Source organism: Hippopotamus amphibius, chromosome 9, assembly GCF_030028045.1.
Source record: "Hippopotamus amphibius kiboko isolate mHipAmp2 chromosome 9, mHipAmp2.hap2, whole genome shotgun sequence".
NCBI lineage: Eukaryota > Metazoa > Chordata > Mammalia > Artiodactyla > Hippopotamidae > Hippopotamus > Hippopotamus amphibius.
The window spans coordinates 3,476,180-3,618,703 of NC_080194.1; the positions used below are offsets into that span (position 1 = coordinate 3,476,180).

At 52.9% G+C, this 142,524-nt stretch overlaps 1 protein-coding gene, 1 non-coding gene and 1 pseudogene across 3 annotated transcripts; 1 reads left to right on the plus strand and 2 right to left on the minus strand.

The window, feature by feature from the left end:
• Positions 1–20,563: 20,563 nt before the first annotated feature.
• On the minus strand, positions 20,564–72,135 carry CD82 (CD82 molecule). 2 transcript variants are annotated; one of them, XM_057750053.1, is made up of 9 exons: positions 71,672–71,964; positions 45,525–45,607; positions 39,743–39,815; positions 34,816–34,940; positions 34,608–34,682; positions 25,760–25,861; positions 22,758–22,967; positions 22,376–22,459; positions 20,564–22,064 (listed from the first exon to the last, which is right to left on the minus strand). In XM_057750053.1, the coding sequence occupies exons 2-9, from the start codon at positions 45,585–45,587 to the stop codon at positions 21,987–21,989; spliced, it is 810 nt and encodes a 269-aa protein (XP_057606036.1). In that variant the 5' UTR covers positions 45,588–45,607; positions 71,672–71,964; the 3' UTR covers positions 20,564–21,986. The 2 variants fall into 2 exon arrangements, with proteins under 2 accessions (XP_057606036.1, XP_057606035.1); XM_057750052.1 differs by lacking the exon at positions 71,672–71,964 and adding an exon at positions 71,994–72,135 and having other exon boundaries at positions 20,566–22,064.
• On the plus strand, positions 69,630–69,754 carry LOC130829567 (small nucleolar RNA SNORA61). Its single transcript, XR_009047591.1, has one exon. It is a non-coding gene; the product is annotated as a small nucleolar RNA SNORA61 (small nucleolar RNA).
• Positions 72,136–92,158: 20,023 nt separating the features above from the next.
• Positions 92,159–127,539, minus strand: LOC130860246 (coiled-coil domain-containing protein 66-like; annotated as a pseudogene).
• Positions 127,540–142,524: the final 14,985 nt, after the last annotated feature.

Sequence of the window (142,524 nt, forward strand, 5' to 3'; positions counted from 1 at the left end):
ACTGACCTAATGTATGTTGGTATATATTTGTTTTCATTTCCTTGGTTTTTATAAAATGAAATCATACAACACGTACTCTATTTTGTCTGGCTTCCTTCACTCAGTAGAATTACTTTGAGGTCCCCCTAAATTGCCATATCAATAGTTCACTCATTTTTATTACCCAGGAATATTCCATTGTATGGATATACAATTTGTTTATCCTTCCCCCTTTCAGTGGACATTTGGGCTGTTTCTAATTTTGGTGACTATACATAAAGCTTCCAGGAGCACTGGTGTACAATCTCCGAATGAAATATATGCTTTTACTTCTGGGCAAACAGAGCTGGAATGGCTGGGTCCTATGGGTAGTATACATTTAACTTTTCGGCAAGCCAAACTGTTTCCAAAGTGGTTGTACCATTTTACGTTCCTATCAGCAGTGTATGAGAGTTCTTAAGTGACACTTGGTATGGTCAGTCTTTTCATTTTAGACATTATAATAGTGTATAGTGAAATCTCATTGTGGTTCTAATTTGCATTTCCCTATTTGGCTAAAGACATGGAGTACATTCTCATGTGCTTATTTGACATCTGTATTGTATATCTTCCTCGCCAAAATATCTGTTCAAATTTTTTGCCCATTTCTGGGTTTTATTTATTGACTTTTAAGAGTTCATTACATATCCTGGGCTTGTCTTTTCATTCTATTAACAATGTCATTTGAAGAGAGAAAGTTCTTATTTTTTTAGTTCATTTTATTTATTTATTTATTTATTTATTTTGGAGGTACACCAAGTTCAATCATCTGTTTTTATACACATATCCCCATATGAAAGTTCTTATTTTTAAGGAAGTCTAGTTTATCCATTTTTTTCTTTAATGGCCCAAGGTCACAAAGATCTTCCCTGACGTCTTCTTTCAAAGTTTTGTAACTTTATGTTTTACATTTAGGCCCATTATTTACTTTGAGTTAATTTTTATATATGGTGTGAGGTATAGATCAAAGTTAATTTTTAAAATACAGATGTCCAATTGTTTAGCACCATGTCTTGACAAGACTACTGTTATGACTTTGTTAAATTAATACTTGTTAAATGGAGCACAGGATGTGAGATGGTGTGTTTCAGTTCAACATGAGACCACGAAAGACATCAAAATAGAGAAGACTATTACTCACAGGTCCAGAGGAAGCACATGGCATACATCAAGGGACCACAAGGGGAGATCAGGCAGAGTGCAGACAGAGAGAATGATAGGACCTGGGGCAACAAGCCTGTATTAGGATCTGTGCATGGAGTGCTTTGTGTGCCAATTCCAGTCCTAAAGCCAGATTGGTTAATTCAGACCACAAGAGCAAGCTTTTGGTAAACTCCATGGGGTCTCATCTAAGGGGTGCAGAAGGGGAAGGCTCTGGGAGATGGGGGAGACTTGATCACAAGGGGTTTTGGTCATATCAGAACTTATACTTGCTTCTGACTCTTTAAGCTTCTATCTAGGGCATGCACTTGCATGAGGAGGCTGGTGTCATTTAAGGCCACTGCAGGCCACTTGGCCAAACAAAACAGATGCCGTGGCTGCAATACCATGGAATAGCTGAACTAAACTCTCAACAACTGTCCTTTCTCCACTGAATTGCCTTTGTACCTTTGTCCAAAATCATTTAATCATATACACAGGAGTCTAGTTACAGACTGTTAGTTCCATCAAACTATTTGTCTATTTCTGAAGCTAGTACCACACTCTTTTGATTACCGTAGCTTTATACTAAGTCTTGAAGTGAGGTAGTATAAGTCTTCCAACTCTGTTCTTTTTTTTGCAAAATTGTTTTAGCGTATTCTAGGTCCTTCATATGGCCAAATGAGTTTTAGAATGAGCTTGTCAATGTCTGAATCTGTAGATTGATCTGGGGAGAATTGACATCTTAACAATATTGAGCCTTCCAATCCATGAACACAGTATGTCTCTCGATTTTTGTTTTTAGCCTTCTTTAGCCTCTCTCAGCAATGTTTTGTAGTTTTCAGTGTACAGGTTTTTTCACATCTTTTCTCAGATATATCCCTAAGTTTTTCGTATTTTTGATATGATTATAAATGATATTTTTTGCTTCAATTTTCTATAGTGACCAGTATATCAAAATACAATTAATATTTGTATATTGATCTTATATCCCATCACCTTTATCAACTCATTTACTGGTTATTACAGTATTTTTGTGATACCATGGATTTTGTTGCATAGATCATCATGTCAGTTGAAAATAACAACAATTTTACTTCTTCCTTTCTAGTCAAAAATGCCTTTTATTTCTTTTTCTTGCCCACATACACTGTGTAGAACCTCTAGTACAATGTTGAATTGAAGTGGTGACAGGGGGCATCCTTGCCTTCTTCCTGATCTTGGGGGTAAAACACTCAGTCTTTCATTATTAAGTGTAATATTAGTTGTAGAGTTTTTATAGTTACCCTTTTGTATGTTGAGGAAATTCCCTTCTATTTTATTCTGTTCCTGAGAGTTTTTATAAGGAATGGATATTGGATTTGACAAATGCTTTTCTTTTTCCATTCAGGTGATCAAATGGCTTTTCTTTTTTTAGTCTCTTAATATGGTGATTTATATTGATTGATTTTTTAATGTTAAGCCAACCTTACATTTTTGTAATAAAACCACACTGGGTTGTGATGCATTAATTTAATGGCTATCATTAAAAAGTCAGATAATTACAAGTGTTGGAGAGGATGTGGAGAAATTGGAGCCCTGACACTTTGCTAATGGGAATGTAAAAGTAGTGCAGACATTTTGGAAAAATCTGTCAGTTCCTCAAAAGGTTAAACACAGAGTTATCATATGACCTAGCAACTCCAGTCATAGAAAACAGATGTCCACACAAAAACTTGTACATGAATGTTCATTGAATCTTCATTCATAAAAGCCAAAAAGTAGAAACACCCAAATACCCTTTGCCCTAGGTAAAATGTCTATCAGACAATGGAATATTATTTGGCAATTAAAAGGAAGGGAGTATTGAGACATGCTACAACCTGGGTGAACCTTAGAAAGATTATGCTAAGTGAAAGAAGCCAGTCACAAGGCAGCACTCAGTGTGTGATTCCATTTATGTGAAATGTCCAGAACAGGAAAATCTATAGAGACAGAAAGTAGAACATAGTGGCTACTTAGGGCTGGGGATTTTGAGAGAAATGGGGAGTAACTGCTAATGGGCATGGGGTATCTTTTGAGGGTGATGAAAATGTTCTAAAATTGATGGCTGTACAGCCCTGTGAACACACTAAAAACCACTGAATTGAACACTTTAAATTGGAGAATTGTGTGGTATATCAATTACACCTTAATGAAACTACTATTTAAAAGAAGAAAGGCAGAAGCATACAAGCAAACATAGGCTCAAAGATTTTAAAATAGCTTAGAGGTGGAATTTAACTTTTAATCGAGTCTGAAAATGGTGTCTTCTAAAGAGAATATTCAGTCCATTTGTATTGATTGTGATTACTGTTTATTGGGTTTATTCCCACCATCTTATTTTGTGCTTTTATTTGTACAGCTTTTTCTGTTTCTTTTCTTTTATGCCTCACTTTGAATTAAACAGATTTGGTCCTCACTGAAGAACACATTAATGGGAGAAAAACAAACAAGAGGGACAAAAAATAACGTTATCCATCAATGCCCCCAGATCCAGCACCCAGAAAGGTCAGCCTGTTTTGAGGTGAGCTTTATTCTCTCCATGGCACTCTGCCCATAGGGCCAGCTGCTCTGTGATCTGCTTATATACCCAGTAATAAGACGAGGTCCAGATTTCCATGCATATTGAATTCCACTCCCCCACTACTAGTTCAGCAGTTTTATTTTCTTTATTCTTTTAGTGGTTACCTTTAATATTTTCACATTCTTACATAGCATAACAAAGCTAAGTAAGTTCTACCTTGTTATAGTAAACTCCTTCCAATTAGGCATTATTTGCTTTGTATGATATGGTCAGGGGTTTAGAATTCAACCACACACTTACCATCATCTTTGCTCACCTTTTTCTTGCATCTCAGTTCTTCCAACTCTGAGATATTTTCTTTCCTGCCTAGAGTACATTTTTTAAAAACTGCTTTATTGAGCTATAATTCATATACCATATAATTCACCCATTTAAATCATACAATTCAATGATTTTTAAATTTTATGTATTTATTTTTATTTTTTTGGCTTGCAGTGTCTTCATTGTGGCACACAGGATCTTTCATTGTGGCACGTGGGCTTCTCTCTAGTTGTGGTGTGCAGGTTTTCTCTCCTCTAGTTGTGGCATTCTCAGGCTCCAGAGCATGTGGGCTCTGTAGTTGCAGCACCCAGGCTCTCTAGCTGAGGCACACAAGCTCAGGAGTTGTGGTGCATGGGCTTAGTTGCCCCACAGCATGTGGGATCTTAGTTCCCCAACCGGGGATTGAACCTGTGTCCCCTGCGTTGCAGGACGGATTCTTTATCACTGGACCACCAGGGAAGTCCCTCAGTGATTTTTGATATATTCAGAGTTATGCAGCCACCACCACAGTCAACATCTGAACACTTTCAGCACCCCAGGAAGAAGCTCCATAGCCGTAACCATTAGCAGTCATTTCACATTTCCCCCCAAATGCCCCTAGGAGGCTTTGGCCCTAGGCAACCACTAAACTATTTTCTGTCCCTGTAGATTTGCCTATTCTGGACACTTCACAGAAATGGAATCATACAGTATGTGGGTTTTTTTGTGAGTGGCTTCTTTCACTTAGCATAATGTTTTCAAAGTTTATCACATTGTAGCATGTATTAGTACTTCATTCCTCTTTATTGCCAAATAATGTTCCATTGTATGAATATACCACACTTTATTTACCTATTCATCAGCCAAAGGATGTTTGGGTTGTTTCCACTTTTTTACTGAGTCATTTCCAATAATGCTGCTATGAACATACTGGCCATTCGTATATATTCTTTGGAAAAATGTCTCAGTCTTGTGCCTATTTTTCAACTGGGTTATTTGTCTTCTTACTATTGAGTTGTAAAAGTTCTTTATATATTCTGGTTAGTTCTTTATCAGATATCTGATTGGCAACTATGTTCCTCCATTCTGTTTGACTTTTCATTTTCTTGATGGTGTCCATTGAAGCATGAAAATTTTAAATTTTGATTGAGTCTAATTTATCTTCTTTTTCTTTTGTCGCTTGTTCTTTTGGTATTGTATCTAAGAAGGATCTAAGATTTATACCAAGGTCACTAATATTTACACCTACATTTTTTTTCTAAGAGTTTTATAGTTTTAGCTCTCATATTTTGGTTTATGATCTATTCTAAGTTAGTTTTCACGTGTGATGTAAAGAAGGGTCCAACTTCATTCTTTTGCATGTGGATATCCAGTTGTCCTGGTGCCATTTATTGAAGAGACTATTCTTTCCCCATTGAATTGTCTTGGCACCCTTTTCCTTAAATGTGCCAGTTTATTCCTGGATTCTCAATTCCGTACCATTGATCTATATGTCTGTCCTTATGCCAATACCACACTGTCTTGATTACTGCAACTTTGTAATAAGTTTTAAATTCAGGAAATGTGAGTCCTCCACATTTGCTCTTTTTCAAGTTTTAGCTATTCTTGGTCTCAAATTTCCATATGAATTTTAGGATCTGCTCATCATTTAAAAAAAAAAAAAAAAAACAGCCAGCTGGGATTTTGAAAGAGGTTGCACTGAATGTGTAAATTAATTTTCAGTGTATTGCCATCTCAACAATATTAAATCTCCCAATCCATGAACAGGGCATCTCTTCCCATTTACTTTGGTCTTCTTGATTTATTTCACTAGGGTCCAGCAGGTGAAAGCTGGCACTGATATTGATTTACATCCAAGATTTCCCAAATCAAAAATCATTTTTGGCCTCTGCTAGTTTTTGTTTTATAGTATTTTATCTGGGACTTCCCTAGTGGCGCAGTGGTTAAGAATCCACCTGCCAATGCTGGGCACATGGGTTCAAGCCCTGGTCCGGGAAGATCCCACATGCCACAGAGCAACGAAGCCTGCATGCCACAACTACTGAGGCTGCACTCTAGAGCCCCCAAGCCACAACTACTGAGCCCACGTGCTGCAACTACTGAAGCCCAAGCACCTAAAGCTTGTGCTCCACAATGAGAGAAGCCACCGCACTGAGAAGCCCATGCACCACAATGAAGAGTAGCCCCCACTAGCTGCAACTAGAGAAAGCCTGCACACAGCAACAAATAGCCAATAAATAAGTAAATAAATCTATAAGAAAATATTTTATCTGGCTTGTTTTAGTTGATGTATTTAGGAGGGGATATCAGAGTAGCTCACTCATCATATGACTTGAAGAGCCCAAGCATTTTACATGTACAAACTCACTTAACATTCTTAACAACCCTGTATATAGGTACTATTATTATCCCCATTTACAGAAAAGAAAACAGATGTAGGGAAGTTAATTAATGTGTCGATGACTACACAGCTATTCGTGCTGAAAGGGAGACTTTAGCCCAGGGGCTCTGGCTCCAGGTCCACCCTCTCAGCCACTATGCTCTGCCTCTAAGTGCTAGAGCGGGTGACAGCAGTGGCAACATGCAGATGCAAAAGCTCAAACGGAAATTACTTGCATTATTGGGAAGGTCACCCAAGCTGGCTGCCATCAGGTGACACTTCTTTGGTAATGTCCACAGTTAAACTCTTGACCCAAACTTCTCAGTGATCCAGAGTTGATCAGGGTCACGGATGCTGATTCACACCTACAACCTCCCAAAGGATGGTGCATAAACCAGAATGCTGCCTGGTATGGGACATAATCGCAACTGCCTGTGTGTCACCTTCCCACTAGGAGAGCCAGGGCTCCAGATGTTTGCATGGGGAGAGGGGGCTAGATGTATGATTTCAGTGTGCACTAGTTCCCAAAGTGTACTCTGAAAGTCACCTCTTCTTCGAGATTTGTGTTATGGATGTTGGAGAAGTTTGGCAAATACCAAAGAAGAATGATAAAAGGTAAACCCACTATTTTAAAAAGTTAATTTATTTATTTTTAAACTTATTTCTTTTTGGCTGCATTGGGTCTTCTTTGCTACACGAGGGCTTTCTCTAGTTGTGGCGAGTGGGGACTACTCTTCGTTGTAGTGTTCAGGCTTCTCATTGCAGTGGCTTCTCTTTTTGCGGAGCTTGGGTTCTAGGCGCTTCAGTAGTTGCAACAGGCGGGCTCAGTGGTTGTGGCACGTGGACCTTAGAGAGCGTGGGCTTCAGTAGTTGTGGCGCACGGGCTTAGTTGCTCCGAGGCATGTGGAATCTTCCGGGACCAGGGCTCGAACCCATGACCCCTGCTTTGGCAGGCGGACTCTCAACCACTGCACCACCAGGGAAGTCCCCCATTTTTTTTATTGACGTATAGTTGATTTACAATGTTGTGCCATTTTTTTAATACCAGAGCTCATTCATTCATTCATTTATTCACTCAAAAATATCAACTGAGTGTCCACTGTGTGCCTGGCTCTGTGCTAGACACCGGGGACGGTGAAGAAGAGCAAGCAAACAGAAATGCTTGCCCTCGTGGAGCTGCCAGTCTAGTGAAGTACAGACGGCAAACCTATACACTAAACGATCCCTAGCACGGTGCCAGGTGGTGCTTTGTGCTACGAAGGAAAACAGCTGGGCGAGGAGAACAGAGCATCACACGGGGTAGGGGACTATCTAATTAGGGCAACCAGGGAAGGCGTCCGAGGAGGGGACAAGAGCTGACCCCTGAGTGAATGAAGGAACTTTATCTTCAGTTTATGTTTGTCTCCATTGTGTGAGCTTTTTAGCGTAACCATGTGTTATTTCTATAACAGAAATGCCGTGTTCATCATGAAAAGCTAAGATGGGGTTGGATACATAGCTGGGGGGTGGGGAAGGTTTCTTGCATTGCTTCCCAAATTTACTCAACCACATCAGCTCACTACTATTATTTTACTGATGGTGGTGGCGGCAGCGTGTGTAGGTGTGTCTCTGATGAAGCCCCTTGCAGGCCTAGCGTCCTGGGGGACAAAGCTGGCTGGGTGGTACCTGCTGCAGCAGCTTGGGAGACCTCCTCGCTGCAGAACCCCAGGGGCAGACAGAGGGTGCAGGAGAGCAATCTCCCAGCGGGAGGGACAGGGATGCTCTCCCCTCTCCCAACGCCAAGCCTGCTGCCCTCTGCATTGGAATTCTGGGTTCCAGGTGGCAGGGGGTGGGGATTAACCACTTCACTGTGTTTCAAGGTTGTTCCTGAATAAAACCTCCATCCGGGTACTTGCTTGGGAGGCACAAGCCCCTTGACAGGAAGGACGAAGATCTAATGCTGGGAGCCGGTATTGTGGCCTTGGCGCCCACTGAGGAGCAGGCGTTCCTGCAACCAGAGCGGGATCCGTGGTGGGATTTTGCACACGTGGCCGTGCCTCACACTGGGGACGGCTGCATGATCCCGGGAGGTGGGTGTTGAGAGCGTGGGTGGGAGGTCCCTGTCCCCCAGATGGCCATGATGGCAAAGGACCAGACATTTAACTCTGAAATGGACCTTAAGGACTTAGGAATGAACATCCCACTGGCAACCTAGATGGCCTGACGTTCCCCTTCCAGGGGCAGGAACCTGATGGACATGATCTCATTGAAGCCTCACACTTGCCCTGTGAGGCAAGTCTGATTACTATCCTTGTTTCAGAGATGAGACTTAGGGAGATAAAGTTACTGGTCCAGGGCCACCCAGCGGGTGAGCAGAGGAGCCTGAGTGTGTACTTGAATCTGATGACTCTGCCTCCAGGACCATGAGGGCTCCAGGAAGACAGAGCAGCCTCCTGCTGTGTGTGGGGTGGGGTGCGGGGGAGGGGGACGGGGCAGCCTGAGCCTGGGGCTGAGGACCCAGGGGCTGGGGGACGGCTCCCTCCCCCACCCAGGATGTGTCATAGTCTCAGGGGCAGCCAAGGGTGAAGGGTAAGCTGGCGGGGGGCCCCGTGGGACTCAGGAGGGTGACGTCACCACTCTCTTAGTAATGCTTTGGCAGAGCCTGACGCTCCCACCTTGGGAGGGAGAGGAGGGAGGAGGGGCCGCGCTGGAGCCAGCGGCTAGGAGGCTGCCAGGTCGGTGATGAGGAACGGGCACCCTGCCAGGAGCACCCGGGACCAGGCCTCTTGGGCAGGGGGTCTCTGGGAAAGGAGAAGGATGCCCAGAGTCCTGGGAGGGGACTCTGGAAGGGAGTGTCCTTATCAGATTGAGTGTGGAGTGATCGTCTGTCTGTCTGGCCAGGCTGGTAGCCAGACGTCCCCTGATCGATGCTCTACTATCTGATGTCCTGATTCATCCTTCATACTGTGTGATGGACTGTCTGATTTATGTGACGGACACTTGGAGATGGCAGCGGGGATGGGCTGAATCTCCGTCCACTTCTACGAAGCCTTGGGCTAGCCTCTCACAGGTGCCAGACGCCACCCTTTCTGAGCACCGAGGGTCAGCTGAAAGGAAGGGAGGAAATTCACATCCAAGGGTGGCCTGGTGCCAGAGGGACCGAGCCGACTCTGACAAGGGCCTGCCCACAAGCAGCTCGCGTTCTGGGATGGGAGACAAATTCACACCCATGAGGACAGAAACCAGCGAGCGCTTTGGACAAGCTGGACCCACGCGGTGGAAGTGGAAAGCAGGTTTATCTTGTCTCCTGACGTCTCTTTACCATCTGTTCACGGCAGAAAGTTCTTCCCCGTCCCTGCATGAAAACTCGGACAGTTCCATTAGTTTTTTGTCGTCTGTTAGGGGACAAAAATTCTCAGGTCCCTTTAAGTTGCAAACATGAAGTCAAGCGAAGAATTCAAAGCACCTGGTCCCAGGAAGAGTCACACTTTTGAACTTGGTTTAGAGTTAATCCCCCTGCCCTTGCTGTCCCCACAGGCTGCGAGCTGGACCAGGGGGTTAGACCGTCCTTCACCCCTGCACCTGCCCTTGCTCCTCCACCCTCTCCCCGGGTCTTGCACTTGAGTTTCAGAGGCTGCCAGAGCCTAGAGAGGGAGAGGCAGAAGTCAAGGGAAGGAAGGGTTTTATTTCACTGGTCCTTTTCTGAGCTGGCTTCTGCTCACAGGGCCCTGCACGGGGTAGAACTGACACCAGGGCCCTCAGGCCCCCTTCCCGCCGCCCTTGGTGTGGGCGTGGGCCTTCTCCGTGTGGCTGCTCCCCCATCAGCCTCAGGCTCTCCAGGGCCACACGGACTCTCTGCTGACTGTTTCTCGCATTTACTAGACCCCATAAAGGTGATGAGGATGACGAGGCTGGTGATGATGTCCTGTGTCTTGCAAAACACCTCGGCCAACAGGCCCACGTGTGGACCAAGGAAAACACAGGTGTCCTGTACAAGCTCTGGCGTCCTGGCCCAGCCCACCTCAGACACCTCTCCTTCTGTTCATCTCTAGCAGGGAGCAGCCCTTTTCTGGCCCTTTTAGATTTCCCCGGTGAGAGCCAACTACGTCCCGGCTGCTGTGTGCCCGACCCACCGGAGACACACGTGACCATCTTCTTATGGTCCCTGGGAAGCCTCTCACCAAGCTGGAAGGAGGGCTGGGTAGTCCTGCCCCTCCCCTTCACAGGGGCTGGAAAACCAAGTGCCCCCAGATCTCCCTCCAAAGAAGTCCTCTTGACAAGCTCTCTCTCCTCCTCTCTAGCTGCCTGAACCCTTAACACCCTCAACATGGCATGTCAAGAACCTGTTTTCTGCCAAAGCTTCCACTATGGCTCCCATCTCCTCACGACCCCTTATCTGTTCCCAGTCATGACCCTCCTCCAGGTTCCCTACCCTTTCATCATATTCAGTGGCCCAAGCTGGAAACTGGGAACCTTCTCTGACTCTTCCTGTCTAACCCCAATCGGCCTCCTTGCTCTGGGGACTTGCACATCCTGGAGTGACCAATGCATCCCATTTGCCTGGTACTTTCCAGGTTTTAGCATTGACAACCCCACATCCTGGAGAATCCCTCAGTCCCAGGGAGACGACCAGCCTGCTCCACGTCAGGCTGGTCACCCTCATACAACTCCACTGCTCCAGGTGGTCCAGGCTGCCGACACCTGTTGTTCAGATAACTGGTCTCCCTGCTCCCACTGAAGCCCTTCCAACTCGCTCTCCACACAGCAAACAGAGTTATTCTTCAAGGTGCAAATATGACCCTGTTCCCCTCCTCTGACACCCCTCCCAAATCCTCAGTCACTTGGTCCTCACCCCGCTTCCTCCCTCCTCTCTCCTCTCTCCCCAGCTCTGTACCTTCTGCCCCAGGCTGTGGGGGGCCTGGGAATTTCCATTGCTGAGAAGAGACTCAGGTGATTGCTAAATCAGGCAAGTACGGGACACTGCTGAAAGCACTGTTGCCTGAGTTCTTTTCTGCATCACCTTATTTCATTCTGGAGTGGAAGTTACGTTCATCCATTCAACAAAAATGTGTCAAATGCCTGTCTGTGCTTGGTATTGTGTTCCAAGCTGGGGACACGGCAAAGAAAAAGCCAGACACCCTCCCTGCCCTCAAGGAACTTAGAGTTCAACAGAAGATACAAACCTTAATTTACATTTACAATTTACTGTCACCAGAGCCCCAGTGGGGAAACCGTGGCTGGTACCCGGCATTGAGAGCCTGCTCCACGTCAGGCAGCTGTTCTAAACCTGCATGTGCGCTGACTTGCTCAGTCTTTGCAGCAGTCCTATGAGGTGGAAGCTTTATTATGCCCATTTTTCAGAAGTGGAACCAGAAGGTTAACCCACTTGCTGAGGGTCACACAGCGAGGGCAGAGGCTGCATTTGAACCTGTGGCCTATTTGAACCCTTGTCCAAGTGACAAGGAGTCAGTGTTATCTTGCCTCGGGAGGAGAGGGTCGTGGAGGGCAGAGCAAGGCCACCAACGTCATTAGGGGGTGTGGTCAGGGAAGCTCCCTGAAAGCTGACGTGAAGGAGGAGCGGGGTTAGACAGGAGACCAGAGGGAGATTGTTCCAGACCAAAGGAGAGGACTCCTTTCTGAGCGGGCTAGCACAACAGAGGAGTTCAGGGCCCTCAGGGAGTGCAGGGCCGGCAGCTTAGTCCAGAGCATCCGGCAAGCAAGCGCGGGAGGGCCGCCTGCCCAGCAGCTGCTGAATCTGGCAGGATGTCTGCGCAGGTGCAAATGGTACCTCCTCCAGAAGGGAGGCCAGCGGCCGTGACGCCAAGCCCCTGGGCTGGGAGTTGGGGTTGCTCAGTTCAAATGCCCTGTGGCCACCCACTTGCCAGCTGTGTGACTCTGGGCAAGCTACGTAACCTCACCAAGCCGCCTCAGTGTTCTCCCCTGTAAATGGGGATGATGCTAAGAACTCTTAGGTCTTAGGATTGATTGGGAGAATAACTAAGATAATGTATGTAAAGTACCAAGCCCTTACTAAATGTTAGCTTTTAACGTCTGTGCATACGTGGCTCTGAGCACTCTCTGTGCAGTTTCAAGATGAATAGATGGAAGACCAGAGAGAGAGTGACTTGTCAAAGGTTTCTCAGCCAGTGAGGGCCCCTCTTGCAGGGATCTTCCCAGCACCCAAGTTGTCCCAGGGTAAGAGAGGCATGTGTAGTTGTGGGGTATGAAATCCCCCCATCGCCAAGAAGACCCTCAGGCCCCCTACCCTAGTATCTCTGTACCTTTCCTGCTCCCGCAGACACACCTGCTGGCACTCCTGGGCCACACGAAGGCTCCTTGCCATTAGCCTTTGATCAGCCAGGACACCTGAGTGGGGCCTGCTGCCAGCCTGGAGGAGGCAGCCTCGGTGAGAGCAGGCCCCTAGGAACTTTCTAAGGCCTGTGGCTAAGCCTCCAGCCCGGGAGTGTAACCACCCTGGGAGGAGAGAGCCTGGACTGTCCCTGATTTCCCCGTTTGTAAACAGTTGAGCCAGGAGGGGCAGGGCACTGAGCCCGGTGCCTGGTGCTGGAAGATGGCTGCGGTCCAGCAGCTAAGCAGAGGGGCGGGGAAGGCGGGCAGGGGATGAAGGATGGCTGGGACTTGTCAGCTCTGGACACAGGGGAGCAGGATAGAGCCTGTGGTTCTCTCTCTGCCTCTCCAGCACACACTCCCTCCTCCCTGGCCTGCTGCCACTCCCAGCATTACCTGGGCCTGAGCATCGTGGCAAAGAGCCTGACAGATCTTGGAGTTGGGGAACATTTTCCAATACCCCACTCCACTTTCCTTCTCATCTCAGCCTCCCAGTCCCTTATCTGCCATACTCAGAGCCCAGGGGAAATTTCAAAACAGTCTTAAAAAAAAAAAAAAAGCCACAGCTATGGTGATAGAGTAAGAAGGGCTCATCCTGAATTCAGCCAAAGCTGGAATAAAATTGTGTCCCGGTGACTTATTAATTGGGTGGCCTCAGGGTGGCCATGCACTCCTCTGGAACCTCAGTTTCACCATCTGTAAAGTGGGGTGACTTCAGCTACCCCAGTGTTGCTGTTAAGGATTACACATGCTGAGTGAGGGCCTGCCACACGACGGGGGTCCAGGAAGCCAGGAAAGAAAGAATGCTATGGAAATGGGCACATGACAGGCCCTTGATAAATATTTTCTGATTAAATAGGAGGTGGGATAGAAATGAAATAAATGATCCCAACATCTGCGCCTTTGTCTTTCTAGAAGCACATGGGAGTTAGAGGCATTGGCTGGGGTGAGAGAGAACCAGGGTGAGATACGGCATAACTCCTGGGGAATGGATGGCTGAGAACATTCTTAATGACGTCAGCTCCTGTGTGCAGAATACATTATGATCTCAAGTGCTGCTGGCTTGCTCTGACATTGAGGCTCGTCTAGGAAGGAGACTCAGAATTGAGTCCACGAAGACAGACTTTAGGTTCCAATCATGCTTCTGCCTCCAGCCATTCAGGCAGGCTTGGATGAGGCCTACATCTTCCCCAAGCCTCAGTTTTCTTGTCTGTAAAGTGAAGATTTGAATACCAACACCCAGGGACTTCCCTGGTGGAGCAGTGGTTAAGAATCCGCCTGCCAATGCAGGGGACACATGTTCGAGCCCTGGTCCGGGAAGATCCCATGTGTTGCAGAGCAACAAAGCCTGTGCGCCACAACTACTGAGCCTAAGTGCCACAACTACTGAAGCCTGTGTGCCTACAGCCTGTGCTCCTCAACAAGAGAAGCCACTGCAATGAGAAGCCTGTGCACCACAACAAAGGATAGCCCCCGCTCGCCACAACTCGAGAGAAGCCCGTGCACAGCAAAGAAAACCCAATGCAGCCAAAAATAAATTAAATAAATAAATTTAAAAAAAAATGAATACCAACACTCAGAGCTGCTGAGAGGATTAAATGAGGTGGTCTATGTCGAGAACTTGGGACTGGGCCTGGCGTACGGTAGGCTCTCAGCAAATGGTAGCCATCATTATTATCAACGAAGCTCTTCATTGTATCAGTTAGCTATTGCTGTGTAATAACTACCCCCAAATTTAGGGGCCTAAAGCAGCCACCATTTAGTTAGCTCACGGTTCTGTTTAACATGTTGACAGTTTAGGTTGGGCTCAGCTGAGTGATTCTTTGGCTCTCTTGCGTCTATGGCTGGCCACAGGTGAGCTGGACAGCTCTGCTTCCACGGGGAGGCTGGGGTGATGAGGTGGCTGGGAGGATGCCTCTCATCCTCCAGCAGGCCAGCCTGGGCTTCTTCACCAGGCAGTGGCAGGGTTTTGAGAGAATGAGAGCTGCCGTGTACACAACGTCTTGAGGCTTAGGCTCAGAGCTGGCCCACTGTCCCCTTCCCCACATCCCATTCACCACAACAATTCTCAGGTCCAGTCAAGATCCGGGGTCACGGTGCAGAGGGCATCGACACAGGGAGGGGGAGAGTGTGACCATTTCTGGAAACAACTGGCCACAGTGCAGCCGGTGAGGGGAAGTCAGGGATAGCAACCATGTCTCTTGATTTGCAGTGCAGTGACCTCACCCCAGCTGCCCGCTCTGCCGTGTGACACCAGCAGCAAAGCCTGTTGCTTTCCCAGATGGCGTCACTGCTCCATGATCCAACCCCGGTCAGAGCCGGGTTGCCCATTTCAAATCCCTGCACCCTTAGGAGATGAAGACCAGACTGCACAGGGCCAGCACATGTGTCCCATTCCTGGAGTCATGGGAACCTGATGACCTACATCCCCCGTGGAAACCCCATGGAGTCCCTGTCCCCTCAGTCCTCAGGGGAAGGAAAAATACACAGCACACCTGGACATGCATGTGTCCTCTGCCCTTCCCCACAGGGCACCCCCAGCTGTCTGCTAAATAAACTCATTAAACTATCTCTGACAAGGTGTTTAGACCATCACAATCTAGCTTCTTCTGCCCACGTGGCGTGGACAGGAGGCCAGGTCAGTTCCCATTGGGGCTAGGGGTACCTGGTTCTCATGTGTATTCATATTTTGATTGGTCTTGTGCATCCTCTCAGGTCAGCCAGCCTCCTGGTGGAGTGGCAGCCCCTGCAGTGCTCCAGCCAATGAGGACGTCAGGTCAGACGGCCAGTCTGGGGACAGGCTTCTTCCATCCTCCGTGCATTTATGGGCAGGTAGAGACAGTGTCTTGGTCATACGTCCCCGAAACGGGGCACATTTTCCAGTTATGTTTGTGTTTATGGCCAGTGCCCCACCCTAGACTGTGAGCTCATGATGTCAGGGACCATGGAGAACCCTGATTCCTTCCACAGAGCCTAGCACACGATGGGTGCCCAATAGTTATTGCACAGATGGACGGATGAAAAGCTGGATTTAATTGCATTGAGCGTCCTCACAAAAGGCTAACCTCCTCTGCTCCTTTTCTGAACCAGGGGTCTTTATTCCCATTGGCCTTGAGGCCCAGTGGAAAGGGCCCTGAACACTGAGCCACAGGCCTGGGGGCCAGTCCCAGCTTCTTCGCTTACTGTGTGACCATGGACACAAGATGGTCACGTGCAGTGGTACTGGTTGTCCACTGCCACCTCCAGGGAAAGCCATTTATTTAGACTACGATGTGAATGACTCCTCCTGGGTTCATGCAGCGGGGCAGGCCCGTAGCAAGTGACTTAGCTTTTCAACGTTTCCGTTCCCACCAGCACAGAGGGCGTCTACTGTGCTGGGGCGGGAAGGGTGAGTACGTGGTGGCTGCTGTGATGGTGACGATGGTGGTGATGACCAGGAAGGAGGCAGGTGCCGGGGAGACGTGCCTGGCCTCCCGCTGGGCTGCCCGCCCTCTCTCCTCTTGCCGCCCTGCGTGCCCCTCTGTCACGTCGCGCCTCACCCTGCAGAGCTGGTCTAGCTCCCGTTCCCAGCTCCTCCTCCAGCTGGGGTCCTGTTCACGGCCCCCTTCTCACTCTCGCCCTCCCTGGCCTCTGCTCTGCAGCTCCTTGGGTGAACCTGCCCCTCTCCTCCCATCCTACCAGACCTCAGAGTAGGGACACGTCCCAGGCCCCCAAGACCCTGAGTCCTCCCTGAACCAGCACCAAGAGGGTCGCTGTCCTCCCGGAAGCCCCAGAATGGGCTCGCCCAGGTGCGTGATGCAGGGCAGAGGCCAGACGCCTCCACTCCTGTCGGCTGCCACCAGCACCTTCCGGCCCCCACTGCCCCGCCCCCCCCCAGGAGGCTGCTGGGGCCTCTCCAGCCCCCACCTTCCGTCCTCCCCTCCTCCCAGCCCCTCTCAAGGTCCAGCTGTTCCTGTTGGCGCCCCCACAGCCCAGCATCCTGCAGGAAGCCCACTCCTGGTCCCAGAGGGTGCTGTTCGAGGCGTCCGAGGTAACGCAGGGGGCGATGGGGAGCTTGGCTCTGGGCCTGACATTCCCCAGCCCAGAAGGCAGGTGCTGGGGAAGTGACTTCAGAGGGGCAACGGGGGGTGGGGGTGCTCACGGCTCTGCCCTAGAGGGGCCCCTCCTACCCCGCTGCGCCTTCCCCAGAAGCCAGGAGGCTCTGCCCCACGGGGCAGGGGCCCGGGCACCGATTCCTTCCTCCCTGGCAGCAGTCTCTTGGAGCGACCCGCAGTTCCAGGCCCAGAGGCACCAAAGTCCTCCAGCCTGCCCGTCCGGCCCAGGGAGGCCCACCCCAGGGGGCTGGGGAATCCCGCCGAGGCCAAAGCGCAGTCATGGGAACAGGCTGCGGGGAAGCAGCTCACGATGTGCGTGACGTCACTGGATTCCCCCAATAACCCTGGGAGTTAGGCATTAGCGTCCCCGTGTCAGAGGTGAGACTGAGAGAGGTGAAGTCACCGGGCCCACGGCCGCCCAGGACGGGGAGGCGTTTTGGTTTTCTTTGGTTTGGGCTGGGAGGGGGCTGCCAGGGGAATGGCTGACTCCTGCGGAGTGTGGCTGGGGGGGAGGGGCTGAGTGATGAGCCTTCCCCCGTTTTCCTGTTTGTTTCACCCGCTGTCCATTATTCTCCTTCCTTCCACAGGATGCCAGAGGCCTCGGATGGGCCCCAGGGCTCCCAAGCAGCCCTCGGCAGGGGTCGTGCCGCCAGCGGCCGGCGGCGGTGTGCACGCACGTGTAGGTGTGCGCAGGTGAGAGAGCGAGACTCCCTGCGCTCCCCGGAACACAAGGGCCATGTAGGTGTCTTCACGGCCATGTCCTCAGGAGCCTAGGACAGGGCCTGGCACACAGCCGGTGCCCGTGAGGTAGTCGTGGTGTGAATGAGTGAGGAGGGAGGGAGGGAGGGAGAGAACGAGCCTCAGCCCACAGGTTCCAAAGGCCCCAGGGAGCAGCGGGACACTTTCCCTGAGGCAGCATGGTCTCTGTCCCTCTGCAGGGGAAGGACGTGGTGGCGCTTCTGGCTCACGAGAAGCGCTGCTGGCGGGCCACTCCAGTGTCACGGGGACCCCCTTCACTGCTCCTCGGCCTGGGGGACGTGCTCACCCGGAAGACCGCAGGGCATAGGCTGGAGCAGGCGCGGCCCCGAAACAGGCAGGACTGGGGTTGGCGGTGGGATGTACTGCCGGGACAGGCCAGGAACATTCCAAGCTGGCAGACGTGTGGCCTTTCCTGCCTGCCACTGGCCACCCACAGCTTAGTCTGAAAAGTGAAAGAGCCAGGAGTCCTCCCAGCAGGGAAGGGACTGGACTCAGGGGTTTCCAGGCGCGTGCGTGGGCGCGCATGCGTGCAGGGCTGACATTCGGCCGTACTTGGCCCATACAGCCGTGCCCGTTATTCAAACACTGAAATATTCTCTGTGGTGAATGACAATCCCCCCAGGCCAGTCCCTAGGTGGCCCTGCCCGCCCGCCCATCCACACAGAGGACCCTACTCCAGCTCAAGTCTGGCTTCCATTCCCACTGGGCACTGACCAATGGGAATGGGCACAGCTCCCCCGGATTCCAGCCTCCTGGACACATTCTGGGCACCACCACTGGCTCCCCCCAAACCCAGAGAGCAAGCTGGCACCCACCTGGGCCTCCTGCCCGGCCCCAGGGAGCTGTAGGTGGTCACTGCCCAGGGGCACAGCAGCCAGCCACTGTGGGGCCCTTGGTCAATCCTCTGAAGGGGGTGTCCCCTGGCCTGGACCTTGGTGGGAGCGATGGAGCCCAGGGGCGGCCCTGCCCCCACAGAAGGCCCGGCAGCAGCTCCGCTGGCCCAGCCGCCAGGGAGGGAGGCGAGAGGCTGGACGCCCCAGGCCCCTGCGGATGCATGACGGGCTCTCGGGGCCAGCGGAGAATTAGAGAAGCCAGTCCATGGTCCCTCCCCAAGGAACTTCACAAGCCTGGAGTCGAAAGAGGTGGAGAAACTGGGTCCTCCCAGGAGGTAGGAGCGGGTGGCCAGCGGTCTCAGTGCCATGGTGACCAGGTTTCACGTCACAGCCCTGGGAAATCTGGGGTGGAGGGAGGCGGTGGGGGCAGGAGGATGCCCTTAGAGGCCGCTCCGTGCTGGTCCAGCGCTGCCTCTGGCACTTTCCCGCTGCCAGGTCTGGCACGGGCCTGGTGAGGTGGGCATGCCAGAGGAAGCAGGCTGCGGGATTTCGCCCACCCCCTAATCACTTCTGACATCTTCTCCGTCTTCTCTAAAGTATTTTCAGACGCAGTTTTGGGCCCACTCCTACTCTCTGTGGCACAGGGCCCGTGAGGACAGCCAGGTGGGACCTTCCATACTCTCCTGCCCCTTCCCTTCACCTGCCCGAGAGGGAGGGGCCAAGGTCCCATTTAGGTCAGAGGTCAGCAGGTGGCTTCAGACCTGAGGGAGTTACCTCAGGTCTCCTTTGCCCCCCACCTTCTTGAGACTCCCAGCCCCAGAGCCCCGGGCACCGGGGCCTGACCCACCCTGATTTCCCACTGTGCTCTCAGCCAGCTAACATCTGCTGTTGCTCTTTGGGGAGGGGGCTCTGGGCTTCCTAGACCACGCTGGCCCCCCCATTCTTCCACCAAGACAAGGGGGGTCGAGGAGGAGAGCTGTGCGTGGGGAAGACGGGGCTCCTGTGCTCACCCGATTGCTGGCTGCATGCCGGCATCGTCCACAACTCCAGGGGCCTGATGGGTCCTGAGAGAACGCCCAGGCAGAGACCCCCATCTGCAACCCCCGACAGGCTCACACCTACGTTCCCAGGTGTCCCGCCGGGGGCCCCACCCGCAGGCATCACTGAAGGGCAGGGACGCTTCGCCAGCTGGCCGCCTGGACTCCGGCCACTGCCCCACAGAGCCCCGGGCTCCTGCACGCCCACCGCCTGCAGCCCCTTGCCATGCATTTGCCGTCAGCAGGCCAGCTAAGTCAAATAACCTTGTGCTTAATTCACCCAAGTCTATATTTCCTCATGCGTGATATTTTCTGTAAGTTTTTACATTTTATTGTATGTGCTTCTTTTGTGAAAGAGACAGACTATAAATAAAACAAGCTGGAAGAGCTTCACTCAGAGCCCTCAGCCCTCTGAGCTTGGTAAGCGCTCCGGGGAGAGTCCCTGACTGTGGCAAACGGCCTCTTGGAGTTGGTTTCTTCAGCCCAGGGCTACGGCCGGCACCTCCCAAAGGCCTGGGAGGAGGTGTGCCCTGGATTTTAGCCGCAGGGAACCTCTTGCAAGAAGTTTGGTTCAGACCCAGAGTTAGATGGTCCCTAAGGTGCGCCCCTCCCCCCTTCCTGGAGGACGCGGCATGTGCCCTGGGCCTGCCCTCCAGCCCATCTCATCAGGGCCTGAGACACGAAAGCAACTTTGTTCAGGAATCACCTTGGAGGGCCGCTAAAGATGCAGTTTCTTTCTCCCCAGCCCAGATCCGCTGCCCCAGATCTGCCAGGCCCTGGAAGCTGCACTTTCACCAACCCACCCGAGTGAGAGGCCCACAGGCGCTGGCGAGGTGCCCAGGTCCCCCCGGGAACAGCCCTGGGCGCCACCGGGCGCCTAGGCTGGAGCAGCAGCGCCACCTGCCGGGTCCCGCTGAAACACCTCCACAGCACTTCCCGCCCCACTTCGGGGAGGCAAGTCCGCCATCCATCCACCCCTTCCTGTGCCTCCAGGGCGCCAGAGAAGTCAAAGAGGAGGAGATGGTGGGGCAAGTGCCCCCTTAGACTGGCCTTTCCCCCAGCCTTCCACACCGGCCACCCCCCACCCCCACCCCAGGGAGCTTCCCCCACCACATGTCCTAAAGCAGCCGTGATGGCACATCTGCCATCTGAGCATCTCCCCTGGGCTTCAGGATGCTGGGCGGGGGGTGTGCTAGGGCTCACCCCTGTGTACAAGGAAGAGCGTCCTTTAAAGTCTCATCTTGCATCTTTAGAAACCTCCTGAATTTTGCACATCTTACTCCATCACATTTCTTTAATATGAAAATATTTCCTTCCTTTGTGAAAAACAAATGCTCTAGAAAGAGGCGGGGTTTATTCTGTGGCTTCACGGACCCACCCCCACGGCCAGCTCAGGGGCACCTGTACCCTGGTCTCAGAGGCCAGTCCTAGGGACACCATCTACACCTGCTTGAACACACAAATCAAACCCCAGCCGTGCCGGCAGCCAGGCAAACGGACCAGAGCCAGGAGTCACACATCTCATGTACCAGCGTGCACAGGGGTCCAGAGCTGCCCTAAAAGGGCCCCCTGTCCTGGGGACAGCAGTGAGGTGCCCGTCACTCTTCCCTGCAGACCCGGCCGTGCCGTGCACATTACCTCTCCTTTTTGGTCCTCCCCCTACCCTGGGAAGCAGCATCGCCACCACGGCAGGCGGGATTGTTACAAATCCTCTTTAATAATCCATCAACCACGTTTTACAGAATTGTGCGCAGGGCCCCTCCCCACCCTGCTAGAAGGCACAGCCTTACCCACCCATTCCCTGGGGCACAGAGGACAGGAGAGAGCATCCTCTCGCTTCCCTGGACAGCTCAGGGTCCTGGCAGATGTAGTGCCAGTTTCGTCCACACCCGGAGGGCTCACCCCTCTGATTCCCGAGGCAGCCCGGGGCCAGTCCGGACCCTCTTGCCCAGGCAGACCCCCTTCAGCCCAGCTCCCCTAGGCCCAGCCCCCATGGCGCGGCCCAGGCGGATCTGAGCTGCCTGGGGGGCTGGGTCAGGCTGAGGAAGGGGTGCTATGTCTTTTGTCAGGGAAAGCCCACCCTCTCCCACTATCTCCATGGAAATGTGGAAACCAAGGCTAGGAGCATCACAGGGGAAACAGAGCTGACCCACGACACAGTGGGCAGTCACCTGACAGCCCAGGGTGCCTTATCTACCCCACTCCCGAGTTTCTAATACACTTTCTCCCATACAATACATACAGCCCCCAAGGCAGGTAGAAACCCAGCCCACCTTTGCAGGGAGCATTTTCGCTGAGTTGCGAAGACAACCCTGGCAGACAGCGCGTGGAGGAGCCACAGAATAGCTGGGGCTTAAGGCTGGTGGCGGAAAAGCAAAGGAGAGGGGTCCAGGCCCCAGGAAGCCCCCCACTTGCAGCCAACACAGGACGGACAAGGGATCTGGGCAGTGAAGTGGGATGCAGGCCTGGAGTCAGGGGGGGGGGGGGAGCCGAGGAGACCCCCTAGGAGCCCTGAGGTTGGAGGACAGGCAGGGAGTGGGGGCAGCAGCCACCTCAGTACTTGGGGACCTTGCTGTAGTCTTCGGAATGGACGTGCCGGCACAAGGATATGGACAGGAACATCCCCAGGAGCTGCGGAGGGAGAGGCTGAGAGTCAGGGCCGGCAGGGCGGCCCCGGTCCCCAGAGGCCCCGGAGCAGCGCCCCGCTGTGCAGGTCAACACACAGGACTGGACCTGAGTAAGCAGATCCTCAACGAGAGCCTGAGGACCAGCCTGTGACGCGGGCAGCCCAGGCGCCCGCGAGCGGCAGCGGGCAGGCCGGGCTTGCCGCGGGGCCTCTAGAAGCGGGTGGCCTCAGCCCGCCCCTCCCCCCACCGGACGTCCGCAGAGCCGGACGATCCGGGAGGGCAGCACGGGGAGGGTGGAGGGGACGGGACCCAGACCTCGACGACAGCGACGCCCGCACACACGCCGAGGATGACACCCAGGTTCTCCCGCAGCCAGGCCTGCACCTTCTCCTTGCAGCCCTGCAGGCAGAGAACACAGCCACATCACGCCACAGCGGCCGCTGCACCCGGTCACGCAGGATCACCAGGAGAGGCCGCCCCCAGCCCCGAGGGTGGGCGGAGAGGGGTCTGGGTGTGCCTTGAATGGATACATTGATGAGTCCGCAGACGAAGGGGCAAATGACAAGCACGTGGATCAAAGGCAGGAACAGCTCAGTGAAGAACGGTCGATGCGGCAGCAGCCCAGGCGAGCGGGGGGCCTGAGGGTCTGGACCCACTGCCCCCCGGGCCCTGCCCCGCCCAACAGCTGTCCACGCACCTCCTTGTACACCGGCCACTCTTCAGGGAAGTTGCCCCTCTGGGTCTCGTTGCCAGCGGGGGCCTGGCAGAAGCCCGTCTGCGGCGGCTGCCGGCTGCCGTCCTCCTTGCTGTGGTTCGCGCAGGAACAGGGGTAGGTGATGCTGGTGTGATTCATGAGCTCGGCATTTTCTGTCCAGTTGGAGAAGCTGACCCAGCCGCAGCACTTCACCTGGGTGGAGAAGGGGCCAGGCTGCTCGAGCCCACCGCCCACTCAACAGGGGTCTCCCTGGGCAGGGGCTCAGAGCTGCCTCTTCCAGCTCCCCCCCACCCCCCACAACCCCAGTTCTCAGCCAAACCATCAGGATCAGAGTTTAGGTTTCACTGTGGCGTTTGTGAGCCACAAGGAATTTAAAGGGGCTCTCAGGATACACTGTAAGCTATCAGAACAGTAGGAAACAAAATCAGGAGCAAGAAATATATAAAGCAGAGCAGGACGGATGGTCAAGTTGAAAGAACACAGGTGTACAGGACACAAGGAGGACAGACGGCATAGGGCTTAGAGTTTGGGGGCTGGAGTCAGGCTACCAGGTTCAAATCCCAGTTCTGCCACCTACCAGCTACTCAGCTCTGGTCAAATTGCAGACCTCAACTTCCCCTTCTGCAAAATGGGGGGAACAAAGGTTCCTAGCTCGGTCTGTTACGAGGACTAAATGGGACGAGGCAGGCAAGGCATCCAGCCCAGGTCTGGAGGGCATAGTAATCGCCCAGGAAAGGCCAGTTTCACTTTTAGGCTCTGAGAACGTGCTGGAGCTGAGGTTTGGCTCTGAGCTTCCTGGTTGCCAAAGTGAAAAGGGAGACACGGTACAACTGCCTTATTAGAGCAGAAAATGTTGTCGTTCCCGAAGCAAAGAAAGCCTTTCTGTGTTCCATGGGGCTTATGAAGGGGGCCCCAAGAGGCTTCAGATCACATGTGGGCTTGACTTCCCGACAGGACTGGGATCTCAGCAGAGCTAAGCCTGTGCCGGGAAATGCCCGGGAAGGCAGAGTGGAGTCGGGGGAGGGCCCTTTCAAATTCTGGCCCTGCCCTGTGCACGGACAAGCTGCTGCACTTCTCTGAGCCCTGGTTTCCTCATCTGGAGAATGGGGTCAGGACTGCCACTCTGCTAGGGCCCCCGGGAGGACTGAAGGGCCAGCATGGGCGAGCTGCGCGCCACCGTGCCCAGCACGCGGTCACTTCCCCACCGGCTTCTTTCCCAGCTCAGGCGGCACGTCCCTGAGCAGCAGCCCGGCGGCCAGCAGGGGGCGTGCCCGGCACACTCAGGCGGCTCCGGCTCCAGGCAGTCTCCAGTCCAGGATTTACTTTTTTATGTTGCAGGTGCCTGGCTGCCTCCTCCTCAGCAAGAGAGGCTGGCACCTCTGAGGGGGCACCCACAGGCCCTCCCACACCCAAGCAAAATGAGGCAGCTCTCCTTGGTCCTCTGACTGCAGCAGGCAGGGCCCCTCCAGGGTCTCAGTGCTTGTGATGATGATCACGCATCACACCCGCCTGCCACGTGATAAGTGCCTTGGGTTTATAAACGCATCTCACGTGAGCGTGGATCAATAGTCCCATGTGATAGATGAGGAAACGGAGGCCCAGAGAAGGCCTGGCCAGGAAGTCACTGAGTTTTGTATGTCAGCCCTTGGGAGCCTGACTCACCCTCTGTTTTCTTACCACCATCCCCAGCAGCACCTGACAGACGTCAAATCACCTAGAGGCCCTGCGCGCTGCTGAAGTCCCCTGCTCAGCCCACCACCTCCCGTGACGGGGCGCTCCTCACCTCCCCAGGGACCCGCCTCTGCCCCGGGCTTCTTGAAGGGTGACCTTTGTTCCTCCTGGGACATCCCGCCCCCTCTCATCTTAGCAAAGGGTCTCAGCAATTGCGACCAAACCAACGGTGGGATGGAAAATGTCTTCCTGTGCGCCTGGAGCCCTCCAGAGGACACAAGCCCCCTGTGTCACCAGAACTCTGTGACGCATGTAGGCCAGAAAGTGTCTCCTCCCCTCTGCGCAGCTCAGAGAACAGACGTGCCCGTGTTGCTGGGACAGAGACCCATCTCTAGTCTCCGTGCTCTCCTGCGTCAGGCTTTCTCGTGCCGTCCCGTCTGCCTCTCATATCCCACGGGCCTCTCTGAAGGCAGCCGGCAGGCAGTGCCGGCCAGTCCTGTTGTGTCCAGGGCCCTCTAGCCACAGAGGGGGAGGCCGCAGGCTGGAGAGGGAGGGTCCTGGCCAAGGGCACACACATCCGGGACCACCAAAGGGGGGCAGCTGGGACCCCATCGCTGAGGGCTATTTGTGTGCGTGGTGATTGGCTCAGCATCCAGGCAGGCTGGGAACCCAGTCAGTCAGTCAGTCCGTCAGTCCATCCGTCTGTCATTCATTCATTTAGACAGTCAGTCAGTCCTTCTGTCAGCCAGCCAGCAGTCATTCTGTCAATCCGTCCATCCGTCAGTCTGCCTGTTAGCCAGTCTCTCTCTCACTTTAACGGCGGTGGAACACGCACCCCACAGGGTACAGATTCAGCCTGATGAACGATCCCGCCCACGTGGGCATAAGCACCGCCTGGGTCAGGGTTTGAATAGAACACTCCTCTCACCCCTGAAGGTTCCCGCGTCTCCTCCACGAGGCAGCCTCCACCAGGGCCTGCGTCAGCACCTCAGCTCTGGCACCCAGTTTCCTAACCTCCGGGGAGAGCCCAGCACCCCCAGCCCGGCTTGAGAGGAGAGGGTCGAGGGCTGCCCCCCACTTCTGGCCACGTGGGGAGCCCTGTGAGCCCTGAAGCAGCCTCCTGGGCCCGAGGCCCCTGGGTGGGAACTGCTGGGGAGTCAGGACGGGGTGCCGTGCAGGAGCCCCTGCCTCCAGCAGGTGCACACTCACACGCGAACCGCTAACATCTTCTGTCTGTCAGGCACAGCCAGGCCCACAGAAGGCCAGCCCCGGCCGTGCGGCCATGCAGAGGCCAGTGCCCCACGCGCCCTCACCTGAGCTTGCACGTAGTCCCAGGCCTCCTGAAGGCTGTCCTCTTGACCGTGCGTGTAGTTCTGAATGAGCTTGGTCACGACACTGTCCATCTCTTGCTTCAGCTGCAGAGGGGAGAGTGAGGACCGAGGTCAGTGTCCCTGAAACCGTGCCCCGTCTCTGGTCACATCTGCTTAAGCTGTCTCTCTCCCACTCCCCCAAACACCGGGGACACGCTCACGTCACCCATTTCAACCAATTTCCACTTTCCTGGTACTTCCTGGGTACCCCCTCCCCCGGCCACCACGCTAAGTCCAGTGCAGTCAGAGTCAACCGCTCCTGCCTGACCATCTCCTCGGCACTCACAGCCCACGTTCCTTTAGACGGGCCCCTGTCCTTGTCACTGCTGAAAACCGTCCGGTGGCCTCTCACCACGCTTGGGAGAAACACCACCGTCTTCTCAACAGCCCACACCATTTGGCCCTGCTCTTTGCAGACCTCGTTCCCGCTGCTCTTCCTCCCTCTATTTCGGTTACACAGGCCTTGCTGTCTTTGTGCGAGGCATACTCCTGCCTCAGGGCCTTTGCACTTGCTGTCCCCGCTGCCTGGAATCCTCTTCCTCCAGATGCGAACGTGGCTCACTCTTCCACGTTCTTTAGAGCGCTACTCAAATGGCACCTCCTCAGAAAGGCCCTCCTGGAGCACCCGGAAAATGTCAGCCCTTCTCTCTCCCCTCCCAGACACTCCTTCTCCTACAAGGGGAAGCATGCGGTATCTTTCTTCCTAGTCTTGTCATTACACGCTCATCTGTTTCCAGGATCTACAGTCTCTCTCCTGCACTGGAACCTCAGCTCCACAGGGGCAGGGACTGGGTCTTGCCCAGCCTAGCTCGAGTAGGTGTGCGGCGAGCGCAGATGCGGAACTTGCGCACAACCCCGCCGCCTGCCGCACACCAGGGCCCCACGGCGCTCACATCCTGTCCGCGCTAGCTCCCTGCAGGCTGGGAGTCCAGGCTCCACCGTGGAGGAAGAGAGAAGTACCTGCTTTTCACTAAGCCCACAGCGAAAACAGTCATTTACAAAGCAGGCAGGCGAGGGGTGCAGGGAGCAAAAGCCTGTGGCCCCCAAGGCCTCCAACTGGGCTCTGAATAGAGGGTCCCGCTACAGCAGCTTTTCAGGAACAAGTCAGCTCTGCAGAGCGAGGCAAACCCGAAACCAGCCTAAGAGCTGAGGACAGGCTTCCCTCAGCCCAGAGGCCGGGCCCCACCTGCGGACCTTGCTCAGGGGCCTCCCCGGGCGTCCCAGCAGGGATAGGCCGGTCGTGGTCACCTGCTGTCCCTGCGGAACCCCGGGGTGAGGGGCCTGATGGGACAGGGGCACCAAGGGGAGAGCCCCACACCTGCCCCTGGGTTCCTGAGAAAGAGGAATTGGGGAGATGGGACAGGTACCTCCAGACAGGGACTTTCAGAGCCCAGCTCAGAAACCCGTGAACGGGGCTTCCGCCAGCTCCCCACAAATGCAGCGCTCACAGAACCCACATCCTCTAGACCGACCTGCGGGCCTGGCTCCCCACCCCCCCTCCCTCACCAAACCTGGGAAACCAGCCCCCTCACAGGCAGCCCCACCCTCTGGGGCCGCTCTCAGCCCCTCTCCCTTTCAATAACACTCAGCGAAATATCAATAATTCTTTGGTTTTGCTCACACAGAGCTCTACAATTTGCCAAGTTTGCCCGGCAGTAACTAATCACAACAACAATAGCGGCTAATCAAATGCTTTGATTTGAACCAATGCTTGTTATTACCGACTTCATGCTAAGGACTTTTAATGCCGTGTTTCCCTGTCACCCTCCGAGCAGACCTATGGCCTACGTATTGACCTTGTTCCCTCCTTATGGAGATGCAGAAAACGAGGCCCAGAGAGGTTAGTTAACTTGCCTAAGGTCTCACAGCTAACATATGAAGAGCTAGGATTTGGACCAGGCTTGTCTGATTCCAGGACCCAAGTTCTTATCCATTAAGCTCTATCAGCGTTTAAACCACATGGCCGTACCCCGCGGCAGGTCAGAGCAGGTTTCAGGAGGGTCCGGGTAAGCTCAGTGGTTTGCCCCTGTCACGCCGCGGGGGCTGCTGCCTGCAGAATCTCAGTCTTTTTGCCCCGACGGTCTCTGCTTCCCCTCTCCTCCCCGGTGAGCAGATGATCCGCGAGGCATGGAAAGAAGGGGGTCCCCAGAGGCATCTGCACAGAGAGCCGTCTCCCCCACATCCTCCCGCCCTCCCTCCCCCGTGGCCCTGGGCTCTATTTCTACCCAGCATGGTTGCCACAGCAGCCCAGACTTTCCTGTTTCAGGCCCCAGAAATGAAAAGGTGATGGAAGCTGGGTGGTTTCCACTGAGGCTGGGTGGTTTCCATGGAAACCCCACATCCACCCTCCAGCCCAGAATGGGGCTGAGGGACTCAACTGGGCCACAGGGACCATGGCTGCAGGGGCTGATTCAGCTTGGAGCTGGTGCCTGGGGACCCCAATGCCCGGGAGGCGGTGTTGGGAGTCCAGGGAAGCTCCCCTGGCAACCAGGCCGCTCCTGAGACCAGAAGGAGCGAGGAGGGAGAGTGAGAAGATGCTCACCGTCTCACGTCATCCCTGCAGGGGGCTCTCTGTGGTTTCCGCCTGCCCCACATCCACTCTTCCTTCTTGACGCAGCAGTTCCCTTCCTCATCAGTGAGCACCCCTCAACCCCTCCACGTGGCTGGGGAGCCCTGCCCCCTTGCTGCCACGGGCAAAGACCCAGGCTGCCACGTCGTGCCTTGCACACCCTGGGCACAGTGAGCCGTTCGGGGATGGGCGCGTGACCCGAGGTCATACACACGGGCCTCTCTTCCTGCTAACCTGGTGGGAGGAGGGCCTGAGCGGCTGGTGGCCACCCCAGGCTCCATCGGGGACAGCCGGTCTGAGGAGGGAGCCAACGGAGGAGAGCAGGGCTGAGGATGAAGAGATAGTCCAGGTGGCAGGTGGCATTAGAAACCTGGATCCAGCTGAGCCTGCAGCCACCTCTGCCCAGAGCTGGGTTACTCTCACACGTAATAAAGAGTCTTGCCCAGGAGTGGCCACGTAATTTACAGGCCAGTGCGAAGTGAAAGTGCAGGGCTCCTTATTTCAAAATGATTAAGAATTTCAAGACATTGAGCCAAGCACGGGACCTTTCGAAGTGTGGGACACTGTGTGGATTCTCAGGGTACACACCTAGGAAGCCAGCCCTGGTCCTGTCTAATACCATCCTCCACACTTCGCAGCAGAGAAAACCCAGGCTCAGACAGTGAGGACCACTTCCCAAGATCAGACAGCTGGCAAGCAGCAGAGATATGACCACAACCTGCTATATGCACCTCTGGAACCCTGAGGCTCTACTCATAGCAAGTCACCCACCGTCTCCACCTGGCCCGAGATCCCGCCATCCTCTGGGTAACTCTCCTCCCTCGCAACCCCATGCTGTGCTTCTATGTCATCTTGCCCCTTTCTCAGAGAGGTAGAATTAGAAGGCACCTTTGAGTTCCAGCATATCATCCAAATGTTAAGAATCTTCTCCATAGTTTTCTAGGCTCTGCTTAAATGCTCCCTGTGATGGGGAACTCAGTACCATACCAGTACATTGCAGGGGCGGGGACGTCCTTGATACCAACAATTCATTTTAAGTTGAGCCCAAATGACTTCAACCCATTAGTTTTCATCCTCACTCTCCCTCCTAAGTCCCAGCTGGGACCACGCAGAACAAATCAAATTGTTCTCTTCCAGGACAAATGTCATTCAAACACTGTATTTGAGACCCAACCTTGTCTTCCTCTGTCCCCTTCTTCCCTGGGTAAACCTCCAGGCAACTCTGATGGCTCTTTGGGATGGTATTCAGCCCCCTCTCCATGCTCTAATGTGTGAAATTGCCTCTTATAGTGAGATGCTCCCATTCAATGTAAGGGACCCACACCTTCCTGTCCCCTCCCCGGTTCCCACAGAAGATGTTGCCAAATGCTTTGAGACTTCATCCTGGGATCCTGGCGAGAAATGAGGATCCTTTGCCCTGGCGAGTGTGGAGGGGGTGGCATGTTTACTCTTAGTGACCACCCAAGTCTTTCCTGAAAGTCCAGCTGCAATCTACATAACCAGCTACCCCAGAATTTAGCAGGGGGACCACCGTCACGTACCTCTTCCCCGCCCCCCTCCATAAGCTCCCTGAGGGCGGGGCCTGAGTCAGGTAAGGGAGCCAGACACCGCCCATTGCTCTCCACCACCCCTTTCCAGAAGGACAGCCTGGATGCCTTCCTCCCCCTTCCCAAAAGGGAAGAGAAAGATCACCGTCACCTCCGCCCGTCCTGGCTCCAGCTGCCTCCCTCTGGCAGTAGAAACCCAAGCCAGTGGATCAGGAAGTTTCTGTCGCGGGGAGCAGACGTCTCACAGAACAGCACTGTCCTCAAGGAACCCGTTTTACTACCTGTGCACTCCGTCCTATGCACACTGGTTATCTGGCTACTTTGGGCTCCTCAGGTGGGAGAGGGAAGGAGGCGGGAGGGAATCACGGTTCTCCTGGCTGCCCACCCTCTCTGGGGAGCACACAGCAGTCTCGCGCAGCCACTGTCACTACCCCCCGCCCCCGGCTCCCACCCAGACCACGTGAGCGCCTGTCCTCCAAGCTCTCAGCCCTCAGGCCTTCTGCTCAAGCCCCTGATGTAACCTCTCAGAGCCTCAGCGGCCTGACACGTGCAGGTCAGCAGTACAGCCTCCATGAGCGTACCAAACCCAGCGCGCAGCACATCCCGGGAAACCGTTACAAGTTCACTTCCTTCCTCACTGACCCCTGCCCACCCTCTACTGCCCAGAGAGAACAAGTCAGGATCCCAGAGTGTCAGAGCTGGGAATGGCCCAAGAGGTCCCCAGAGGCTCAGAGAGGCTGAGTAACCTGTCCAAGGTCACGCAGCAAATAGTGGCAGAGCCCACCCTAGAACACAGGGCCCCTGAATCCCAGACCTGAGCTTTTCCTACTAAACGGGGGCTGGATAATGATCAGACAAAGGAGCCGCCAGAGGAATCTTAACTCCACAGCTAAATCCCAGTTCTCACAGCCCTTGCTGATACGAACATCAACACCGGTGACAGCGGGGACAGCTGCCATTCACTGAGCCCTTGCTAGGCATTGGTGGTGTTAGTAGTGGCGATAGTGCTAATAAACTCTTGCGGCGATGCCAGCAAACAACTGCTCTGGGCCAGGTGGATGCCACGCCCTTCCCATCTGTCGACGCGCTCCATCCTCGCCGCCGTGCTAGAAGGTGGCCTTTGGGGCCAGTGGGCTCCGGCCCCCTGTAGAAAGGGCTGGGGGCCATGTGTCACAACCCCCCAATCTCTCCCATTCGATATTCCCCGAGGGACATGTAACAGGGGAACGGAGGCCATCAACAAGCTCATTTCCATTCAGGTTCGATTTTGCCACCAAATGAGGTGCGAATGGTAGTTGTGGTTTTTGAATTTTTTTTGGATTTGGGAATTACAGATAAGGGAGAGCGGACCTACAGGGTTACTGCCACTTGACAAAGGAGGAGACTGAGGCTCAGAGAGGCTGGGTAATTGGCCGAGGGTCTTGGAACAGGGCTCCAGTATAGGCAGTTTGGTTCTGGGGTCCAGGCCCTGGGCCACTACTCTGTATTTTCTACAAGCCTTGAAATCTGGGCTCTCTGCCACCCTGGTGGGGGTGGGGGCCAGCCAGGTCTACTCTCCTCCATTGGCAGACGCAGAGCCCACGGCTCCAGAGGCCGGTGCTTTTCCCGAGGCGCCCAGCCTCCCCCGTTGCTGCCCTGGGGACAGTGGCTGCTGGGAGAAAGGACAGATGGTGGCCCTGGAGACCACTGCAGGGAGAGCCCAGTCCCTCCCACCTGCCCAGGAGGCCTAGAGAGGGGGAAGATCGGACCCATCGCCTTCTAGAAAGCCTTTTTCCTTCAGGCTCACACAAGTCCCACCTCCCCAGCTGGGCCTCATCTGCAGGAATAAACACCACCAAGGGCATGTTTAGTCTTCCACCGGGATTTACAATGTGCTTGGAAAGAAAAAATAAATCATTCATTCCGACTGGGGCAATGGAGTGGCGCCAGAACTTCCCCAGCACAGCCAGGAAATTTCCCCCCACTTTCCAGAAAAGGAGGTGGGCCAAGGTGAGACTGGAGCTGGGGGCAGGGCTGGGGTGTGAGATGTGGAGGCGGGCTGTTGGGGGGAGGCAGAGGAGGGGACAGTGGGGTACCACAACGCACACAGCCTGGACTGGAGTCAGGAGAGCTGATTCTCCAGACAAGCCCTGCTCTGGGGCTGGGGGCGCCTCTAAGGCATGGCTCCCTGCCACAGCCGAGCAGATTATACCCACTGGAGGCGAGGAGCATGGAGTAGAGGGGGCCATGGGCCTTGGGTTGGAGAGATCTGGGTGGAAATCTCCACGCTGACGCACCTGAGCTGCGTGTGACCATGGCCCAATGTCACTGCTTTCCTGGGCTTCAGTTTCTTAAACTTGAAAAATCTCGTAAAACTAAAACGTGTGTCAAGTGATTAGCTCAGCTCCTGCGACAAGGCTGGTGCTCACAGATGGGCACCGTCTTTATTACTGTGAGATGTGGAAACACAGGGGTGAAAGGTGGACTGCCCGACACCCCTGCCATGTTGACCAGCTTCTGAGTCACAGGAACCAGCTCACTGGGGCCCAATTCTTATCCACTGTCTTTGTAATGTTCCACTGACTGGGTCCCAGAGAAGCCCCAGGTGCCGCAGGGTGGAAATGAAGACCTAATCCTGCAACTCTTGCCCTGGGAAAGCAGTTTCTCTTCCCTATAACACTGGTTTTCTGTCAGGTAGCCAAGTGAACTTCCTTCAGCTACTACAACCGCTATTTCCCCTTTTGCCTTGGCCGCCAGGAAGCTCAGTATTCAAGTTAGCTCTCAGCTGCTCTGAGTATCCTGTCCCCTAGCTTCAGGAACAATGGTCTTCCTCTCTCACAGTGTGCACTCTGATCTTCCTCATATTGATTTTAGCTTCTAGCTCCAATTCTCCTAGGAAACAGGCTGGGTGTGGATTATAAATAAAAAGAGCAGATTCAGGTAGGAACCACTGTAATGAAAATTTCACCAGCATGAACACAGAATCCAGGCTGCCTGGGTTCAAATCCTGGCTCTGCCACTTACTAGCTGTGTAACCTTTGGCCCAGTGACTTAACTTCTCTGTGCCTCAGCTTCCACATCTGAAAATGAGGGTATCCATACCCATGATCTCAAGGCTTGCTGTGAGGAATGGTTAATTAAAGGCAGTATGTGCAAAACATTTAGTGCCAGGCTTGTTCTAAATTCTATTGTGTTCGTTGTTGATGTTGCTGTCATGTTTTCTCAGCTTCCTTCCAAGAGGGATCTGCGGCAACTTGACCTCCGAGTGGTAAAATGTAGGAGTCTACCTGGCCACCGGCTCTGCCAGCCCAATCGGTGGACAAGAACTGTAGCCCCAGAGGAAGGGCCACGGGTGAACTCCGACAGGCCTCAGGGAGCCCGCGCTCTCACCCCGCCTGGCCACTGACGGCTGTGTGCCCTCACCGCTCACCTGCAGGAAGAGGAGGTGAGGCCCAGGGAAAGAGGGAATGTAAAGTGGCTAGCACTGCGCCCAGCATCTGGGGTGTGCCGAACAGGGATTAGGGATGCGGGGTTACCGTTAGTATCACTGATGCTGTGGTTATTCATCTCTCTGAGCATCTGCTTCCCTGCCCATCAACATAACACTTACACGGCAGAGCTGCTGGGAGGACGAGATAACGTGCATAAAGCTTCTAGAAAATACCACGTGCATGGAGTCGGTGCTCCACAATGATAATGTGACAGTCACAATCGACTGGCACACCCAAAGCCATTGCTAACTCCCTTCTCTACTGTGTCTCTGTCTTTAGAGCCTGAAAGCTGGGTACTTAACTTTCTCAGCCTCCCTTGAAGCTAGGGGGACCTTTATGACCCAGTCTAGGGGAGACCGCTGGGGCCCTTGCTTTTCTAATAAAAGGGATGGCGTGGCTGGCACTGCCCCATCCCTTTCTTCTGGCTACAGCAGCACAGATGTTGTGCCTGGTGCTGTGGCAGCCACGAGGTGCGTGGCGTGATGAAGGAAAGCCGCCACGATGAGGACGCTGAACAGACGGCCAGAACCAGGGCCTCCGAGCTTCCAGACCCAACTTCTGGATACGTCAACCACAAATGTCCTTAGAGTGTAAGCCCCGGTGCATCTGATTTTCTGTTCCTCAATGCTGAGCGTCTTCCCTCTGACATAGGAATAATGCTTTCATTGACAGTATCCTCCCTAAGCCTCATCTGTGGATGAGGTGCTGAGAACTGCTAAGTATGTTGTTACGATAATCTCCCTGAATCATCACAGCAACCCCGAGAGTTAAATTTGTTAACGTCCCCAGAAGGTGAAACAGGCACGGAGGAAGGCAGCTCGCCCACGGCCACGCCGCTAGAAAGTGGAGGGCTCGAGCCAGGACCTGGGCCCAGCAGCAACTCCACCCCCCGTACTGTACTGTCCGCTCCTCTGACGTTCTGTGGTGTGACCACGGGGAACTGGAGGCCTGGGGGGCTGACCGGGCAACCTATAAGTTTCCTTTTTCTTTTTTTGGCTGAGACGCACAGTTCGCGGGATCCTACTTCCCCCACCAGGGACTGAACCCGTGCCCTCGGCTGTGAAAGCGCGGAGGCCTAACCACTGGACCACCAGGGAATTCCCCAGCTATGGGTTTCCTTATGACAACGAAGAGGGCTCTTGTCTATCCCCCACCCCCCACAGCCGGTCCAGCCCAGGTCAGGGTGGGGATGACGGCGTGCTTACCTTGCCCATGTTGAAGTAGACGAGGACCCCAGCCGTCACCTGGGCGATCAGGATCAGGAGGAGGAAGGCAAAGTACTGGGGACAAGAGCAGACGCAGAGTCAGCCGGGGGCCCTCAGACGCCCCGCCCAGGCTGGGCCAGGGCGGTGCCCAGGCCCCTCTGAGCGGGATGAGGGCGGCTGGGGGGCAGCGGCGAAGGCCCGTACTCACCAGCCCCAGCAGGCAGCGGACCTCTTTGACGGCACCAATGCAGCCCAGGAAGCCCATGAGCATGGTGAAGGCCCCCACGCCGATGAAGACGTAGGCCCCCACCTTGAGCGAGGTGGAGGAGGTCTCTGCGGGGGGAGAAGGGCATTCAGGTCAGCCTGTCTGGCTCGCCTTTATGAAGTACGGAACTGGGGCAGGGCAGTTGCCAAGTCCATGCCTTGGGGTCGGGGCACTGGGGTGGGCCACCCAGCCAGGAACCTGCTCCCTCAGCCCCTCTGGAAGCTGCCTCTGCGAGATGTACGCCCCACCCCCCCATCCAGCCTGCCCACCCCTCCATCCCTGTACCAGGAGTGAAAAGACTCTAGCTTCCCTGACCTATCTCACTCATCGTCTGCCACCCCCACGCGCCTGCGAGCTGCACGAAGGCCGGGACTCTGGTCTGTGCTGAACCCCTGGCCCCAGAACAGTGCCTGGCACAGCAACGTGCTGTATGAATAGCTGCTGAATTAACGAACCACGGGCTGGCATGTTCTGCTGGGGCCACAGACGCTGAGGGCCTGCCTTCCTCCTTGTCGGTAAACAACAGACGCTGGCCTCCCTTGCCCACTCACTCTGCCTTAGGCGCTTCACACAGGCCGTCTCCCCTCTGCCAGAACTCTGCCCAGTAGGCACCAGCATGCCCATCTCACAGAGGAGGAAACGGAGGCTCAGAGAGGCACACCAGCAAGGACCAGGCAGCCCCCCAACACCACCCTCTTTGCATGGATGCACGGGGCACGTGTCTTCATGCATTTGTTCAGGCCACAGAGATTCAGCAGGGGCCCACCGTGTGCCAGGCACTGTGCCGCCTGCTGGGGACACAGCAGCCAGCCTGCCGGGCTCCCCACCCCGCGAAGCTCATATTCGGTGGGGTGAGGCATGGAGATCTGGTTGTGTGAAGGGCCGCGAGGATACTGAAGCCGCCTCAGGTCAAGAACAGCAGGCAGGGAGGGGTCGGGGTGGTTGGGGAAGGCTGATCTGAGCAGGTGACATGATCGCTTAGGTGAGAATGAGAAAGTCCGCCAAGGGAAGATCTGAGGAGAAGCATCCCAGGCAGTGGGAACAGCAGGTGCGAAGGCCCGGGGAAGCAGTAAGCTCGGTGTATTTGGAGAACGAAAAGAAGATGAGGAAGAACGGACCAGTGTCAGGGAGAGAGGCGTGTGACAGGCGGCACGTCTGAGGCAGAGAGACAGGGGCCTCATGGCAGTGACAGAGCCCGCCCCAGCCCCCGGGTGGGTGGAGGTCAGACATTTCATCGGGGCGTTTCCCAAGGATCCCAGCAGATCACACAGGGAAAAGCTCGGGTCCGCCTCCAGCTCCCCCGTGTGGGGTGTGGGCACCACTCTACCCCGAGGCTGTGACCACCCGCAGGGCCAAGGTGGGCGCCGCTCCCCGAGGCAGGGGGCTGCGGGCGTGCACGCCTGGCGGCTCCAGGCGCCCCGGCTGGGGATGGGGTGCTGGTGCGGCACTCCCGGGGCGTGGGCTGTTTCCAGAAGGCTGCGGAACAACCTGGAGAGCCTCAGCGGATCAGAAGGGCCTCGCGGGGACGCAGATGCCTGGGTCTGTCAGAGCCCGGCAGACTGGCCAGGCGGTCTGGAATCTGCATGTTGCGTGTGCTCCCCCGATGCCTCGGGCGCAGCCAGGGCTGCCACAGGTGCCCATCAACAGGCCGGCTGACGACCCCTCCCCGGGGCACCTCAGAGGGGCTGAGATCCCCACCTCGACCCCGGAGGGGGCGTTAGGGCCCTTAAGGAACAACTAGGAAGCTGGCGTGTGGGTGGGTAAGGGAGTGAGAGCCAGCTCCCCTTCTTGGACACAGACAGAATGTTCTGGAGCTCAGAAAAAGCCCTGGCCAGCCCATTCCACTCTCAGGTGCCAGGGCAGGGCCGCCCCCGCCCAGTGGCTCAGAGGAGCGCCCAGGAAGCCGGGCAGAGGCCCCAAGGGGGCGAGTGAGGGGCTTCCTTTTTACTCCCGGCCCTCACCGCCCTGGCTCTCAGCCGTGAGCAAGAGCAGGGGAAGGCTGTTGAATTTTGTTTTCCTTAAACGTCCTGGGTTTGGGTTCCAACAAGCCCTCCTACCAAGTACTCCCCCCTCAAAAAGCAACTGGCACTGCCTGGAAATCCACTGTGTGCCAGCCCTGAGAAAGGCCCTTTATCCAAACCATCCTGCTGAATTTCCACCACGGCCCAGTGAGGGTGGATCTACACCCAGATCTGTTTGCCTGGAGGCCCAGAGCAGCGAAGAGGCCGCAGATGGGGCCCAAGGGGCAAGGCCAGGGGCTGAGGTCCTTCTCGTGGGAGGCCAGCCAAGCTGCGGGGTCTCTGTCTCTCAGAACAGTTCATCAATACCAGTCCCCGTCCTCCTCCTGGGTCTCAGGCTGGCCCTGATCTCAACAAAGTGACTTAGGCAGGGGGTGGGGTAGCCCACCCACTGTGCACCAAGACCAGCATCTTCTTGGCCTTGTTGGGCCTCGGAGGTAGCAGCGAGGTGGGGAGGAAGTAGTCCACACTGAAAGTGGCCGAGGACCACGAGAAGTGGGTGCTACTTCATCCCAGCTTTGCTGCTAACAGGCTCTGACCCCGGGCAAGCCATTTTCTGGGCCTCTGTTTTCTTCTCTGTGAAATATAACTAGTGATTCCTACTTCCTAAAGATGTTCTAAGGATCAGATGAAATTATAAACTAATTTAACAATCATGTATGTAGGGTTTACTATTTACTAGAAACCGTTCTAAACTCTCTTCAGATACTAACGCTCCTCATTTCTCACGATAGCCTTAGGGCGTGCAGTCTATTATTATCTGCATTTCACAGATGAGGAGGCACAGAGGGTGGAGTCACTTGCCCCGGATCGCACAGCGAGCAGATAGCAGAGCCAGGATTGGAACCGTGGCTGTCTGGCTCCACGGCTTGTGCTCTTAACCACTGTGCTTGCCTCTGTGAGTTATGGTGTGAATGCGGTGTGAACGCACCCAGTGCCCAGAGCCCTGTGGTACAGGGGCTCGCGGGCAGGGGCTCAGGAGCCACGCCCCCTGGTCCGCATCCCCGCTCCCCCGCCCTCGAGCTGTGTGCGTGCCCTTGGACAAGTCACTTCCCTTCCCGTCAATCCCCTCCATTGTAAGTGGCGTGAGCAATGCCCAGCCCCATGGGCTCGCAGCCAGGACTCAGGTAGCTAAGGGGAGAGCCGTGTCACACAGGCCGGGCACATAGCAGGCCCTGGGCGTCCGGTGCTGGCTTGCTGTGTGACTCTCAGCAAGTCTCCTTCTCCCCATCTCTGAGCCTCAGTTTACCCGAGGGCAGAGTGACTGGGCTAGCAGATTGGTGTTTCTGAACGCTGGCTGCCCGGGGAACGCCCTGGGAAGATTTTTAAAAACCTCAGGTCTCCAGGCATCCGCCCACACCAAAGGCGTCAGATCCCTTGGGGGAGCTGGGATGCGAATACCAGGCCTTGGTATTTGTAAAAACACGTGGGTGCATGCAGGGGGCCTCTAACGTCTGGCCTGCTCGAAATTCTCGGGCCTGAACAGGGAGGAGGCAGGAGGAGCACCCGGACATCCTGGAGCCCCCGGCAGGGTGCAGAGAGCAGAAATGCAGTCAGTGGGCTGGGCCTTGAGACGCCGCCCTGAGCTGCAGTGCCCGCTGGGTGTGGGACGCCACAGCCCAGGAAGCGGGGACCCTGGGCCGGGCAGGGCCAAGGAGGATGTGTCCCATGTGGGGAGGGCATGGGGGGGGTGGGCCCCCAGCTGAGGCAGGAAACCCGAACCTTAGCCCCGGAATGGGGAGCCGTGTGTGCTCTCCCAGCAGGAGTCAGGACGGACAGCCACAGACCACACTGGATGTGGCTGGAGGGGGGGCACCCTTGCTTCTCCTCATGTCTGAGGGGAGACCTAGCCCCCATCCCAGCCTGGTTCCCCGTCACTCAAATCAAGCAGCTGCCATGGGCCCGCGTCCACACACGCTGCCTCGGCAGCTGCTGCGAGGGGAAGGGAGCCAAGGACGCGCTCGCTGAGGGCCGCGGCATCTCCGCTCTGCTCTGCCTCCCTCCCTCCTCAGGACGCCCACTGGAGGCCAGCTCGGCAAGCCTGCGGGCTTCCTGGAGGTGACCACGGGTAGACCGGAAAGGCCTCTTATCAACACCATTGGGCTTCTTTTCCTCCAGTTTCAAGAGTGAGACAAGGGGCCTCCCCTACCACATGCAGCATTTAGGACCAAAGCTCTGGGGGGTTGAGTCCCACACCGATCCCTCAGAGGCTGGGTGAACGTGAGCGAGGGACGTTACTTCCCTAAGCCTCATTTCTTCATTCGTAAGGCAGGAAGTTCCTCCTGCACAGAGCTGTGGAGAGATTAAGACAGTGTATCTATGCAAAAGGCTTGGCCCCGTGCCTGGTACATCATCACCACAAACTAGAGACGCTGGGCCTGGCACCCCTTCGTCAGTGCAGCTGCCTGACCCACCTGGCCGCTGCCAGGCACACAGGAGGCACTTCAGGCACGCCTGATGATCTACCTTTCCTGGTCCTTTTTCTGAACTGGGAAGGGAGGGGCCTGTTGCCCCTGTTTTGCTGGGCAGGCAAATGGAGGAACCGAGGAGGTAAGAGGCTTTCTCAAGGGCAGGGCAGAGGGAAAGGCCAGGATGGAGAACAAGCCTCTCTCATCCCCCAGTGTTCTCCAGACAACAGCAGCTTTGTTTGCGGAGGGAGAGAACATTCCTTCTGGAAACCCCTGCAGAGAGGCCCACGGCGGAGTGGTCAGCGGCAGGACCCGGGCAGGGCCCTGAGGTCCGTTGGAAAAGGGACCGGCATTGAGGTTCAGGCGCTCGTGGGAGCCGGCCTGCCTGCTGCCCCGGCCCCCCTTTCAGAGGCGGCTGGGCAGGGGGAGCAGAGGGGTCCTTACGCAGGACAGAGATGAAACTGCTCCTGTCAGCCAGGATCCACACCCCGAAGCCCATGATCACCGCGCCCAGGACCTGGAAGGAGAAAGGGGCAGTTAATGGGGGGCCCCTCCCGGCTGCCTCTGCAGCCTGGCTGGGGGGACACAGGGGAGCGGCTTCCATCCTTGTCCAGCCCAGGGATGTCAGGGTGGACTCCGTCCCCAAACCCCGAGGCTAGCCAGCCCCTGCAATCCAGACAGCACGGCCACGAGTAGGGTCCCTCCCATCTCCCCTGGCCTACGCCCACGTGTGGTTACACCGAGCATACCGGCTCTGGGGGCACAGCCTTCTGCCAGGAGTCCCCTCCCCCTTATCTCCCGGCCCTTCCCCAGCCTGGGGGCTGGCAGCGTCCCAAACAAGCCAGGCTCAGGGTGAGGAAGCGCTCCGGGACGTGACCATCAGCCCAACCCATCTTTCAGATAGCCCGGATCCAAGGCCACCTTCCGCAGGAGCCTTCCGGACCCCCAGGCAGATACGGGGCCTCCCCTCTGTGGCAAGCACTGTGGGACCCTTCTTAATGGCCTCTCCCTCTGGGTTTAATTCTGCCGTGTGTCTCTCTGGCTAGACTGTGAGCTCCCCGAGGGCAGGGCTGGGTTGCGTGCAGCTCTGTGGACCTGGGCACACCGGGTGCTGAGGACTCGGGATGGGTGAGTGCGTGGACCAAACTGTGTAAGGGCAGGAAAAGTAAATGAATGGGGGCGGGGTGGGGCTGGCAAAGGCCCAGGCCCACGGATTCCCTGCTTCCCTTCCCTCCACCAGGGGACAGACCCACAACCCGAGCCCACCTCGCCAGGTGGGACCTCAGCCAAGAGCATCCCATCAAGATCCCATCAAGCCAGGGCTTCCCGGGTGGCCCAGGGGTTAAGAATCCGCCTGCCAATGTAGGGGACACGGGTTCGGGACATGGGTTCCAGCCCTGGTCCAGGAAGATCCCACATGCCGCAGAGCAACTAAGTCCATGCGCCACAACTACTGAGACCACGGGCCACAACTATTGAAGCCCGTGGGCCTAGAGGCTGTGCTCCGCAGCAAGAGAAGCTACCGCAATGAGAAGCCCCTGCACCGCAATGAAGAATACCCTCTGTTCGCCACAACGAGAGAAAGCCCACACACAGCAACGACGACCCGATAGAACCAATAAATAAATTAATAAATAAATTAAAAAAAAATCCCATTAAGCCGGCGAAGGCTGGGGAGGGGCCGGCAGTCTGGGCGAAGGCACAGCTTCCCTTGAGGGGTTGGAGGTGGGGAGGCCTGGATCACCTCATAAGACTGGCCTTTCCCTGGGGCCTGGCCTGGGTCCACCTTAGGAATAACCCACCTTCAGGGTCCCAGCATGTCACCATCCACTTTTTTTTCATATAAATTTATGTATTTATTTATTTATTTTATTGGCTGTGTTAGGTCTTCTTTGCTGCACACGGGTTTTCTCTAGCTGCGGCAAGCGGGGGCTACTCTTCGTTGTGGTGCGCGGGCTTCTCATTGGAGTGTCCTCTCTTGTGGCAGAGCACGGGCTGTAGGTGCGTGGGCTTCAGTAGTTGCGGCACATGGGCTCCGTAGTTGCGGCTCACAGGCTCTAGAGCACAGACTCGATTGTTGTGGTGCACGGGCTTCGTTGCTCCGTGGCATGTGGGATCTTCCTGGGGCAGGGATCAAACCCGTGTCCCCTGCATTGGCAGGTGGATTCTTACCCACTGCGGCACCTAGGAAGTCCCACCCACCCACTTTTACTACCAGCCCTGGGTTCCCACCTGAGCCACTACCCCCTAACCTCAGGTGTAAGGCCAGCAGCTACTGACGAAGCCCTCAGCCTGGGATGAGCCCCCCAGTGCCAGGGGCTTGACCAGCCTTGCTCTACAGGTATTAAAAACCAGAGCTGGGACCCTAGGTAAGGTGAATGGGGCATTTGCCTCACATGTAAAAATTCAGGGACACCAAAAACACTCAGTAACTAAGATAAATGAGTTTATAGCAATAATTTTTTAAGAAATGAAAGTTAATGGGGGAAAAAATCCACGATGAACAAAATATCAAACTTTTAAATAAAGACAGGCTTGGTGTGACTGGTTGTCCCTTTTGAAAAGGAGCAGGGCTCCAGCGTGATGCAGGGCTGTGCCATTTCTGATCCCAAAGCGAGTGCCCACGTGCCTCACCCTGGCCCAGGCCCCTTAAAGACAACAGCAGCGGGTGACCAGGAAGAGGAAGGCACGGTGACCTTCCTACAGGTGTCCCCAGCAGCTCACTTGTCCCCTCCGCTCTCCTGGTCCGATGGGCCCTGTTATGGTCCTCATTTTACAGACGGGGAAACTGAGGTCCTGACCTTGCCCGAGGTCACCCGGCTCACCCGTCAGGGGCTCCGCGTCAGGTCTGACGACAGAGCTCGACCAGGTGGCGGTACATCAGCTGCAGGGAGACCTGAGTCTGTCCGAGGCCTCGGCCTAGAAAGTCAGTCCCCGGGGACAGGAAAGCTACGGAGGTCCTGGCGAGAGGAAGGCTCCCCCGTACGTGGGGACCCCTCGGGCCGCACAGCTTGCCGGGAGGAAGGTGGGCTTTACAGGACCTGGCCGTTGAGTTCCCAAAGACGTCTGAACCCCTGCCCACTCCAAGCTCACGCCTCCCAGCGCATGGTCTGCCCCTGCCACCTCAGACCCACAGGGCGGAGCCCCTGTCTGCTCACCTCCTGCACCCACGGGGCCGGGCTGTAGGGAGTTCCGTCCTCCCAAAGACGCGAGACAGGGCAGAAAACCCCCTCCGGGCAAAGACAGTCCCAAACAGAGTAACATCCCAGACTGCCCGGCCGCGCGCCTCTGCTCGCCTCCAGGAACCCAGGGAGGGAAGTGCCTGGCGCTGCCTTTTCCCTTCCTCTGCAGGTCTGAGGACTGTGGCCTGACCACCAGGTGCGGCTGGATCAGCGCCAGGCCACGGACAGCCAGGAACGAGGTCAGGTCGGGGGGGCCCACCAGAACGGGGGAGGCACCGTGACACCCCCTTTCTCGTGAACCAGGACGGGGGCCGCAGGGCACACCCCGTATCAGCACCCCTCCCCAGACCCACCAGGATCTCCCGCAGGAGCCGAGATTCTCACAGCCAGCCTTCCTGCCTCTACAACGGCAAGGGCACCCACGGCCTCAGGGTTGCTTTGGATCTGAGAAGAGCTGACGACAGGGCAATTTTCTGGGAAGTCTGGGGTCAGGAGGGAGTGTGGGTAAGAGTGCCCACGTGTCCCCGTGTGCATGCGTGAGCACACACGGCAGCCGGAGCGATACTGCCAAACCACAAGTTCAATCATGTAACTGCTTCCCGCTGGGCATGAAACAAAGACCCAAATCCTTCCTGGAAGGGCTGTGGGGCCCACGCCCCCGTGCTGGACTTCCGCTCCCGCTGCCCGACCCCGCTCTCCCCAGCCTCACACGTAACTCCGGGGAGCTCTCGCTGACCACCCTGATGAGGTCCAGCGCCTTATGATCCGCTCTCTCTTAGGGGCCACGTCCTTCATGCCCAGCACCTCCTATTCTGCAGTTTTATCATCAACTTAAGTACACATTTGATCAAAGCGCATCACCCCCTGGAACATAAGCCCCACGAGTGAAGACACCACAGCTCGTCTGCTGGTGGATGCCTAGCTGGCCCCCGGGACAGGGTCTGAACACACAGGGGCGACAAATACACATTTGGTGGATGAGCGATGAGTGGATGAACACACGCACGCACACGCACCCTGTCTCCTCTCACTCTCTCCTTTCCCTCTCCCCCTCCTGTGATAAAAGCGTCCCCTCTCCCCCACTCCACCCCCTCCCCAACATGCTGATGGGCCAGCACGCAGGGCGTGAACCTCTGCCTCCTGCCACCGCCCGGGAGAGGCTGGGAGGAGGCTAAGCAAGACCAGCCCCCAGGGCTCAGCCCAAGGGAAGCTCTTCCAGGCTCTGGCTCCAAAAGGGAGCCTGGGAGCCCAAGGGACACCTTGGCACACACCATCAACCCCTCTCCCTTTGTCCATGAAGTTTCTACCTCCCTCCCTCCCACTGCACGGGGGGAGAGGGGGTGTCTGTGTCCCTGAACCCCAAGCCCTGCCCCCTCCTAGGCTATAGCCCAGACGCCTCCCTCCAGTGCCCAGAGCGGCAGGGACAGAGCCACAGGGCTCCCCCACCCCCACCCCGTCCTGGCTGGCTAGCCCTTAAAGCTGGGCCTCCGCCCAGGAGCCAAGCGCCTGCCAGGGAAGGTGTGGCTCTGGCTGTACGGGCAGCCGTTTTCCAGACGCCTGGCCCAGCCAAGCTGGAAAAGCCAGGTGCCCAGGCCCGGCTGCCATCCGTGGAGGGCCAGAGCTGCAGGGGGCCTCAGCACCGTCCCTGAGCGGAGGCTGGGGCAGGAACCAGGGTGCACGAGCAGCAGGGCACGCGGCACCGGGGCTGTCCACGTGCGTGCGTGTGCGTGCGTGTGTGCGTCAGGGGCACACTTGTAAGTATCTGCGCGTTGGGTTAAAGTTATGAGGGGGAGTTTAGAATGAGTTTTTGTTTTCCGAACTTTCTATAATCCTATGTAATTTGTAATGTTAAACTTTTTTTTTCTGCAAGGAATTCATGTCTATTGTAGAAAATTTGGAAACTGCAGCGAAGCCAAAAGGATAAAATCCAAATTTCCAGGAATCCCAACATCAACGTTCAGAGGTATTTTCTCCCTTCGAAAATATTCACGTATGTGTTCATTTTTAAAAACAAAATTGAATCATACTAAATATCCTATTAAAAACTCTGAGTTTTTTAATAGTATAGGGTGAACCACCACCGTGAGAGGCCACAGCCCCCAGCACCTCTCCTCTGAAGGGCTCTCCAGGCCATGTCCTCCCCACCCCCACCCCAATCACACACACTCTCACACAGGCACGCTCATACACTCACACCCCACACACTCACACCTGTTACACTCACGATACACGCAGATACACACACTCACACACACACACACACGTAACCTCACACGTACTCACACTCTCACACATATACATACTCACACATAACCACACACCCACACACACACACACACACTCACTCACTCACTCACTCCCTCCATCATCCTGACATCTCAAGGCAGGAGGAGTCCGTCTTGCCGGACCAGAGAGGAGAACTGAGGCCCCAGGAAAAGCAGCTCCGATGTGCACAGACCTTCCCTCTGGGCGGCCCCAGGTTCGTGACCTGGTGAGGCCTGCCGGAGTGGGTCTGGGGAAGGGCAACTGTGTCCTCGCTCTGGCCCAGGGCCCAGCCCCCTCCTGCCCACCGTCCGGGAGCTCGGGGCACACCCCCGCCCTGTGGGTGGGGGTGTGGTGGGGGCAGTTGAGACCCGGACCTGTAACAGGCACGTTCTTCGCAGCGGGTGAAGGAGGATGGGGAGTCAGGACAGGACAAGAAAGATTCCAGAAGCTTCCCCCAACCACCTCCTGATGAGAAGGCAGGGGAAGCCCGGGGGCTCTCCTCTCCCCACGCCCACCTCCAGCCCTGATAGGCCGGGACCTCAGTGCTCCAGGAGAGGGGACGCCTGGGCGAGGGACCGGGTGCTCTGCCACCAAGCCAGCTGGGGACGCCGCGAAGCTTCTCACCGCCCCCACCTGCTTCCACGTCCAACAGCCTGGCCTCAGCTCCCCCACCCCAGCCACACCCCAACACCCCTCCCAGGCTGCAGGGTCTCAGGGTGGCATGTCCCTGGGAGGAGCGTCTCTTTTGGAGGCAGTTGGGTAGCAGGGGTCATACTTACAAAGAAGAGTAAGTTGAAGAGGAAGAGGAAGTATTTGGTGGTTTTGATACAGGCTGACCCCATCCTGCTGGTCCTGGAGCAACCTGGGGAGAAGACAGAAGGCAGATCGGTCAGTGCCGGGTGGGACCTGGCCGGCGGGCGGTGGGAGAAGAGAGAGCCGATGCTGACAGGCACCCCAGACCTGCTGGCCCCACATCATCCCAGCTCACCCTCCCGACATCTTCATGAGGTAGGTACTAACGCCAGGTCCTGCTTTAGGGGACCCTGAGGCCCAGAGAGGTTGGACAACGGCCCCAAAGCCACGCAGTGGGGTGTGGGGTGTGGGTGGCCGTGAGGGTCTGGGGCAGCCACTCCACCAGGGCTGGGCCTAAAGGGAAATTATGCAGGAGACCCTCAGGCTCCCTAAAGCCAGCCAACCCAGGAACGACCACAGCCAGCCCGCAGGCCCCATGGGGCAAAGGGAGCCCGCACAGGCAGCGGGGGCCGAGACCGCTGCCCGGGGACAGCTGCATGGGCAGAGCTGGGCTGGGGGTGGGGGAGCGGGCACCAGACCCGGTCATGTTCCCACGCCCTGTGGAGGTTGGGGGATGGTGCAGGCGCGGGGTGGGGAGAAGCAGGCCCCAGAGAAGAGCGGACAGAGGGCCCGAGGCGTGGGCTGCATCCCTTCTTCCTCCTGCAAGGGCGAAAGGCAGTCCTAACGCTTGTGACTCTCCCCTGTCCGTACGGAGATCCCCTCACCCTTCTATCATTTTTGCCAAGTGGGAGCCCAGCTCTGACTTTCTACACCAGCAGTGACCGGAGTAGGGGAGATACGGGGAAGGCTTGGGCCCAACGTGAAGCAAAGCCATCCGAAGAAGGAAAAGACTGCCTGGGTGGTATGAGTGCCCCATCACAGCTGGCATGGAAGCAACATCTGAATAAAAACTTATAGGGAGTTCAAGTGCTATGTGGGGAGATTAGACGGAGCACTCTTCCAGGCTAGCAGGGTGCAAGGCCTGGGTCTGAGAAACGCAGGGACAGCAGCGCCTCAGAGCCAGGGAAGTCCAGCCGCGGCAGCTTCACCTGGGGCCTCCCCCAGGCCCAGAGGGGTGGAGAACAAGGGCTCCCCCCACATCAAGAGATCCCGAGATCTGGGCTCCTGAACCCAGGAAGGCCTGCTGGGGATGGTTCACATGAAGGAGAGCTATTGTTTCCTCTCTCCCCTCCCAGCGCAGCGCCTGACAGCCACTGGCACTTCGTAAAACCGGCACGGAGTGAAACAGCAAGAGACGAAAGAGTCTCTCACCAAAGGAGGCACGCCTTTCTTTCCTACCATGTACCTGCTCGGGTCTCCTCCCAGAGACGGTCAGCGGAGCTGCCCCAGGCTCAGCCCCAGGCAGCCTGTAGACGCGTCATCGCTGCCCGAGCCTCCGCCGCTGCACCTGAGCGGGAAGCAGCGGGCGCATGATGCTGGCTAAATCCTCGTGAAACCGGAGACGTGTGGGAACGGTCCTTTGGCAATGGACGCCCACCAGCGCTGTTGCCCTGGGAAGGGACTTTCTACAGTTTCCGGCTCCCACATCCTCCGCTCAGGCTGGGTGTCCAGGGCAGCCTTGCAGGGTTGCGGGTGTTCAGAAAGGCGCAGTTCCTAGACAAGAGGAACCACCTGGCCTCCCCATGAGTGGCACCTACTCCGGGCAGCCACTGGTGTGTGTCATCCCTTGAATCCTCACGATCTGTCCTGAAGGTGAGGAGGGTCTTCCTGTGCTGGGGAGCGTGGGGGTGGGGCAGGCTCAGAGAGGTGAGGTCGCTTGCCCGAGAAGTATAGCTCGTTAAGCAGTGGTAGCTCCAGACCCAAGGTCTGTGAAGGACTGCCTTCCGGGGGGTGACCACGACTGCATAAAGGGATCTCTGGGGATGATGGAGATTCCAGTGTCCAAGCAGCTGGTGAGACCAATGTCACTGCTCAGAGGAGCTCTGGTTTGCGGGCAGGAAGGAGGCAAAGGCTGCTGGGCTGGTATTCCCTGATACTCCGGGCAATCTCGCTGGTCCCTTGTCACTCACACAAATTGCACTAGACATTAGGCAAAGAAAGCCCTTCAGCATCCTATGAACCAACTAAAGCTCAGAGGGGGGAAGGAGCTTGCCCAAGGTCATGGGTACCCGGACCAGCAAGGACAGAATCCAGGCCCCCTGGCCCCTTTGGCCACCTGCTCCTCTCCAGGAGGCAGCTGGGTGGGTTCAGACGCTGAAACAGAAGCTGGGCAGCCCCGTGACTGGCAGGGGTGTTGGCCAATCAGGGCAGGCCCAGAGACTACCTGGGCCTCGCCAGAGGGAGGAGAAGGGGCTGAGAATCAGAGCTCTGGGCGATGATTCCTGGACCTGTTGGCCAAGAGCCAAGATACAAAGTGCTTCTGCCCTGCGAGTGCTGACGCTCCGCCTCACAGAAACAGGGAGCAGGAGGGGAACACGTGCCCCACGCTGGGCAGAAGATGGGCAGCTCCATGAAGGGCAGGGAGTCCGCTCAGGCTGGGGATGTGCCCAGGTTGCCCCATGACGGGGGTGGCATCCACCTCAGGGAGCCCACCAACAGCACCAAGCCCCGAGGAGACCCCAAAGTCTGGACTCAGAGGGCCTGGGGTGACACTCTAGCTCTGCCCGCCCCCACGGAGAGGCCCGCACCTCGGCGTCCTCATCCACGACAATAAGAGTGAGGGTTGGTGTAAGGCAGGGATTGGCCAATCAGGGCCGATCAGGGCCTGTGAATCAAATCCAACCCACCACCTATATTCTGTACGGCTTGCAAGCTAAGAACAGATTTTACATTTTTAAATAGTTGGAAAAAAATAAAAAGACACTTTTGTAACACATGAAATTAAAATAAATAAAGTTGTACTGGCACCCAGCTGTTTTGGCCATGGCTGCTACCACAGGCAGGGGGCCGAGGGGGCCGGTTATGACAGAAACCACTGGCCCCACAAAGCCTAAAACATTTACTGCCAGGCCCTCCACGGAAGACGTTTGCCGGCCCCTGGTGCAGGGGATCAGACGGTACACACACACATGTCTGTAAGAGGCGGCAAGGATAAGGACTGCCATTAGCTCGGGACCTTGGGGGAGAGCAAGCTGAGTGGCGGGAATTGAAAGTCAGGAAAGAGAAGATGCAGGACCCCTAGACAAGGGTTTGAATCCTGGCTCTGCTAATGCATGACCCCAGAGAAGGGACTCGCGGGGCCTCGTTTCCCAACTGAACCCCCTGTTACAGCGAAAAGTGAGATCAGCGCCTGGCACGGTCAGAGCTGGGTGAGCTGGAGCTGGGTAAGCGCCTTTATCACCACTTGTGAAAGAAGTGAAGGCTGAGCGTTTCACTTGCACATGAAATTAAACAAAGAGAGAGTCTCCCAATGTTCTGCTTTCTTGGATATACTTTCTGCAAACACTAGAAAGAATATAGCCTGCCCATGCTTTCCTGCGAGGATGTCTCGACAGTCGCAAAACAAGGGAATGAGATGCAAGCCCACCTTATTGGGAAAATTCTGGAACAGTCACTGACAGCAGCTCTGTGAGCAGTAGGAAAGAGGTAATGATTTTATGTTGTACTCTACAGCAGGTAAACCAACTATTTCTAAGCAACTCCAATTTAAATTGAAAAAATATATAATTTTATGCCACATCTGTTTGTTCCTACTAATACTTTACTAACTCCTGCTTATCCTTCAATACGCACCTCAGACATCTGCCTCCTCCAGGAGACCTCCAACTCCAGCCATCCTTGTCATGACTGCCACCAGCCATCCTTGTCATGACTGCCGCCGCCACCAGCTCCCCACCAACACACATGCTGGTTAGAAGCCCTCCCCCTCTGCTTCCTTCCAATGCCACTGGATACGACAGCAGTTCCCATGACGAGCTCTAGCATCAGACTGCCTGGGTTTGAATGCTGTTCCATCACCTCCTAGCTGTGTGACCTTGGACAACTGACTTAACCTCTCTGAACCTCACCTAACTCATCTGTGAGAAGAGGAACATAAAACCTATTCGGCAGAGATTAAATTAAATAACATGGGTAAAATGCCTGGCACAAAGTAGGTTTTCAGTAAATGAAGGTTACTATTATCACTCACGATGCTATACAGTAATTTTCTACTTACTTGCCCACCCCCTCTGCAGACTGTGATATCTTGAGGGGAAAGACTATGTATTATTTATGAGGTCGAAGTAGGCTCCCGACAAATTTGCTGAATGAAAGAGTAGATGAATGAGTAGAGGGAGGGAGGGAGGGACAGAGGGAGGGGTGAGTAGATGGATGAAGGGATAGATGGGTGATGGAGGGATGGGAGGATGGAGGGATAGATGCATGGATAGATGGATGGATAGATAGACGGAGGGATAGATGGATGGAAGAATGGATGGATGGATGGCAGGAAGGATGGAGAGGTGAAGGAGAGGGGAAGGAACTTCCACATAGAACATGAGGACTTTCAAGGGCTCAGTCAACTAAAGGGAGTCAGAGACCCACTGTCCCTTAGTCAGCTGAGACTGTATTTTCAGGTCTTTTCTGTCTGCATCCAAAAGGTGGGGTATGGAATGTGTAGGGTGAGCACTCTGAGTCAGCTCTTCATGCCAGGACCCACAGTCAAGGGTCTCTCGCCTTCCCCGGAGCCCCTGCGCAAGGTGGCAGGACTGGGGAGAAGCTGGTGTCCTCAAGGACCCTTTCTCTGTGTTGGGCCCTTGTGAGTTCACCGCTGTAGGAGGCTTGGTTTATCCCTCACCTGAGGGTGGAGGACGACCCCTCCAGCTTGGCCCCAGGGCCTGGATGTCCAGGGACCACCTCGGGGAAAGCAGGCCGTGCAGCGGTGCAGCCCTCTGGGCCCAGAATCCAGACATTCAGGCTCAGCGCCTGCTCTGATGGGACAGGCTGCTTGAGACCCGCACAGGTGACGGTCCCCCTCCCCGCCCCCCCACCCTAGGCCTGTCTCCTCAACTGTCCGATGGCAGGCTGGGGCCAGAGCAGCAGCGCCTTCCAGAGCAGTTCTTCAGAACGCACGTCCTAGAAGACTCGCCCGTGAGAACAAGAGGCTTTGCTGTCACCAAGCCTGTGGAGTGTCAGTCCTCCCCGAATCACTGTGCATGAGGCTATTCGCGTCTCCCGCAGTAAACACAGCTGACGTAAAGCCGTTTTCCACGCAACAGTCTAACATCACGTGGAACACATCCCGGGAAATGCCACGCCAAAGGCTCGTGAGGGTCCCCTGGGGGCCGGGGCTCCTGGACGCTAAGTGCTGCAGGACTCAGAGGAGGCGACAAGATGAACAGCTCTTCGACCCACCAGCTGGCTCAGGCCCAACACCTAAGAGCCACGCTGGCGTCTCGTCCTCGTTCCCCTCATCCCACAGCCCAAATGCGTCTCCTCCAAACCACCATCTCTCCGGCCCCAAGCCTCACCTCCCACCCGGACCAGCGCAGCTCCCTGATTGGTCGGCCACCAGCTCCACTCCTGCCCTTGTTAAGTCTTTATCCACACTGCGGGGAAAGCTCTTTGAAAAATGCAGACTAGATCTTGTCACTCCCCTGTCTGCAACCCTCCAATGGTGATGTAGCCAATGTGTTTTCTATAAAATCCAGACTCTCGTGTGGCTGGTGGGGCCCTGCCTGGTTGGCCCTGCTCCTCCTTGGTCCTCAGCACCTCTGTCCTCCCCATCACACGTTCATTCCTAAGGATGCTCTTTCCTGTTGTTCTGTACAGCAGGCCCCTGCCCATCTGACAGCCTTTGCCCTCGTGGCTCCTCTGCCAGGAGCGCTCTTCCCCCAAAGCCCCCTGCTGGCTCCTTCCCTTCCTGTAAGTAGGCTAACCTATTCCTCCCAGAGGCGCTCCCTGAACACCTGATCAACACAGTCGGGCTCAACTCCAGCTGCGCATTGGAATCAAAATACGCCAGTGCGCAGTCTCCTGGTCCCTGCCCCAACGAAGACTCTTGGGTGTGGTGGGGTGGCTCCCCTGGTGACTAAGGAGCAGCAGCTTTGACAGCTGGGCCCACCACATGGCCCTGCTCACTGCAGTCATCTTACTGGTCCACTAGCGTGTCCGGAGCCCCCATTAGAATATGGTTCCTTTGGCGGGGGCGGGGGGGGGGGCTACGTCTGTCTCATTTGCTCCATACCCCAGAGCCTAAGACAGTGCCTAGCATGTAGTAAGCCCTCAAGTTCCATTTCCAGGAAGAAGGAATGGAAAGGGGAGTCTGGAGAGGTCAGGAAAGACTTCTTAAAGGGGATAAGGCAAACCAAACTTGATCCGGCATCTGGAGGTTTCTGGGCCTTAAGAATGACATCATTGGCTTGTGCGGAGGAGGTTATTTCCCCCCAAGATTGGGTTTTAATCTCCATTGGGTCAGAAAAGCCTGGGAGAAGCCGTGAACCCTCTCTCTAGAAAGATGCACAAAGAGAGGCAGGCACACGCTTTCATCCAGTTTCGGGGGGGTCCCTAATCCTGGAAAGCCAGGAAGGACCTCACTCTCCCCATCTCCCAATTGCTTTAGAGCAGTGGTCCCCAGTCTTGCCCGTACATTAGAATGATCCTGAGAGCTCTAAAACTTGATGACGCCTGCCCTGCCAGCCCCTTAGATCCTGATTTAATTGGTCCAGGGTGCGACCTGGGCATCAGGGTTTTGTTGTGCTTTGTTTCATTAACCTTCCCAGTGGAATCTCACGTGCTGAGACCCAGCATGGCTTGGTCCCTCCACTCTGAGTGGGATGCAGGCAGGCTTGGGGTCCCTGGTGCAGCAGATCCTGGCTGCAGAAAATCTCACATGATGCTTCCTGTACTTCTGCTCCATCTTCCACTTTCTGGAGGCACATTCCCCCCATAGCAATATCCGCTGTGCAGGAGAAGACCTCTGAGATCACTGCATTTCTCCGAGGGGCCAGAGAAAGTAGAAGGCCACAGACCACAGAGCAAAATTGGGGCTGAGCACACAGTGGAGGACCTGGAGATTCCAGGCCAGGCCTTTCTTTCCCTCTGCTGCCCTGCCCCGGCTCACCGGGCCTTCCGCATAGAAATTTAAGGAGAACCGGACTCAGAGTCACACAGCAGTCCTTGGTTCCCACCCCTGGATCTGCCACATACAGGCCACATCACCTACGGAGCTGCCTCCTGATGAGTGGATGGGAAGACTAAACCCACCCACCCCTCACAGGTGTGACGGTGAACTGTAAGCAGGCTAGTGCATAGCAGGGCTCGATCCATACTGGCCCCCTGGCCCCCACCTCCCACTCTCCCTGCCTGAAGATGCCAAATCTGCCACATCTTACCAGCTGTGTGGCCTTGGGCAATCGCTTCACCCCTGTACCTCAACTTTCCCACCTGTAAAATGGACTTAATACTGGGCTATGGTGAGGCTCACATGAGTTAGTATCTGGAAAGCACCTGGCACCTAGTACGTGTCAAGTAAAAGCCACCAATTACAAAGACAATGATTATCACCTGGAAGTTGTTATTTCCCGACCAGCAGTCTGAGCCCGCAGGGGGGCCTTGATCCAGCCTCCAGATAGGTGCCCGGCCTGGAGGCCTCTGTGCCGGAGAGTGACTACTGCTGCTCTCAGGCGAGGGCAGTGGAGTGAAGCAGGGCGGAACTGGGCCACCTAAGGAAGGAGACCTCTGCCCTCCACAGGGGCGAGGCCCCTGTCCCTGAGCCTCAGGGCTGTGCCTCAGGGGCCTGCCTGAGACCTAGACGTCCAGCCAGTTCGGTGAGTCGGACAACTGATCCCGTGGGAGCTCAGTCAGCTTGGACAGAGAGTGGAGTGAAAAAGCCTGGCCTGGCTGTTGTGCTCTGGAAGCCAACCTGTCAGCAGACACTCCACCTGCAAGCTGGTTCTTGGCCACCCAGCTCTGCAGTTCTCTGGACTTTGTCCCGATGGCCTGTGACAAGAGACTGGTCACAGGTGGCTGTGTTTGTTTTCATGTGTGACAGGTGATGTGTTTCCTGAAACCCATGTTGACTTCTGGGGCTGGCTTTTGACCTCCCTACTATCTTATGTTTCAATCTCGGGTCTTAACCTTTTCCACTTGTTGTTAAAATAAAAAATAAAAATAAAAAGAAGCTATTACCCCGGCAACCAGAAAATCTGGAGGCCATAAAGCATGATTAGGATCTCATGTTTCCTTCAAGACTTAGGTGTGAATCCCAGCTCTGCTTCCTACTGTGTGACCTTAAGCAAGGGAGCAAGGGAGTGACTGAACCTCTCTGAGGCCAACGTCTCATCTCTAACATGGGGAGATCCGCAGGACCCCCGTCTCATAGGGTTGTTGGGGGACTGAGATGAGGCATATAAAGAGCTTTGGGGGCACGGTCAGCTGTTCACAAGTGAACAAACCCCACCATCACCACCACCACCATGGGGTGGAAGAAACACATCCAGACCAGACCTTTCCAGGAATCCCAGGATTTTAGAGCCCAAGGCCTCCTGTTTGTCTTACAGATGCCAAACCCGATGAGAAATGAAGGACAGCCCCTGTCACACGATCCCATGAGCTGGTGTGACAGGCTCCCGTCCTCCTTCGGACCTTAACAGCCCGAAGCTGGGACTGACCCCTGGCCTGGGGCCAGCAGTCACCCCTGGCCAGACTGTGGCAGTAGAGTGACAGAATTTTTTCATTTGTATCATGCCATTCCCACTGCCTCTCATTTAATCTCTGTAACAATCCCCTGAGATATTATTTAACAGATGAAGAAACTGAGACTTAGACTCAGTGACTTGCCTAAGGTCACACAAGTAAGTGGCTAAGCCCTGATTACACTTCAGGTCTGACTTGAGACCAGAGCTCCTTTCTCTTCACCTGCTGCCAATGTGAATGAGGTCGATGGTGGAGCCCACCCACCCCACCCTTCCGCACCACGGTCTGCTTGCCTGACCCCCCACCCCACCCCAGCTCTGAGGCCTGATTCTTGGCTTCCTGTCAGGAAGGAAAAGATCAGCCCCACCAATCCTGGCCATGTTGTTCCTTCAGTGGCTGATGAGGCCAACAGATGTGGCCTCCCTTCCTTGCTCTTCTCTGAAACCCAAGCAATGAGACCAGAGGGCTTTCAGCATGAAGAAGGGGCCACCCTGACAAAGGGTGTAGCTTGGGGAAGCACAGACACTTTGAACCTTGCAGCTTCCCCACCCGGCCTAATGCAGCCAAAGATTCAAGTTGAGGTTGAGCCATAGCCTTTGACCTCACCCTCTTCATGGTTCCCTTTCCTGTTTTTTTGCAGGCTTCTTGGGCCCCATGCAAACCCTGCTCCATCCCAACCCTGGTTCTAAGGCTCACACTCTCCAATTCACAGTGCTAGAAAGACCTTTGACATCACTGACTTCAGTTTCCATTTCTAAGATGAAGAGACTGAGGCCCAGAGAGGACCATGAATCCCCATCCCTCTGGGAAGCGTACATGTACAGGGTAGGAAGGGGATTGGTTCAAGCCATCAGTACTTCCCAACTTGTTTCACATCATGATACATGTAGAGAAGTACACATATTTGTTCAGCACCCTGACGTGGACAGACAGCACTGCACCTGGTCTGAGGTAACCTGCCCAAGGCTCTGTTCCCCGGGCTGAGGAGATAACCAGCCATTTGGGCACGTAGGTTGGGAAGCCCTAAGTTAGGGGAATATTTAGGACTATATGAGAGGCTGCCCAGGAGCCCCAGAGTCTAGGGGCCTTAACAAGAAGACCCAGATTCCCATGTGGGCTCTCAGGAGTCAACTACCTTCTAAGGACACCTCCCCAGATCCATGGTGGGAGGGAGAATAATGATCCAGCTCATTGTATGGGCTTTGAATTGAGAGAGACCTAAATTCCAATACCATTTCACAGAGATGTGTAACCTTTGGCAAGCTGCCTACCCACCCTGAGCCTCAGTGTCCTTATCTGTAAAATGGGGATATCAAGCCTTGTCCAGGAAGATGTCAGAATCAGCTTGCCAAATGCTAGGAAGTGAGCGTGACAGAGGCAGGAGTCTCTGGGAAGAGGCCGTGTTAGGCAGAGTCCCCTCCTTACATGGCAGGAGGAGGGTATGCATAAAGATTGTCCCTTGAGATGTGGGGCACACACAGATTCCTACAAACTATCCCAGGAAAGCTATCATCACCCAAGGACTTGAAACAGACGTCAGGCAGAGGGAGGACTGATGGAATGAATGTTTATGAGAGCACCCCCATGTGAGTGGTGCTTCACTGATCTTATCTCATCTGACCCCCCACTCCCTTGCCATGTGGAGCGCATGGCTTCATCATCTCTGTTTTATAAGCAAGGTGTCTGGGACTCAGGAAGGAGGCGGCACTCGCTCCGCTCACATGGGTGACAGTGGCCCAACTGAACTTTGTGCTCCAGGCGCTCTGACTCTGGCGTCCAATGTCCTCTGTGACACGGGTCCGCACTGCCAGGCTTTCTCACGTGGGGTCCCCCAGCACCAAAGCCCATGGAATCAGAGTATCCAGGAGCGGGGCCAGGTGCCGCAGCTTTAACAAACACACAGGTGTCGTGGAACTCTCACCCTATACCAGCCAGTGTGGCAGCAGTGGGTGCAGAGGGCCGGACTGAACCACCGGGACATGAGCGAACCCGGGCCTAACCCTCAGAGGTGACCTCAGAGAGGGCAGCACGCATCCCCCAGAACGGCTCCTGGGTCAGAAGGCCTGAGGGGCTGCCCTCCCAGAGGGCTCCCAAGTGGCCATCTCTGCTCAGTTTCCACCCTGAATCCAAGCAGTTCGTTGAACCCCCTCACTTTAGCTGGGCCCCTAGCTGGACACAGGAAATGGATGGATGAAACCCATCCCCGCGCTCGGGGAGTGCTCAGTCTGGAGCGGCACAGACAGGAAAGTGAGCAATTATATACCAGCATCATCATAAAGCAGCACGGTGATTCCACCCAGCCTCCAGCTCTTCCTCTGCGGGACAGGGTGGGCTCTTTAGAACACAGTCCCCGGAATTGAATAATAACAAAAGCTAATGTTTTTGCAGTTACTATTGGCCAGAGATTGTGGTAAGTGCTTCCCACAGCTTAGTTTAGCCTTGTGGTGACCCTATGGGGTAAGCACTGCTTTTAACCCCATTTCACAGTTAAAGAAACTGAGATTCAGGGTGGTGAAGGGACTTGCCCATGGTTACACAGACCATACAGCTGGGAGTTGAACCCAAACCTGACCCAGAAGCCCTGAGTGTTACTGTCACGCTGCACTGCCTGCAGAATGAAGTTATAAATGATACATAACTAAAACAACCTCACCAAGGCCCAACCTATGTTAATTGGGTTCCACAGCCGAGCCTCTGGCCCCCACTGACACTCTGGGGAGGTGCTAGGCATCAGGGACCAGCTCACACACCCATCCTGGGGCCTGGCCAGCTGGGGGCAGGTGGCTAACCAAGGGTTACCCTCTGGGTCAGGGCTGCGGAAGTGGAGGGTGGGAGCTGGGTGTGGGAAGGCTGGGTGCTGGGTGTGGGCCCTGAGCAGGGCGATTAGGGAGAAGGAGGGGTCTCTAATCAAGGACTTCACATGGCAGCAGTCACAGCACACACATCCCCAGGCACTGGGCTCAGGAAGGAAGAGATGAGGCCACTGAGACGCCACCTCCCCCGAGCAGCCTCCCCAGGGCATTGGCCTGCACAGATGCTCATGGAGTACTGTCTGGCAGCCCTAATCAGCCTGGCATGAGTAGTCAGGGTGGGCATCAGAAGGATGTGGGTTCAAACCCTGGCTCTGTTCACCTCCACTGTCACCTGACTTTACTTTTCTGAGCCTCAGTTCCCCCATCTGTAAAATGGGCTAATACTTCCTACTTCTCAGAACCTTCCTTGACGTGAGTTATTCTGGCTTTAGGGATATTTGATGGAGAGAGAGACAGAAACAGAGAGGGAAGTGAGTGAGACACAGTAAAGGCAAAGTGCTGCACACACAGGTACACACCCACGCTCTCTCTCATGGGTCCTGGGGGGAAAACACAGAAAAGATGGGGGAGAGGAAGGAGGGTAAGGGCAGGTCTGTAACTCCCAGAATTTGGAATGGAGGGTAGGGGCTAGAGGGGGGTCTTCTACCTGAGACCCAGCTAGAGGCTGCTCGGCCAGGGGAGGAGGGGGCAGGGCAGGGCCTCTGGGGCCTTCCCGCTCTGTCCTTCAGTCCTTCCCCCACCCCGCCTGTCTCTTCCCCTCTATATCTGTCCCTCTCTCTGTTGGTGGCTTCCTCCGGCCTTGCCCTCTGCCTGGCTCTCCCTGTCTCTGAGACCAGCTCTCAGGTCTCTCCCTCTCATATCCTGAGGGCCTCTGGACACCCAGAGGGTCCGGGACACTCAGCCCAGACACAGGCCCCGGACTCCAGCACAGCCAGCCCTCCTCATGGCGGGCACCCGGCTGCAGGGAGGAGCAGCCCAGGGGATCCCCTTTCCACAGTCAACTGCAGGGGTCCAGGCGCTCCGCGATTGGGAGGAAGGGCTGCACCTCCCACCTGATGGGTAGAGCCCAAGTCCCCAGTTCCCAGGCAGGGCGGCGGCCATTTAAACAGCCCAGACACCTGGCAGTTGGGGCAGGAAAGCGGGTCACAGAGGAGACCAGCTCAGCCTGTCGGGACTCCCTGTCCAGGACTCCCCGGGCCTCTCGGGTCTGCAGGGACTGCTGAGGAGCAGGGCCGGCGGGGTTCCAGCTCCCCTAGGCTGGGCTCAGCTCGGGTGCCCTGGGGCCTCAGCCTCTGCTAGACCCTCCAGAGATGCTCTGGCTTCAGAGGCTTGGGAGACTGATGGGGGCGTTGGTGGCGGGGGGAGGTAAAAAGTGAGGCAGGGGAGAGTGAGAGAGGCAGAGACACAGATAAGGAAAGAGAGAGAGAATGGCAGGCAGAGGACAGACAGATCCCAGGTGGAGGGAGCCTCCCGTGCAGCCAGGGCTCCAGTCTCCATGGGAAGCCCCCGGGGGGGGGCCTGAGGCAAAACCTGGCCAGGAGTGCAGGCCTTGCCGGCCCGGGCAGGACCCCACCCTGGGAGCCAGCCCAGCTCCGCCCCCATCCCCAGACCAGCCCGCAGGCTCACCCCTCACTCTCTTCCCTTGTGGCTTCCTGGATGGACAAGCCGCCACCACCCTCCCCCCACCAGTCTTCAGCGATGGCCCATCCGCTCCCCAGCCCATTCTTCTTAAACTTGGCCTCCCCCAGATTCTGGGAGCACCAAGCAGTGCCTGGATAACCCACCCCCCCGCACCCCCCATCCTCTGTCTCTCTCTCTCTCTCTCTCTCTCTCACACACACACACACACACACACACACACACGCACGCACGCACGCACGCACACACGCACAGACTCCCGAGCAGGCTGGGTCTTTACCACCAGAAAGGTGCTGGAGCCACTCCCAGGCCCTAAGGGAGCTGAGGCAGGCTGAGGAACTTGACCTCAGCCAGCAGCGCCTAAGCCAAAATGAGCCCCCGGGTCCCAAACAGCCCCATGGAATCTCCCCAACTCGAGGCCTGGGGAGGAATGACCAAAGCCCAGCCAGCTCCACACTATCTCCTTCCTCTTCCGTAAACCTCAGCTTCCTTAGCTCAGCAATGCAGATGGTCCCTGTTCCAGCCCCTAAAGCAGGGACCCTAGAGACCTAGGACTCTGCTACCCCCACCTTCTCTCAACCCACTGCCCACTCCCGACTCCAGGGGCAGGACTCCGGCCAAACTCAGCCAAGCATATGAGCACCCACTGAGAGCTGGGGAACGGGGCTGAGTAGAGAGGTCATGAGTGCCCACTGTGGGCTCTGAAAAGTCCCTTTCCTTTCCCAGAATAACAACAGTTCACTCCTGCCTCACAGGGAGGAGACAGGCTTGAGGAATAAACCGCTCCAGCACAATAAAGGCAAGCACAGTGGCCATTACCACTGTGCGAGGGTTCTGGGCCTCGTGGAGTTGGGAGGAGAAGGGTGTACAGACAGACAGACGTGGAAAGGAAAGGGGCTTGGTGCTACCAGAAGGAGTCTGTGACCCCAGTGAGCCCTAGAGGCCAGGCATGGGGTTCCAAGAGCTCTTAGCACGGGGACCTTCAGGGACACCACCTCAGTCTCGGTCAGACCTGGGCTGGCTCCCCGGGCTACACGGGAAGAAAGGAGCTCAGAGGGATGGCGACCTGTACACCAGACCCAGAGCCAAGAGCACAGCAGCCTGGAGAGCCTCCAGGAGGCTAGAGGGAAAGGGGACTGCTTTTGTCACAGCAGGAAAGAGGACAAGGAAATGAAATGTGACTGGCTGGACTCCAGGCTCCTGGGAGGAGCACGCAGTGCTTCAGGTCCCCAGGATTCCCACCCCTACTCCTCCAGCTCTCCCAGGAAGCCGTGGGTAACCCTGGGAACACAGGACATAGACGTGTGCCCCTTCCACAGACATGGAAACTGAGGCTCAGGAGGTACTGTGCCCAGGCCACAACATTGGGCTGGCAGACCCTGTTTGGAGCTGATTCTGTCCCTCTGCCCAATCCTTCCCCTGTTATCTGCCTAGAACACCCCCCAGCTAGAGCAGATAGAGTTCAGGCCTGAGACCAAGGCCCAACCAGACATCCATCCCAGGAGGCCGGGTGGGTGGAGAAGGAGTGAAAGCCAAGCTGATTGCAGGGAAGGGGGGACCTGCACTTCCTGAGTGCCTGGAACCCACCCGACAGTAGCGGCAGTGTTTTGCACATTGCATCTTGCACCAGCCTCACAGCGGTCAGTGAGGAAGGCAGCTTTCTCATTTTTAGAAAGAAGCCAGTGGTCAGAGAAGAGCAGTGACTTGCTCGGGGGGATACAATGTGAGAGTCACAGGTCTGAGGGGCTCAGCTGTCCCCAGCCCACACAGACCCAGCACCCCGAGCCCTGCCAGCCTGGCAGAGCTGCCAGGGGCTTAGGACCACAGAAGCCACAGTCTTGCTCTCATGGCCACCTTGGTAAGTTAATGAACCCTGTTAGCCAGTTCATCCGTTGGACAGAATCCAAGACAGTTAAGTTGGCTTGGCCACAGGGAAGAAGGCGGCTGGAGCTGGGTCTGGAGGGATGAGGAAGACGCAGATCAGGAGATAAGGAAGGAGCTGAGGGCATTCAGGCTGAACCCAGGGCAGGGACACCAAGGCCCGAGAGTCTGGAATATTCTGTATCATGTATCTGGAGGGCAGACACAGTCCTCAGGGGAGCCAGGTGTTGAGGTGGGAGGGGGACCTTAGCCAGACCACTCCCCCCACCAATCAGGGACTTCAAAGACCAAGTCTGGGCAGGAACCAGTAACAGGGGCAGCCTGGACCACCCCATCTTCCTTCCCCATGGTTCCCAGCCCAGAGCGAGGATCTTTGGCCAGGCTTCCCTGGAATCCTGGGCCCCTGACACTCAAGAGCCACCAGTCCAACTAAGGGCCCTGGGATCCCCATTCCTGAGCTGACAATAGAGAGGAGCCCAGAGTTCTCCCTCCTTACTTAGGACACTGCTTGGGGTGATGGACCAAGCTTAGGATGGGGAGCAAAGATAACATGGGTTCAAGTCCTTGATCATGCTCCTCCTTAGCTGTAGGATCCTGGGCGTCTCACTTACAGCCTCTGTCATCATCTATAAAATGGGCTCAGTAATAATACCCTCCCTGCCTATTTCATAAGGTGCTGGGAGGTTTGCAGGAGTAAATGTGTGAGAAAATGCCGCCTGCTAAAAGCTGTAAAGCATAAGGCATCACTATGAGAAATGAAGACTTGGGAGGGTGCCCCAAGGCAGACGGTGACTTGCCATGGTCACACAGCCAGGTAGCAGCTGGGCATGATTTGAACTAGGTCTCCTGGTGGCTGGGCCAGGGTCTTCCCACTGCAAGACCCTGAGCCCTAGGTGGGCCCTGCCCCTCTGGCTGACCTTCTTTGCATGGGTGGTGGGTGGAGCACAGGCTCTCTCCCCTACATCCCAGCTCCTTCCGTCCAGGACCTGCTGCCACTCCAGACCAGGGGGCCCAGCCTTGGAGTTTAGAATCGAAAGCCCAGCTCTGCCTCCTTCAGCTGTAATCTTGGGCAAGTCGTTTCAACTCTGGGAGCCTCAGTTTCCTCACCTGTAAATGGGTGCTGATGGTAACCTCTACTGCGGTGAGGGTGCTGCTGGGAGGATGAGCTGACAACACGACTGCAAAGTGCCCAGGGCCGGGCCTGGTACATATCAGATGCTCAACAGGCAAGGGTTCTCTCCCCTCCCTCCGTGGTGCCCACTAGACAGCACCCAGACTCAACCAGAGAGAGTTGCTAGCCTCCCGGGAAAGTGGCCCAGAACAATAACTGGGAGTGTAAACTGGCTGGAGAACACTGGATCTCGGAAGGAGATCACGTTACTGAATGGTTAGTGGGGGTAAACATTAGAGCAAGACCCTGGCTCAGAGATGATGTGGGGGAACCTGCCTTCCCAGCCCCCTCACTTGGAGTCCCCCAGGGCAGGCACGGGGGTCAGGGCAGGGACCTATGTTCCTGTACCACACCTGCACGGGGGAAGCCCAGAAAGAGTGTGTGTGGGGTGGAGGGGTAGATTCAGGAGGAGCAAGGAGAGGTGACAACGCCAGGGGTCCTGTATTAGCACTCCTGCTGGCTTTCAGGGCATCCTTGGATATATCAGATCACCTGTCAGAGCCTCAGTTTCCCTTTCTGTAAGACGGGGATGGCGGTAACCATCTTATCCTCTCGCACGTCTATAAAATACTGCATACTGGAGAAGGGGTGCTGAAGTGGGAGCAGGGGGAAGGTGAGTTCAGATCGCACGCAAACCTTTATCAAACAAGGCATGTTTCCTACAGGCAGCAGCCCCAGGAGCTGAAACTCACTACACAGCCTCCCTTGCCCCAATCCACTACTCCACTGGTTCTCAAAGTGTAGTCCCAGACCAAGAGCAGCTGCATCTCCTGAGAACATGTTAGCAACACACATTCCTCGGCTGCATCCCAGAGCAGGGGAACCAGAAATTCTGGGGGTATGGTCTGTGCTTTAACAAACCCTCCAGGAGACTCTGATGTATATCAGGGGTAAAGAACCATTGCACTACCCCATGACCTTCGACTCCTACTCCAGAGAAACTTCCTCCCACAGGCTCATCTCCCATTCCCTGGCTCCCAGAAGGCTGTTGGGGAGGAAAGAGTCACCATGGAGAGCGGTCATTAAATAGTAAAGATCCCATAATTAGTTAACGACACCACAGGCTCCCCGAGGGGAGGATGGTCAAAAGTCAGACTACAGTTGAAAGTAAAAGTTCCTCCATATCTGTCTTTCTCTTTCTGTCTGACTCTTCTACACACACACACACACACACACACACACATGCCACAAGAGCCTGCCCACTTCCCTCTGTGAACTTGCTAACCAGCACTGAGGGACAGACAGTGACTCTCCTCCCAGGAGAGCTGGAGCTAAATGTGGGGGTGCACTCTGATGCATATCAGGGAAAGGGCTTTTCCCCAAGAATCTGGCCCTCAGATCTTGAGTTTAAAAACCATCTGACAGGAAAGCCACTTTGAAGAATTTAGTCTATGAAGATCATTAAAGTTGAGAACAAAATAGACGTATGGACGAGGTGGTCACTGTAGCGATGTGGGTACTAATGAAAAATTCACAATGGCCTGAATGTACAGCAGCAGGGCAGTGTTTAACTGGGTCATGGCAGATGCACGTGGTGCGATGCTATGGAGCTGGGAAACACGCTGTGGAAGAATATTGAATAACATGGAAAAATCCTCCCTCTACAACGTTACCCTAAAAGCAGCAGCACAGGAAGTGGTTCATATGGTACCATCCCAATCGCGCACACGTGTGTGTGAACACCAACCTGTTCACAGGACTCATCTCTAAGAAGTTATTTCCTCCTTTGCATCTGTTCTTCACCCTCCAACTTTTTCCACGAAACTATTTCTTCAATAATTAGAAAGCGTTTTGTTTTGTTTTTTTTTTAAAGGGCCCATTGGTTCAGGTAGAGATGAGGTTTTTTAAAAGTTGACAGAAATGGTTTGGGGTTGACATACACACACTACTATATATGAAACAGATAACTAATAAGGACCCACCGTATAGCACAGGGAACTCCACTCAATACTCTGTAATGACCTGTATGGGAAAAGAATCTAAAAAAGAGCGGATATACGCACATGTATAACTAATTCACTTTGCTGTACAGCAGAAACTGACACAACATTGTAAATCAACAGTACTCCAATAAAAATTAGTAACAAACAACAACAAAAAAGTTGACAGAAATATGTCTCTTTCCTACATCAAAATCTGACCTGAGGGTGGGGTGGCGGGTGCCCCAAGGGAGGTCTGGTTACCACCCCCCAGCCAGAGAGTGCTCATGCTCTAAGTGGTCCCCAGGTGGCCCCCACGATGCATGATCAGGACCCACCAGTGGGAGGGAGGGTGGCTTTGCTCAAATTCTACACCATGTTTTTAAAGTCAGAAATGTCCAGAGATGAGAGGTGGTGAGCTCTCCGAGCCTTGAGGTGTGCGAGCAGAGGCTGAATGTGGTCCATGGGATCAGACTGGATAGGCAGGTTGCCCGAGTGCCCTAGGATGCGCTCACAGGACCACGACCTTCCGAATCCAGCCACAAGCCCCCAGATTTGCGCTCGCACTAAGCCCAAAGCACCCGGGCCGAGGCTGGGCTCAGACAGTCTGATAGAGGACTAGGCCCACGGGGGCCCGAGGCCCCGCTGACCCCCAGCTCTGCAAACTGCCCTGGAAAGCTGCTGCGCTCCAGGCCGGGGCCCTCGGTCTCCGGGGAGGAGGCCTCGGTCGTGTCCCCACAGGGGTGGCAGGAGCCGCCTTCGGCCGTCTCCGCCCCCGTCGAGCGCGCGCCCTCCGGCCTGTGCGCGGGCCGCCGTCCGCGCCGGGCCGCCGCTGGGCCCTCCACGCAGAGCCGTCGTCTCCTCTCACCCTCACCGCAGGCGCCGAGAGAGGCAGCGGGGCGGCGCCGCGGGGCCTCTACACGACGCAGCCTCCTGCCGCGGCGACCCCTCCGCTGTGGGCTCGCAGAGGCCAAGGTCGGGGAGGTGGCTGGCCGCCTTGACCGACGGCGCCCGGGGCCCAGCCGCCCGCTCCCTGGCGGCGGGACCTCAGACGCCTGCCCCGCCCGCACGGAGCTTCTGCTCCCTTGTGAACGAGGTCGTCTCATCACGTCCACGGCAACAGCATTCTAATACCCCACGTCTTGAGACAGCGGGTGGGGGCGCGGCTTTCCAGTTTCGGCAGCCGACTTCCTGGGCGCTGTCGCTACTGTTAGCGACGGCAAGGGAACGCCGCTCGCCTGCCGGACTTCAGCGCCAGCGCCCCGCAGTCAGGGCGGGAACGCGCACTCCTCTCTCCGCCTGTTTCCCCGGGGAGGGATCTCTGGAGGGGGACGCCTCTGGCCTCGCTCCACCCCCTTCACGTCCTACGGGCAGGCGCTTATCTGATTGGCTCATCTTAGAGACGTGCTGGGCACGCCCAGCGGCGGCCCGCCTCTCCCTGAGCCCCGCTGCCCGCAGGCGGTGTTCGGTCGGGGCGGCTCTTCTGCACGCGAGCGCCCTCGCAGGGAGGCTGGCTGCTGTGCCGGGCGGCCCGTGGGCAGACGGGCCGCTCTGCCAGTTCCAGGGCAGACGGCTGGCCAGCCCTCTGCGCACCGGATCTGAAGCCACGTTCTCCAGGCTTCCGTTGGCGTTCCATCTTGTCCACTGTTGTTTCCGCTTGGTTCCAGATTCAGAAGAAGAGGGCTTCCCTCTGAACTTAACAAGTGTGAAGCTCCTTTAGCCTTCACCGCACCCCTCTGAATTGTGTATTCTTGTTATCCCCACTTTACACGTGAGGAAAGTAAGCCCTTTGGTGTCAAGGATTGTTGAAAAGCTTTGTAAACACCAGGCAAGCACTCGGGGTGTGTCCACCACGATGGAAGCTGCATGATGCTTCCGTTCATATCTGACCCTTGTCTCCCTTCACAGAGGCTCCCTCAGCCTTTGGAGGCTTGACAAATCGACAGTCACTCCAAACCAACAACCCACTCCCTTTTCAAATAAATATGATTTATTAACAACAAACCCCTCAATATGATCCCAAGTTCATATAATGCATTTTTCTTTAAATACGTATAGTACTTTTTTGATAGCTTTGTTGTGTAAGTGTGTTCTTTTTTACGTGAGCACAAAAATTATATGGGCTTACTGCAGAAGATTCAGAAAATGGGGAAAAGTTAAAAAAAAAGGTCTGTAATTTGATCTCGATAATCCCATTACTGTGTGTATATTTAAACGTTTCATCTACTTTTTAGCCTGGTTGAGGGCTATTGCGGGGGGCTGCCCTGTCATTCTGTGTCTGCTGTGCCTCTGTGACAGTGTGGGGACCTGCCCACCTACTGAGGCTGTCTCAGGGCAGGAGAACAGGCTGGGCACCCAGAAGTCCTTTCCCTGAATAAACCCTGCAACTCCGTACGTGCCTCCCTTACAAAAGCCAAGTGCAGCAAATGCAGGATAATAGAGTTTTGCAGCCAACTTGCCCAAGGTCATATGGCAAGTAAAGTATGAGCTGGGATCAGAACCCAGGTCTCCAAATTCCCAGACTCAAGCCACCAGACTCAAGTCATTCACCAAAGACTGCCCCCCAAAGTCTTAAATCCTGCTTCCTATTAATAATTAGCAATACTACCCCAAACAGCTGGTACATATAAAGCTCTCACTATGTGCCAGGCAGGTATCACAAATGCTTCACATATGTTAATTTGTATCATTCTCCAACATCCCTAGGAAGTAAGTACTGTAACCATCTCCATTTTAGCGGCTGCAACTGCTGTGCAGAGGGGTTAAGACACTTGCCTAAGGTCTCATCCAGCAGGTAAACAGCAGAGGCAGAAATGATCATGCTCAGGCAGTTTGATTCCAGAGTCCACGACATTGCCTATGGTTCCTTCTCCACTCTCCTGGGCCAAGGCCAGCTGGACCCCAGGCAGGCTTCTGGAGCATTTGCTGCCTGAGGAGTAAGAAAACTAGCCTAGGGGGTCACCCCCAGAGCAGCTCACTCTGCAACTTCACAGCAGAGCCAGGAGCGGAACTCAGGCTTCCTAACACCCAGTTGCCAGCACTTCGTCCTCTTTTCTGCAAGGGTCCTATGAGCCTAGATCCAGAATCCTCAGCAACTCCCACCCCAGATCACCCCTCAACACAGCAGGGAAAGTCAGGGGTGGGGCCCAAAGAAAGGCAGAAGCCCCCACTTCCAGGAAAGAAGCCAGAGGGGAGAGCAGAGGTGCCTCCCAGAGCTGCCCACCTGGTGGTCTCCAGGGAGAATGTCAGGGGTGGGCCTCCTGGAGGGCATCTTCCCAACCCCCAGCCCTAAGCCCACGCCTCCCGGGGCAGGAGCACCTTCCACAAATAACTGCTGACTTGAATGTGCCTTTTCTGACCGAGTCAGCGTTCACTAAGGAACAGAGTGGCCCCCACCAGGCTGGGGCTGGAGGAAGTCGGGCTCTTCCCCTCTCAGGAGGGGAAAGGCCAGGCCTTATGAGGGAAGCCGAAGCCCGGGCTGAAGCGATCCCAGGCCAGCCACACCATTCCCACCTCCCTGGACCCCAGTTCCAGCCATGGGGTGGGCAGGCCTGAAGCGCAAGGCAGGGGCATCCAGACCCTGCTTCCTGGCTCCACCTTTGCCAAGGAGTCACGGAGGATCTGGCTCTGAACTGGGTCCTACTGGGCCACCCTGAGGAGAATCACTTATTCATTCAACCATCATTTCCTGAGTGCTCGCTGTGGGCCAGGCCTGTGCCAGGCGTCAGGACGCAGAGATGGATGGGGCGGTCCCTGGCTGGGAGGGTTCACAGAGATACCCCCATATGCCACCAAACAGCAGCAAAGAGGCAAGAATTCAATGTAGACAAGCACAGAGGAAAGAGGGGAAGGGAAAGGAGGGGTTTCAGGGAAAGTCTGTGACTGACGTGCAGACCTACTTCCCCTCAGGAAGCTGAGAGTCATATTGGGGAGACCCAGTCGCCCCCAGGAAGAGCGCCACGCAAGCGGAAATGACTGGTGACCTGGAGCACGTGCCTGCCCGCAGGGGAGGCATACGGGGCCCATACGGAAGGCTGGTGCTCTGGGGAGTGTTTCTGGGGGCCTGAGAAGCAGCCTGGTACAAGCCTGGAAGACTGGCCAGATGCAGAAAATAAGGACAGCAGCAGCTCTCATTCATGGAAGATGCGTCATGTATAGGTAGAAAATGGCCAAGTGCTTCATACGCACTGTTTTGTTTTATTTTCATGTCACCCTATGAAGTGGTTGCCATTATTATCCCCAATTTACAGACGCAGAAACTGAGGCTTAGAAAGGGTCAAATAGCTAGGAATGGGCAGGGCCAAGATTTCGGCTCCAAGTCCAGCTCTTCACCACCATGCTGTACCATCTTCCTAATCGGCGGACAGGCAGAAGGTAGACGAGGGTGCTTCAGGCTGGGAGTAGGCAAGGTTGGCGGTGGAGCTGTCCACTTCCACTCTGTGTTGAGACCCTGTGTGTTTGTGTGTGCACGCGCACTCCCATGTGCCCTACTTTACAAATGGCAGAGTCCAGGTTACACAATCCCCTGAGAGCCAAGTAAAGAATAGGCCATTAGCAGAGGAGGGAAGGAAAGCCCAGAGAGGAGAAGGAACTTATGAAAGGTCACACAGTCTGTAAAGAGAGGAGGTGGAACTAACTCTAAGAACCAGAAGACAGGCCCCTACCCTCCCCTCAGCTGCTCCTCCAGGTCAGCACAGAGTGAATCAGCTGCTGACAGGAAAACCACCGTGTAGGGGGAAGCCCAGGGGTGAGTCAGGACCCCAGACACCAACGGGGCCCATCACAGAGGCCCTGGGCCTGTGGTTGGCCTCCTCACAGGCAGCATCGGGGGCGGGGGAAGAGGAAAGCAAGCGTAGCATGAGGTTGGCCCATGTTTACCTCTAGGCTTCGCTCCTGGCTCCTCAGACCCAGGCTTAGAGTAGGCGGGGCAGTCCCTGCTGAGATTAAACCGGCCGCCCACCCCTGGCCCCAGCCTGTCCCACAGAGGGGCCCAGGCTATCCCCCACCCACCCCCACCGCCCGCCTCTCACAGAGCCAACTCCTGACTGTTGGATGCTCTCAGTGAAATCATAACCGCCCCCTGAATTTCCCGTGGGGTGGAGGAAGTGGGTTTAAAGATGTGGAGCAAGGGGTCAAGGCCGAGCCAAAACCGGGGGGTGCCAGCTGGCCCCAGATGCTCCAAATCGAAAGGCATGCTTGGGGCTTGGGGCTGCTCCGCCCTATGCCAGGAGGGGCTGTCTGGCTCTCCGGGGGAACAGGGCCTGGGTCCCCATGGTTGGGGGGTAAGAAGAGGGGAAGAGGAACTTCCAGGTAGTGGTTCAAAAGTCTGAGGCCACAAGAGAGGGGACTGCCGCACCCTGCAGAAACTTCAGAGGAGCCCTGGATGAACCAAAAATCCACCCCCGCCATGTGGGAAATGTGTGCCCCTACGGGCTAACCTCTCACTCCTGGCCCTCCCTGGGCTGGGGCGAGGAGCGGGGCGCTGTAGGCACGTCTTTCCAGCCCCCCACCCCCTGCTGCCTGGCTCAAGTTCCCTCCGCTTGGCCCAGATACCTCCCCTCCATGGGCAAACACAGAGCCCTCTTGGGCGGCTCCCTCTCTATCACTCTGTAGCACTTGCTGCCCTCCCCAGCGTCCTCACCCACCCAATCCAGCCACCTTTCTGCGCGCCTGCTATGCACCAGGGTCTAGGCTGGGGGGGGGGGGGGTAGGGAGAAACACAGGGTACCCACTGGGACACTTGCTCCCCTCCCCTCCGACAGTGCTTTTCCTACCCCCCAGCTTCAGACATCCCCAAGCCCCACAGGCCCCTCCTTCCCCATCATCACAGCCATCCATTTGTTACCCCTTAAGCACTGGGTCCTGCACCCCAGCACAACGGGCAGACTGTTTCCTAAAGTGCCACTCTATGTCACGCCCCTGCTCAAAACCCTTCAGCAGCCCTCACTTTCTAGAAATCAAATCTAAACATCTCACCTTGGCGTTCAAGGTCCTCTATGAGTTGATCCAACCTACCATTCCCTTCCCAACCCTGCACAGTCCCAACTCACCAGCCAGCTTGATTGACCGAGCAGTTTCCTAAAAATCCCCTGAACCCGCCGATTCCCTTTCCCATTGGATCTGAACCCTGGTCTCGGTGGTCGTAAAAGGAGGAATAGAGTACTGAAGCTGTGCTCGTAGTGTCTGCTATATAGCATGTGGGCTACTTTCAAACAAGGTTGACAAAAAATCCTCTGAACACGCTGACCTCCTTGCCTTCCTCTAGGCATCCTCCTCTGCCCAAAACACTATCTTTGCTGAGGCTGCTGAAACCTTTGCAATCCTTAAGGCCCACCGAAAACTCCACTTCCTCCATGAAGCTTTCCTGAAGATCCCTCTGACCCTTTGTCTATTTCCTATCAGAGTCCCCTTGTCTAAGTTCCTAACCAGATGGTAAGCAACTGAGGATGGGGTCAGTGTGTCATCGTCCGTCATTCATTACGTGGGGTGGAGGGGTGACAGGAGGACTTCCCAGTAGATGTTTACTAAGTACGGTTTGAAATGAACATCTCCTCCCTGCCCCCTGCACAGGCAACATCTACTGACCCCCCTCCCTCCCACCAGACCAAGCTCTAATCTTAAACCACTCAAATGCCTGGAGAGGGGAGTCTGGAGCCCAAAGTTGACCCAAGCCCAACCAGGACTAGGCATCCCAGGCAGAAAGTCCTATTCAAGTCTCACCAACTCCAGGAAGCCCCTTTACCCTGGTTTCTCCCATGTCTCCCCTCTCCTGAGCACTACCCCTCCCATACATATACACGCTGTCTCCTCCACATAGTACAGCCCTTAATCAAACTCTGTCCCACAGTGCTTTCCAGCTGGTTCCAAAGTGTAGGGTTCATCTCCCCAGGAGATACAAGGAGCCAGCCACCTTCAGTGCCCAACCCTGATCAAACAGATAAAAGATGTCCACACTGCCCCTTACCTCCACTGCGAGCCACGCATGCTGGATTCTGGCCACCAAAGCAGTACAAACCCATGAGATCTTGTCTGGCCTTGAGATCTGGGTGTGAGTTATCCTCTCCAGTAGAGGCATGATGGGCATGGGGACCTCACTGTCGGTAACTCAAAATGAGGGCAGAACCCAGAGGCTAGTTCACCTCTGTATCACCTAGCTCCACCTAATGTACAGTAGATGCGACGTACACATGATGGGGTTTATTCAACTGGACACCTAACAACGGCAAGCAGTATTACCGAAAACTCAGCTACCCTTTGGTCCAGATGACACACTCCCCAACCCCAAAATGGATGCTGGTGGCAGGTGGCAAGTTTTGGCTCTCACAAGGTCAGGAGGCGCTGCAGCCAGCCCTCCAAAAACAGTCTCATTTCCAGGCGGGATGCCAGTCCATCACCTGCCCATCCACATCAGAGCAGCTGTCATACAGTGAGGCCTCACTGGGTGCCTGGCGCCTTTGCTAAGCACTATATACACATTATTCTCTTCACTCCTCACTGCTGCCATTGAGTACTGCTGCTACCCCCATTTAACAGATGGGGAAACTGAAGCTTGAAGGGGGAGTGGGATCCAAATCAATCTGGTCCCAAGTCCTTGACCGCTGGCGTAGGCTGCCCAGCTACTATGGCCCTGGCACAGAGCACCCACCGCCCCCAGGGACAGAAACCTCCAGCCCAAGGAAGGAACCCTGGGCATGAAGCAAGAACCCCCGCTCTGGGCTTGACTCTGGCCCAGCGTTCGGCGGGGTTTTCCCTTGCCTTCCCCACTCACCCGGATAAGACCTTATCCCCTAGTTTCCGCCAGGGGCCTCCCAAGCCAGCTCACTTGGAAAAGCCCTGGTAGGGGGACAAATGCCCTGCTGAGTTTCCCACCCCGAGTCTTATTGGGCTCTCAGAGTTGGGGGGAAGGGAAGGCTGAAACCTCCCTGACTTGGGTCCTCTCCCCCCATCAGCCCCCACCCCCGTCCGCCCCCAGTTCCCAGGCCTGCGGGTTCGAGTCCCACCCGAGGAACCAGTGTGACCTTTAAAGCAATCTGCTTCACGCTCGCAGAGAGTTCGCTTTGCTCCGTGCCACTCTGCAGGGAAACAAACTGTAGTCCGGGCGACGCGATCCGAATACCTGTCGAGTCCGCTCTCACCTGCCTGCCTCTCCTTCCGGGCTTTCAGGGAGAAAGGGCCACAAGGGCACGGAGTCCACCTGGTCCAACCCTCTCCTCTTCCTGGAACCCGAGAGGTCCAGAGCCGGGAGGCGGGCGCGCCCGGGTCACACAGCGGGTGCACGGCGGCGCCGCAGACCTGGGGTCAGGACGCGGGACCTTAAGCGCCTTCTCCCCCACCGGCTGCCTTCGTGGCCCAACCTGTCACTTGTTCCGAGAAAGCTGCCCGAGCGGGCTCTGCAAGTGGGGACGAAAACTAACTTCGCTCGCGGTCGCCGGCAGGCCTCCCCCACCCCCTCCTCACCTGCCGCCTCTGCTGTTTGCTCAGCGCTGCAAGCCTGGCGTCGCCCGCTCGCGCCGCAGTCAGCGTCCGCCTGCGCAGCCCTGGGTTGCGTCGCCCGATTGTCCCCCTCCCGGCGGCCGTCGGGGAAAGCAACGGCCGCGACCAGGCCCCGCCCCGAGGCCCCGCCCCGCACCGCCTCCAGCCTCGGGCCCGCCAGCCCCGCCCCCTGAGGCCTTGCCTCCCCGCCCCGCCCCGCCCCCGCCTCCTGACTCGGGCCCGCCAGCCCCGCCCCCTAGACCCCGCCCCGCCCCCGCCTCGGGCCCGCCGGCGCGCCCGCCGAGACCACGCCCCCGGCCCCCGCCTCCCGCCTCCTGACTTGGGTCCGCCAGTCCCCCCAGGCCACGCCCCCCGCCCCTGCCCCCCGACTCTGGCCCGCCAGCCCCGCCCCCAGACGCTGCAGGAATGTGGCCCGGCTGGCAGCCAGCCCCGGCTCCGTCCGCTCCCACGGCCCCCGCCTGCCCCGGGTCCTGCGGGGGGTGGAGCTACGCCCCTTCCCCGCCCCGCCACGGCCCCCCAAAGCGATCCCGGCCTGCCCCGCCCACACGGGCGGGGTGGGGATGGGGCCGTCCCTGGGCCTGCCTCCTCGGCCAGGTCCTCTGCGCCCCTCCAGCCCCCGGGCCCCGCCCGGAGAAAGCCCTGTCTGGCCGGCCCGAGCCCGAGCCCTGCGCGGGGGCGAAGCCCCACCCTCAGCGCTGCCTAACGGTCCCGCCCCTCCTCAGCCTTCCACATCCCTCCCAGACTCCTCCCCGGCCGCCGGCCACCTCCCTAGGCCCTCCCACCATCCCCGCCTCCGACTCCTTCTCCTCCGGGCCACACCCCCGCCCCCGGCCCTCCTAGGACGAGGCCGCTCCCCAGGAACGCCGCTCCCCAGGAACGCCCCTCCCTCGCTTCACCGCCTCCCTGATCCTGCCCTGCCCTGCCCTGGCAACCCTACCCGGGGCAGGCAGGCCTCCGGGCCCCCACGCTGGCATTCCAGGGCGGGTGTGTCCGGGTGCAACCGGGGCACGGCGTGGGAGCGGTTTGCGTTCCAAGTCCGGGCCTCTACCAGGAGGTGGCTCGGGCCCAGGCACTTTTTGAAAACACTAACGGCTACCACTGATTGAACTCTCGCCAGGGGCGAGGCTCTATGCCAAGCTCTGGCTTAGAAAAGTAAAAGTACTGGCCGTTGCATTCTCACAACGCTATCTAGATGTTGCGTCCATTTTACCGATGAGCAACCTGAGGCTTAGAGAACGAAGTCACCGTCTCAGAGCCTCACACGGGGCCCAGCCCCAGGCCGTGAATCACCATGGTGCTGCGCCAGCTTGCCTGGACGGGCCCCTGGAGAAGTAGCCCGGGCCAGCCAGCCGCTCAGGCAGTGCTACCAGGCTGCGGAGGCCAGGGAGGAGGCATGGGTTGATGCGAGGGTGGCAGGAGGGGCTGCTGGTCCATCCCTGAGAAGCTGGCTTTCTCCCTTGAGAAGTGGCTCAGAATTAAGATGGGCTGCAAAAGATCTCCAGATGGTTGTGGTACCGCCACCTGCATCCCAGCCCTCCACACACCCAGACCCCAGGGACCAGCCTCAGGTCCCTGGGTTATGACCAGAGCCATTGACCTGTGCAGCTAGCTGACAAAGCTCTTTCACTCCCATTATCTCACTGGCATCTCACAAGGACAGCATTGTAGGGAACGTATGATTATGCTGGTTTTGCATGGGTGGAGTAGGGCGGGAGCTGGATCCCTGCCCAGCAAGGTGGTTCCCAAAGCACGGTCCTTGGAGCGGGAGCAGCAGCAGCATCTGGGAGCTAGTGAGGAACGTGTGTTTGGGGGCCGCATCCCAGATCTACTGAACAAGAAACTCTGGGGGTCAGCCTAGCAAGTCACTTTAACAAGGCTTCAAGGTGATTCTGAATCACATTCCAGTCTGAGAACCACTGTTTAGCATAAAGGAGAAGAAGTCAGGGTGGTCTGAGAATCACACAGGCCAGGTAGCCTCCTGGGAGCCTTGCGACCCAAGGCAAGGCAAGGAAGGTACTTAACCTCACTAGGGTGAGCCCTTAAAAGGGAAATCATGATAATAAAGGTAATACTAATCTGGAAGGTGGCTGTTGAGGAGTAAATGTGGTAGTGCTCATGAAGTGTCTGTCCACTCTTGGACACGGCCTGCTCAATAAATGTGTTCTCTTTCCAGTAAAAAGTCTCTTTCATAGAATCTCCTCATCAACCTGGAGGAGTGGGGCTGGGGAGTCCTCTAAACCCAGAAATGTCCCATCCTGTTGTGCTTCCCACAGAAGGACACCATTTTTCCCGGCAAGGGGCCAAAAGATTCTGGGTGATGTTGATTCTACTGGTCCAGGGACCGTACTTGGGGAACTGCAGTGCTGTTCTGTCTTGGGCAGGATTCCAGCTCCCCACCCGTGCCAATCCATGAAAAATGGGCATAAAATACTTTCCTCTCCTACCTTGCTCCAGAACCCCTGCCCTCAAGCTGGGGGTGTTGGTGATGGTGATTGGCAGGTGGCAAAACAGCTGGATTCCATCAGCCACCCCCCCCCCTTCCCCCAGGCAGGCATTAGATCACATTAGTCCCATCTGCTACCCCTTCCTGTCTCTGTCACTCCACATTAGAGATGGAGGCAGCTGTGGCAACATGGAGGGCAGTCTGCAGGCAGCTTCTGGAATCTCTGCCAGAACTCCCCCACTGTCCTCTGCAGACTACAGAAGAGGGTCTCCTAAAGGAGTTATAGCCTGGGGCACCGGTCCTGTTCCACAGAACTACTCTGACATGTTGATAGCAAAAATTGAGACCCACATATATATCGAAGCATTTAACAGACTGTAAAATAAAATGTCTATTCTCCTGCCTTGAGAAATAGTCTTTATAATGACCAAGAAGGCCATGTTGAAATTTAGAATTCTTGTACTCTTTGCAATTCTATGCAGGAACATGGCGGTATGGGGTGAGTCAGCCCTGACCCCAGCCCTCAGACACCCACCCTAATTCTCTTCCTAGCACCATCCCTGTCCTGTGTCACACGTAGCCTAGGACTCAGGCCTGTGAACACTCCAGCCCGCATGCCCAAACTCTGTCCACACGCCTTGCCTATAGCTACCATTCAAGTCACCCCTCTAGGGATGCACACAGGGGCATGTTGTACCCTCAAACAGATGGACCTGGGGAAGTTGCTTGTGTAAGCCCTAAAACTGGGCTTGGGCCATTTAGGCAGAGATTTCTGGGTTTTTAGACACCTGAAGCATAATGGAGGAGGGGGTAGGGCGCAGGCTCTGGGTGGACACAGGTGGCTCTCCTGTCCGGGTCTATGGGTGGCACTGCCTTTCAGCCTCATCTTCCCAGCACCCGGCATAATGCTGCGCACACATTGGAAGCTTAAGGGACAGTCTTGGAGTAGATGTGTGTCCCAGTCACTTACTGAAATGTCAAAGTGGGTTGTTTTTTCAGCATCTCCGCTCTTCCAGCGGGAGTCGGGCTTCGTCGTGTCTTACCTCAGTTATTTTGCCAGGCAGAGAGCAGAGCCACCTGTAGTGAGAGATTACGTCCATCTTTTGAGAAGTTCTCCAGTCCATTCCAGAGGTGAAGCCAGGAGTTCTGGAGGCAGGAAAAGGGGCAAGAAGAACCACTCTAGGGAGTTCCCTGGTGGAATAGTGGTTAGAATTCCAGGCTTTCACTGCCATGGCCCGGGTTCAGTCGCTGGTTGGGGAACTGAGATCCCGCAAGCTCCACAGCATGGCCAAAAAAATATCAAATGGCCAACCTGGAGGTAGGGGAGATGGTGGTTATGGCAAGACCCCAAAAGAGTTTAGCTGTGGGGTTCCCAGCCTCTCAAAGATTCTCCACCCCAAAAGCGGCAAAGCAGGAGACCTGAAGGTCCTTGTAGCCAAGAACTTGGGTGTCAGGGTCTCACTGGTACCTAGGTCTAGAAAAAGCCCCAAGCCTCTTGAACAGCTCTGGGGGGAAAGAGGAGGAGAGGGACAGGGGACACTGATGCATCTGTTTCCTATTGTCATGTAACAAACAACCCAGTTATTTATTTAGCCCAGAAAGCTGCCACTTGGGGTAGGTTCAGTGGGGAAGGCTTATCTCTGCTCTAGGCAAAATCAGCTGCTTCCATTGGAGGCTGAGGATCCATTTTCAAGACGCTGCACTCACCTGGCTGGCTAGCAAGTGGGTGCCCGCTGTCAGCTGGGAGCCCAGCTAGAGCTGGGGACCGAGGCCTCGGTTCCTCTCCTAGGCCTCTTGGCAGGCTGCTGGGGCCTCTTCACAGGCTGCTGGGGCCTCTTCACGGCAAGATGGCTGGGTTTCAAGAGCTAACAGAGAGGGCTTCCCTGGTGGCGCAGTGGTTAAGAATCCACCTGCCAATGCAGGGGACATAGGTTTGAGCCCTGGGCCGGGAAGATCCCACATGCCGCAGAGCAACTAAGCCCGTGCACCACAACTACTGAGCCTGTGCTCCAGAGCCTGTGAGCCACACCTACTGAGCCCGTGTGCTGCAACTACTGAAGCCCACATGCCTAAAGCCTGTGCTCCGCAACAAGAGAAGCCATGACATTGAGAAGCCCGTGCACCACAACGAAGAGTAGCCCTGCTCGCCACAACTAGAGAAAGCCCGCGCACAGCAACGAAGACCCAACGCAGCCAAAAAATAAACAAATAAATGAAACTTTAAAAAAAAGAGAGAGCTAACAGAGAACAAGATAGAAGCGTATTGTGGTTGATAGCGTTTATGACCTAGCCGCAGATGTCCTGCAGCATCACTTCCTTTGCATCCTATCAGTGGAGACAATCACAAAGGCCCACCCGGTTCAAGGAAAGGGGACACCGTCTCCTTCTCTCGCTGAAGGGTGGCACCGTTCTAGAAGCGCTTGCAGGACAGAAGATATTGTTGCATGTATTCTTTTTTGGCGGGAAACTCAATCTGGAAAATATAACCTGTCCCGAGTGGGACTTCAGAAATTCCTCTGGTGGGAACTGAGAGTTTTAATTCAGCTGATCTAAAGGAAAAGATGCCCGCTATTTTCTCACACAACCACTTGTGCACAAATGAATCGGAAGTGCGGCAGCAGACACTTAGTCTCGAGCGTTTGGGTTATCTAGGACCGTCCTTCTTCAACGAGTCCGCAGAACAGGTTGAGCACCTCCTTCCCCTCGACCTGCTCTGTTTCCTTAAAATTATACAGTTAAATAGCACCCACTGGGTCGTCATGGCAACGACCCCAGGAGGCACAGAGAGGGAGGGCCCCTAGGATGATGCCTGCTTCCGAGATGCGGGATTGGAGGCACTGAGAAGGTAGGCAGCCAGCTCGAGGCCATACAGCTAGAAAGTGACAGAGGGAAGAGAAGCGATAGTTTACAGCCAACCTAGTTTTCGGTTGCAGAAATTGACCCCAATGGGAAAGGCCCAAATCGGGTAGGACACAGGGATGCAGATTCTGATCACCAACCCTAAGCCATGTGGTCTATCCCTAAAGGCTCACACTGGATCAAAGAGCGCCCCTCCCCACCCCCACACCCTCTATCCCACACCCCACCTCACCCCCGAGGCCTTGAAAGGACCAAGCTTCCTGCTTGAGAAGCAGAAAGAACCCCGGTCCCCAGAGAGCTAGGCTGCAGCCCACACTTGACATACTCTTTCCCCATACTTGCTGGGTCTTGGGCCAGGAAGTGGTTAATAGCCATTTATCAAGTCTGAGTGTACTGCTAAGCACAGTAACTCCTGCATTTGAATTGGCTCAACAGGGCCAGGGCTTTTACTTTCTTCTCCAAAGAACTCTAAACTCTAAGCCCCTTATAGCTGGGTTGTAGCTGGGACGGGACCCAAGTTCCCACCAAAGGGACCGAGCTACTGATTTCTTTCCCATCTCAGCCATTTAACAAAGAGCATTTAGACCTCTGTTCCAATCCCACCCTGCTTCACCTCCCTCCCTCCGGCATCTGAAGGTCCAAGGGTTAATCCCACGAAGCCCTGGCCCCACGGGGCTTTCCGCACAGTGGGGAAGCTGACCCAGCAACCAGTGCAGTGATGCCCCGCAGTGTTACAATACCAAGAACAATGGCAACAATAATAACAGAGCCTCCATTTTTAAAGCAAACTCTTAACATGCGCCAGACAATTTAAAAATGCCTTTGAGTATATTTAACTAATTTGATAACGAGCATTTGTCTAGTGCTTTACATACTATGAAGCTTTTTTTTTTTAAACAACTATGGCACTTCAGTAACTGTTCAAAGCTATTAAATGATGTCTCTGCATCCACAATTCCCTGTTACGCCTGTTGTGTTCTCTTTTTTGGACATCAGGTCAACCCCACAGCAGGAGCTGGGTACCCCAAACAGTGATGAGCCCACTTGCCAATGTATGTTAGTTTATTTATTTATAATTGAGATGTATGCACTAATTTGCTACCATTTGGCATATTCCAAACCATACCCCAAAACAAAATTTAAAATAAGATAAAAAATTATTTAAACTATTTGAGATACACAAAAATAAAAATCAACAAATGTAAAGCAATCCTATCATTTTCTCCTTGAACCCCAGTACATCCTGTTAGAGACCGTTTCTTATGGCCTCTATGCACACAAGGAAGAGTTGCTGGAGCAGAAGACAGAGAAGGCTCCCCTGGACGACCCTGTTTCAGTGTCTCCAGATACGCTGAAGTCCCTGAGACGGATGGGGAGCTGCTACCAAAAGGGAAGTAGACATGGCAGCTCTCACACCTGCCATTGCGTGGAGCTGCACAAAACTAGCGTGAGATGCTTCTCTGAAGCAGGGACAAAGCCAAAAAGAACACTCCTGTGGCCCAAGGAGCCAATGGTACACACAGTCTCCTCTTTGTAACGTTGATAATGCCAAGGCTTAGAGAGCTGAGTTGAAAACGTTTTGCATTTGTCATGAGTATTTCAACATTGGGGAATTTCATAACATTTAGATGTACAGCTTCTGATGAAAAAACAGAAAAACCCAAACACCCCTCTATGCATCCAGACAGGGCAAGAGCTGGCAGACCTGAGTGTGGCAACCCCTTGGTTTGTAACGTACACCCTCCAGCTGGCCACAGTCCCCACCACTCCCCATTGCCCGACCTGTATTTCTGCGAGCTGCCTGGTCCCTGTGGGCAACTGAGCCTGCAGTCCTAGGCGCCACAGATGCTGGCTGAATTGGCGTTTGTACTGAGAGCTGAGTAGCAGCAGCGCCACACAGACCTCTGGTGGAAGACACCACACAGCCTTTCTTCCCTTCTCTCCGTGACCCTCCCTAGGAAAGCTGCAGTCTTAGCACAGTCCTCCTGGGTGAGAGCTGGTTTAGGCTCAAGTATCTGCCCCATCACTTTCTAGCCACGTGACCTCAAGCGTGCACCTTCACCTCTCTGCGTCTGTTTCCTCACCTGTAAGCTGCAGGCAATGCACACACAACATTTGCTACGTTAGGGCTGTAAGACGGACTAGTGAGTTGTCTCCAGGTCATTGCTTTCACAAACAGAAATGTAGAGATTAAAACGAAAACGAAACACCAAAAAATCTTTCCATACGCTTCCCTCCGAAATGAGCATTTAGCGCCCTCTGGTGTCCATAGCGCTCAGTGCAGCCAGCAGGGAGAGGAAAGGTTAGAGGGAGCAGGGCCGGTCCCCACCCCTCATCCTGGGCCGCAGGTCAATCCAGGCACCCAGGAGTAGAGTGGAAGCCCGGCACGAGGACCAGGCGAGAACAGACATGAAATTAGGTCTCCTTAGCAGGTTCCAGCTGCAGAATCCACCCCCCGCCCGGACAAGGAGACTTGGTGTAGGATTTACCAGCCAATGCTTGTTGGCCTACAGTCCCCCTGGGTGTCTGGAGGCCTCGAAGACCAATGATGATGTTTAAGAATGGTGATGAAATAATACTAACTCTGGTAAGCATTGTAAGCATAGGAAATAGAGTATAGTTGTGCACGCAGAAAAATCTACGAAAAGGTACTTGCAAAGCCCCCGGATTGTTGAGTGGGGTTTGGGGCTGGCTGGAACGTCAGGCTCAAGCTCCGTTTCCAGGAATAAGGCCCCAAACTACACTGCAGCACCGTTCTAATAAGACATCTGTCACTGTCGCATCCTCCATCCAATACCCCAGAAAGTCAACTCTGCAAACCCCGGGAGCCCACAACCGGGAGGTTACCTCCATCACTATAGCAAAACACGGAAGCTCCTCCTCGTGGAATCTGTTCCCTCTGAATCCAAGCCTTGCAGGGGAGTGTCAGACCCAAGGCGCCGAGGCCACGGGCCTGCTGGCTGGCTGCCAGGGAGGCCGGGAGTTAGAGTTCTGACACCTGGTCTGGGAGGTAGAGTTTGTAATGTGGGCATTTCCTCAAATATATAAAGACTATTCAAAAGACATGGCAGCTATGAACATGACAAACGTCCACTGCAACTCCTGCTGATGGAGCGGGTACCACACGCCTGGCACCGGGAATTGTCTCATCTAATCCTCACCCCGGCCCTAGGAGATAGGAGGGATCACCATCCCCATTTTGTGGAGAAGGAAACTGAGGCTCGGTGAGTTTAAGTAATTTGAATAAGACCTCGAAGATCTTATTAGTGTGAGTGGCAAAGCCGGGAGCAAGTCAGGACTGCCTGGCTCCAAACCCTAATAAATGTGCTATGTTGCTTCCCTAAAGTGCCTCTTTTTTCAGGACTCATGTCCCATTTACGAGAATGAGCCAGGGAGTCTAGAATGAGGGCCTAGAAGGGAATTCAGAGGTCATTTAACCTAACTACTTCTTAGCCCTGTATCAGTCAGCTTTTGTGAGGTTATGCTGCAGTAACAAAGAACCCTGAAAATCTCGTTGACTTATAACAACCAAGTTTAAGTTCTCATATTAAGTGACTGCTGAAGACTGCCATGTGTCAGGCGAGGCTCTGCACCTTGTGTCTTTGTCATTCCTACATTCAAGATGCAAAGCTGGCCCCTATTTGGGATATGCTGCTCTCATGGGAGAAAGAAAAAGAGCAATGGCCAAGCCACATGATGGCTGTCAAAGCATCTGCTTAGACGGGGCATCTGTCCGTTCTGCCCACATGCCATTGGTTAAAGCACCACATCAGTAGGCAGAGACGTGTCCTCCCTCAGGGAGGTGCTGCTAGTCACGTGATAGTGGGCAGAGCTGTCTCATCTTTTTATAGGGATCAGAAGTGGATAATTTGGAACAAAAGTACACTCTAGGGACTTCCTGGCAGTCCCATGGTTAAGACTTTGCCTTCCACTGCAGGGGGTGCAGGTTTGATCCCTGGTCAGGGAGCTAAGATCCCACATGCCTTGCAACCAAAAAACCAAAACATAAAACAGAAGCAATATTGTAACAAATTCAATAAAGACTTTAAAAATGTCCCACATCAACAAAAAAAAATTAAAAAAAGAAAGTACACTCTACCACCAGCTCTCTTAGCACTGATAGCTGCTTTCTAGGTAACAGAGTTACCATATGAACCAGTTGCAAAGCAATCAAATGGTGCTTAGCATTAACTCAGGTTTAATGATCACTCATTCCTTCATGCCTTAAATGTTTGTTGAGCGTCTACTATGTACTGGGCAATATTCCAGCACTGGGAAGACAGCAGCAAACAGAACAGTCAAGGGCCCTGCACTCTTGGAGCCTTTTACCTTCCAGTGAAGGACAGACAATAATATATAATATGACACGTGGCAATAAGTGGGTTGGAGACTATTTAAGCAACGTAAAGGGGTAGGGAGTTTCTGAAAGAAGGAAGTTGTTTCATATAACAGGTCAAGGAAGTCCATCCGAGAAGATAACACGTGAGTGGAGAGCTGAATGAGTGAGGGAGTGAGACTACCTAGAGGAAGAGCATCCCGGGCAGAACAGATGCACGTGAGAAGGCCCCGAGTCTGAAGCTGGATTGGAATAGGGTGTGTGAGGGGCAAGTAATAGGAAATGAGGCCAGCGAGGTGGCAGGACCAGACGATGGGGGCCTTCCGCGCTTGGGTTTTTACTCAGAGGGAGGAAGCATTTGAGCAGCAAAATGGCATGATCTGACTCACGTTTTACTAGGATCCCTCAGGCTGCTGGATTGAAAACAGACCTTAGGGAGGCAAGGCTAGAAGAGGGGAGACCAGGGAGGAGCCTACTGCACTAATCCAGGCGGGAGGTGTTCACCTGGACCAAGGCGGCCCAGCGCGCATTCAGAAGCACATTTATCAATGCACTTATATCCCCAAGAGCAGACAGCAATCACAATCCGAGGAGACCAGAAAACATTACCAACAAATGCAAAAAGATGGAGGCCATGAGATAAAGGAGAAGGGAAATTATATCTGTAAAAAGCCCAGTGGAGAAAAGCGCTAACAAGTGAGCATAACATCGAGCCACTGCAGTGCTGCAAATATGAAAGTAACCCGGTTCCGGGCTCTTCAAAGCAAGCTTTACGGTGATGTGCATCTTCTTATCTTTGCGGACGCGTCTGCAGTGCACCGGCATGGTTCCACGGGGAGGGGCTTCGGGCCCCACCACCCACTTCCTTGGGCAGCTCTGCGCTCGACTGTTGTGTATACATCAGAATGAGACTTCTGAAGAAAGGGTCACACACACACACACACACACACACACACACACACACACACACACACACTCACACACACGCTCAAAGTGACCTGAAAAACATATTTACCCAAAATTCACTCTCTGACAAATGAACCACGTCGTGCTCTAATGATTCTGCGGGAAAACAGCGGAACGACCTTCACGCCGCGGGTGGATCCGGGGCGGAGACGGTGTGAAACGCGGTAGCATCGTCCGGTTCCTCCCGGAGACCTGCGTCCAGTATCTGCCTTATGTAAAGGCCGTGAGCCGCCGCTGTCGTCTTCTCCAGGTTACCCAGTGCACATGTTTTCTACGAAAGGGGAAAAGCCTGTGAAGAAAGAGGGTGAGTCCAGAGACCTGTACTTAATAGAAAAGCTTGGTGATGGAGGAAATGAGCGGGCCAGACTTCCTTTACTCACACGTGTGCCTCCATCAACGGCACATATTTTTTTCATGTACAAGAAAGTAAAGATAATTATAAGGGCGTTATTGGTTCTGGAAGGCATCGCCGCATTTTCTCAGCGTGATGGGGTGTTTTTGGAAAACCTAGAGAAATGGTTGCGTGGCGGCCAGGAATCTTCACCCACCGAGGAGCCCCGGCATCGTGTCTACACAGCGTGCACCCAGCGGACGAACAGACTCGCTCGTGAGTCAAGCAGAGGCTGAGTATTTAGACAATTGGTGTTGTAGCTGCTTCATGTTATGCAGAAATCCTTAGTCGACTATTATATATGTTTACATGATATTTGGAGAATTCGGTTGGGAATTTTGGATGGGTTAGGAGTGCCTTTTTTTTTTTTTTTTTTTTTTTTGCACTGAGAACCAGAAGCAAAAGTAGTCCCTCATTATGCGGAATTTACAACCTGACACTTTAGGCATAGATGAGATTTTTATACTGAGGGACACCTCTGTATGTAAAATTAAAGACCTGGTCATAACGATATCTAATATTAATGGGCTCTCCCCACGTCCTGGGGCTGTGCTAAGCCTTTAACATGTAGTAATTTCTTTGATACTTAAAACAGGCCTATCAGTAAGATATGATTATGATCAGTGCTAGTTTACAAATGAGGAAAGAGAAGAGAGAGGCGAAGTAACTATCCCAAGGTCACAATTCCTGGCTTGGGTAGACAAATATTTGATTTTAACATTTTCCTTGTAGTAGACACATTTTCATATACACTTGTGTTCTAAATTTCATCATAAGTAAAAGAAGGTATTAATAGAAATAGAGGGGCTAATTCCTAACTCACTATGTGAGGCCAGCCTTACCTTAACACCAAAAACAGACGTTATAAGAAAAGAAGACTACAGAGCAATATCTCTTACGAACATAGATGCAAAAATTATCGACGAAATATTAGCAAATCAAAGCCAACAATGCATTCTGGCTTCCCACTATATCCTCAGCATGTAGAACAGTGGCTGACACCTAGCAGTTATTCTATAAATACTTTTGAATGAATTGATTGGCTCCTGGGGCCAACTGGAAACATATCCCACCTCCAACCTCCAAGTAAATGAAAAACTAGGCTTATGGCCGTATATGCTCCACGGTGAAGACCAATCACTTTTTTCACCTCTGTCCTCCTGCCCTCTACTACCCCGGCTACTGGCCCAGTTCAGCCCCTTAGCTCTATCAGTCTGCAGTCCTGAGCCCCCTGGTCCTGTCCACTGAAGGAAAATGCACAACCTAAAAGTTGTGAGTTAGGGTTTATTCGGGGACCTTACTGAGGACTGTAGCCTGGGAGACAGCCTCTCGGCCAGCTCTGAGGAACTGCTTCGAAGAGATAAGGGAGAAGTCAGGAGATATAGGTGTTCTGGCTGAAAAAAAAAATGTAGTCAAACATTAAAATTTTACTGCTAATCATAAAAAAACAGACATCTCAAGTTAATGATTTGAGTGCTTTGGGAAGATGCAAGAGTCTGAATTCACTGAAATTATTCCGTAGATACGCATCTTAACTATCTAGGGCCAGTATCCTGTTTTCCTTCACTCTGAATTCCCCTCAGGGCGCACCGCTGGGGGTGAGGCAGTGGCTGATGGCTTGAAAGCAGGTAACACTCATTGTTTACTGGAATAGCAGGCAGTACTTTTTGTCCACCTTGGAATAATCATTGCAACATGCGAATCTAATTGTTCCTCTTCTCTGCTTAAAATCTGTCAACATCTTCATGTCAGGTGTGCTCTGATTTCCACACTGAGGTCAACAGCTGTTGATGGCCCCTTGGGTATCCAGAGGAGGAGAGGGATGGGCTGAACGAGTGTGGCTCCTAAGCCACTCCTCTTCCCTTCAGCCAGAGAAGCCTCACTTGTATAAGCTGTTCACAGAGGCAGTGTGACATTGAGATGAAGGGCAAGGCTTCTAGAGCCAACTTATGCGTGCGTTCAAATCTGGACTCTGCAGCTCTCAAGCTGTGTGACCCTGACCAGGTTACTCAACTTCTCTGATCACTCGTTTGCAAATGGAGTTAATATCATTACCATGTACGTGGTATCACATGCTGCTAGTAATATACTTCCTATCTGGAAATGGAGCTGATGACAGTTCCTGCCTCCTAAGGTTGTGGGGAGGATTAAATGAGTCTGTTCAGGTAAAGCACTTAGGACAGTTCCTGGCCTGTGGTAAACGTTCAGTAGTGTTGGATATTATTGTAAACAACACTTCCATATAGAATTTAATTGGCCCTAATTAAGAGGGGAAAAAATGTGAAATTTTGGTTCTCCTACTTTGCATTGCAATTACAATTATATAACAATATTATATGCTTGACATTTCTTGAGGGAAACTTCTCTCATGCTGGAGGTTTCTTGAGGGAAAAGGTCACACTTAGCTTTGTGTCCCTAACCCCTTGGACTGTGCCGAGCACAGAACAGGCCTTGCACGTACGCACCCTGAGAGACAGAGGAAACAAGAGAGTGAACGCGCCCTGGTATCTTCCTGGGCTACTCCCACAGCATTTAGTGGCATGTCATACTCATGGACTGCCACCAGGTGTCGCCCTTGTCTCTGAAATGGGGCTTCCCGGGCCCTGCCACTGTGGTCCAGGCTCACACAAGGGCAAGAGACACGGGAGGATGCTGGCCCGGTGGATGGGCCAGAGAAGAGTTGGTCAGCATCCAGGGGAAGGCACTGGGAGAGGCGTGAAAAGCCTCACTGTGGCAAGCCTCATGCACTGCGGAGTCCCGAGGCCTGGGCTCTGGTCCCAGCTGGGAACACCAGGAGAGTCCCTTCACCCCGCTAAGCCTCAGTGTCCTCATCTGCTAAGTGGGGACGTAGGGAGGTTGACAGGCCCTACGGGGTAGTTGATAAGGATTTGATTTGCTTTCTTGTTTCCTTGCTTGTTTTTAAGCTGACCTTTCCCCTGCCTTTGCCAGGGAAGCCAGGGGCATTTGCAGACCTCTCCACCTTATCAATGATGGCTCTCTGTGTGGAATGAAATGCAAAATTCACCAATCTGGAATTCTGAGGAGGAACGGACAAAGCATGAAGAATAAAGGAGGGACTTCCTAGGTGGCTCAGTGGTAAAGAATCCGCCTGCCAATGCAGGGGACACAGGTTCGAGCCCTGCCCTGGGAAGATTCCACATGCCACGGAGCAACTAAGCCTGTGCACCAAAACTATTGAGCCTGTGCTCTAGAGCCCGTGAGCCACAACTATTGAGCCCATGTGCCACAACTATTGAAGCCCACGTGCCTAGGGCCTGTGCTCCACAACAAGAGAAGCCACTACAATGAGGAGCCTGTGCACCACAATGAAGAGTAGCCCCCGCTCTCAGCAACTAGAGAAAGCCCGCATGCAGCAATGAAGACCCGGCACAGTCAATAAATAAATAAAATAAATAAATTAAAAAAAAAAAAAAGAATAAAGGAGATTGTCTAGGTTGCCCAAAGATGTCAGAAGAGCCAGTGGCCTGGGTACACATCTGGGTGACTCTTCTGTGCCTGCATGAGCCCATTTGGGTAAAGATCTTTCCTGAGCGGCAACCATGCTGGCGTTACGGGGACAAGGGAGGTGGCCTGGATGCTTGTCTCTCACCTCTCTCCCCTCCGCCTCCTTGGCTGTGTGACTCAAGCAAGTCCTTTCCCCTCTCTGGGCCGTTCTCTCTGTGAGATGGGATGGGCCTAGGTCAGCAGTCTGCACGCTGATCTTTAGCATTAGAAGCTGCTTCAAGCCACATCCCTTGTAGAGTCAGACGTGGAAGAAGATAAAGCAACACCGGCAGGGTCTGCAGGGACCAGGAGAGGAGCTGTGAGCGCTCTGATCCCTCCCCTGCAGTCACCCTGAATGTTCCCCAAGGTCCCCTCCAGTGCAGCTTGATGACTGCAGGCCCTCCTCTCCCAGTCACCTCGCTGTCCTCCCGCAGCCTGGCCTCCCCCACGCCTGGGGCTTGTCATCCCCCTGACCTTTCCCCACAGTCTCAGGCCCAGGGAATGTGAGGCTTGGAAGGAGCCCCTGGCAGGGGGCCACCAGCTTCATCCGTCACTTTTTGTGGATGGGGAAAGTGATCAAGAGGTGAGGCGGGACCAGTCCAAGGTCCCCAGGGCCTGGGCGCGGGGCTGGGGCTGGAAGCCAGGTCCCTGGACTCCCAGGTCTGAGCTGGGTCCCCCCCACCAATCTGCGCCCCACCTCTGCCCCCCACCCGAGAGCTTCTTCCAGGCCAGCTTGAGAGGGGCCGGATGTCTGTGGGTTCCGGGCCTGGCGTCGGGGCCAGTGGGACGCCAGCCTGCCTCAGAAGGTCACCACCCTCGCACTCCCCTCCCGGTGGCTAATCAACTCCAGGCCCGGCCCGCCACGGCTCCCAGGACGCTCCCAAGCTGGGACCCCCCCGCCCGGCCAGCTCCTGACTCCCCAGAGCTGGGGTGAGCCCAGCCTCCCGGGCCCGCGGAGGTCGCGGCCCAGCCCCACCCAGCCCTCGCGCTCCTCCTGGCCCGGCTCTCACGGCATTCTGCCACCTTGCGGACATCTTAGGAATTACCCACTCTCTGCGGGCTATTTGCTTACCACACCCACTGGGCCTGGCCCCCGAAGGGGCACCGAGCCCTGTAAGCCCAGGCCTGCCCTCGAGTTGCTCCCCAGGACATCCATCCACAGAGCACAGGCGGGTACATTCAAACCTTCTGTCAACCCTCCCTCCAAACAGATGCCTGGTCGGACCCTGCGTCCCATCCGCCGCACCTCGAGCCCAGACACCAGACCATCTCACCCGGACACCTGCCGCTGTCTCCCCGCTTCCTCTAATGCACCTTCCAGTCTGTTATCAGCCACCATCCGGAGCCATCTGTTGAAGGTGAAGATCCCCTCCTCCTACAACCTGCTGAACTCCTTACCCAGACTCACCCAGCACACCCTCGTCCCTGCTCTCCTCCCCACCTTGTCAACTAGTCCTTCCCCCACTCTCAACTCACCACAATCCAGCTACACTGGCCTCCTCTCTAGTTGGAGGTTTGTACCTGCCCCAGGACCCTTGCACTGGCCATTCTCACTGACTGCAGTACCCTTCCTCCAGAGATCCACATCATCCAGGTGCCAGCTCAAATGTCCATTCTCAAAGAGGCGTCTTTAAGGACCCTAAGGCGGCCCTGCCCCTCCCCAAGGCTCATACCACAGTGTCTTTTCGTCACAGCTCTTACCGTCTAAAATCATTGCGTGCTGTCTCTTGTCTCTCACCTTCCCATCAGTGTGTACACCCGTGATGCAGGACTGTGTCTGCCTCCTTCTCCTGGCTCTGAGCCTAGAATGGTTCTAGCCACTGAAGAAATCTGTGTTGCTTGATTGGATGAATGCATGTGTGTGTCACGCACGGATGGCATTTTTCTCCACTTAGGGGCACATAAACCCAAAAACAGCCCTGGACAGCTCCAGGTAGCTTACAGCTGGATGGTCCATCACCCCTGGTTCAACAGGCTTAAAATACAGATTTCCGGACCCCTCCATCCTGAGATGCTGGTTCAGGAGGTTTGGAGTGGGGCCTCGAAACCTTGAGGACTCCCCGACTCCACCCCTGTATGAGTCCTGAGTGATTCTGATGCTCTGGTAGCTTAATCTAGTTCACCTTCTCAAGTTTACAGATGGGGAAACTGAGTCCCAGAGAGGGGAGGGGCTGCCGGAAGATCACGCAGAGAGTCGGAGGTGAAACCTGATTCCTGAACAGCGTCAGCTCAGCAAGCCTGAAGCGCCAGAGCACGGAGCTTCTGCAAGCTGAGGGGGATCCGGGGTCCTTCCGCCTAGGGGAAGCCAGATACTGCGCCCTGGTCCAGGGCCAGGACTGGGATGAGGCAAGCCAGGCTCCAGGGAGCAGAATGTAAGGAAGCACGTGTGTGCGTGCGTGTGTGCGTGCGTGTGTGCGTGCGTGCACGCGCGCGCGCATGCGCCCCACTCTTCGAGGGCCTCCTTTAACCCTGCACCTCGCTTGTCTCATCCTGGTCCCAGCCCTGGACTCCCTCTGCCTTCCCCCAGCCCGGATCCTTCTGGAAAGAGGGCTTTGGAGGCAGCCTCCTTACTCTGCTGGCTGCCCTGGGGGAGCTCGGGCTTTGATTTCTTTGACTTTTGCAGCCCTGGCACCCCCGCTGAGCAAGGCTGAGGTGCCCAGCCACACCTGTGGGTTTGGCCCACCCTCAGAAATGCCGCACCTCACACCCTTGAGCCTCTCTTCTCACCCAGGAGCCTCTGCAGTCGGGGAGAGTAACATATGTCCTTCTGGGGTTGCTGCAAGGATTAGCCCAGGAAGGGCCTCTCTGGCCCAGGGATATCAGGATATCAGATGGTATCCGTGTTTTCATTGGAGTGCTCGGCTTGGTGGCCTGGCCACTGGTCTCTGGGAAAGAGAGCATCTCCAGATGCCGTGCTTGGAAGTCTGGGAGCAGGCTGTCCAGGAAGGTGGAGATTCAAAGTGCAGACATAGAAGTATGAGGTGGAAGGGAAGCCTGCTGGGCGTCTCTAGACCACTTCAGATCACCTCCTGAGCTTGGTGTCCAGCCTGGAAACATGAAGAATCGTAGACCGCAAGAGCAGGAAAGAACCCAGATTGCCCCAAGGTGAGCTCCATGGGCGGTTGGGATGTGCGCCCTGCTGGGCCATCCCTGGAGTTTCAGAAGATGACTTTAAAAGGCTACAAAGACCCAACAGTACATAGCGTTGAGTCGCAGAACCAGAGAGCTGTTCACTCCCTTTACTGCTTTTTCTCCTTCTGTTTAAGCCCATGAGGAGGTCTCAGTTTGCTTCTCCTCCACCTTTAACTTCCCTTGGACATTCTCAACTTCTCCTGCTACCAGCAGCCTCCCTGCTACCTCTCTACCCTCTCCCCCAGCTCACTGGGGCTATGAGATTCCTCAGACGCATGGGAATGCTCCTGCCTCAGGGCCTTTGCACTTGCTGTTTTCTCTAACCTGAACGCTCTTTTCTTAAAGACGCACATGGCTCTGACTTCACTCCCTTCAGAGCTTTGCTCACATTCACATTGAGGACCCCCCACAACCCTCAGAAAGGTAGTGACCCGTCCTTCATCTGCTTTTCTTTTCTTCCACAGCACGTGCCTCTACCGTGCTGCGTTTATTTTACTTACTTCCCATTTCCCTCCACGAGGGCATGAGCTCCATGCAAGCAGGGGCTTCGTCTATTTCTTTTTAATTGCTTTGTCGCAGCACCAGAACAGTACCTGGAGCATGGAAAGAGCTTCTGGAACAGTTGTCAGCTGAATGGGTAGGAGAGACAGCGGGGTATAGGTATCAGGGAACAGTTTCCAGGCTAATAACACTATTTTATCTTCATTGTATTTATTTTTCTGGTTACCTTTTTTTTTCTTATGGCAAATGATACTGAGTTTTTCCATTTGCAGAAGTGATTTAAAATTCCCTTTTAAAATAAATTCACTTAATTAGAAAAAGTACATTTGTTTCAAGAATAATATTTAGTTAATGGAGTTACGGGTGGTAGGTGGACATGGCTAAAGCTGAGAAGGAGAGACAGGAGTGACCGATGCTGCACGATCACTGGAATCCAGGCCTCCCATTTGACAGATGGGGAAGCTGAGGCCCAGAGCCCGAGTTACTCATTCAAGGTCACAGAGTGAGTTAATGGCAAGGAGAGCACTTACACCTGGTCCTCTGATTCAGGCGTGGCTTTTCCATTTCCTTCTAAATTCTCTGTTTGATCCATCGGTGGACACCTAAGGGGAGGGGGGACCGGGGGCAGCTTGTGCCAAAGATAATAGAACTGAGGACATTTTTTAAACGACTTTTATCTCCATCACCAGAACCGTGCCTGGCAGGAGGCACGTGTTAGATGCATGAATAGAAGAGAGAACAGAAGACCTTGAACCCCAAATCCTTCCCTGATGAGCACTCAGTACTGCTGGAGGCAGAGATGAGGCTGTGGAGGTCACCTGCAGGTGTAAATCTCTGCAGGTAGATGCCCCAGTACAGAGGAGCAGTGGGGATGGTGGTGCTGAAAATACGGAGTGGGGTACACCCTTTGGGATCGGGGGAGAGATGTGGGCTGCGTGGGGCTGACCAGGGTGCAAGGAGGATTCCTTTTTCCTGAGGACACCGCCCATGGCCATGGACTCTAGCGTGTGGGTAAAGGCTCAGACCCCGCATCTGACAGCTCTCGCTTGGAGTCTGGCCCCTACCACTCACCAGCACCATCTTCTTTCTCATCTCCATCTTCTTCCTCCTTCTCCAAAGGTCTGACATCAGGACTACGTGAGAAAGTCCTCCTAGAGTGCTCACTGTAGCATCGGGCCTGTAGGTGGAGCTCGGAAGATGCTAATGCTGGTACGTTGGGGGTAAGGGTCAGGTTCATTGATGGGTTAAGAGCACCAGGATGTCTGCTCTGCACGTTTCTTGGTAACGACTTTCTAAAACTGTCCATTCCTATTTCTTTGAGGAGGATCAGGGACACTAAAAGGTCCTGCCCCTTTGGGGTTGGAGCTGGAGAAGTGAGAGGCTGGGGAGGATGAGTCAGGGGGCTGGAGAGAGCTCAGGAGTAAAGGGGTGATGGCAAGAGTCTCAGGGGGCTCAAGCTCATTGCCATGACCACACAACTGAGTGGGGATTGGAAGCCAAGTGCAGGGGTCCCACACTCTGTGTTCTGCCCATAGCGCCTAGCAGCTTCCAGACTCAAGACTTGGAAATTCACTTGCATTGGCCAAGCCTTTGAGATATGACAGGCCATCCTGTCGTTGTTGCTGAGCTGGCCCTTAATGACTTAGGGCAGAACCTGAGCCTCAGGTTATCCCTCTGCCAAATGGGGGAGAAAGGTACTGCCTGGTCCATCTCACGCAGAGACCTGAAGGTGGAATGAAATTGTTCTTAGTTCCCTTTTATTCCTCCTCCAATCATTTTGATTATTCTGATTTCTTAGCTGCCTGGCTCGGCTCCTGGACGCCAGGGGACACCTGAGGACAGAGCTGACACCCCGTCCGGGCCTGAAGACGGAGGAAACAGGGTCTCAGAAGCCAGGCCTTGGGGCTCTGCGGAAGTGTGGGGACTCTTTCCCAGGGCCCTGCCTGAGAAAGATTTATGGTTTGGCCTGCAACGTGGTGAACTGCTAAATATGCAGATTATGGGTCTAAATCCGGGGGTGGCAGGAAAGGCAGCCGGGCGGGGCGGGGGGCGTGCTGGAGGTCTGGCTGCTGGACCATGTGTGCGGGTGGGGCCTGGCTGCTGCAGATGGGGCTGCAGATGTGCCTGTGGGGAGCGTTGGTGGGGCGGGGGGGGGGGGACTGGCTGCAGCACCGCAGCCTCCCCCCACCTCCTCACCCTCCACAGGCTTCCAGGCCCCCAGGCTGCAGCCGCTGAAGCCCTCCGGGTGCTGGGTCCTTGAGCGCCTGGACAATAGGAGAGGCGGGTGGATGGAGGGGAGGGGCACGTTCATTGCTCAGATGGGAAAATCAAGGCACAGCGACGTGGGGTTACGTCCAGTCCCCCAGGCCACACAGCAACGTGGTGACCAGGTGTGAAACCAAAGGTTGCTCGCTCGACTCTTGGTCAGCACGGGGCATGACTGGGCAGGGAGAGGGGTGACGGAGCCCGTGGGAGCCCAGGTCATATTCTGGGCAGCCCAGCGCACAAGGGGCGGTCATTGCATCACACGTGTGAGGAACCGGAGACACCTTGCCAAGGGCTGGAGGCAGTAGAGCCGGGTTTGTCCCAGGGCTGGGGAGGGAGGACGGGACCGCTGTAGTGAACACAGGGTGACTTCCTTAGATTAGCTGGAACTTTCCTGGAAAACAAAGCTTGGTTGCCGGATGAGAGAGGAGTCAGGATGTAGCCATATTTTAGATGGAAGATGAGGAGCACGGAGCCGGAGGGGATCCTACAGTCCCAAAAATGTGTGCAGGGCCGGGTGTCACCCCTCGCCCTTTTCCCACAGGAGAGACAAGGCACATAGAGGGCCCGTCGTTCCTTCAAGGGACACAGCATTTGGGTGGACTCCTGGCAAACGCATTTGATGTCTTGGGTTCCTCCCCAGGGTGCTTGGGGTGAAAAGGCTGTGCTGAGGCTGAGACCAGAACCTTCCCTTGTCCTCGGCTCAGGGGCCCAAGCCTCCCCTCCCTGCCCGCAGCCCAGGTCCCTCGGCCTGACCCGTGGCTGGTCCTGAGGATTAGGTAGATCAGGGGCTATGAGCGTGGGGCTCCCTCCCCATCCAGCCAATCGCCTCCTCCCCAGCAGGGGTCCCAAACGATGGGAGTCCCACCCAGTGCAGATGGTTCCCTCCCCCCAGCTTCCTGCTTTCTGGGTCCTGGACCCCCACGCCCTTGGCCTTACAGGGACCAAGATGGCCGCGGGGGAGCAGGATATCAGAGACTCAAAGCGGCAGGTGTGGGGATGTAAGGGCAAATCCATCCATAGGAAATAGAAGGGAAACCGGAAGTGCTGGGGCCCTGGGAAACAGAGCCCCCTCAGGTGTCTGAGTCAGCAAGCTGTTCCCAGGACAGCTGCGGTTTTTCCTTAGGGAAGAGCGGCATGGCCCCGCACGTGGTTGGTAGACGCGAAAGCGGACGCTTCCATCACGTACAACAAGGCCCGCCAGAGGGAGGGCGGCTGCCGCGCGGGCCTCCACCCCACCTCTCCCCCTTCTCTCCCCACTTCACAGCAGGGTTCTGACCCAGGGCCTTCCTCTCCTCCACCTCGTCGTGGGTCCTTCTATCTCTGGAGGTGTGGGTGGCTTTGGGGGAGGTATTCGCAAGCATGGAATAAGCTAAGCATGAGCTGGGAGCTGTGTGACCTTGGGCAAGTAGCCTAACCCCTCTGAGCCTATAGAATAAGGGTTGCTGTATGCCTGACCCACAGTAGGTGTACACTGAAACGGCATCCCCCTTCTTTTGTTTCCCCTTGAGAGGGAACTTCTGTTGCTCTGCCCTTCCTGTTGCCAATACCCTGTAGGCTCCTTCTCCCCCAGCTTGCTTCTTCCTCAGTGATAACAAGACTATGGGGAAGTGAATCAGCAGCAGCCTTAGCTACCAGGCCCTGTGCTGGTGTTTCCATCATTGCTGCGGAAACTGAAGCACAGAGAGGTGAAGTCACTTGCTCAAGGTCACACAGCAACGAAGAGACCAAGGAGATGCAAGTCCAGATCTGTGGGAGCCCAAGGCTTTGCCTTTCCAGGGCGCCTCTCTGTCTGCCTCTTCTAGTGAATCACAGACAGACTTCAGACTCACAAGATCAATAAGGTGGGGGCAGGGCGTTGGGGCCACGCGGACGAGGGCACAGCCTGGTGGGGCCTGGAAAAGAGAAGAGGGCTGAAGGGCAGGGTTTGTCTCCTCAGTTCTGTAGGCGGAAGGGCCTGCCCCGTGTTGTTAGGTGACTCACAGGACCGGGGGGCCCAGGGAGAGTCAGGCTGGGGCTGTTGGGGGCGAGGAGCCCCAGAAGAAGGCCAGGAGAGGGCCAGAGATGGACACCCCCGGTCCTGCTCTTTGCTGCTTGCGACTCCACTTCTCCTTCGCCTTCAGGGAAGCTGAGTTATCAGAAGAATCTTCAGACGACACTCTGAGCTTCAGAGCGTGTGCCCCCCCCCCACACCGCCACCCCTCCCCCCACGCTGGCCACAGAAGGAGGGCTTTCCTCCTGGGAAAGGAACATTTCCCCCCCGTGTCATTCTACTGCATTCAGCAGAGCCCTTTATTTCTAACTCAGGAAGTGTCCTGACGATAAAGACATCACCGATATACTGACTGACTTCTTCACAATTTCAGGCACCTTCTGGAGAGAGATTTTCCAAGTGGAAACCAACACGGCGATAAAGGGAACAGCGTGGTCCCGCTGTCCCTGCATTTATGCTTGAGCTTTGCGCGGGGGAGGGAGCGCGAGGGGGGAAAACGAGTAAAAACCTCACAAACCAACCAGGAAAGGCAAAGTCCCATCATTGCGTCCAGGCGTTCTTTCCAGAATCGGCCTCCGCGACTGGGCATGGCTTCACGTCACTTCCGTCCGCCGCGGTGGAGAAATTACAAGAAGCAACGGCTCTGTGTGAGTGCCCTTGGCCGTGCTCTTACCACTGTGGACACCATCCCAGGAAGATGTGCAAGCCCGTTCCGGCGGCCCCGGGGGTCTGGGAAGTCTTCTGCTGCACACAGAGGCCTGTGACAGGATTCATTTTCAGGGACTCGTTCAATCCAGGCCTCCAGCACGCTGTCTCTCCCCCCCCCCGTTACAGGTGTGGGAAGCTGAGGCGTGTCCAGCGTCACACAGCTGGGAGGCGACCGTCAGGGTGAAGTCCAAGTGCTCCGACCCAAACGCCCCTGCTGAGAGGAAGACTGGCTCTTGGAGGGCAGTGGGTTGGGAGTGGGGGGCCCTCCGGCCTGACTTCAGTGTGGAAGTTAAGCCAGCGCCTGCTCGGTGGGAATTCACCATTCATTCATTTACTCAGCAGACACTCAGGGAGGGCCCTCTAGAAGCCAAGGCTTGTGCAAGTGCAGGGATAGACTAATACACGAAACCAGCACGCCCCCAGCCTCGCTGACTTTCAGGGGCAGGCCCCTGTCCTCTTGCCACCCTTTCTCACTCAAGGAAGGGTGGCTTTGGCCCCTGACCTGCCTCAGATGCTTTTTTCCACCCACCAAGAGCAGCCCCGAGATGGGCGGGAGACCAAGGTTGGTGCGCCGCGCCCCGCCCCCTCCCCACAGCCCACCCCTGGCCTCTGCCCCAGACCCTTCTGGTTTCAGCTCCACCAGGGACAGGCCAGGGGCGAGGGAGCCCCCGGGGAGCCTGAAGCAACAGCCGTGAGGGGGCGGGAAAGGGAAGCGGGGCAGGCAGAGGTGTGTTTTGAAATCTGCTTCCTTTTGGCCACGCTTGAACTTCCAAGCAGCCGGGTTTGACTGACAGGCGCGGAAAGGGAGCGCCGGCTCCCCGCGGAGCCCCGGGCAGAGATGGAGGGGCTCCGCGGGGGCTGGGGCCCCAGGGCCCGCATCGTCTGCCCTCCCTCCCCTGCGCTCAGCCGGGAGAGCCTGGGGGCTTGGGTCCCGGCTCTCTGGGCCCAGGAAGGCCAGGGTGGGGGTGGAGGTCCCGGAATGTGAGACAGGAAGATCCCAGAACCACTGAACGTCTGAGCCATTTCAAGCCTGTCTGCCAACAGCAGCCCTGTCAACAGGGCAGGCAGCATTTATTGAGTGCCTACTGTTTATTCTTTACACAAATGCTTATTAAATGAGTTCATCTTTGTAAAGATCTTAGAATAGTGCCCAGTGCACATGTATATATGAATATATATGATCGTACATATGCATTCCTAAGTGAATAAAGAAGCTGAGGCTCTGTCACGTGTCTGTTCAACTCAGATCTGTCCCCTGCTCTTTTTTTATCCTTCTCTGCATCTCAGGATTGACTCCGGCCAACCACATCTCCCAGGCTCTCTTGCCAACTGGCTTCCTGTTGTCCTTGGCCAATGGGAAGAGCTGGTTAGAGGTTAGAGGGCAGGAGCCAGGGTTCTCCTCCCCCTCCCCATCTGGATCTTCTGCTGTCATCTTGGGCAGTGTCTGGGCCGCCCCTATGACTCCAGGTCCCGGGGACAGGCCCTCCCTCTGTGTCCCAGCTTCTATGGGCAGCCCCTGCCTAACTGTGGTTCCAGCGTCCCTCCCCAGTCCTGGCTCCTGGGCTCTGGTGTCCTCACTCCTGGGTCCCTCTAGTCCCAGGGATGTTGCTGCCTCCTGCTGTTACTTGTCCCTGAGTTGTCCCATCATCCCATAAAGGCTTTCAGCTCTTCTAACCCCTTCAAAATGAGTGCCCTGTATTCAATTCCTTCTGTTGAAATAACTGCAAGAGTTCTGATTTCCTGACTGGCTCTAATAAAAGCCCTAACTGTGTGCCACACTCAGGTCCCTGCCTTCAAGAGGTTTATAATCTAGTAGGGAGGAAGGGTGTTCATCCAATCGTCACATAAATACATATATAGTTACAGACAGCAATCGGGGCTGTCAAGGACAGAGTCTGTAAAGGAAGGTCCTATCAGTGGGGCCTGGATCTCACCTTGGGGTCAGGCTTCCCCAAGGAATGAATGTGTTTTCCAGGCACTGCAAGAGATGCTTCCCATACACCAGTTAACCTCATGGCCATGCTGCAAGGTGAGGGTTGTTATCCGCATTTCCTGAATGAAGAGAGGAAGGCCCAGCAAGATGCAACCTTCTCCTGCAGCCACATGGCCCTGGCAGGCCTGGGCTGTGATGGGGACCTGGGGCCTGCCTCATCTTTGCCTGGCTCCATGCTGCCTACTGTCTGGAACTGACATTTCGCAGAGGACGGAATAGGCCTAGAGAAGGATGGTGACTTCCTCAGGGTCCCCAAACCAGGAGATGCTGGGTCACCTCATTCCCTGACAGATCCCAGGGCCACCTCTGCCCTGTGAACTTCTCCAGTCACTGCTTAGCTGCAGACTCAGCGCTTCCTCCCCTGCCCCCTCCCCCAGCTTCCCTGCAACCCCAAGGCGGAGGCAGCACCAGAAACCACAGTTCTGGGCCCAGTGCCAGAGCCCGCCCCCCCCCGGCCACCCCTTTCCCGCTGTCCTGAGTTTCTGAAACTCGCTGTCTGTCTCGGGGGAAGGAAAGCTTTTGCAGCCCTCCTGAGGCCGTGTGTGTGTGTGTGTGTGTGTGTGTGTGTGTGTGTGTGTGTGTAGGTGTGTGCTTATCTAGGGCATGTCTACCCTGTGGTAGAAGGTGGGGGACCCTTCCAACCAGCCCTTACTGTGAGTCAACCCTCCTAAAAGTCGTGCCCACACCTGGAGCATAGGTGCAGGGGGCATAGGTGGGTGGCAGTGAAGGAATGTGGGGTGCTGGGGGTCCTGGAGGCTTTTCAGGGCAGAGCAGCCCCTGCAACAGGCGCTGAGGGCACGGGGAGGGGCCCCGGACTTTCTGGCTAGGAGCCGGCGGGGACAGAGAGTAGGCCCAGGGAGAGGAGAGCTGGAGAGGCAAGACTCCAGGACATCTGGGCTGGGGGAAGGTGCGAAATGTTCATGCAGGAGGTGAAGGCCTGGCTCTGCGTGGCCCTGAGGTCTCTGACGGGAAGTGAAGGCCTCAGGGACCAGGCAGCTTGGCTGGGAAGGGGCTGGGGGAGGGAACCAGCCGCAGAGAGAAGCTGGCTGACGTCTCCTGGAACAGATGGGGACACTGAGGCTGAGAAGTGGATGATTCGTTCAAGGGAGAGGCTGGAGATGACCTAAGTCTCAGTACTTCTAACTTTCCACCCCATTATTCCTATATCCATGCCAACCAGGAACCGCTTCTTTAACATCCCAACCACCTTAGCCCAATTTTCTGTGGGAGATAGCACTGGACTACAATAGCCAGCATGTATTAGACTAATTTTATTTTATTTTAGTTTTGGCCACGCCGTGCAGCATGTGGGAGCTTAGTTCCCCGACCAGGGATCAAATCCATGCCCCCTTGCAGTGGAAGCATGGAGTCTCAACCACTGGACCACCAGGGAAGTCCAGCCAACGTTTATTAAACTCTCATTATGGGTCAGAATCTGTCCAAATAAACTCACAGCTGTCATTCCATGTGTCTTCACAGTAACCCAACTAGGTAGATGCTATATTCATCCCCATTTTACAGATGAAGAAACTGAGGATAAGGAAGGTTAATACTTGCCCGAGATCAATCCTATAGGCAGTGGGAGATCCAGGGTTTAATCCAAGGATCCAGAGGCCCTGTGGTGCCACCAAAGACTTGCAGGAAAATGCCCCACCGCCACTGTGTGCCCTCACGGCAGCTGCCCATGACTGTCCTCTATGGGAACATCAACGGGGCCTTCTGGCTTCTCTCAGGCATCGTGGACTCTGCACATGTTGCAGTTCCTCTGCCTTCATTCATGCATTCGTTTCTCATCCTATAGGAATTTATTGAGCATCTACTACATGCCACGTGCTGGAGATTGAGCACAAAATCGTTGCCATCTCCACTCTCATGGTGTTTACATTCTAGCGGGGGAGATGGAAAACAAACAAAGAAATACATAACACCAAATGCTCATACTGCTTTTAAATCATCAAGAAAGGGGATGGAGATTGACAGGAGGGTATTTTAGAAACAAGGGTCAGGGAGAGTCTCTCTGAGGAGGTGATATTGAAGCAGAGCTGTAGGGAAGTGATTTATCACAGCATGAATGAATTATTCTCTGAAAGTCTGTCTAATGTCTGTCTTTCCCACCCGACTGGCACTCCATGAAAACAAGACATTTTTCTGTTTTGTCCATGATGGTGTCTCAGTGCTTAGAACAGTGCCTCACACATAGTAGGTGTTCAATGAGCAGTGCCCTGCACACAGTAGGTGGATGGGTGAATGAATGAGTGAGTGATTGAATGAGTGACAGAGGCAGAAAATCTCTCTTTTTTTTAAATGAATTTGTTTATTTATTTTTGGCTGCATTTGGTCTTCGTTGCTGCACGTGGGCTTTCTGTAGCTGCGGAGAGCGGGGACTACTCTTCGCTGTGGTAGCTGGGATTCTCAGTGCGGAGCACAGGCTCTAGGTGCACAGGCTTCAGTAGTTGTGGCACACGGGCTCAGTAGTTGTGGCTCGCAGGCTCTAGAGCACAGGCTCAGTTGTTGTGGCGCACGGGCTTCGTTGCTCCGTGGCCTGTGGAATCCTCCCAGACCAGACCTCGAACCCATGTCCCCTCCATTAGCAGGCGGATTCTTAACCACTGCACCAGCAGGGAAGTCCCAAGAGGCAGAAAATCTTTGCAAGCCCAAGTTCTAACTGCGCTCCTGCCCCAAAGAGGATGCAGGCTTGTCAGTTTCCTCCTCAAACCTTCCCTTCCCTCCCAAAAAAGCGAGTGAATGGGGAACTTGACTGATCCTTTGGGACAGGTGTTGAGAATCCCAATTTGTTAAACATCTGGGCCTAAAATAGATGATTAAGAGAGCCAGCAAGCAGCTAGGCTGCAAGGCTGTGGAGTGGGAAGAGGCAGAGCTGGAGAGGGGACCAGCTCCCAGTGCTCCCGCTCCTCTCCAGACAGCCTCGATGGGCCATCATCCACACCCCTGTTAGAAGCGGAGCCCCCGCCAGGAAGGCCGAGGTGGTGGGAGAAGGCTGCTTCCTCACAGCTGTGCCGACTCTGGAGCTGCAGGGCTGCACAGGAAGGGGGATGGGGAGGGCACCTCCACCCCCAGCCCAGGGAGGGCTGTAGGTGGGCAGGAGGTCAGGGCTCTCTGGCAGCATCCAGGGCTCGGGAGAGTCCAGGCTGGCGGGCGGCCAGGGGCTTTATTCTACCAAAGGGAAAGATCCTTTCCAGGGTGGGGCGTGTGAGCGAGGACCTGGGCTTTGGGGAGTTTCCTCCGATGCCCAGTGCCAGGGCCAAGAGTCCACCTGCAGAGTCTCAGCATCTCAGGTCGGCCCTTCTGAGCTGAGATGGGCCTGAGAGGGATGAGGTGTGGGAATAGCTGAGGTGCTGTGGGGAGAGGGTGGGACATCCACTTTGAAAGTGCTGGCTCAGCCACCCGCTGGCTGTGACCCTGGCAGGCGTGTCCCCTCTCTGGACCTCAGTTTTTTCACCCTGTAAAATGGGATGATCACAGTAGCACGGACCTCACAGGACTGCTCTGGGCATCAACAGGTGAAGCCACATTCTTTTTTTTTTGGGCACACGGGCTTAGTTGCTCCGCGGCCTGTGGGATCTTCCTGGAGCTGGGATCGAACCCATGACCTCTGCATTGGCAGGCGGATTCCTAACCACTGCGCCACCTAGGAAGCCCCGAGGCCACATTCTTGTGCAAAGGCAAAGGGTAGGCACCGGGTGACGGACCCAGAGGAAAAAGAAAACTTGTCGCATGTTGTTGCCCCCAGGCTGGCGCTTAACTCAACAGGCCAGCACATGTGTTTTGGAATCAGACAGACTCCTGGCTAATGATTCTCTGAGCCTCAGTTTCTGTGTTTGTGAAATGAGTGAACACAGTAAATAGTAAAACAGGAGAACTCAGCCCAGCTTCTGGCACACGGGAAGAGCTCGGTGAATGGTCATTTATACCACAGAGTAAACGCCAGGGTGTCAAGATGAAGAAAGTGGGCTCCCTGCCCTCAAGCGCATGGTCATCGGGGGACAGATACCAAATGATTGTGGAAGAGGTTGATAAGGACGAGGAGGGGCCAAAGCAAGCCTCCCAACTGCCGGTGGCTCCGATGCCAAAGCTGCAAGGCAGGTGAGACTTCCCCGGGGCACCCGCCGCTCCAGGCAGAGGGACCCGCGTGGAGAAAGGCAAGGAGGCTGGAAAAGCACGGAGGCAAAAACTGGCTGAGGACAGGGCACCTGGAGGCTCCCAGGCCCCTCTACCCAGAAGTCCCCGGGGCCAGCCGACATAAGGAAGGGGGCAGGCCCCGCACCCCTCTGTGCGTGACCCTGAGTCACCGCTGCCCCGCGGGGCCCGGCCTGTTTTCCCCTGGATTGCGCAGGGCGGAAATCCAGCAGGGCAGCCAGGCTGACATCAAACCCTCCCACCGCAGGCCTGGCCTCAGCCCCTCTCCAGGCCTTAACGAAGCCATAAATCCCCGGGCAGGGCGGCGGGAGGGGCCGGCCCCCGCACACGTCCCGGCGGCTGGACAGGGGCCGGCCTCTCTGGCTGGCGGTGACTGAGGGCCCCGGCACCTCATCCCTCATCCCCCACGCCCAGCCGCCCCCGCCCCGGCAGCAGCCCATCCATCTCCGCTGGCCGCTTTCAAGTCCAGCCCCAGGCCTCTCTGCTTAGCGTGAAGATGAGCCCGGGCTCACGCGGACGGTTCTTATTTATCTGCAGGGTCATCCCCCCGCGGCCATCACTCTGCAGAGCAGCCCCAGGTCTCAGGACAGGCCCCCAGCACGCGGTCCTCCTCCAGCCTCCTCTCCAGCCCCCACCTGGCAGCGCACAGAGAAGGCCTGCTGCCCGTGGGCGATCCGTCTTAGTCACGGGCCTTGCTCGCTGGGCGTTTGGGCCTCTGCTGTCTCTTGGCAGCCTTGCAACAGCCCTATGGAGCATTAGTGTCCGTGCACTATACCAGGGGAAATGGAGGCACCAAATGGGGAGCCGCTCGGCTCAGGGGTCTCCTGGCTGCCTGACTCTGCCGCGGGGCACCAGAGACTCATCTTTGCCCAAATCCTCGGCCAAATCACACCAGGCTTTGTGGGCCCTTTGCGTTGCTGCCCTGCAGGTCTGGGCGCAGCAGTTCGTGTCCAGTGTCCTCTGCCCTCCAGGCAAGGCCCACGCTGCCCTGGACCCCGTCCTCCACCCCAGTCACAGAATTCTAGACTCTGGCACAGGAAGGAAACTTAGTGCTGGGATTCAGAGGGGTCCCTCTGGAGTCAGACAGGGCTGGAGCCCTGACTCTCCACATCCCAGCTCTTGACCTTGGGGGCTGGTAAATCCTCTGAGTCTTATTTCCTCCCGTGCAAGAATGAGAACAAAGTAGCAGAAGCTGCGAGGTAGGGCATGGAGACTTCTGAAAGCATGTAGGCTCAGCAGGTGAGCACAGTGAAGGCCCAGAGCTGCGTTTCGTATCACCATCCCCTCCCCAGGGCTCTAGACCTGGAGTCCTCTGAGAGGTAATGGGATGGGTGTCATCCCATTATCCTGGCAATTGCAAGGCCCTTACAGCCCCTGCTAGGGGAATCCTGCCTGGACAGAGAATGTTCTGTCTTGGGGGTGATGAGAGTTCCAGCAGCCCAGTGTGGACACAGCAGTCATCTCAGAGGATGGCCACAGGCGTGTCTGAGAGATAAGAAGGAGGGGGAAGTAAATTATTACTTTAAAACAAAGTTTGTTCAGGAGATAAGCTCTTTTAAGACACAGGATAATAAAAGCGGCCCTCCTTGGGAAAAAGACTGGGCAGCTCTCATCTGGTCCAGCCCCCGCCCCCGCCCCCCGGCCCCCCAGCTCCGGGCAGGCTGCTGCTCTGATGATCCCTCCTGTCAGCTCTCCGAGGGTGGTCCCATCCTCCGGGTGAGGACCCCGCGTGTCAGGGAGGTGACCTGACGTGCCCACGGTCCTGCTGGCAGAGGCCAGGCCAGGGCTGCACCCTGCAGAGGTAGAGGCCGTAGGGAGGAAGACACAGCACGGGCTTTGGAGTCAGACAGACCTGTATCCCAGCCTGGCTGCACCACCCACGGCTGTGAGTTTTTGAACAAACCTCATCTCCTCATCTGGAAAGAGGGTGTGAAACCACGTGAGGGAGGTAAAGACTGATTCTCAAGGTGATCTGGCTCGTGGGCACATTTTCAGAGATGGGGCCTCCCGCTTCCTGACACCCAAGGGTCTGGTGGCCGACGTTGCCTGTTCCCACACCCTCCATCTGCAGCCCCCAAGGTCTGTTCCTGGAGCCAAGAGCCACGGCCTGGCTGTCAGGGTGAGGTGGAACGTCCCCACGCAGGGGTCTTGTCTTCTGCTGCTGCCCAGATGTGGAGATCTCCTTGGTCACAGAAGACTGCGTCTTTGAGTGGTTATAATCCCCTTTGACCTTGGGAGGAGGAGGAGGAGAGAAAGGGAGTGGAAGAGAATTGGAGAGTTCATCATTAGGCAGCATAAATACCCAGGCCTCCGTTTTCACACCTGTGAAATGGGTGAGCAGGAAGGAGATTAGATGATCTCTTAGGACCCTTCCAATTGAGGGCTGGGCGTGGACCTCCCAATGCTGAGGCAGGAGGCAGCCATCTCTCTGCCCCTTCCCACCAGAGATTTGTAGACCCCATGAAGTCAGACGTGGGAGAGACTTGAGTGACCACCTCCTTTTACAAGTGAACACAGAGAAGGGAAGGAACTCACCCAAGGCCACACAGGCTGTGCCTGATAAAGCCCAGGGAGCAACCCAGGTGTTCTGACCTCAGCCCAGGCCTCACCTGCTACACCACGCTGTGTGCAATGGAAAGATCCTGGTTGTTGAATGAATGAATGAATGAATGGTTGAATGAAAGTTCAGTGAGAAGCCCCAACCTCTCTTCCTTTCTCCTCTCTTCCTTCATTCTTGCCTTTCTCTTCTCCTTCCTCTCCCCCACCCCTCGCTCCTCCCTTCTCCTTCCCTCCTACACACTCCAAACGTCTGCTCTAGGCCAGGCCTTGTCCCAGATACTGGGGCCTCCAAGCTGAACGGACCACATCCCTGTCCTCCGATGGCTTAGACAAGTGGGCCAGGAAGATCCTCCGGGGAGCCGCCAGGAGTCCCTCTCTCCCCACACGCCCCGCCCAGGGTGTGAGGGGGTTAAAAGGCACAGGGCAGAGCAGGCCCACTCCCAGCCCGCCCCAGCCAGCCAGGCCACCTCTGGGGGCTTGCTGGGTTTCTTCTCCTCCTCCTCCTCTCTCCTTTTCTTTCTTTTTTTTTTTTTTTTCAAGAAACACATGTCACTCGCCATAACTCATGTGCTTATTATAATCATGACCAGATGCTTAATGGGATGTAATAAAACCAACGCTAACCTGGCCCTGCTCGCAAATCTCTCCCTCTTGCCCCCACCCTGCGGCCAGCGCGCCTGCCCCTGAGCTACTTCAACAGCTTTTCATGGCAAGTTTGACCTGAGGAAAAGGGAGAAAAGGGAGAGTGAACTCTGCCATTCACTTTTTATTCATTCACCCATTCATCCATTTGCCATTCATCTCTCATCCGTTCACTTTTTATTGCGTGCGTACTACATGCCAGGCACTGAAGATGCAACAGTAAATGAGGACAGGCTCACCTCTGGCCTCCTCGGTCCTCTGGTAGGAAAGATAGATGTCTTCTAAACAGGTGACTAAACCCTTAATTAATTACAGTTAATTACAGAGGAGGTTGCCTTACAGGAAGGCCTACCAAGACTGGACTGTCACCTTCAAGAGCACAGCCGCGTCTATCTGGTGCATACACATCTACTGGGTCCCTAGGGAGCCCTTTATGAATATTTGTCCAGTGAATGAATGAATGAGTGCGCTGTAGACCTTTCCTGGAAGACAGAGGTTGAAAATGTTCTAAAATAATGTCTCCCAAGTGGAGAGTCCAGCGGATGACATGAAGAAAAGAGTAGAAATTCTATTTCTTTTCATTTCTCAATTTTAAAATAAGAAACTAACATTTTCTCTGATTATATATACAGGCCGATGATAGACTATACGGTATATACATGAAATTCATAAGTAGCTCTACATGCAGTGGGGGCTGTGTGCCACGTTACTACTGCTGGGGAGAGGCACGTGATCAGAAGAGTTGGGAGACCCCTTGTCTCAGCTCGGACTGCCCTCGCAAAATACCGTACACTACATGGTTTAAACAATTTATTTCTCATGTTTCTAGAGGCTGGGAAGTCCAAGATCAAGGTGTTGGTCGATTTGTTTCCTGGTGAGAGCTCGCTTCCTGGCTTGCAGCTGGCTCCCTTTTCCCTGTGTCCTCACACAGAAAGGCCTCTCTCCACCCATGTGTTTGCACCCATGTGTGTTTGCACATGGGTGGAGAGAGAGAGTCCCCTCTTTCTTCCTCTTCTTCTAAGGCCACCTAGCCTATCAGACTAGGCTCCCATCCTATGAGCTCACTGAACCTTAATTCCCTCCTGAAAGACTTATCCCCAAATACAATCACATTAGCGGTTAGGGCTTCAACATATGCATCTGGGGGGACACACCCCTGCTGTAAACGACGGACGGGTGAGGTCCAGGGTGAAAGGTGAAGGTGCCGGGGGGAGGGGACCCACATTCTAGCAGCAGTGTTGGCTTCAAAGGCCCTGACATGGGGATGAGCTTGGGGACATGCGGAACCACATTCCCACCTTTCCATTCGCCACCTTTAGGAAAGTATTTCTTCCTTCTAGTCTCGCTTCGCAACGGCATGAACTTAATACTTTTTCAGATGCGCAAAACAACGTGGGAAGTAGAAGCAGAGGATGATCCGAGATTCCGAGCTCAGGGAGGCTTCTAGACAGCGGAATGGCTTAATGGAGGTGGTCATAATATAAAGATGTAGCGTGAATGTAACGTCCCAGCGAGCACCCCAGCCCAGCCTCTACGGCATAAAGCTTCATTCTCCGCTGTCCTGAGGCCAAGACTCCCCCACCCACTCTCCCTCTCCAGGCTCTCCTTGCCTCAGCTCAGGCCCCCACCTGCATTGCTCCCAGCACCCACTTGGGCCTTCCCAAGATCTATCCCACAGGAGGATAGGATACAGAATGACCCTTTTAGGGCAGATGAGCATGCCACTCGCAGGCTTAAACCCTCAGAGCTTCCACCACTCTCAGAATGCATCCAAGTCCCTGTCATGGCCTGCAGGCATGAGCTGCCTGAGCTGGCTTCTGGCCACCTCTTCCAAATTCACTGCTATCCCACCCTTGGCTGCCACATGAGCCTTCTTGCACTTGTTTGAGCACACTGTACACTCCCACCCCAGGGCCTTTGCACTTGCTGTTATCTCTCCCTGGACCACTCTCTCTCCTTTTATCCCAGTGTCTTACTCCCTCACTTTACTCTGGTCTCTGCCTAAATGACATTGCCTCAAAGAGGTCTTCTGGGGCCACCCCATCTCTTACTCTGCTTTCTTTTTTAATAGCACTTATCACAATCGGACCTATTATATACGTTTGTTTATTTGTAATATCGCCTCTCTCCCACTAAAATGTAAGCTCTAGGAGAACAGGAATGTGTGTCTGTTCCTTACTGCATTCCGAGGGCTTAAACAATTATCTGGCCCCCAGCAGGTGCTTATGAAGCATTTGTGGAGTGACTGAATGAATAAGCAAATGATTAAAAGCGTTTCTGCAGCTTATCAAGCAGAGGGAGATGGCAGAGAAGGAAGGAGACAGACCACGGGAGACTAGGGGACCCTAGTAGGAAGTTTGGAGTTTGTACTAACTGAAATAGGGAGATATTGAAGAATCTAACATGATTTGGTTTATTTTTTGTGACGATAACTCCCTTAGGCATGCAATGGCAGAATAAAAGGGAAAATTTTTTGACTATGGAATCGGGGGAAATTAGGGGCGATCTGATAAAATTGTGGGGAAAACAACACTTTCAGCCTCAGCCTCCCCATCCATCCTCTCCCTCTGCCTGTGTCCCCAACAATCTCTTTACGTGATCCTTTTTTGGTTAAAGAAAAAAAACCCAAACGAATAAATATAGGGGTGGTAAAATCACTGTCCACCACGTCCAGCCCTCCATGCGTTTTCTATCTGTTCTCTGCGTGTCTTCCCCATTCCCGAGTGTGTGAGAAGAGGGTCCAGCCCTGATTTATGCCGCTGACAGAAAATCTAATGAATTGAAGACATAAAAGCAGAACAAGGTTCCCCCTGGGATAAATCCGTTCTGGACTTGGGCCTTTGAGAGGGGCACGTGGCCGTGCTGACAGCCCAGTGTTCGTGATGGATGTGGCTCTGGGTCCCGCACTCGGGGGCACCGAGGATCTCTTCGGGGGCGGGGATGGGAGGACCTGGTGGAAACTTAGGAGGCTCTGAAAGATCCCAACCTTGTAGCAAAAGAAGCTTAAGGAAAATCCAAAACGGAGATTCCAGGCACGTGTAGGGTGTGCGCGGGCTGATTCCACTGTACAAGGAAGGATGCGTGGAGAACCTAAGGCAGATGGAGGAGTGGAGTGAGGACCCCGGGACCTTGGTCCTAGCCTTGGTCCAAACTTTGTCACGAAATGCAATCTTGCACAACCCCCTAGCAGGGCGTGTGTGTCCACCAGTAAAATAAGGCTTTAGATAAATCAGGGACCGACAATGTCAGTGCTCACAGGAGCCCAGCAGAGATTTTGTGTAAATGAGAGAGGTGGGCCGGGTAGAAGCTGTAGGAAAAAGGATAATGTTTGCCCTATTTGTAAGAAGTGGCCACCATTCAGCTGTAAGCAATGGAATTATTGTCAGAGTTGGGTCCAGGAGGGAGGCAGGGGCAACTCTTCTGCTATGGAAGAGAAGTCAGAAAATGGGGTTCATTCTTCCATGGAATCTCCCCTTTTAAAAATGCTGAAAGCTAGTTACATAGAATTTTAAACGATGCTGGCTGAATCCACCCTGTGGGCCACCTGTTCGAAACCTCCCAGTGAGAAGACCACTCAGAGTCCCATCTAATTTTAATTGAATTAACTCAACAACCATAAGGGGAGAATTCCAGGCACTAAGCTAGACACTAGGGAGGCAGACGGACCAACATGGGGCTCAGCGCTCAACAACTGTTCCCTGGATAGAACACTGAATAAATGCTCCGAGGCCTGAGGGTCGACGGCACATTTGGAGACCAGCCCGGAGGCGGCCGAGAGAAGGCAGGACCGGAGCTGAGGCCGCAGGCAGGCAGTGGGAGATCTGAAGGGCCTGGACCTCCAGGTGGAGGAGGGATTCTTTGTCCAACAGCTCACCCCACTTTGAAGGTGGGGGTGTGAGGGTCAGACGTCCACGTTAGAAAGCGCCCTCTGGTGTCCGTGTCCGATGTGAGGTACAATGAAGAGGACGAGGTAGGCAGCCGACTTAATAATGCAGGGAAAGACAGATATCACATGACGTCGCTTATATGTGGCATCTAAAAAAAATGGTCCAAATGAACTTATTTACAAAACAGAGTCACAGATGTAGAAAACAAACTTATGGTTCCCGGGGGGAGGGGAGGGGTGGAAGGAATAAGTTGGGAGACTGGGACTGACATATACACTCTGCTATATTTTTTAAATATATAACTAATAAGGACCTACTGTGTAGCACACAGAACTCTACTTGATACTCTGTAACGGCCTATACGGGGAAAGAATCTAAAAAAGAGTAGATATATGTATGTGGGTAACTGATTCACTTTGTTGTACACCTGAAACTAACACAATGTTGTAAATCAACTAGACTCCAATAAAAATTAAAAAACAAATAATGTTGGGAGAGTTGATGTGGCCTTGGACCACATCAACAGAGGGAAAGGAAAAAAGGGCAACATTGAGGGACTGGTGGATTCCGCCCCCACGCCCCAACCCCCCAATGTGCTGGGACATTTTCCTGCTGGCTGAGGGCAACGACACAGAGCTCCTGGTGGTAAGTGACCCAAACCAATGGTGGCTACTCTGCACAGACAAAGGCTGGAGAACCAGGCTCAGAGGCTATGTGGTGAGGAATAACGCCCTCCGTCACGCTACAGGACCAACGCAGCCAGATGCCACGGCCATCCCTGAGCAGATCTCCGCCAACTTGACAGTCACTAGAGACCATAACTGGCTTGGCGACACTGAGTTACTGAGCAAGTGAGGATGACAGTTCTTGCTTCCCTGGGATTGCTTTGCAGCTCAAAGGCAACCCCGCCCGTAAGGCACTCGGTGTGGTACCACAGGGCCCGGTTACACAACCGCTCAGGACATGGCAGCTGTCGCCATGGTCTTCAGCAGCCGTATCACTCATCTCAGCAAGCCAGTTAGACGGGCTCCCCAGGCAAGGCCCCTCCACGGTACTCTTGCGCCCTGAACGATGCTCTGCACACGTTAGGGGCTCTAGACTCTGAAGTGTCATCCAGTGTCTGGTGTGCAATGACTCTTGAATAACGGAACGCAAAGGTGGGGGGACTGGGTGTCAGGAGAAGGCATGACAAATGTCACCAGTTCAGGATTTCAAATGTTTTCTTCAGCTGAAAGACCACTCTCCTTTTTCCTGTGCGTTAACCATACTCCAGACAAAGGGAGAACAGATGTCCCCTTAGTCATACCACAGATGCCCCAGAATTGGCGAGACACCATCTGTGGCCAGCTCCACGTCTCCCACTGGGATAGAGGGGTTCCAGATGTTTCTGAGGAGCAGGCAGCTCTTCCGGTGGGTGGCATGCTAGAGGAGAGGCCAGGGTCTCTGCGGGTCAGCCGAAGTGAGTGTGTGCAAAGGAGAGGCTGTGGGATGAAGCCCAGCTCCAGGACACGCACCAGGAAAGTGCTGGATGCTCGTATGTTGCCACACAGGCTTCTGAGTGTGAGAGGTTTTTCTCACCCCGACATCACGTCGTGGAGTGTGTCAGAGACAGTCGGAATCCACAAAATATTCCAAGTGCGCCTTCCATCTCCCAGAATGCCTTGCAGCAGGGGTGGGGCCCCAGGACTCCTGGGCTGGTGGACCCTGAATGGGGACTCTGGGTGTCCCTGTCGGACAGAGGCGGTCAGAGCCAGCGTCCCTTCCTTGCCTTTCTCTCCTCCGCCTCAGGCCCTAGGCAGCCACCTGTTCTAGGCTGCTGCTAACACACGGCAGAGTTTACGGAGCGAGAAATACGATGGTATCACGCCAAGCGCCTGAGCTGTGCAGGTCTCTCAGGTCCCGTAGTACAGCCTGGTCTGTCCTGACGAGTAGTTGGATTCACATCTAAGTAAGTCTCCTGCATGTTTCAGAGATAGGCAAGAGCTCATCGTTCTATCAAATTGAGAGTCCATTGTGAGGACTCTCGGGGTCTTCCAGTTCGACCGATGGAGAGGCTGGGGCAGGCCCAGAGGGGTGGAGCAGCAGCCCCGGGAGGCACGAGGTGCCACGTGGGTGAGTCCTCAGCTGGGGTCTCCTGGTCCACAGCCCCTCACGGCCACTCTGATCAAATCAAAGTTTCGATGAAATACACTCTAAAAGCTCAAGAGACTTGCCTCTCCAAAGAGGCCTAGAAAGGCATTTGTCTGTGGGGCAGGCTTCTGGTGCCCCAGGGGCTGCCTGCCTCTGGGCAGCTCACTGTAAACTACCCTGGCTTCCTTCACACCCTGCAGAGAACCCACTTTCCCCTTCCCCGGCCCCTTGCTCCCCTCCCTGGCCTTCTGGAATTCTCCTGCTGGAGGTCTTGAGTGAGGCCTAAACCCACTGCAGATGTCCAGAGATGGGCTCTGCCACATGTGTGTGGCTGAGAACCCAGCCTCCCATGAAACTGGGAAGGCCCCTTCGAGGAACCACAGGCTTCACTAGGCAATGAGCAGCCCATACGAGATGAGCCCCACCGTTAACAGGAACAGTCTCTCAACTTCCAGATGTCTGCGCGTCCTTCTTCAGGACGGAGAGGATCTGCTAGTGCAGGGCGGGGTACAGGGATTGATGGAGAGGTTCAGCGTGTGCATTGAACCATTTACTAGACCCCCTCTTTATGAACATGATACATTCCCTCCTACCCAGGAGCGGATATTCTGGCAGGAGAGCAAACACGAAACAATTAATTAATTGCAATTAAGATAAATGTCAGGTGTGAGATACACAGGGCAATGTGGGAGCAGATAACATCATCTAGGACAGTGTGGTAGGAAGGCCCTCTTTGATAGGATTTCATCAGGTGAGAAGGGAGGCAGAGGTAGCACTCCTGGAAGAGGGACCTGCATGTGCAAAGACCTGGTGACAGGAAGGAGTTTGGAATGTTTGATGACCTGAAAGAAGCCCAATGTGACAGGAGAAAGAAAGACAGACGGTCAGACAGACAGAGGAAAGGAGGAAGGGAGGGAGACAGAGGAGATGAAACAAGGTAAGATAAGAACCTGGTCATCACAGGACCACGTCATAGATCTAGGACTTTATTATTTTTATCCAGAAATCCACTGAAGGACTTTAGACTGATGATGATGGCGGCTTTGTGGTGAACTGATGGTAGGGAAGCAGGAAGACCAATTTGGAGGCTACTGCAGTGGACCAGTGAAGAGATAGGCCTTTAATTAAGATGGTGACAGGGGAGATGGAGAGACGAGGATAGATTCAGGAATATTTGGGGGAGTCTAATGATATGGTGATATGTTAGATGTGGGTCTTTGCTGGATGTGGGGGAAGAGTTGTCAAATTTCTGTCTTGGGCAACTGACTGGACAGTGTTGCCAATTCCTGAGATAGGGAAGGCTAGGTTCATGGGGTAAGTGATCAGTTTATCATTGGTGTAGTTTTGAGTGGTGGAGCAAGGAGGTGGGCTCTGAATGAGAACTCCCCACCTTATATGCAGTGGCAGAGTTGTTAGGTGTCTACCTCTACCTATTCTCCCTTTCCTCTTCAGTATATAATATAACCCCTGATTCTTAGCTGGGCATGTAGCCACCTAGAATAAAGAGCCACTTCCCAGCATTCCTACTACCAAGATGTAAGCAGAGAGGATGGAAAAAAGATATTCCATGCAAATGGAAATCAAAAGAAAGCTGGAGTAGCAATACTCATATCAGATAAAATAGACTTTAAAATAAAAAATCTTACAAGAGACAAGAAAGGACACTACATAATGATCAAGGGATCAATCCAAGAAGAGGAGAAAACAATTATAAATATATATGCACCCAATATAGGAGCACCTCAATACATAAGGCAAATGTTAACAACTCTAAAAGAGGAAATTGACAGTAACACAATCATAGTGGGGGACTTTAACACCCCACTTACACCAGTGGACAGATCATCCAGACAGAAAATTAATAAGGAAACACAAGCTTTAAATGACACAATAAATAGCTAGATTTAATAGATATCTATAGGGCATTACATCCCAAAACAGCATGCTACACTTCTTCTCAAGTGCACATGGAATATTCTCCAGGATAGATCACATTTTGGGTCACAGATCAAGCCTTGGTAAATTTAAGAAAATTGAAATTGTATCAAGCATCTTTTCCAACCACAATGTTATGAGATTAGAAATCAATTACAGGAAAAAAAAACTGTAGAAAACACAAACACATGGAGGCTAAACAATATGCTACTAAATAACCAAGAGATCACTGAAGAAATCAAAGAAAAATCAAAAAATACCTAGAGAAAAATGACAACAAAAACACAAAGATCCAAAACCTATGGGATGCAGCAAAAGCAGTTCTTTTGGGAAGTTTATAGCAATACAATCCTACCTCAAGCAACAAGAGAAATTCCAAATAAACAATCTAACCTTACACCTAAAGAAACTAGAGAAAGAAGAACAAACAAAACACAAAGTTAGTAGATGGAGAGAAATCATAAAGATCAGAGCAGAAATAAATGAAATAGAACAAAGAAAACAATGGCAAAAATCAATAAAACTAAAAGCTGGTTCTTTGAGAAAATAAATAAAACTGATAAACCTCTAGCAAGACTCATCAAGAAAAAGAAGGAGAGGACTCACATCAATAAAATTAGAAATGAAACAGGAGAAGTTACAACAGACACCACAGAAATAAAAAGCACTGTGAGAGACTACTACAAGCAACTATATGCCAATAAAATGGACAACCTGGAGGAAATGGACAGATTCTTTGAAAGGTATAACCTTCCAAGACTGAATCAGGAAGAAATAGAAAATATGAACAGACCAATCACAAGGAATGAAACTGAAACTGTGATTAAAAATCTTCCAACAAACAAAAGTCCAGGACCAGATGGATTCACAGGTGAATTTTATCAAACATTTAGAGAAGAGCTAACACTCATCCTTCTCAAACTCTTCCAAAAAATTGCAGAGGAAGGAACATTCCCAAACTCATTCCATGAGTCCACCATCACCCTGATACCAAAACCAAAGATACTACAAAAAAAGAAAATTACACACCAATATCACTGATGAATTTAAAGGCAAAAATCCTCAACAAAATACTAGCAAACAAAATCCAACAACATACACCATGATACAGTGGGGTTTATTCCAAGGATGCAAGGATTCTTCAATATATGCAAATCAATCAATGTGATACACCATATTAACAAATTGAAGGATAAAAACCATATGATCATCTCAATAGAGGCAGAAAAAGCTTTTGACAAAATTCAACACCCATTTATGATAAAAACTCTCTAGAAGGTGGGCATGGAGGGAACATACCTCAACATAATAAAGGCCATATATGAAAAACCCACAGCAAACATCATGCTCAATGGTGAAAAACTGAAGGAATTCCCTCTAAGATCAGGAACAAGACAAGGATGTCCACTCTCGCCACTACTATTCGGCATAGTTTTGGAAGTCCTTGCCACAGCAATCAGAGAAGAAAAAGAAGTAAAAGGAATCCAAATTGGAAAAGAAGAGGTGAAACTGCCACTGTTCACAGATGACATGATACTATACATAGAAAATCCTAAAGATGCCACCAGAAAACTACTTGAGCTAATCAGTGAATTTGGTAAAGTTGCAGGATACAAAATTAACACACAGAAATAGCTTGCATTTCTATACACTAACAATGAAAGATCAGAAAGAGAAATTAAAGAAACAATCCCATTCACCATTGCAAAAAAAAGAATTAAATACCTAGGAATAAAGCTAACTAAGGAGGTAAAAGACCTGTACTCAGAAAACTATAAGACACTAATGAAAGAAATCAAAGAAGACACAAACAGATGGAGGGACATACCATGTTCTTGGATTGGAAGGATCAACACTGTGAAAATGTCTGTACTACCCAAAGCAATCTACAGATTCAATGCAACCCCTATCAAATTACCAATGGCATTTTTTACAGAACTAGAACAAAAAAATCCTGAAATTTGTATGGAGACACAAAAGACACCAAATAGCCAAAGCAAACTTGGGAAAAAACAGAGCTGGAGGAATCAGGCTCCCTGACCTCAGACTATACTACAAAGCTACAGTGATCAAGAGAGTATGGTACTGGCACAAAAACAGAAATATAGATCAATGGAATAGGATAGAAAGCCCAGAGATAAACTATGGTTAACTAATCTATGACAAAGGAGGCAAGGATATACAATGGAGAAAAGGCAGCCTCTTCAATAAGTGGTGCTGGGAAAACTGGACAGCTACATGTAAAAGAATGAAATTAGAACACTTCCTAATACCATACACAAAAATAAACTCCAAATGGATTAAAGACCTAAATGTAAGGCCAGACACTATAAAACTCCTAGAGGAAAATACTCTTTGACATAAATCACAGCAAGATCTTTTTTGATCCACCCCCTAGAGTAATGGAAATAAAAACAAAAATAAATAAGTGGGACCTAATGAAACTTCAAAGCTTCTGTACAGCAAAGGAAACTATGAGCAAGACGAAAAGACAACCCTCAGAATGGGAGAAAAGATTTGCAAACAACTCAACAGACAAAGGATTAATCTCCAAAATATATAAACAGTTCATCCAGCTCAATATCAAAAAAACAAACAACCCAATCCAAAAATGGGCAGAAGACCTAAATAGGCATTTCTCCAAAGAAGACATACAAATGGCCAAGAGGCATATGAAAAGCTGCTCAACATCACTAATTATGAGAGAAGTGCAAATCAAAACTACAATCAGGTATCACCTCACACTGGTTAGAATAGGCATTATCAGAAAATCTACAAACAGTAAATGCTGGAGAGGGTGTGGAGGAAAGAGAACCCTCTTACACTGTTGGTGGGAATGTAAATTGATACAGGCACTATGGACAACAGTATGGTGGTTCCCTGAAAAACTAAAAATAGAGTTACCAAATGACCCAGCAATCCCATCACTGGGCATATACCCAGAGAACACCATAATTCAAAAAGATACACTTCCTACTCCTCTCCCTCTAACTCACTCTGTGCCAGCCACAGTGGCTTTCCGGTTCCTGTGTTGCTCCAAGCTTGTTCCCACCTGGAGACTTTGCACTCATTGTTCCATCTTCCTGGAATGCTTTTCCTCTTCATCTTCCCCCTTGGCTCCGCTCAAACAACCCCTCTTCAGAGAAGACATCCCCAACCACCTTCCTAATGAGGTTCCTTCCCCTAAGATTTCCTCTAGCATAGCATCCTGTTTCCTTTCTTGCACAGCATTTTTCACACTCTGGGTATTTTGCTTCTGTGTGTGTTTTACTTGGGATGAGAATGGGTGCTTTATAAAAACAGGAGCCCTGCTCTTTGTCTACCCAGCATCTCCCAAGACTAAATAGAAACCAGCTTGTACAACAGACTTAATACATAATTATTGACTAATTAGCAAAAGAAGCTAGAGCTAGTGCCTTATTTTACCAAGACTATTGAGGCCAGAAAAAGAAATTAACTTGCCCAAGGTCACCGTTGAGGTCAAGGACAGGCCTGAGGTCCAGGCCTCCCAGCACCCAGTCCAGGGTATGTCCCTTCCACCTCTTAGCACAGGCAGATCCTTGGTGGAGGCGCTACCGTCCCCCCTCTGCCTCAGGGGCGGGGATCTCTGTGTCCGTGACCTTCCACCAGCCTGGCTGCGCTGGCCTGGCTTCTGCGAACTCAAGACACAGTCTCGAAAGGCCCCTTGTGCCTCTCCCTCCTCTAACGTAGCATCACCCTGAAGGGCCTGCGTGGGAAGACGGTAGGGGGGAAAGAAGCCTGCTGGGGATGGGCCTTGGACCACATCTGGTATTAAGAGCCGAAAACCCAGCTCAGTGCTGATAATGCTTTATTGACAGGAGATGAAAGTCGGGAGGGCTATCCGTCTCTGCGCTCTAGCGCACGCTGCTTTATGAGGTGTGATGCTCGCCAGTAACTTCAGCAGGCCCTACCCGGCCCCTTTCCTCTCCCAGCCCACATTAGAGCCTGTACAGGCAGGAGCCCCCTGCCTGCACGCCAACCCTTGGCGGTGGGGGGATGCGGGATGGGTGGCCCCACCTTGGAAAAGACTAAAGAGGCCCAGGAAAGTGGTGGCTTGTTCCTGCCCTACAGGACCCAGAATTCAGGAGCTGCCCATCACCAGCAGCCTCAACTGCGACAAACCTTAATTCTCCCATCGTGTGATCCATCGCAGGTTCTTGGAATTAGGACATATTTCGCGGGGGTGGGGGGGGGCGTTTTCTGCCAATCACACAGGCTCACAGAGAGACCCTCCTGAATGTGTGTGTGTGTGTGTGTGTGTGTGTGTGTGTGTGTATGCGTGTGTAGGGTGGGTGTGTGTGCAGAGAACTGAACATTCTAGCAGGAACCAACTCATAGTGTGAGGTAGAACAGTAAAGCAGGTATATGCTTTACAGGCTATAAACTCAGGTGTGCAAATAAACGTGACTTTGTTTTTTTGTGACAAACCTGAATTTCTCTCCGGAGGCCTCATTGTGCTCATGCAATAAAACTTGGTCACATCCAGGCAGATGCACCGACAGCAGTGAGTTTCCCAGGCTCTCGCTGGGCCACCGTGGGAGGCAGGCATTACTCAGTCCGGGGCCACCGCCCCATCCTTCAGCCTTCTGACGCAGCTCTCAGCTGCCGGCCCCTCAGGCTGGTGTCCGTAGAAGCAGCTCAGCCTCCTTCGAGCCTCCCCGTGCCAGCTCCTCAGGGCTCGGGGTTCTCCTCCGCGTCGGGCCCCTGCCTTTCTGTCATTTCGCCAGCTTGAGTCCCACAGAAGCTTTCCACCACACTGTGGGGCCACTCTGGCTCCAAGCCCTGTTTGCTTGGGCGATGCTGGCTCAGGCCCCTTGTGCAGTCATTGTCACTCCTTGTGGAACAAAGGGCCGCGCTCCAGGCTTGCCTGGGCTCCCCCTGAGCTGCAAGGCGCCACCTCCTTCTGCCTGCCCATCTCCCAGCTTAAAGGAGGCTGTTCTTCCCACCTTCTCCAGATTCTGCTCCAGCGCGGGCAGAGCCCCCATTCTGACACAAAGCCACCTGCTACCTCCCCCAAACCCTGCCGTTCCTGAAGCAAACCCTCGTCCCAAATTGCTTAGTTTTTTTACGTAAATCACAGCAAATTATCAAATGTTGGAAACTTTGGTCTTTCTTGGTGGCTTGCGACACCTCCCTGGGGACCACAGCGAAAGGCTACTTAAAGCCAAAAGGTACAGTACTCAGAGGTAAGAGGTGGGGAGTGTCAAAGCGTTAAGAAGGTTATAGAAAAGCCTACAAATTACGTGTCACTTATCAGCCTGCCCTGCTCCCAGTGTGATGGTCCACCGTCACTGAAGCCCAGTTTCCTTCTCAGTAAAATGGGTACAGGGAGGCTGCTATCCATCTGAGAAGACTGTTTGAGGGCTACGCGAGGGTGTGTGTCAGGGTCTTAGCCCAGAGCCTGGCACCCTCCACAGGCTGGACGTTGCTCAGTAGCTGCTCTTTTTAGGTGGCAGATAAGCTGTGTTGAGGGACTTCCCATGAATAATATGCAATCTGCATAAGGAATGTTTAAAAGTCATTTGTTTACAGTGGATTCACACTTTGCTCCAAGCATACTGATTTTGTAATCCTGCATACATGACTTGTTTTTAAACTCAGAGCCGGTATAAAGTTGAAAACATGGGACCCTGTGTCCGTTGGAAACATCTCCATCTTGACAGAATCTCAGAGGTTACCCTGGCTGTTTCTCCCTCTCCCCAAGAGCGGCAACCACTGACCATGTGGGGAGAATCCACAGAGTGTGGCCTGTGGGTTTGGGGGTTTCTCTCCTGCTTAAGCCACAGAGCAGAGGGCAAACAGTGTGTGTACACTACCTATTGCGTGTGTGCTTGTGGGGTGCTTTTCATCTGGGTTTGCATCTAGATGCACTTCCCCTTTTAGAAAGCCTCCATGGAATCACACTGGATGAATTCACCCAGTGCTTTGTAACCCCACCTCCACAGACATCTGTCCATTTTACAGACGTAGACAGTCATAGGCCCAGCTTCTTGGAGCCACTATAGCACAGTGGCCAAGGATGTGAATTCTGGAGCCAAGGAGACGCAGGTTTAAATCCCCGCTCTGCCATTCCTCGTGCTGGGTAACCTGGGCAAGTGACTTCATTGACCTCAGCCTCAGTTTCCCCCGATAACAAATGAAGACGCCAACAGCACCTATCATTGAGATGGTACCCAGCTTACACTGTTGTCAGGAGAATTGAATGAGGTCATGTACAGATCTGTTTTACAGATGGGTAAACTGAGGTCCACATCACCATCCCAGAGACTCATCTAAGGTTACACAAACACCTAGAGAAGAACTGGGGTAGGAATCTGGGTCTTCACTTCAAAAAGTGACAATCCCTGGCAAACAAACCTCTCCTCTCAGAGGCTGTGAACTGAGCACAGGCCCCTCAGCCTTCCATCAGCATCCTCCCCTCTCCTCCACTTTCTCCAACAGCATCCTCCTCCTTGTCCTAGTGATGTCATTGGTGTGCATGTCTCCCTGGCTCTCTAGACAAGGTGACCACACAGACTTGAAAGAGAGGAGAGGGTGCCGCATGTACAAAGGCCCTTAGCTGGAAGGAACCTGGCATGTTCAAGACTGACATGGAGGGGTAATTCCTTGGCAGTCCAGTGGTTAGGACTTGGCGCTCTCACAGCTGGGACCCCAGGTTCGATCTCTGGTCAGGGAAATAAAATTCCACATGCCGCATGGTGTGGCCAAAAAAACAGAAAACAAGAAAGACTGCCATGGAGGCTAGTGTGAGTGGTGTGTAGTGACCCTGGGAGAAAGAGGAAGAGGAGACGCTGGAGAACTCAGCAGGACCAGGTCTCCCAGGGCCTTACAGGCCTCGGTGAGTGCAGGATAATTACAGGTTCCCAGCTGGAATTCTAAAATAACCACTTTCTGTGGAGTATACTGTGTGAGTGGGTTGGGGAAAGAGGCACGAGAGGAAGCAGACAGTCCAGTTCAGAGGTATACCCACTAGCCAGGGTTGCCACAACAAAGAGCCACCAGCTGGGAGGCTTAGACAACAGAAATGTATCATCTCACACTTCTGGAGCCTGGAGGTCTGAGATCAGGGTATGGGCGGGGTTGGTTCCTTCCGAGGGCTGGAAGAGAGAATCGGCTCCTGCCTCTCCCCTAACTGCTGATGGTTTGCTGACATCTTGGCATTTCTTAGCTTATAGAAGCATCACCCTCATCTCTGCCTCCATCTGCACATGACTTTCTTCCTGCATGCATGTCTGTGTCGGAATTTCCCCCTTTTATAAGGACACCAGTCATGCTGGATTAGCGGCACATCCTACTCCCGTAGGACCTCATCATGACAAATTACATCTTTAAGGATCTATTCCCCAATAAGGTCATATTCTGAGGTTTGGGGGTCTAGGACTTCAACATATGAATTTGAAATTTTTGAATTTTTCAATTCATACCAGGAGGCTAGTGCAGTAGTCCAGGAGAGATGCAGCACGTGGCCTGGGTCAGGTGATGTCGGTGGAGATGGGGAGAGTGGTCAAACAGAAGGAGTGTTTTAAAAGTAGCGTTGATGGGATCTGCTGATGGCTTGGATATGTGGGGGGAAGTGGTGGTGATGGGGAGGGAGGACCCATTTGGACTTTAGATTCTGGCTTGAGGAACCAGGGGCATGTTGGGTGGGGGCTGGGAAGTAGGTCTGGGGGCAAGAAGTCAAGAGCAAGGTTTCCCAGCCAGCTATGGCGGACACATCTGGTGTTTGCCCCGGCTTACCTCACGGGTCCACCTTGTCCTGGGCTGGAGGAAGCAGGCCCTAATGAGAGGCAGCTGTGGCTGGGCGGCCGGCTCACATTTGTTCTGCTTTCAGCTTCAAAGGCCTGAGAAGAGGTTGTCCAGCCCTGAAGGCCATGGCCATCCATCTTGGAGGCTACACCGCCAAGAAGTCAGGTCCCCGTGGCTGGTGCCTATTCACCCCATGAGGAAGACCCCCCCCCCCTCCATTTTCTAGCACAATTTCCTGGCTGTGGCTTTGGTACCTTCCCATCCACCCATCACCCTCCCACCCCACACAGGATTGGTTCATCCCTGCCCGAGGAGATCAATCACATAAGACGAAGAGGGGGCCGTGAAGGCAGAGAGGGAGAGGCTCATGGGACATACCCGACTGTCCCCAAAGTGGCTCCCAAACACCTTAAATTCTACTTAATAACCAAGGAAGGGAGCCATGATGGTCTGGCACCATCCTGCCTGTTTTGGAGCCCAGATCTGCCTCTTGTGAGCATCTGTAAAACGGAAGGAGAAATGATACCTGCATCGTAAGGTATGAAGCCTAAGTGCTTGTCACATGATAAATTCTTGTTGTTATTACTATTGCTGTTATTCTTGTTATTTGGGAGTAATCATTTTATATCAAAATTTTATATTTCAAATGGTCACCCTAACAAACCAACAAAGGCTCAAACCTTCTAGATTGATCTTCTGCTTAAGGTAGAAATTTAAGCTGTTACAGTATGATAGAGCCTCAAAATTAGCAATAAAAATATTTACATCCAAGTCATGTGCTGATGTGGGAAGATCACCTACTGCAGCAGCAGGCCTGGAATTGTAATCTCAGCTCTGCTGTTTACTAGCTGTGTGACCCTAGGCAACTTACTGCACCTCTCTGAGGTTCTAAGTCAGGGACAGAATGGTAATGGTCATATTAAAGATCATATATATACTACCAACTGTAAAATAGTCAGTGGGAAGTTGTTGTATAACAAAGGGAGTCCAACTCGAGGATGGAAGATGCCTTAGAGGACTGGGGCAGGGAGGGTGGGGGGGACTCGAGGGGGGGGCGTCAAGGAAGGGAGGGAATACGGGGATATGTATATAAAAACAGTTGATTGAACCTGGTGTACCCCCAAAAAAATATAAAAAAAAAAAAAAAAAAAAAGAAACATACCAGGGACTCCTAAAAAGATCTAAAAAAAAAAAAAAAAAAAAAGATCATATATAGAGGATCTGGTCTAGGACATGGCTCACGGTAAATAAACAATAAATGAGGTTTCATGGTAGATCAGTGGTGTTAACGCCTCCACCCCCTCTCCACCTCCCCACCCTTTGCCTAATTCTTTACCCCTTCTCATGTCTGCACTCTGTTTTGTACCTTTTTAGTGTCATGCCTCTCTGACTGTGGCTCAGACATGTGACCGGCTTTAACCAATGGAATGTTAGCAGGTGCAAGCTTATATAGTCAACCCTTAAACAACATGGGGCTTAGGGGCACTGACCCTCTGTGCCGTCAAAAATCCAAGTATAACTTATGGTTGGCCCTTTGTACACACAGGTCCCTTCTACCCACAGACCCTCCATACCCGTGGCTCCACATCACAGATTCAACCAACCATGGATCTGCAGTGCTATAGAATTTACCATTGAACAAACCCATGTGTAAGAGGACCCCATGCAGTCCAAACCCATGTTGTTCAAGGGTCAACTTGCTTCAAGAAGAACCTGCATATTTCCACTTCCTCTCCCTTGTGTCCCTGCACCTGCCATGAGAAGAATTCTGAACTGTCCTGCCGGAGGATGAGACCCATGCAGCAGAGCTGAGTCAGTCCAGTCATCTCAGATGAAGCCAGCCTAGATCATCCGGGAGCCAGCCAGCTCCAGACATGTGCACGGACTCAGCCAAGGTGAAGCTGCCCAGACAACCCGTGGCTGGCAGCAGATGCACGAGCAAGTCCAGCCAAGGTCAGCCAAGCCCACCCACATCAATGGAACCCCATAGGCTCTTGGGCCAAATACATGATTATTGTTGTAGCCATCCAAGTCTTTGTGGTTGTAAATCAGCATTATTGTGGCCACAGATAATAGACACAGATCTTAATATGCCATATTAGTGATGTTAGCTTATGAAATCCAGACTCCTTTAGATGGCTCTTAAGGTACTTACGACCCAAAGATATTGACATTTGTAATGAGAGTTCACCCTTGTCCTAATCCCCTAATAACATTATTTAATGGTGAACCCACAAATCTCCAAATCTGAAAAATAATAAACAAGCTTCATTATTTTGTTTTGCTTTGTTTTGTTTGCAGTTAAGAGCCAAGAATAAAAAAGGCCGGACACATTAATGGTGTTGGCCAGAGAGAGAAAGTGAGAGGAGAAAATAAGCCAGGTCACTCTCTCTTTCTCTGTTTTCTAACCCAAATCCTGCAGGCATCTTGGCCCCAGAATCATAATTAGAGCCCTCTCTTCAGGACCTTCTCTGTTAATTGTACAAATTTGATTCTAAGCATCTTAATAGGATAGCTTTAGCCACCTCCTGGGCAATGGTTCATTGTTGAAACAAAAAATCTCCTTATGAGCCTGGCAATCCACTTAGCTCCCACCAGCTTAGGAAGAAAGGCCAACACAGGGCTTGAGAGTGTGACTTGGCTTCAGGAGCCTTCGCCGTGAATCTCAGTTCCCCCGCTCTCCTGCTGTACAACTTTCAGCAAATCATGGAACGTCTCTGTGAGGTTTTTACAGAGGCTCCTTCTCTGTAAAATGAACATAAACTTGGTAGCCATAGGGTTCTGGGAGATAAAGCAAGGATAGAGTCAGCACATAGGATTGGATCTGTCATGGTGGATATGTTCATTTAGCCCAGGTACAACATCGAGGCTGTATGCCCCAAACTGTCCCAACAGGGTCAGTCCTGGGACCTGAGGGGGATAACTGATGCACCACCCAATCCTCCTATTTTCAGATTTGTTGAGGCTTCTCTCTGAGCCTCAAGTCCATTTTATATCTCGGGTTGGATTTTCAGGATGATCAGATGACTAAGTAATCCTTGACAACTAGATCAATTAAGGTAAAGTTAGTGTATGTTAAAAACACAGCAAATCCCAGGATCTTAGTGGTTTAACATAATAGAAGCGTATTTCTCATTCACATAAAGTCTAAATGGCAGTAGGATACCAGGGAGGTGTTAGCCCCATGTACTCAGGGACCCAGGTTGGTGGAGGCTATGCCCTCTTCATCTCCTAGGTTCAAAGGTCACACCAGGCACCAACATTCAGCCAGAGACACAAGAGGGAGGATGTGGAGGCCACCGCAAGGGATTCTGTGGGCCCAGACTGAAGGAACTCATCATGCGGCTCACATGCCACCAACCAGAACAAGTCATGTGACCACACACAGACGTGGGAGCTGGGAAATGCAGTCCTCGGCTGGCCTGCTGTTTGCCAGCAATGACGCTGTACTCTGGAAGGGGAGCATAGCTCAGCCACCTCTGCCCCCAGGCTTGCACTCACTGGCTATGTTCCTGGTCCCACGTGGTACCCTTTAACCCATCATTCATGGATGCTCATGGCAGCTTCACGGGGGGACATCCTTATTATCAGCCTCATCTCCCAGTTGAGGAGTGAGGGCCCAAGGGATGACCCCTCGCTGCAGCCCTGCCTCTCAGCAGCAGCAGTTTCTCCTGTGTTCTAACTGTGCCGGCAGGGCGGCGGGGCTCATATTTCCGGACGGTTGGCACTGTCTTACCAGCACAGCACTGCTGTCCTCTCAGGCTCTGCACACTCTCCTTCACCCACCTGTGCAGAGACCCTGGGCTAATCTCCCTGCTCAGCACCACCGCCATCGCCTACCCTCGGTTATTTATGAGGACCCTGCATATGGACATGCGGTGGGTGGAACAGGGGTGGATGATGTGGGGATCTGGGATTTTTGCCTGTCCGTTCATTTGTACCCTCTAGTCCTGTTGGGCCAAACTTAAAGTTTTGCAGTGCTGTCTGAACTCAGCTCATGATGGACAGCTCTGGCTACCTGGAGACTTGCTGTCCATGGTTGGGTACTATCAGGGCACAGTACCATTTGAAAGATGTATATTTTTCCACTGCAGATGGCATGAACTTGCTCCAGAACTTCAGAGATCTACCCCGAGAGTCTCCTATTGGGGCTCACCTTAAAATCTACGTAGTATTTTTTCCCCACCTTGGAGAGCTCCAGTACCATATAGTTTGTTGGGTCATATGGCCCAAGCACCTGGACTTCTTACACTACAGGCCAGGTGTATTGTAGACAGACCCTGCTCTGGTCTCCACTGAAAGCTGGCTGCTTCTCATGTATTTCGATATATGGACAGGACACATGTAAAATATCCTGCCTCTTAAGCCTGAAGAAGTTTACCAGGCATTTTTCTTCTGCCCTAGTGGTGAGAGGTGTGAGATGCAATAATTTGCCCTTTACTTTAGAGGGAATGTCTGGTATGCTTTAGACCAGGACCAGACTGGATCCCTAAACTTCACTCCTTGGAGCACATGTTATATCAAGTCTTCCGATACATTTGCTACTTGTTGTTCATCTAGTCTGGTTAACATGATGTCATCAACCTAGAAGACTAATGTGATGCTATGCAGGCTGTCCAGATGGTACAGCTTCTTCAGATTATATTATGACAGAGGGTGGAAGAATGAACATATCCTCAGGGGCCAGACAGCAAATGTATACTGTTGCTCCTTCCAAGTGAATGCAAACTGTTCCTGACCCTCCTGGGAAATAACACCCTCATCTCAGGTCATTTCCTGGAGCCCATACTAATCTCTTCTAGCAGGGAAACCACACTTGGCACAGCAGCTGCAATAGGGGCCACTACTCTGTTAAGTTTGCAGTAATCCATGGTCATCCCCCAGGATCTGCCTGGCTTTTGCAGGGGCCAGGCTGGTGAATTAAATGGAAACAGGATGGAGATCACCGTCCATGCATCCTTTAGAACTAATGTGACACCAATTGCTGCCGTTTCCCCTACCCACCCTCCAACCCTGGGATACAATATTGTGTTTTTATTTACTATCTTGCTTGGGATAAGGGGGCCAATTTCAAAACTCTACACTTGGATCTTACTTTACACGCCAAGGAACCCATGTGTTCTGCCAACTTCTAAGTATAGACTTCCAGTGATAAATTTGGGGACCAGGAAAATGACTTGAGTAAGACCACAGACCCAACAGACCCGCTCTACACTGGGGCCAGCTCCCACATGCACTCACTCCAGCAGAAGACCCATGATGATGTTTTGAGTCCCCGAGTATCAGGGTCAGCTCATGCCCCGTGTTTAGCAGTCCTCAAAATGTTTAGGAATACCTCTTTCCCTAGTGTTCAGTTACCCACGTAAATGGTCGTAGGTCCCTTTGGTGGAAGGGCTGGGGAAATCCTTATCATATACATGAGCCATTGTGTCACAGGCTCCTTCCTTCCGGAGACCCAGCCTCTTCTTCAGCCAATGGATTTGGTCTGAAGACTGGCTCAGGATCAGAAACTGGTCAAAGGATCATGGCTTTTTATTGGGTGGCTACTCTCAGACTCCTGATACTTCTTTCTTAAATGTCATTGTATAAATTAAGCAAAACCCTTGTTGGTTGCCTGTCCAGCCCTAGGGATGCCATTTTCTCTTAACCAACTCTGGTGGGCTCTACTCCTTCAGAGTATAGTCTCTTTCCCCTCTTAGAAGGTCCAGCACATCCCTGCCTGAGTTATGTTGAGGACTAATGCTAGTTATTGGTCTGATGATCAGGAGGGGAGGTAGGGGTACATTCGAAGGGAGCCATATATTGCCTATAAGTCAGAGGCCTCAGCATTGCCATCAAGCAGTGGCCGGAAGATTCAAGGTCATCTGGAAACAAAAGATTTTCAGGTGTATCAACCCAGATATCCCCTCTTATCTCAGGGTCCTACTCCTTCCTAAATGTCTGACCTTTCATAGAAACTCCTTTCCTGGAGCTCTTCTACCCTAAAGAGTAGAAGTCCTAGACCTGATCCTCAAATTTTCTTGCCTTCCAGCATCAAGCAATTAGAGTCTCTCTCTATCTCTCTTTTTTATAGAATTATTCAAGCTGTTTACTTCTTTTTAAGTCACTTCCTGTAAGTTATAATTTTTTAAAATATTTATTTATTTGGTTGCGCCAGGTCTTAGTTGTAGCAGGTGGACTCCTTAGTTGTGGATCGTGGGCTCCTTAGCTGAGGCTTGCTGGCTCCCTTAGTTGCTGCCTGCATATGGGACCTAGCTCCCTGACCAGGGATCGAACCCGGTCTTAACCACTGTGGCACCAGCTTAGCCCCCTCTAAAATCCAACTAGCTCTAGGTAGTGAGTGCCCGTCAGCCTGGATCACCATTACCTGCCTGGGAGACTGTGACAGAATGCTAGAAGAGCTAGCAGAAGTCTTAGACTGATCAAGAATTTGAAGTTTTTCCCATACTATTTTATCATTTTCAGATTTTTTCCATGCATTATTCCATTTTTCAGAAGGTTCTTTTTCTTTCTTCTTTAAAGTAACCTGTTCATCTGTAAATAATGTCCTACGAAGCTCTTTCCTCCACTGGGCTTTTTTTTTTGCTTCCAACAAACCTCTCACGTTCTCTTCCTCCTAGAGTACTGCATCTATCAGCTGGTTTCCATACATCCTCTGTGGCAATCTTTTGCTCATATTGATTAGATGTCACCTGATTTTTATTTAAAACAGATTTTTTTTATCTTGAAAAGATGAAACAGCCTGGTTTTTTGGAGAATTCCCATGATGTTCTAGTCCTTTGGTTGATCAGGAATATTGTTTAAATTATACTGACTTGTTTCCTCCTTCTTTCCATTCTCAGGGAAATAGATTTATTTCCTTGATTTACAGTCATCAAGATCTGTTGTAGTTGGTCTTGTGTTAGACACACCAAAATGCTCTTCATATTTTCAGCTGTGATATGCTTTTTGCGAGGCTTCTGTTTAGCTACTACAAATGTATTTATGGTGTTTCTAGTCTTCTGTATATTAGGTGTTGCAGGTGAAATTTCTTTCTGGCTATGAAGACAGTCTTTATCTGCATACTGCTTGCACAAATCCTTAGTGGGTGAAAAAGTCATACTATTTTTTTCACCTTTTGCCAGTGAAGTTTCTGAACCAATTCTCTCCTTTTGCAAAAGTTTTTCACTCCTGACACAAGTCTTTTGTGATTTTAGAATGTACCCAGTTTGTTTAGTTCTTAAAGGACGTTTTGCAATCTTGGTCTTATTTCCCATCTTTACAGAAAATTTTGATTTACATTCACATGGAGACAATAATTAGCTTGGTTTTTCCATTCAATAATTCAGTTTCAAGCTTTAAACCATCTCTATGGGGTTTTTTAATTAATTGATTGATTGGTTTTTATTTTTGGCTGTGCTGGGTCTTCATTGTGGCATGCAGGATCTTTCGTTGTGGTGCACGGTCTTCTCTCTAGTTGCGGTGTTGCGTTTTCTCTTCTCTAGTTGTGGCACATGGGCTTAGTTGTCCTGCAACGTGTGGGATCTTAGTTCCCTGACCAAGGATCCAACCCACATTCCCCCAAGTTCATGGCCTGACCCACCTTAGAGTCTCTTTTAAGCTGCCGAGAGGCCCTCTGGGTTTCACAATTAGCTTTTTTTTTTTTTAATTTTTTAATTTTATGTTGGAGTGTAGTTAATTAACAATGTTGTGTTAGTTTCAGGTGTACAGCAAAGTGATTCAGTTATACATATCCATGTATCTATTCCTTTTCAAATTCTTTTCCCATTTAGGTTGTTACATAATATTGAGCAGAGTTCCAGTGCTATACAGCAGGTCCTTGTTGGTTATCCGTTTTAAATATAGAAGTGTGTACATGTCAGTCTCAAACTCTGTAAGTATCCCTCCCACTCTTCCCTCCGTAACCATAAGTTCCTTCTCTAAGTCTGTGAGTCTGTTTCTGTTTTGTAAATAAGTTCATTTGTATCATATAAGTGATATCAAACAATATTTGTCTTTCTCTGTCTGATTACTTCACTCAGTATAACAATCTCTAGCTCCATCCATGTTGCTGCAAATAGCATTATTTCATTCTTTTTAATTGCTGAGTAATATTCCATCATATATATGTGTATATATATGTATATGATGTGGTGTATATATACCACATCTTCTTTATCCATTTTCTGTCAATGGATATTTAGCTTGCTCCCATGTCTTGGCTATTGTAAACAGTGCTGCAAATGAAAATGAAAGCACGATGATTCAAAACCTATGGGGCACAGCAAAAGCAGTTCTAAGAGGGAAGTTTATAGCAATACAATCTTACCTCAGGAAACAAGAAAAATCTCAAATAAACAACCTAACCTTAACCTAAAGCAACTAGAGAAAGAACAAACAAAACCTAAAGTTACTAGAGGAAAAGAAATCATAAAGATTAGAGCAGAAATAAATGAAATAGAAATGAAGAAAACAATACAAACCATCAATGAAACTAAAAGCTGGATCTTGGAAAAGATGAACAGAACTGATAAACCTTTAGCCAGACTCATCAAGGAAAAAAGGGAGAGGACCCAAATCAATAAAATTAGAAATGAAAAAGGAGAAATTACAATTGACACCACAGAAATATAAAGAATCATAAAAGACTACTACAAGCAACTCTATGCCAGTAAAATGGACAACATGGACAAAATGGACAAATTCTTAGAAAGGTAAAATCTCCCAAGACTGAGCCAGGAAGAAACAGAAAATATGAATAGGTCAGTCACAAGTACTGAAATTGAAACTGTGATGAGAAAACTCCCAACAAACAGAAGTCCAGGACCAGATGGCTTCACAGGCAAACTCTATCAAACATTTTAAGAAGAGCTAACACCTATTCTTCTGAAACTGTTCCGAAAAATTGCAGAGGAAGGAAAACTCCCAAACTCATCTATGAGGCTACCATCACCCTGATACCAAAACCAGACAAAATACCACAAAAAAAAAAAAAGAAAGAAAGAAAGAAAGAAAATTACAGACCAATATCACTGATGAACATAGACACAAAAATCCTCAACAAAATACTACAAACCGAATTAAACCACACCTTAAAAGGACCATACACCATGACCCAGTGGGATTTATCCCAGGGATGCAAAGATTCTTCAGTATCCGCAAATTAATCACTGCGATAAACCACATGAACAAACTGAAGGATAAAAGCCACATGATCATCCCGATAGATATAGAAAAAGCTTTTGACAAAATTCAACACCCATGTGTGATAGAAGCTCTCCAGAAAGTGGGCATGGAGGGAAGATACCTCAACATAATAAAGCTCACATATGACAAACCTACAGCTAACATTGTACTCAATGGTGAAAAGCTGAAAGCATTTCCTCTAAGATTGGGAATGAGACAAGGATGTCCACTCTCACCACTTTTATTCAACGTAGTTTTGGAAGTCCTAGCTACGTCAGTCAGAGAAGAAAAAAAGTTAGCTTTTAATTGCTGATTAAACTCCTTCAGCCTCTCCTTGTCTATCCCCAAAGCATCTGTTGCCCCTAGCAACAGTCATTCAATTCCACTGTCCTTAGAATTACTACTTCCCCCATACCTGTCACTCCTGTTACATTGTCCAAACCTCTGCTCCCTTCTACTCCAAGCCACCCCAGTTCACCACTAGTCAAAGACCAATAATTTCATGCTACAGTGCTCACGCCGTGTTCAGTGCTCCACATGCCAACAGCGATGAGGCCCTCATTGCCAGCCAGGCAGCAGATAATCCAGCTAAAAAACCCCACTTTAGAGTCTGCTTTCTTGGATCACTCACAGCACCAAATAACGCAGGTCAGGTTTCCCGGGAATCAGACTCTGAGACAGAGAGCTGCTTGTGGGAGGTTTGCGGGAATATGTTCGCAGCATCAGTATCAGCCAGGGAGTAAAGGAAGGATCTGAGGGAAGAGGGAGAAGTTGGGCTGCGATGCAGACACAACAAAAGCCTCAGCCAATCCCACAGGGAGTTCTGGAGCTAGAGTTACCCCACATTGCAGCGAGAAGGTTAAGTCTTTCTACACCTCCATTAAGCAGTCATTGGATGTGGGCTGTCCCAGGAGGCAGGCATGACCTTGGGCAAGATGTTTCTTTTCAGCCAAGAGCAATCCCTGCGGTGGTTGGTTCTCAGCTGTGAGCTCTCAGCTGTCCGCCCTCCTAGTAGCTGAAGGAGAATCTGGGCAACACACCACCGCATTCTCTATACCACAATTTTTCTCGCATAAAAAGATGTGTAAGAACCTCTAAAAGACTTATTCTCCGTATTTTGCATATTCAAAATGTTGATTGATATCACCAAATTTCTCTCCAGAAAGCTTGAACCAGTTTATACTTCTACCGGCAATGTACGAAAATGCCTATTTCCCAAACTCTTAGCCAACTTGGAGTATTCGATTTTTGAAAACTGTCAATGTGATGGGGGGAGAATACATTTCATTGTTCTCATTTGTTTTTAGAGAGGTTGATCATCTTTTTGAATGGTGTTCAGGTTCTTTGCTTTTTTTACTCATTGATTTGTAGAAACTCTTTCTATCTTATGGATAGTAATTGTATCTCTGTCATATTTTTTTCCAAGCAAAGCTTGTCTTTTAACTTTATTTGCAATGTCTTTTACTGTAAAATCTGTAAAACCTCAAACTGCCTGTCTTTTTCCATTGTGGCTTCTGGGTCTCATTTGCCACTTATAAAGGCTTTTCCCTATAAAATATTCTTCCATCATTTTTTCTAATATTTTTATGGTTTGGGTTTTACATTTAAATTTTATTCCATCTGGAATGTATTCTGGTGAGAGAAGTATGAATCTGTCTTTATTTTTTTTCCAAATGGCCAGCCAGTTGCCCATATCATCTACTAAATAATACATTTCTCCCCTCTGATTAGAAGCGTCTCTTCTCGTGGACTAAGTTCTCATATTAAGTTGCACTCTCTACTCTGCTCTATTGATGTCCTTATTTTTGATCCCATATCAAAGCATCTATAGTATTCTATTTTTATAATGTTTCAATATCTGCTAGTGCAACTTTTCCCTCTTGTCTCATTTTCGCCCCAGATTTTTATTTTCTCCTATTTATTCTTCCATGCTGTCTAGCTCCAAAAATAACCACACTGGAATTTGGGTTGAGATTGGATTGGATTTTTCAATATGTTTTAGGAGAATTGATGTTTGTGTAATTTTGAGGCCTTCTAGGCAAGAACAAGATACATATCTATTTACTCAAGCCCTCCCCTCTATACTTTTGGGGGTTATATATATATTTTTTTCATATACATATTTTTCATGAACCTGCCGATTCTTACCAAATCTATTCCTAATATTTTATGTGTTGCTGTTGTTACTTCTGCTTTTGTGACTGAATTCTTTACTCCCACTATACCAGTTTTTGTTGTTTCTTTACTCCCACTATACCAGTTTTTGTTGTTATATAAGAAAGCTACTGATTGTTGTATATTTATTCTGTAACTATACATCACACCAAGTTTTTTATTGTTTATCACAGTTTTCCATTAATTATCTTGGCCTTTCCAGAGAGATGAAAATACTCTTCTTGCCTCCCAGATCTATGCTTCAGAAAGATTATTCTCGGGACTTCCCAGGTGTCACAGTGGTTAAGAATCCGCCTACCAATGCAGGGGACACAGGTTCGATCCCTGCTCCAGGAAGACCCCACATGCTGCAGAGCAACTAAGTCCGTGCGCCACACCTATTGAGCCTGCGCTCTAGAGCCCGTGAGCTACAACTATTGAGCCCATGTGCCACAACTACTGAAGCCCATGCACTTAGAGCCCGTGCTCTGCAACAAGAAAAGCCACCGCAATGAGGAGCCCATGCACCACAATGAAGAGTAGCGCCCCCCCAACCCGCTCACCACAACTAGAGAAAGCCCGTGTGCAGCAACCAAGACCCAACACAGCCAATGAATGATTGAACGAATGAATGAATGAATTTGAAAATAAAAAGAAAGATTATTGTCCAGGAAAAAACTGGGGTGAGAGAGGTTGGAGACTCAGAGTGGGGTCTTAGCCCTAAATGACCCATCATATTAAGTATATTTTCTTTCTTCTAATCTACATTAAGACTGAAAACTTCAATGTTAGTAGACAAGAATCCGGAAGTACTGCCTATTGAATTGGTGATGAGATAAAATGAATCTTCAATTTTTGAACTGTAATTTCATCATGATTTACTTTAATGTTATATTAGAGGAAGCCAATCTGTGTAGATAAAGGATAACAATAAAAGCAAACACCAAAGCAGCACTAGCTGTGTGCCAAGCACTCTCCTAAGCACTTTATATAAATTCTCTCATTTAATCTCCATTTCAGGTGGGTACCCACTTTACAGGTGAAGAAACTGAGGCCCAGAAAAGCTCAGTGGCTTTCCCACAGTCATTTAGCTTATAGTTTGTAGGGCCAAGATCTGAATCCAATGACTCTGGAGCCCACTGCCCGATAATCACTGCAGTAACATGAGTCAAACCAGTAGAAATCTGTTCTCTATTCAAAGCTCCAGAATAACCTCTGAAACCTAAATCCAGATTAACCACAGGGCTTGCCTTCTCCTTTTTGCGTCTTCTTTGACTCAGCCACCCCGGGGAGGTCAGGGACTCCCAGCTTTCTGGGCAGCCCCAGGATACCAGACCAGATGAGCTGAGCCATTTGGGGAGGCGCCGAGTGTGGGGTGAGGAGATGAGTTATAGGGCAAAAACCAGATGCTGAATTGGTATGACAGGGCCCTGGAAGATCTCAGTTTTTAAAATGCACATTTTCTCTGGGTGGCTCTCTCTTTTCATTACATTGCGATCAATGGTCGGAGTTTTCTCCCTCTTTCGAAAATTGTGTCTGGTTTTTGGCCCTGACCTCTTCTTCTCTGGCCCATCAGTTGCACGATGGGGATGAAGGCTTCTTGCCTGTGCCAGCCTGTTCCTGGGTGGGGGCTCCAGGCCTCCAAAGCAACAGGGCTGAGCTATTCTTTCAGAAGAACCTTACAGCAGCTCTGAGCAGCCCTGGACCACCTTGCTTTAAACCAGCTCAATCCCGGGTCCGCTGGCCAGAAGACATCAGCACAAAATGCCCCGGAAATCAGAGATGGCTTCAGAGAGGAAGGGACGTTTGATGCATTTCCAAGTGAATTTCATGTGAACAGTATCGCACTTCATTGCTATGTTTACCAAATATTCACCAAGCTTTTCTTACGTGCGGGGGATAAAGTGATACACCAGACTCCCGGGTCCTTGCCCTCCAGGAACTTACACTCTAGGCACTACCAAGCAAGCAAATAACTGAGATAACTTCAAACAAGTGGAAGTGTCGTAGATGAGATAAGACGGTAAGATAGAGGGATAGAAAGTGAGGGGTGGGGAGGAATGACTTGGGGGGTCAGGAGAGGCTTCCCTGAGGAGCTGAAGTGTAACTTACACCCCAGTGTTGAGAAGGATTCAGAGGTGTGGGGGTCTGAAAGTCACTCCAGCCACTGTGTGGAGAAGGGACTGTGGGGGGGGGGGGGGTGGAAGTGGGAGATGACTTGGGAAGCAGTACAGTGAGCGAGGGGGCATGATGGAGAGTTGGAAGGAAAGAAAGTGGGGGAGATGCAGAGACGTGGCCAGTGTGAGCAGATTCAGAAAGTGGCGCCCTCCGCACATGGATCAGCCTTTGGGGGTGAAGGAAGTGAGCCAGACAGGTGACTCCTGGATTTGGGGCTTGGATAATACTGGATACATGGTGAAGCTGTTTTTATTTTATTTTTCTTTATGGGCTGCATTGGGTCTTCATTTCTGTGCACGGGCTTTCTGTAGCTGCAGAGAGCAGGGGCTACTCTTCATTTTGGTGTGTGGGCTTCTCATCACGGCGGCTTCTCTTATTGTGGCACATGGGCTCTAGGTGTGCAGGTTTCAGTAGTTGTGGTGCATGGGCTCATTAGTTGTGGCTCACAGGCTCAGAAGTTGTGGCTCACAGGCTCTAGAGCACAGGCTTAGTAGTTGTGGCACACGGGCTTAGTTGCTCTGCGGCATGTGGGATATTCCTGGACCAGGGATCAAACCCGTGCCTCCTGCACTGGCAGGCAGATTCTTAACCACTGCACCAGCAGGGGAGTGCTGAGGCTGTTTTTCAATGTGAGAAATACAGAGGATGGAACAGGTTTTTGGTAGGAGGAGATTTAAAATTCATGATTAACAGCAATAATAACTATAGTTAAATGAACACGAAGTGCCTGCCGAGGAAAAGTGACCCTCCGCTCACAAAGGACACACCTGCCTGCTCTTAACTGTTAGACTCAACAGTAACTTCATTAAGGTTCATTCGACCCTTGAACAACATGGGTTTGAACGGCATTGGTTCATGTATACTCGGATTTTTTTCAGTAAATTTATAGTCAGCCCTCTGTATTTGCGGGTTTCACACCCATGGGTATGGAGGGACCATCCTTTCATTGTATTAGGCCGTGCTGTATAAGGGACTTGAGCATCCATGGACTTTGGTATAAGAGGGGGGCTCCTGGAACCAATCCCCTGTGGATAATTGTAATAGGATTTTTTAAAAACTATTGTTGAAACATTTTTAAGTTTTAAACAGCTTTTCATCACTTGGAGAAATTATTTAGCATTTCTTTAAAAAGAAATAAATAATAAGTCTACATGGGTGTCAAAAGCCTGCAGTGGGGGATGGACATTAGACACTCTGGTTATTGGGCAAGTTGCCCATCAGGCCCACAAACCCAGGTAAAGACATGGATTGTCCCTCAGGGGTGGGGATCCAGACCCTTAACATGCCCGTCGAGGCCCTGCCTGGTCTGCCTCCCCAATCTCTCCTCCGTGGTATTTCAGCCCATCCCCTGTGACCTTCCCCTCATCTCTGTCCTCCCACTGACCAGGACCTTTCTTCACTTACCCCCAAACCCCCTGCTCATCCAAACCTGGGATCCTCGCTCTTCTGCCCCCTCCCTTGGTTAACGCCTACTGATATGACAGAACACAAGTCAAGCCTCACCTCCTCCAGGAAGTCTTCCAAGACTCCCATCTGGTTCTTTGTGTCAAGCCTCATAGAATCAAGCTGCTCTTCTCCTCAGCACCTTCTTTTAGTTTTAATTCCCATTCATCACTGTGATTTCTCACCACCTCCCCAATAGGAAGGAAGGGACTGTGTCTGCTTTCGCTCACCGTGGAACGCCAGGTCTTAGCTTGGAGCTGGCGCTGAGTGGGAACTCAGGAATTGGCGAGTGACTGAATCATGGCTCTTGGCACCTTTGAACTGCCCTGCCTCTTGCCTGTGAGTCCTCAGGGGAGACTCCTGGCTGAGACGAGGCTCTGCCACAGCAATATCTGGTACTCCCCTCTGGAAGAACCATCTCCACGTGGCCAGACCCTTGCTCACCTGCTTTCCAGGCCACAGTGCTCGGGGCGGGGAGGGGGGGGCGGGGTACAATAGGGCTGCCAGACTAAGAGGGCAGGAGGGGGGGACCCTGGGAGGGGAGTGGAAGGCCTTTTGTTGAGGTGTCAGGGGGAGGCGTCGTGCATTTTAGTGTGGCCGGTAGTCAGGAAGCCCCGGCTAGCTCAGCCCCGTTATCTGGAAATACTGCCCACCCAGGGGTTCCAGACCACCAGCAGCCCTGCCTTGTTGTGGGGTTGGGAGTGCAGTTTCCACTAGGGAAAGGGATGACTTCAACAGAGACCTCCCCTTTCCCACCCGGTAGACCTGTCTCAGGTCCCTTACTGGAAGGCTTCTTTTTGAGGCTCAAACTAAGGCCGAGTGGGGAGACAAGCTGCACAGTCCAAATATTTGTAAACGGAGCTGTTTTCCCAAGCAAAGTAGAACCAGATGCCACCTCCTCCAGTGGAGGCCAGGCCTTGGCACTGGGAGGCAGGCTGGAGGCTGGGAGGCCAAGCTGTAGAGTTGCAAGGTGGAGGCTGGCCAGGGATTGCAACAAGGGGTGCTGGAAAGCCGGGTGCATGTGAGAGCGGATATTTTTATACTGCCTGGCTAGACAGTGAGCCAGAGGAGGGCGGGGCCTGCGTCTCACTTGTATCTGGGTGCCCAGCATGTGCTGAGGCCAGGTACACCTTGGGACCCAGTCTATGTCTCCCAAAAGACTGGCTAGTTCCTGGGCTGGCTCTCATTGTCACATCAGTCAAATCTGGATTGCGCCACACCTGGTAGCTGCACAGCCTTAGCCAAGTCACCTAATGGCTCTGTGCCTCAGTCGCCTCATCTGTGTAATGGGGATGATATAGTACTTGCTTCATGGGGTTGCCAGGGCGCCCAGGAGTTCATGTGGATAAATCTAGCCCCACTCTTGGCCCAGAGTTGGCTCTTTGGAAATGCCCACTCTTAGTAACCCCCAACCATCTGGGCGGGCTGGCCGAGAGCTGGGGGAGGTCAGCAGAGTGGGAGACACTGTTCCATGGAAATGGCAGCCTGTGGACTCTGTGGATGGGGGAAACGGGAGGTGATAGGGCAGGAGGCAGAGCCCCAGGTGGCTGGTGGCCACGGTTACAGCAGGACGCGCACGTTTTAGAGGCTCAGTTTAGAGGGACGCAAAGGGCAGGAGCCTAATAATCTTTAGGTTCTTCTTTTCTAGAAAGTTTCTTTAAAAATACAAGTAGGTGTGGGGTGGAGAGGAAATAGGGACACCAGAGGGAGCAGTGTGAGGCAGTGGTCAGCTGTGGGCTCTGGGGTCAGGCTGCCCGGATCCAGTCTCAGCTCTGCTGTGGTGCTGGTTAGCCCCACTCCCTGTGCTTAGTTTTTCTCACTTGTTAAATGGGGCTCTTAGAGGTGCTGATGTCACAGGGCTATTGTGGACATTTGATGGGTGAGAATACCCATCAATGCCCAGAGCCTTGCTGTAAGTGTTTCTGTGTTGGCTTGAAGAGAGACAGCATGGCATAAAGGAAAGTGAATGAGTTCGGTTCCGACACCTGAGTTCAAATCCATCTTCCTCTCTTTCCCAGCTATGTAATCTTGGTGAGTCACGGAGCCTCTCTGAACTTTGGGCACCTGCTTGGTAAAGCGGGAGTGAAACTCATAAGAATGATGGTGGTGAGGATGCGGAGGCTGCGGGCGGCGTGAGGGGTCGGTCGCCCTCTGCAGGAGCTGTTTCGCGTGATTGCCATGAGCTGAGATGCTCCTGGAATATGAGGTCTTACTTAGCTGTCAAGAAAAACTGACTTAAAGGCTGGGTTTTCAAGGATCCTGTGATGCGTAATTGTATGTGTCAACGTGGTCAAGCCATGGTGCCCAGATATTTGGTCAAACATTATCCTGGATGTTTCTGTGAGTGTGTTTTTAGATGAAATTAACATTTAAATCAATGGACTTTGAGTAAAGCAGATTGTCCTCCATAACATGGGTGGACATCCAACAGTCCTGAACAGAACAAAAGACTGAATCCCCAAGCAAGAGGACATTCTGCCAGAAGATGCCCTTTGGATTTGAACTGCAACAAGGACTAGTCTTTGGGTCTCTAGCCTGCTGAGCAACCCTGCAGATTTTGGATTTGTCAGCCTCTGTAATCACATGAGCCAATTTTTTAAAATTAACCTCTCTCTCTAAATATGTATATGTCTATATATACACACGCACACACACATAGAGTACATACATATATACACACACATACATACACACACACCTACAATATATACATATATACACATGCACACACACATACAGTATGTACATATATATACACACACATACACTATATGCATATATACATGCACACACACATACAGTACATACATACACACACAGTATATACATAAATACACACACAATATATACATATATATACACGCACACACACACAGTATATACATATACACACACAGTATATACATATATATAGACGCACACACACACAGTATATACATATATATACACACACACACACGCAGTATATACATATATATACACGCACACACACACAGACAGTATATACATATATATACATGCACGCACACACACAGTATATACATATATATACACACACACACATACAGTATATACATATATATACAGGCACACACACAGTATATACATATACACACACAGTATATACATATATACACACACACAGTATATACATATATATACATGCACACACACACAGACAGTATATACATATATATACACACACGCACACACACAGTATATACATATATATACACGCACACACACATACAGTACATACATATATATACAGGCACACACACAGTATATACATATACACACACACAGTGTATACATATATATACATGCACAACACAGAGACAGTATATACATATATATACATGTAAACACAGTGTGTACATATACACACACACAGTATACACATATATACACACACACAGTATACATATATATACACACACAGCATATACATATACTCACGCGCACGCACACACACTATATGTAAACACACACATCCTATTATTGGTTGTGTTTCTCTGGAGGATCCTGACTAATAGAAACCCCGTGTTTGTTGCTAATGAAAAGCGTGTCCACACAGCACCAACGTCTCATGGATGAAAAGTGGGAAAAGGGACGTTCTCAGCGGGCTTCTTTGGAATCGAACTGGAAGTGTTACCTGTGGAAGCAGATCCTTGGGGCCCCAGACCCTGGGCAAGCCCTGAGTAGCTGTGGGGGGCAGGGGACGGGAACAGGCCCCAGGCCTGGGTCTTGTTGCTCCGTGAAACCACAGCAGACTCAGCAGAAGGAAAAAGAAGCTCCTTCTTGGTGTAAATGTCAGGGTAGTGAGGTTGTGAGATATCCTGAGGGAGCCCAGAGTGTTTTCTACAAGGACCCACCTTGGGAAGAAACCTCGCGGATGGAGAGACGTCCGGGGTCCTAGCCTGAGTTCCCTTCCGTAGCCCTGGGCCTCGGTCTCAGGCCGAGGGAACGGGGTAGGAGCAGAGGCAGCTCCTGGGATGCAACCCAAACAGCAGGCTGGGAGGAAGTCCTGTGGGTAAACATGATTTTAACTCTGGGGGTGCTCAAGCAGAAAAGCTACTTCAAGGCCTGCTGGGGGTTCACTGAGAAAGGAGAGGAACTCCTCTGGGTTCAGGGATTCAAGAAGAACAAAGATTTTTCCTGTGCAATCAAACGTTTCTTTTAATTTTTTCTTCGAAAACTTTTTCAGATGATTCAGGCACCCCTACTCTAATCATCTAATTTAATTTTTTGTATGTTGTCATTAAAAAATAAACTTGGTATTTGCTTTTACTTTTTACAAGAATGGTATTTATTATAGCATGTTAAGAAAATTAACAGATCGGGATTTCCATACATACGTTACTAATAAGAAAAAAAAATCAGATTGTACACGTTCAATATACACAGTGTATTGTATGTCAATTATATCTCAATAAAAGTTCTTGGGGAAAAAAAAGAAGAAAATCAAACACAAGAGAGGAAAAGGAAACTTGCCCATGCATTAATTAGGGTAGGCGACCCAACGTTAATAAACAACTTCCAAATTTCAGTTGCTTAAAATAGATTATTTTTGCTCATGCACACGTCCAATGACAGTGTTTGATCCGTGACCTTTCTGTTGATGATTCACAGACCCAGAATCCTCATATCTTATGGCTCCGTCATCCTCCAGGGGCCCAAGTTCTTTGCCTCTATCCAGTAGGTGGGAAAAAAGAAAGTAGACTGTGCAGCAGGTTTTACGGGCTAGGCTTGAAGATGGCAAGTGTTATTTCTGTTTACCTTTCACCAGCCAGAATTCAGTCACATGGCCACATCTGACTGCAAGGGAAGCTGGGACACGTCGTCTAACTGTGCGTCAGGAAGGAGAGAAAGGGGTTTGGGTGAACACATCACAATGTCTGCAGCAAACCAAACTTCCGACCCTCGCAGAACCACTATCCACATCTTGAGGGATCTCCTTCCATTCTTTTTTGTATGTCATGAACATTTTGTGTAATAAAACATGTGGCTGGGTCTTTGTCTCCATTCTGGGAGGCAACCTCTGAGCCCTGGGAATGTGCTGGGTAATTGGAGTGCGTTATTATCCTGGTGGACCCCGGGGCCACTCCGAATAGTTCACACTAACAGGATGGCTCAGGACAGGGGCTGGCCACGTCTGAAAGACCAATCCCGCGGTTAGAGGGCTGGGGCTTTGAGCCACGTGATATCAGCCCAACTTCTGGGGCAGGGAAGAGGCTGGAGATTGAGTTCAGTCAATCATCCCTGTGCGATGAAGTCTCGTTAAAAACTCTGGACACTGAAGCTCCGGTGAGGTTCCTGGTTGGCAGTGCTCTTTGTCATCCATCAATACCAGGAGGGTAACACGGTCCTGAGGGTGATGGAACCATTGTGTTTGGAGCTGTCCCAGACTTAGCCCCATGCGTACCTTCTAATTTGTGTCCTTCTGCTGTAATGAAACAGTAATCATAATTATAGTGCTTTTCTGAGTTCTATAAGTGTTTCTAGTGAATTAGTGAACCTGAGGGAGTCCAGGGGATCTCAGAGTCTGCAGCGAGCTGGTCTGAAGTGCAGGTGGCCCTGGTGGTCCGAAGGGAGGGCAGTCTTGCAGAGGACCATGTTCTTAACCTGTAAAGTCTGCCCCATCTCTGGGTCTGTATGGAAATAGATATAGATTCATACATGCACATTCATTGAAATGCATGTATTTGCAAAGATGGGGTAGTTCTACAAATCCTATTTAAGAGACTTTTTTTTTCATTTGGCTGTTGTCTTTCCAAGGACTTGATCTGAATTCCTGGTTATTGCCGTAGCTCAGCCAGAATTCTAGGATTCCACTTTTTTCCCCAAGCTTGGGACAGGTGAGATGGCCCAGCTCAGCATCTCACCCTTACCTGGCTCCCAGTCCCATGCCTGGCTCTTGTCTCTGACATCATCCAGAAGCACCTCTGAAGGAGGACCAGGTTGGCTTAGCAGGGCTAAATGTGGGCAAGCCCTCTGGAGCCTGGGATGGCAGGTGCCCCTGACCAGAGCTGTGGCACAGGGCTGAGGGTCTGGAGCAGCTCAGGACAACGTGGGCTGAAGCCATGGCCCCACCCAGGCTCCAGCCCGCATGGACTTCTGGACTTGGGGCCGGGCCGGGCCAGCCCTGGAGCAAGGATCCAGCCTGGAGTCCCCAGGGCAGAGTTCCAGTTCCACCCAGACTCCAGCCTTTCACCCACGGCTGTCCTGCCGCAGCTGCTGGTTTAGCCCCAGCTCCATGCATGCCAGGCCTTCCCCTGCAGCTTCTCCTTGGCGTAGGAAATTTGGGTGGGAGTGGGGAGGCACACAGAAAGACAGATGATGTCCACCAACCTTAGGATCACATGCAGAGCCTAAAATTGACCTTAGACACCCTCTATGTCAGTGCTTGTCCAACTCTAGTGTCTGTGAGTATCTATTCAAAAGGCAGATTCCCAGGCTTCACCCACCAGAGAGACTCATCTGTTAGGGCTGGGGGTGGGGCATAAGAACTTGAATTATCACATCCCTCACAAGTGATTCTGATACAAGCGAGCCCTGAGTCACTTTCTAGTATGCCCTCCTCAGTTTCCTACGGCTCACAGAGGGTAGGTGACTTTTCAATGTCACACAGTTAATGGGGGTCAGATCTTGGGTGAGAATCTAGGTTTTTTGACCTAGCTCCAGGCAGGTCTGTGGGGCATAGCTGGCTATACATAGGGCGGAGGACAATTTGAAGAGCCCCAGGAAGGACCCCACAGGAAGTCCCGCCACAATGTCTGAAATTCCACCATTAGACATTCATTCCTTTGGGCCTGGATTTGGATTTCCCGGAGTCCACTCTGGAAATATTCATCTTTCTGAGATGGAGGCTTCCTAAATTTCTGCAGTGAGCACACTGACAACAACAGGCTTCTTGGCACCTTTCAACAGGGATGGAGGCCGGGAAGAAGCAGAATTTACATACCAAGCATTAGGAGCCCTTGATGTGGTAAGGCTCTCTGGAAGGGGGTGTGAGTACAAACCAGAATTAGACCACACCATCTTTACCATCTCAGGAGACAGAATGTCCTGGCAGAGAGGGCAGGTTTTCTTAGAGTTAGCTTGGCCCAGGTTTGAGTCCAAGCTCTGCCACTTCCCAACTCTGTGGCTTTAGGCAATTCTGCCACTTTATGGCTCTGAACCTCAGTTTCCTCATTTGTAAAACAGGAATAACACTAACACCTGTCTCACTGGGTTGGTGTAAACTCTGGAAGAGTCGGATTCCTCAGATCTGTGCCCTCACAACCATGAGTTGTCCGACCTTGGGGAGGCACAAGAGATCTACAGTCACCCGAGGTCACCCCACCCTCCCTCTGGGGTCCAGAATGAGTGGTGGCTCTGGGGAGC

Bases quoted from the DNA above. Each gene is read 5' to 3' on its own strand.
- CD82 (XM_057750053.1), bottom strand. From the start codon at position 45,587: ATGGGGTCAGCCTGTATCAAAACCACCAAATACTTCCTCTTCCTCTTC. The intron at 34,683-34,815 runs GTGAGTACGGGC...TCTTGTCCCCAG, and splicing joins TCCGCTGCCTGCTGGGGCTG to TACTTTGCCTTCCTCCTCCT. The intron at 22,460-22,757 runs GTGCGTGGACAG...CTCTGCCTGCAG, and splicing joins AGTGGCCGGTGTACAAGGAG to GGCTGCAAGGAGAAGGTGCA.